This window comes from Neopsephotus bourkii, unplaced genomic scaffold (assembly GCF_033783945.1).
Source record: "Neopsephotus bourkii isolate Nb327-2 ecotype Australia unplaced genomic scaffold, CSIRO-AGI_Nbou_v1 NB_274, whole genome shotgun sequence".
Classification (NCBI taxonomy): Eukaryota; Metazoa; Chordata; class Aves; order Psittaciformes; family Psittacidae; genus Neopsephotus; species Neopsephotus bourkii.
The window spans coordinates 309464-453642 of record NW_026900783.1 but is presented as its reverse complement, the minus strand read 5'-3'; the positions used below and the strand labels follow the sequence as shown (position 1 = coordinate 453642).

The 144179-nt window shown below is 43.3% G+C and overlaps 3 protein-coding genes across 3 annotated transcripts; 1 reads left to right on the top strand and 2 right to left on the bottom strand.

Annotated features, from left to right (window-relative positions):
* Positions 1-936: 936 nt before the first annotated feature.
* NPS (neuropeptide S) lies at positions 937-4867 on the bottom strand. Its single transcript, XM_061346728.1, has 2 exons — positions 4341-4867; positions 937-2157 (listed from the first exon to the last, which is right to left on the bottom strand). Exons 1-2 carry the CDS (start codon positions 4380-4382, stop codon positions 1948-1950), a joined length of 252 nt encoding a protein of 83 aa, XP_061202712.1. The 5' UTR covers positions 4383-4867; the 3' UTR covers positions 937-1947.
* Positions 4868-37421: 32554 nt separating this feature from the next.
* On the top strand, positions 37422-38042 carry RPL18 (ribosomal protein L18). The gene has a single exon (XM_061346742.1). It carries the CDS (start codon positions 37457-37459, stop codon positions 38021-38023), a length of 567 nt encoding a protein of 188 aa, XP_061202726.1. The 5' UTR covers positions 37422-37456; the 3' UTR covers positions 38024-38042.
* A 2185-nt stretch (positions 38043-40227) lies between these two features.
* LOC133208681 (dedicator of cytokinesis protein 1-like) lies at positions 40228-135027 on the bottom strand. The gene is made up of 23 exons (XM_061346741.1): positions 134929-135027; positions 133567-133667; positions 129670-129728; positions 122185-122333; positions 110658-110743; positions 110310-110466; positions 106607-106647; positions 105089-105179; positions 101913-102032; positions 92202-92291; positions 89016-89120; positions 86832-86973; positions 86553-86631; positions 85936-86020; positions 84231-84317; positions 80281-80457; positions 78899-78982; positions 73024-73161; positions 69453-69598; positions 64274-64472; positions 58376-58529; positions 53451-53596; positions 40228-41532 (listed from the first exon to the last, which is right to left on the bottom strand). The coding sequence occupies exons 1-23, from the start codon at positions 134971-134973 to the stop codon at positions 41437-41439; spliced, it is 2577 nt and encodes an 858-aa protein (XP_061202725.1). The 5' UTR covers positions 134974-135027; the 3' UTR covers positions 40228-41436.
* Positions 135028-144179: the final 9152 nt, after the last annotated feature.

Here is a 144179-nt window from a genome sequence, read left to right as displayed (position 1 = left end):
CAGCCACAGCTTCTCTGGGCACCCTGTGCCAGCGCCTCAGCACCCTCACAGGGAAGAGCTTCTGCCTAAGAGCTCAGCTCAGTCTCCCCTCGGGCAGGTTCAAGCCATTCCCCTTGGCCTGTCCCTACAGGCCCTTGTCCCAAGCCCCTCTCCAGGTTTCCTTTACCCCCTTTAGGCACTGGAGCTGCTCTAAGTTCTCCCCTTCAGGAGCCTTCTCTTCTCCAGGCTGCCCCAGCCCAGCTCTCTCAGCCTGGCTCCAGAGCAGAGCTGCTCCAGTCCTCGCAGCATCCCCGTGGCCCTCCTTTAGACACCCAAGTCATGCTCAGCCCTTCAGCTTTCCATGGCCAAAGGCATTAAAAATCCTCCTTCTTGGTCAGCTCTGGACACAGCTTTAGAGTGTTTGAGTTGAAAAAATTGCATTTGCAGGACATGGGTCATATCTGAAATCACAGCGGCCAAGAATGAATGAAACAGGGTTAATGCCCTGCTGCAGTGAAACTCCTGCATGCTGGCCTGGGCTTCCCCCCTCCAGACATTACACAGGACAGAGTGCATAAGAATAATAATTATCTAACATTTTCCTTATGCATTTTTAAAGGTCTCTAGGTGTCAGTGGGCTTCAAGAGCTAAGCAACCTAGACACTAGCGGTACCCAGAAGGAGTCTAAGTGTTTAAGCAGCTTTTAAATATATGATGCTTTAAACATTTCAGCAGGGACAAATGCAGACAGGAGTGTGTTTGATCTCCTGGAACCAGCCAGGAATTAGGCAGCTGCAGTCCCAAAACCCACTATGGCACTAGCACAGCTTGAGCCACATTTCTCCATGGGCTCTGGGGTGCAAAGCAGAGGAATGGGCTTTGTGGAGTTGATCATGCCAGTCAACCATATTCTAGGTTTAATACTGATCTCTTGGGTTTTGATAGTTAACAGGGAAATATTAGAAAGCATCCACGTAGTGATTTATTGTTATCTTAGCTTGGAATCCAGAATGCATCACATGGACACGCAACGTTTGCAAGCCAATGTCACAGCTTGTTACACTGCTTTTGGAGGGGACAGCCACGAGGTAAAGCTCACACAGACGTAACTCAGCAGATGACCTTTCCTACACACCACATTTCCATATTTTCAGACCAAATGACCTTCGCCCCCCCCCCCCCCCCCCGGGAAATTAATAAAACCTCTTATTGTTAATTACTGCAGCACAGCTGTAGCAGATGAACAGAAACGACGTTTGGCACATTTCATCAGACGTGTGTTTCCTATGTAAGTCAATTAATTGAGGCAAAGAGAGCAGCACTGATACACGGCCTTAGAGTGATTTCTCTGGAAATGAAATGACACATCTTAAGGGATTATTTCCTGCTAAAGTCATTTTAAATAACTATGAAAGAGAAACTACCAGTTACAAGTAGGGCCTGATTCTCTCTTTCAGCAGTGGCCCTTGATACTTTTGGGAATCTCAAATGAAATGTACCTTAAATCTGTCTTACAGTTGCCAGAATGGTTGGTTTCAAGTAAATGTGGTTTGGGACAGAAAGGTACAAGCATGCTTTGCTTTGCCGGTGAGTTAGCCTCTATGGGAGTAACACCATCAGTCCTCCCAAGGGACTGCATGCACACATCTATTCAAAGTGCAGAATTATTTCTGTATTAATCAAGAGCAACCTGATTGAATCTGAGGCTTTACAAAGAAGGGGAATTCACCGAATGAAAACCTTCAACACAAAATTTGATGATCCTATAACTTTTGGAAACAAAGCCCCTTCTGAGCAATCCCATCTGCTCCCCTTGGCTTGTGCTCTTTGAAATCAACCTCTCTTTACACACTGAAGACACGGGTACATTTGTCTCTGTTGGCGTTATCATCAGAAAGCATTCAAATGGGTTTAAGCACAGAGTTAAACATCAGATCTAAAACCGGGGCTGCGGTTTTGAACACTTGTTTATGACTTTGCTCTTCGAGAGGAAGTTTTTTTCATTCCTGATCCAACCCCGTTGCGAAAGGACCTTTTATTGAATGGCATCTCCAGGTAAGGCTTTAAAACAGCCACTTCTTCGCTCCTGCCCACCTTGGCCAAGCAGTTATTCAGCAGGACCAGGCAGTAATCAGATTTCCCATACAGCTGGCAATTCAAATAGGAGGGATTGCTGCTCTGAAGATAAAACAGGAAGAAAGAGAAAAAGAGAGATAAGGAAAGGTAACATTATGAATTTGTGTATTTGCCAGGACGTGGTCAGTAGAAAAAGCAAAGTAGAAACAGAAAAACCCTTCATGCTTCAAATGCCAAAGATGAACTGCTGTTTGCTAAAGATTCCTCATATTCCAAGTCAGATCTTTCCTAGTTTTCTAGAAGACTTCACAGTGGTATGTCTGGTATAAATTACTCATACTGCCGCAAGTACGTTTAGGGTATGAAATGAATTGTTTTCCATGATGTTGACCAGTTGTGGCATGTCACACCATTTCCCTAGAGTAGCATGTATGTTTACTGCTGTAAAATGAAACAGCGTCTTGTCATCACTTGGGGGGAGTCATGTAGCTCAAATGATGGATAAGAGGAAATGATAATACCTGCAAAGCAGAAATCTGTGGGAGAAGCTTTCTAGTAGTTACAACTAGCTAAGGTAATATGTTAAACTTAGATATAACGTAAGTTCAGTAATGACAAAGTAGTAAGGGGAGTTTTAAAAGGTCTAGATTAAAACCCATAAAGGTTTACAGTATAAAAAGTTAAACAACATAAAAACCTTCACGAATTTAAATTGCATTGGAGTTAACATTGAATTTAAACTCAGACATTCCCTGGCATGCCTATAGCTGCTGCGTGCATCTTGCAGCACATTGCGATTTACAAGCTTGTAGATGATCTATCTGAAAGAACTATTACTTACTAAGGCTGTCTAAATGTCTCAAGCATTCTTGCTTGGGAAACAGTTGCATGCAAAGCCACAGGGTTAACATCTGCCTTCACTGGAATTGATGGCAAAACTGCCATTAGCTTCACTAAGATTAGTTTTAATTCAGTACGCTATTGCTTTTATTAATATTGCTTAGTGCTTAATATTTCTTTTGCCTGTTCTGTGCGTATAAAAGGTAGATTAATGATTCCTCCTCAAGCACGAGCATGCACCGGGGCTGGGTTTGTTCCCCAGGCTGAAGGCTTCCCTAACAAGGAAAAATATTTTATGCAAGGAACACAGGCATAGAGAAATTCCCCTCTGAATTTTTAGCTCCTATCTCACAACCTACACGGGGATTTCACTGCTGAATAAATTACTGTTATTTTGACATGCAAGATATTCATTGAAATAATTAAACTCATTTTAGCTGTAGTATCATTGACATTAAGAACTGTGGCTACTCAGATTGATCTACATCTAAACTATTGTGGTCAGAAATGAAAAATGATTCAGCATTTACAGCAGAAAACATACAGAGAGACCGAGTGATGAGTAGATTAAGGCTAACAGGAATTTCACATCAATAAAATAAAGAGCTTTAGGAGTAGCCACTATATCTGCTAGCGACACATCACCTTAATGAAAAGGTTACGATGGAAAACACATCAGAGGAGAAAAAGAAATCTGAACCATGGCTCCTAGAGTTGATTTTACAGCAATAAAGAAACAGCGAATCTAAAGGAGACTTTGTCCAAAGCAGGGAAATTGAATATCAGTAGAAATAAAGTATCTCATTCCACAATGGCAAAGTCTTAAATGTGTGGTTTGACCAGGAATGTGTTGTGGTAAATAAACTGGTCAAGATCAGCAGCTGAAAGGATGTCAGAATTATTTAAGTAACCTGTTCACTTCAGTTCTATGGGCTATGCTACTTTCATAGTTCAATCACATTTGTATTACTGATTCTATGCAATAATTTTCCATAACTTTATATAAGAATTGCTCCTTACTTTCACACTAACAGTGATAGATAAATGTGTTGCTTTATAAACTAGCTAGCAATAAGTGAAATGAATACATATATCTTGTGGTACCTATTTGATGTAGACAAGGGACTCAGGTGGAGAGGAGATCGATGTTTTTCTCCTTTCCATACAATATTTCAGCTCCTCACACTGCACATTAAATATGAAATAGATTTCTCACATGATTATTTTAGATGCTTGCATATTTTATTAGTAACTAAAGCAAAAACTGAGCTGTACTCCAGGAAAATCAGGTAATAATATTTAAGCAATGGCTTTAATACAAGAAACTTTTTTCATTTTATAAAACAACAAGGAAACAGGCAAGCAAAACCCACTAATTGAAATAAAATAGCTATTTAAAAGAAATGAAGCTCATCATCTTCAAGCAAGCAGGGCACATGACTTACCATGGAAGAGACGACAGGGTAACTCGAGCACACGAACATCATGGAGATCCAAAGAATGAAAACAGAGTTTAACCTGCATAGACTTCAAAGGGAGACTGAGATCAATTATAAGTTAATACTAAATGAAGCAAAAAGCTCCATGCATACACATAAACCCACAGCTAGCACATTTTCTCCATATACAAAGTAATCCACAGTGCCTTTACCTGATCATTTTTCACTCAGGATTGTATGTGTATGTTCATGCAGTTATACTACCAAATTCCTCATATATCCTTTCAGTTCTTTCTTAGATGACTGTTTTATACCAGAGTTCAGGAGTGAAAATGTCATCAAAGCTTATTTTATTATGACTAATTGGTCCTTGTTTGGCCTTTTCTTCTCGTTAAATGGGAAAATGGCAAGAACACACATTCAGCTGCCATTCTGAAACTACCCATTGATTTCATTTAAAGTGTTGCATTAAAATGTCTCTCAAGTGGGTTTACTGTTAAGTCTGTATCATCATAGCAAATGTGGTCAAAGGTCTAAAGATTTCAAAAACACATTTCAAGAATGTTTTACCACTTCCAATATAACAGATCAAGACCTTGTAAAGCCTGTCTGCAAGGGAAAAAGAGTAAAACTGCATTTTAGATAGAAACCTCCTCAAAGAATTATACTCAGAGCAGCCACAGTACATAGAATCATAGCACCATCAAACAGTTTGGGCTGGAAAGGACCTTAAGCTCATCCAGTTCCAATCGCTTGCCACGAGCATGGATGCCTCACTCTAGACCATGTCCCCCAAGGCTCTGTCCAACCTGGCCTTGAGCATCTCAGGGATGGAGCATTGGGCAGCCCATTCCAGTGCCTCACCACCTTCACAGTAAAGAACATAAAACATACAAACATAAAACAATACATATGGCATTTTCTTTTTCTTACCCTTTCTTTTTACATGCTTAGATTTAATGCACCCAAATTTTAAGTGTCTTTTTTTTGGAACTTAAGTTCTTTGGGCATTAATTTCTTCACTTGCATGCAGACCTATCTTAGCCTATGTCAAGTTTATTCAATCAGGTCTTCTATAGGATTAATAAATTCTGTTAATTCCCATCAATGTAGCAAATGTTTAATGTCCAAGAGCATCATTTGTTCCTTCAAACAATTTTATCGTGCAACATTTAATTTAGCTGCTTAATATTTCAGAGCATCCTGTGGTTTATTTAAACAGGGTCTGTAAAAGCAGCGAAAAGTCCCACGAAGTCTGTGAATGTCACACGGCACAGGTGAGGGAATGCTGAAAACCATGAAATTCCTTCTTTTCCCCCTCTTTTTGACAGTGACACGGTGTCAGACACACACCAGTGACTCAGCAGCCTCGAACGTTGCTTTGCCATCAGTGTTTACCCTGGAAAATCAATGCACAAGCGCTCCAGAAGGGAACTCTGTGTGAGCCTTCTGAGAGACAGGACTGTTATAAATTGCGGCAACTTTAACTGGAACATTCAGTCTCTTGATGTAGATGCATTTAATTCCAGGGACTAGAAAGCAGCAAGGCCTTCGGGTAAGGCCAGGAGAAATATAGTGGTTTGTATGTATGTATAGAAGCCATTCAAAGTCAGGCTGGATGTGATTCTGGGCAACCTGATCTAGTTGAAGATATCCCTGCTCATTGCAGGGCGGTTGGACAAGATGACCTTTGAAGATCCCTTCCTACCCGAACTATTCTGTGATTCTATGTGAGAGCCTTTATCACGTTTTATAGAAGAATTCATAATTTAATCTCAGATTATGGTTGAGCAGTTTTTCATCATCACTGTACATGGTGGTGCTGATACTGTCAGTGGCTGATAGATATAGTCCAATGACTTAAATTACTTCTAAAAAGTACATGTTTGTAGTTGCTGGTAAAGTACTTCAAGATTCTTCAGGCCCAACAGGAGTATAGAAATATAAGATGAAATTAACCTCATTTAAACACCACAGTAAGCAATCCATTTATAAGAACCGTCAAGAGAACATTTGACTATTTGCATATTCAGTAGGTGTCCTCTTATTCAGAGAGAAAATCCTTTTGCTTGAATTGAACATCCTGTTCCGACTCGTACAGGACCTCCAACTCCCACTGATAAGCGGATTAGCCCATGTTTCTGCTGCAGTGAAAAGCAGTTCGGGTTGGATTCTGCTTGAGCACAGTTTAGTGTCAGCTTTCATTGTATCTGCATTTCATTTCACTCCATTTTCATACAAAATGAACCTTCACACAACATTATTTGTGGAAGTTGAGGGACAAGAACAGGCTTGTGATAAAGGTTCAGGACTTAAAGGTTCACTGTCGGAGTTTGTGCCTTAGACTCTATGGGTGACCTTTGGTGCATTACTGATTTAGGATTTAAAAATCATGGAATCATAGAATCACAGACTGCTTGGGATTGGAAGGGACCTTAAAGCCCAGTTCCAACCCCTGCCATGGGCAGGGACACCTTCCACTAGACCAGATTGAGTCATTTGTGTCACTGGACAGTGAGGTTGAACAGAGCCATGTCACTCTAGACCATGTCACCTCCCATTATGCCTGGTCAGTACCTCCCATTCTTACCTTTATCTTATCTCTCTAGAAGAGTGGATTTGGCCACATTTCTAGCTCGCAATCTCTGGACATGACAGATGCCCAGAGACTCTCTGTAGGCAACTTCAGCATGAGCAGGTGGTGAAAGGACAACCAAGAAGGCCACCAAGCAGCTCCCAAGGACATGGCCATGCTGGCTCAGGCAGGATGAAGCTTTGAGGAGCCTGGAACAAAGCAGCAGGTTACAGAAAGCTCAAACAACCTGGGAAGACAGCTCCTGTGTGACTTTGTAAGGAAGGACAAGAAGATGATCAAATACGCTTGTTCAGGATGTTTCAAACAGCAGGTAGGAAAAGGAAAGAGGCAACTGTAGCAGCAAATCTCTCAAGCATTTTGCAAAACCAATTGCATCTGGTCTGAACACTAAATAAATAATGGTTCACCTGAGGGTTTGCATGGATTTCATTCACACTCATATTATATATATGGATGTGTACCACAGTAACATCTTAGCAAAACTCTGTCATCTGATTTCTGTTTCTAGTTCTGTCAAAACCTCATCTATGACAGAGTGCGGTCATAGAATCATAGAATCACAGAATGGTTTGGGTTGGAAAGGACCTTAAGATGACCTAGTTCCAACCCCCTGCCAGGGGCAGGGACACCTCCCACTAAACTGTGTTGCCCAAGACTCTGTCTAACCTGGCTTTAGGACCTGACTCTAAGAAGAGACAGGCAAGTCATGTTTGGGGTTTTGCCCCCAAAAATCCAAGAGGAAATTCCATCTTTTCAAAGGCTTTGATCAGCTGAGCAGCCATAAACTGCTTCCACACAAGAAGGATGCAGATGGCACTTAGACAAGTGTGAGTTATTGAGACATCACAAACCCAGAACCGGGCTCAAGGGGTTTCTCCACCTCTGAGACACACGGGAGTGGTGTTATCTGAACAGAGTGAACATTCAAGCCCACATGTTTGACTCCCACTTCTTGGAGTTTATTTTTCTCTAGCTATTCAGGATGCAGTTTAACTCACCACCACTGTGATTTGCATGCATGAAGTGTATATGGAGATTTAGGTACATTCAAGATATTCCCACTTCAAGTTTGGATGAATCAGGTTTAACAGAACAAGTGGCAATTGACATTTCTGTCTTCGCTTCTGTCTGCAGAGCATCCAGTCTGAGGCTTTGCTCCCAGGTAAAGTTCCTGGCAGGTATCATAGGTCAGACAAATCATCAAGAGCCATAATAAAAATTCCCAGCATCCATAAAATTTGCATTTTATGAGAATAAATTAGCAGCAATATCTTCACTTTCCTGCAAAGCCAATAACATCACCTCTTCCCTCTTGCTTGATTCATTAAAGGAACAGTGTATTGCACCTCGCTGCCACTCTGGTTTGGTTTTCCCATGAAAAACATAGGAAGCACAACACAAAACTTAATGATAAGCCTATAGAGCTTTAATAAGACTTAACAGAGCAACTTAATAAAGTTATTAGGCCTATAAGCTTTAAAACATGCTTCCCTCCCCCAGAACAGTAGTAAATCTAAAGTGTTTAAACTGTCATTGTGTGCCTTTGCTAAGGGATCAAACCAATAAAAAATGAAAGAATAGACCCAAACCTGTCTGCAGGATCTATTGGTATAACCCCAACCCTTGTAAAACCATAGCAGGTTAGCGGTTTGGAGAAAGAAAAGGTGCTAAATCGTGTTCTTCCCCTCTAGGATGCTCACAGTGAAACCTCAGCATGGCTCCTTTTGGAGAAAGGGGCCTGGCTATTTTGCTCAGAGCTCAGATTTTCTCTTGCTTTCAAGAACATCAAGAAACCAAAGAGGCAGGATGGTTTGCTCTGAGATCAGAACAAGGTGCAAACTGGAAATTAATCATACTTGCAGCCGATAAATCTGTGTCTGACTCAGCGATAATAGAAAATCCCAGCAAGACACAAAGAAAGAAGGAAAACAGAAAGAAAAGACAAGAATAAAACAGAACAACAAGTCAGGAAGCAGGTTTATCCCTTCGCTCATTATTGCTCTGCTCTCACTTCCAGCAAGGGATACAAACAGACCACTGTGATCTCATCTACAGAGGTACAAAGGAGCTAAAAAGCTGCTGTAGGCACACACTTGACTTGTTCAGGGCACTTCCCTGCCATGATGCTTCCTAATCCCCTTAAACTTGGTTATGATCCACAAAGATCATGTGTCTGGCTGACAGGGAAAGTTGTTTTATGGCTAAATGGTGCAGAAGGGGGGGGAATCTCAGCTCCTGCTTCCCCCCTTTGCCCTCAGATATATGACTGGGCAGCAACGGAGCATCTCTGATGTCTCCACAAGCCCACATGCCTGCGGGCTGGAGCCTGTCCCCTGTGTTATTTACTTTGCTCCTGTGCCACTGAGGTGTTTGCACAGAGGTGCTCTCTGTGGAGGATGCTATAGTCTCCTCAAAGGTCAGGTGCATATTTTCCGAGCCCGGGGAGGCCTATGGTGGATAAACAGCTCTGCGTTCCTGTTCCAACTGCACAAGTTCACCAGAAGGAGAGACTCGGTTATTGAATTTCATTGTGCTTGCACAGCAAAGTGCCCGCAGAGGCAAGTCCTGCGAGTGATGCACTGCTCCTTACAGACGGGGCTGGCTCCTACACTGAGCTGTGGCACTGCAGCCCTCGCTTAAGACACACAGCTCCCTTCAATACCTAATTTTCAATGTGATTCCGCTCAGACATCCTTCCCTTGGAAGCCTGTGTTAGCAATAGTTAAGGCTCCAGCAATGCACAGGTTTGATCTATGAGAAAGAGGAAATCAAAAAGACATTAAAGCAAGAAGCAGCACCGCTACTCCTGCCTCCCACTCTGTAATGGTGTTATGGTCAGCTTGCTTTGCCTGGAGAGATACAGATGCAGCAAGGAAGTGATGTTAGACTAATAAGGAACAAGGTACAAGATTTGCGGACACAGAGATTATATGAATCTCATGGTCCGGGTTGTAACCGGTTCCGAAGCACTTCTGCATCATTGGAGCAGAGCACGTCACTGTCACAGCGAAGGGGATGAAGCTGCAGGCTGATCCTCCCATGCCAGAAGCAGAAATTAGCTTTAAAGTCACGTTTTCCATCCTACCTCAGACAGGAATTGTCGGCTGTGTCATAGTCACCATCCTCAGGTTTTGAAAGTCTAAGTCATCGTCTCTAATTATATATATCCTTTTCCTGGTTACAGTCAACATACACAGCGATGATGTGGGCAGAGACAGTGTGAGTTTCCTTACCCCTCTCCCTGGCACGGGGCAGAGCTCCTGATTGCATTAAATCATTCAGTGCTGTAAAACCTGAGCCTGTGATGCCAAATATCATCTCCTATAGACCGCAGCACTTGGCACCTTGCACAAAGGTCCACACAACTTCTGCCGACGTGACCATGTTCATGCTGTGCTCCATGAGAAATGACAAGGGTAATGCTTTTGGCAAAAAGGCATATTTAAATATGGCAAAAAAAGAGTCCCATTTATAGATTTTTGTCAGATTCCTTCGCATGCCTTCAGAAAAACAATCTGCATGAAGCACAACAACATGAAAAACAAGCTCTCGTTATTCTCTGCACCACCATGGAATGTTAAAGCCATTTGATAATACATCTGAAGGAAAACAAAAGAGCAGAGCAGACAAAACTCGCTCAACCCACTAAGGGGAGACTCAGCAAGTGAAAAGTGCCTGTAATTAACATTTTTGCTACGCTCATTTGTGCATGCCAACATAATGAATGCAGTCAGAAAGTCCTCAAATGGATCCTACAGGAAGCTGCTGCCTAAGAAAAGATGTCAGTGCTGAGCTAAAAAGACACCTGTCAAAGCTGAAACCCAATTTTGGTTCAGACGCAACAAAGATCTTGACGATCAGAGAAAGTCTGAAGAGTTGCTGAAGGAGAAGCCAGGCAGAGAAAAGAGCCAGAAAGAGAAAACACAGACAAGAGGAGGCAAAGTTTTATTGAGGAGAGTGAGGAGAAAAGGATGTTGGAAAGTCTGATGTGGCTTCAGAAGAAGAGATTGAATGCTGAAGGGATCAAACTTTAAAAGAGTCAAGGAAAGCTAACGAAAAACATATAAATAGTATGGAATAGGGAGAAATGGCTTTGAAGGCCATTTTTTATGTATGTTATTGCACTGTATCTCAGGGTCATCGAGTGGGTAAGGCTAAGAAAGACAAGAAATACGTATCCAATGCTAAGACGCCAACAGAATATTCCAGATCCAGCAAGTTTGCTTATTTTTGCTGTACAAACCCATTCTTTCTGCTCTCCAAGACCTTGAGATGTCATGCCAACAAGCACTATTGACATTTAGGAATGGATAAAGAGAGTGATGTAGGGTAAGTTAGTCTCGGTAGCATAGCTAGTGAAACAGTTACGGTTGGGAGACAAAAAGTGGGACACAAACCTGCAGACCTATAGTAACTGCAAGGTCAGTGAGGGACACAGAAGATGCAAAATGCTCATCAGGACACTTGCCATCTACAGACTAGACAGAAACCTGAGCAGGTTTTTATGCAATCTGGAGCAACCTTCAGGCTGGAAACCAGGTCATCTGGATGTAAAACATCTGTCAGCGGTCTCATTTCCTCTACAGACAGTCCTGGTTTGATCTGCTGGGAGAGAAGCAAACTTTCCTCTCATTTGGTGTGGAATGATGAGAAAATATCCAAATCACAACACAGGGGCGGCTCATTTCCTTCTGAGCAGGCAACGTTTGCGAGGGAGAAATCTCAGCTGTTCCACAGATTAGCTCTTGGCATTTCTGGAGACGGGTAAGATGCCAGTTTACATTTGTGACACGGGACCTAAAGTACCTTTAGGAAATAAGAGGCTGCATCTGGAGCAGCACTCATCATCGGGAGGACGTGAGAGGACACACCTTTTCTTCTCCGAAATGCAGAGCATTTTCCATCTGTTCTTCATGCTTTTAACTCCCTGTTATTTTTCTTTCTACTTGTCTGTGCCACTTAAACAAACAAGCATATTGCAGCCTCTTTAAAGGAGGCATCCTTTTCCACAAAAACCTTTTGATAGGAAGGGTCTTCTCTATAGAGACCTACTAAACAGCAGACAAATAGGCACTGAACCCTAGAGGAAGCTTCACGTTGTGAACATACTCATGCTTTCAGATTTGCTGGTAGGAAGAAGAAATCAAACTATGAGGCTGTCTTGCTCAACAGGCAATCGAGACATAGAAGTGGTACCCAGGCGTCAAGTACTGCTCAGTACCTTTGGTATTCCATGATTGACAACAAAGAGCTTCCCTACCTTGCAAAATGCCAGCCCTGGATCATTAGTTGGCGACTATCATTGGTTATACAGGTCCTCAGGTCGAAAGAGATGATGTTGCTGTCATACAATTCAGTGCCCAAGCTGACATGCCTTTTGCCTGAACATAAGCTGCCAAGAAGCCTGATTTCCCCCTCATGTTCCCTCCCTTTTTTAAAAGGCTTCATCCAAAAATACCACATGCCAAAAAGACAGAAGAAGTTTGGGTTTTCTCACTGAAAACCTGTTGCAGCTGACTGGATTTTTCTTGCTCTGTGCAAGCATCCCTTCATACCCAATTATGTTTTAGTGCGTGATATAACTCCTCAAGAAGTCTTATCTGCCTCCCTCATTCCTCTATTACTTGCATCAACACCTAATCTGCAAACCTCATTTCTCTCCCTTGTCTCCACCTTGTGAATTCCCCTTTTAGCATCAGGGTCTTTGGGGCCTGCTCTGATTTGTACCCCTCCCCACGGCTGCTAACTTGGGAGTAATCAACTGCTACTTCTTAATCAAGAGCACAGATCAGTGTGAATAAACACGAAATCCAATATTAGCAAAGCTAATGTAACCTCGGTCTCCGGGGAACAGGAAGGGCCATGGATGCTGAGGATCGGGATTGGTCTGTGGACAGGACAGGGGCTATTCCCTAGACACTCACTACAGAGTTTCACTGCTCCAGTCTCACAGGGAAAGTGTAGAAGGCACAGTACATGAAAAGGACCAGCTCTCCCTTCAGCTTGACACTGCACTGACTGCCAGAAGCAAACATGTAGCCCACAAAAACCCCTGTAACTCCTTTTTTTCACCTTCCAAAAAGCCTGCCTGCTGACAGCTAGCTCTTTCATTTGAGCTGTAAAGGTTCATGCTTTTAAACCCAATTCCCATCACTCAAGTACATTACATGATGGACTTCAATATTGCACTTTTCAATAAAGACAGAGCGAGTCCCAGCTGTGAGGAGTGGAGACAGACGTGGTGCAGCTTTCAAAGGGGCTGAGGGCCTCTTTTTAAAGGGAAGAAGCACTGAAGGACTCGACTGTGCAGCAGCAAGGAGCACACCTAAATTAACACTGTGGATGGAGTACATGCACCACTCACCTGGTCCTCAATGCTGAGTAACAAAGGTGTAGGGACCATGCCCAGGCACAAGGTGATGCTTCTCTTGTTGCTATAGCAAACACCATCTCTGCTAGCTCTGCCCAGCATGGGCCTGCCCTTCATCATTACTTCAGGAGATCCGAGATGCTCCAGACCAGCACAACAAATAATGAATGAGCAACTAAGAAAGTGAAGCTCACACGATTCCCAGCCTCTTTTACCGCAGCAGGAACAGCAAGACCATGCTACATAGAAGAGATCCCTTGAAACTCAAATAACCCCACAGTTCTCTGCCCTGCCAAATTTCATAATACCGGCATCATCTAATCCAACAGGACAGGCACTAAAAATACCCATTGCAGGCTTCTGATATAAGGGCAGAATCTCTTAACATGTGCTCTTTTAAAGTGTTGAAGCTTGTGGCCTTAGGGCACGTCTATACTGTGGGCATAGCAAGCTCAGAAACTGATAACTGCACATCAAAGATGTGACCAAGAGGTGCAACCCGAAGATTTCCCATTTCCCTGGAATGGTTCACAGTTCAGCCCTACTGTGGTTTCTTGTTGTGCATCTCAGAGTCAACGTGTGAGTCCTCAGTGCCAAATTGCACACCATGTTCTTAAGCCACATCAAATTGCTTTACAATCTCTGCAGTTCACAAGCTGGAAACTGGCTATTGCTGTTCTGAATGTCAGAGACGGGCAATGTTGAGGGATAACTATGAATTTCCCAGGGCTGTTATCTAACCCACAACCTCTCCCAAAGCCCTGCTGACACATCTGGGGTCGTGTAGCATAAACAGGGGCTGGGGATGAATTGTGAAGAGGAGCACACCATGTAGAACTGGAATACCACATGGTAGTGTTCAAGGCCAGGTTGGATGGGGCTTGGAGCAACCTGCTCTGGTAGAAGGTGTCCCTGCTTGTGGCAGGGGGTTGAAACTGGATGAGCATTGATTCTATGTTCATGCAGACTTCAAGTTCTCCACTATTCTCCTGAGATCAGTCTTATTTTCCACAAGACTGAAGGCAGTACAAAACCAAAATGTATTAACTATGTGGTTTTTTCCTTTGCATAAAGCAATCTTTTGATTTTCCCCTTCCTAGTTTTAGCCATGTGGGTTTTTCTGTCTTGTATGGCTAATATTTCTCCTTTGAAAGGGGTAGTTCCTGGTTCACCTGCCCATCTCTGGACCCCAAGCGGTGTGTTTCACTGTGTTCACAGAAGCTACCATCCATTCAATCCTAGCTGCCAGGTTGTGACCAGGCTGCCTTTCCAACCTGAGCGGTCAAAACCTCTTTATTCTGGCCTACACCAGACCCTCTTAACTTTGAGAAGAAATATCCCAAAGTCATCCAAGCCTCTTTGCCTTTTTAACCCCCACAAGGCATGTCTGCTGATTGCAGGCATGAAGAGAAGCTGGCCAGGCAAGCCCTGCACCCTGATGGGGATGAAGATGTTACAGTTGCCTGGGAAACGGCTCCATGGCATCACGGAAATGTATTCTATATGTTTGCCTTCAGATACAAGATTATCACCTTGTCTGTGAGTGGTGTCACAAGAAAATCCTGACACAGGATAAACCCAGGCCGTAACCTGCAGAAATCAATTAACTCTTCTATGGCATTAGCTGGAATTTCACAGAGCTAAACTCAATATAAAGCGCCTCAGTGTCTCACACCAATGAGATCTGCCCTGAAAGAGCAAAGGTGAGCTACAGTTTGAGCACCTCAATCCTCAGTAAAGGACACCAGGTTTAAATCCACTGGTATATTATTAGCAGGTGAAAGAAGTGGCTGAGGAGAGATGAAGGGTCTAAAGCCAAAGGAGATGGGACTACTGAGAGCCTGAGGGTATTTATTTAGACCCAGTATTTGCAAATTTAGATATTTATTTTTCTATTTTCAGGAAGAACATATTCAATACTAACAGAAGGAGCACCAGTAGCCACAAACCAGACACAGAATGACGGGTACAGTCTCTGCACTCATCTCAGAGCAATGAGCAATTCAGGATGCACTCTTAACTAAGAAGTTAGAGCTCTGCCCCATTCCTTTGCCATGGTTTCTCAGGTACCACAATCCTGACTTTGCACACCATAGATATTATGGTGAAGAAATTCCAGTAAGAGCTGGAAAATGCTAGTTTGATTTAACAGCAAGCAGGAAAGAGTAAGGAATTAAGGTTAGATTGTATTTTATTACAACATAAGCCAACAGGACTGTGCTGTGTCTAAATATGATGGTGGTATGAGTGATTTTAGAGAGGAAAGAGCAATAAGGAGCAGAATATGGTTTAGTGTGAGGTGTCCCTGCCCATGGCAGGGGGGTTGGAACTGGATGATCTTAAGGTCCTTTCCAACCCTAACCATTCTATGATTCTATGATTTTATGATTCTATGATTCTAGAATACTGCCCAAAGCATCCTGTTTCTGGCAGCAGTTTAAGCCAAGAATCCAGAATAATTTCAGTGCTCACCTTCAATCAAAAGCCAACACTGTGCTTTACTTTCTCCTGTGGGTATAGTCAGCTCCCAAGTTAAAATCCAAGCTTAATATCTTCTACTATAGTTTAGACCATGGGCTGGGAAACAGCATAGGCAAGAGCTCCGGATGCTCTGCTCACAGCTTTGCTCTATTGCAAGGGTCAAAAGGAAGCAAACGGGGATGTTAAAGGAATCCCTGGGATCATGCGGTTCATGTTCATGGAAAAATGGAAGGATAAAGGTGTTTAAATAACAGGTTGTGATAGCACAAGTCTGGGAGCATCTTGGTTTGGGTTTTTCCCAGTCTTTGGCTAGTATTCCAGTCCTTCACTTCAAAAACACCCACAAAAGAAAGTATTATTCCACTCTTGTCCCTATTGCACAAATTATTCAGTATTTCAGCTGTGGTACTGTATATCATTAGGGTTACATACACTGTTATCAGTCACTGTGGTGTGATTTGCTGCTGTTTATTATGCTCATACTCGTATAAACATAATTACATTGCACGAGGCTATAAACTCCCCATACTAGAGGCTGTAAGTATCTTTCTTCTCATATTTATTAAATTGTGTTTATACAAATTCCTCCTAATTTATATTGCATCCTCCTTGTTAAACAGAACAGCAAAATATAATTGAGTCTTCCATTCTTAATGATGCTTTTCTTTTATTGCTAAAACAGACGTGCATAGACTTTTGCGCCTCAGAAAATCAACTGGAGTCTTAGCCGACTATAGCAGTCTTGTAAAGCAGAGCTGTGATTTTTGGTAGGTCACCATCAGGCCTGTGCAGACATTGTTCCATCCAGCCAACAGAAGATGCTGTCTAAAGACACAGGCAGGGCATTCCAAACTGCACAAACAAAATTAAACTTCCAGGAAATTGCATGCAATTGATTCCTACCATGTATTTGAAGTGTAACAGCTTCTAGGGTTTTTTTAGTAGCGTATTTCTGGCTTGATTTGGCTGAGGTTTTTACTAAGCAATGCTTCAGGAGAAGATGCTAGAAATAATTAATCCCATCAGAGGAGAAGAGGCTGCACTATTTTAGTTCACATCCAATGATAGCGGGGAGAACGCAGGATTTTAGGTGCCTCATTTACCAGCCAGCCTCCTATGGTTAAAAATAGAAAGGAAAATTCTATTCTGCACATTTTCCTCTTGTTTTTATCATTAATTTTTAGTAAATTTAGTAAAAGTAGTCCTGGTCTGAGTGACGAGTCAGCAGAGGATGATGACGCAGTGGACAGTGAACCGAAGGGATGGCTGCAAGGCATGAGGATGGCAATTCCAACATCCGTGCTCTGACAATTCCTTGGCCTCACAGCAAGGGCTGTCAATAAGGCTGTCAAATTAGCACTGAGTGACAGTCTTGTGATGGGGGCTTCTTTTCTGCGGGTGAAGAAGCTGATTTCAGGCTGGGCATCAAAGAGCTGCTATTGACAGGGGTTGGAGCCCTGTATTAGCCACCTGGAGGGAGGGAATCGATACCCAGCCACCAGTGCCTGGACACATCCAACCTGCTGGAAAGGCTCATTTTAAAAACAAATGCAGCTGCAAGATCTGATCATAGAATCAAAGAATGGGCTGGAAGGAACTTTAAAGCTCATGCAGTTCCAACCCCTGCCATGGGCAGGGACACCTTCCACTGGAGCAGCTTGCTCCAAGCCCCTGTGTCCCTGGCCTTGAACACTGCCAGGGATGGGGCAGCTACAGCTTCTCTGGGCACCCTGTGCCAGCGCCTCAGCACCCTCACAGGGAAGAGCTTCTGCCTTAGATCTAACCTGAACTTCCCGTTTCAGTTTAAACCCATCACCACTTGTTCAGTCACTATCTAATGAAGAGTCCCTCTCCAGCATCCCTGTAGCCCCCTTCAGACACTGGAAGCTGCTCTGAGGTCTCCACGCAGCCTTTTCTCCAGGCTGGATAGCCCCAACTTTCTCAGCCTACCTTCACACAGGAGGTGCTCCAGCCCCTGATCATCCTCATGGCCTTCTCCAGACTTGCTCCCACAGCTCCATGTCTTTTTTATGTTGAGGAGACCAGAACTGCACACAGTGCTGCAAGTGGGGTCTCACAAGAGCAGAGTAGAGGAGCACGATCACCTCTGGTCATGCTCCTTTTAATGCCAGTGATGCCACCTAACCTACTCTTGTACCCTGTGGTTAAATTTCCATCTATTTAGGCTCTCCAAACAAACCACCCAGCAGCACAGACCACTGCCAAGGCAGCCGCAAGGGGAACCTGCACTACTTCAGGTCCTGCTGCAAGAGTCATTGCACCAGGAGTACAATCACAGCTGGGCCCTGCAAGTTAATTTTACCTTCTTTTCTCCTGAAGGCAAAAGCTGAAACACCCTGCAAGAGCTCCACGCCACCAGCAGATGAGTTCTTACCAGAAAACTTCCCAATGCAGAGGAGAAAATGACTGTTTCCCCAGCAGTACCAGATCCCACGTCAAAGAGTAAAACAAATAATAAACGTGTGAGGCAGAATAGAAATCCTTTATGAAATACTTTGTAATGAAATGAGTCAATGAGGAGAATGTCAAGTGATCAAAGACTTACATGTATTGTGGGACCAGCCATAGGTTTTTCTTTCTTATACCCATGTTTTCTTCTGAGCCTTTCTGCAGATAACATTTGTTAGGGAGAGCTAAGCAGTGAAACATCAAGCAATAATGAAGCTGCAATCTGTGCTCATTTACAAGGAGCCAGGGTGAGCAGGTCAAAGACTTGAGGAGTTTCTGCAGAGAAGTCTGGATGCTGGCTGAAACCTCTAAAGAGTCACAGGTTTCCATTACATCCCATCAGCTGCTCCTCTCTCCTCTTCTGCAGCACATGGACCAGAAGAATGTCTGGACTGAAATGTCCTTGGAAAAACAATGGTGATGCTACTGCCCTGGGGGGATGCTGGTGGAAAACTCCGTGTGTTCCTTTTGTCCATGGAAAAATCCATCAGCAATTAAGACTTTAGGACTGCATGCAATTGTTTTATTCTGTGTTACGTGGAAAATAGGAATCGATATTTATTGTACTCACTGTGGCTAAACTCAGTGCTGTGTTTAGCCCCCAAAAGGAGTTAAGTTCAGTAGCCAGCAAGACTGTATGCCGATGAATACATGGACCATGTATGTCAGACATACATTATGAAGCAGATTATTTTGTAAAGCAGCTGAGAGCTTCAGGAATTTTTGGAAATGCCTCAAACTGGTATGGAATTGTAAATGAAGTGCCTAAATGATCTGAGATTATGATTTCAAAAGGATTCTATACTCCAGAGTCCTTTCTACTTGCTTCTAAGACTTGTGTGATTTATCTTAGAATCATAGAATAGAATAATAGAATAGTTAGGGTTGGAAAAGACCTTAAGATCATCCAGTTCCACCCCCCCTGCCATGGGCAGGGACACCACACACTAAACCAGCTCACCCAAGGCCTCGTCCAACCTGGCCTTGAACACCACCAGGGATGGAGCATTCACAACTTCCTTGGGCAATGCATTCCAGTGCCTCACCACCCTAACAGGAAAGAATTTCCTCCTTATATCCAATCTAAACTTCCCCTGTTTAAGTTTGAACCCATTACCCCTTGTCCTGTCACTACAGTCCCTAATGAAGAGTCCCTCCCCAGCATCCCTATAGGCCCCCTTCAGATACTGGAAGGCTGCTCTGAGGTCTCCACGCAGCCTTCTCTTCTCCAGGCTGAACAGCCCCAACTTTCTCAGCCAATCTTCATACAGGAAGTGCTCCAGTCCCCTGATCATCCTCGTGGCCTCCTCTGGACTTGTTCCAACAGATCCATGTCCTTTTTATGTTGAGGACACCAGAACTGCACACAATGCTCCAGGTGAGGTCTCACGAGAGCAGAGTAAAGGGGCAGGATCACCTCCTTCGACCTGCTGGTCATGCTCCTTTTGATGCAGCCCAGGATACGGTTTGGGCTGAGCCACTGAAGCGCTCATGTTCATTTTCTCATCGACCAACACCCCCAAGTCCTTCTCCTTGGGCTGCTCTGAATCTCTTCTCTGCCCAGCCTGTAGCTGTGCCTGGGATTGCTCTGACCCAGGTGTAGGACCTTGCACTTGGCATAGTTAAACTTCATGAGGTTGGCATCAGCCCACCTCACAAGCGTGTCAAGGTCCCTCTGGATGGCATTCCTTCCTTCCAGCGGATCAACCGAACCACACAGCTTGGTGTCATCTGCAAACTTGCCGAGGGCGCACTCAATCCCACTGTCTGTCAGCGACAAAGATGTTGAACAAGACAGGTCCCAACACTGATCCCTGAGGGACACCACTCGTTACTGGTCTCCAGCTGGACATTGAGCCATTGTCCACAACTCTTTGTGTGCAGCCATCCAGCCAGTTCTTTATCCACCGAGTGGTCCATCCATCAAATTGATGTCTCTCCAATGTAGAGACAAGAATGTTATGTGGGACAGTGTGGAATGCTTTAAATAAGTCCAGGTAGATGACATCAACTGCTCTACCCCTGTCCATCAGTTCTGTAGCCCCATCATAGAAGGCCACCAAATTGGTCAGGCAGGATTTCCCCTTAGTGAAGCCACGCTGGCTGTCACCAAGCACCTTGTTGTTTTTCATGTGCCTTAGCATGCCTTCCAGGAGAATCTGCTCCAAGATTTTGCCAGGCAAAAGAAAAAATAAATCTTGCACCCTATCATCTATTTTTCAATAGCACGTATCTCTTAGCAGAGCCTACATTTATTTCCATAATTAGGATCACTGCAATGTTTAGATTTTGTTTTGTAACATTTGCATCTGTTCACTGGGAATTCCTTTGAGCCAATGCAACTCGATTTAATAGAGCTCTGTCCTGCAGTGGCAGATAACTGGAAAAACACTCTCATAAAGACTTTAGCTCATCACTTTTAATAGCAAGATGTCCTCTGAGAACCAATTTGAACTTATTCCTAGAATAGATTCCATGAAGGGCTCCATTTGTCTGCAGGAAGCAGGGACTGACCATTCCTAGCTGTCTCTAAAGCATTGCCCCTGACCACAGAAATGGGGATGGACACGTTTCCTGTCTGAGATTTCAGCTAGAAGAGTATCTATTAAAGTGATTACCTTGGAAAGTGCAGTTTTCCAGTCTTCCTCCAGTTTTCCTCTGGAACCCATAGCAGACAGCTTCTGGGACAGCATTATGGCGAGGGAGCTCATGACTTCTGAGATGACGTTCAGTTCTGCAGGCTCAATGATATGGAAAATTCTGGTATTTCAGCAGTAGAAGCAGGAATCTGGACAGTCACCAAACCTATCAAATAATTTAAGAGTAATCATTACAATGAGAGGGTCAATTAGAAAAAGCATCAACACCGAAAAACGTCCTCAGATGAGAGGTGAAGGGTGTTTTGTCCCAAACGCACCTAAAGATGCATGAATCAGCTCAGTTTGCATTCCCTTATGATGAACAGCCTGCACATGGCACTGTGCCGCAGACTAATTCCACAAGCATGCAAAAATCATGCAAAACAATGTCTGTAAAGATAGATTTCAAAGGATCTCAGTAAGAATAAGACCAGTTATTCTAGGAATTGCTGGAAAATGAAGGCATTCTCCAGTGACTGAATGGAACAGTCAAACAGCACAACAGGCTACCTGGAATGACAGTCATAAAGTTCACATCTTCTAATCACTTTGCCAAGCGTCTGCTTTCACAACATGTCAGCTACGCAATAGCCTGTGGATATACAAAGTCTATGGCCATTGGCAGACACAAAAGTGAGGCTTCCAGACAGTTTTCCATGAGCTGAGCACTGCCAGCTCTGCGCTGCAGTAATGGGAACTTGTCTGGGAGTGTCAAAAGGTCTTTATTGCTGTCTGCAGGCATCTCCCAAGTCAATTCACACAGCAAATGAGGAAGAAGTGGAGAAACAAAAAGGCAGAGGCTGCAATGCAAGATTTCAGCCTTTCAGGTATTAAACTCTGAGGCTCAGGGAACAAGCATAGAATCACAGAATGGTTTGGGTTGAAGGGACCTTAAAGCTCATCCAGCTCCAACCCCTGTCACGGGCAGGGACCCCTTCCACTGGAGCAGCTTGCTCCAAGCCCCTGTGTCCAACCTGGCCTTGAACACTGCCAGGGATGGGGCAGCCACAGCTTCTCTGGGCACCCTGTGCCAGCGCCTCAGCACCCTCACAGGGAAGAGCTTCTGCCTTAGATCTAACCTGAACTTCCCCTGTTTCAGTTTGAACCCATCAGCCCTTGTCCTATCACTACAGTCCCTGATGAAGAGTCCATGAGGGGCAGAAATCATGGATGAATTAAGTGAGTCTGCATCAGAGGCATTATCAGGAAAAGCTAATATCTGTTTCGTGCTGCAGTTGACAACTGAGAGAGTATTAGTACATGAGAATGAGTTAAGGCACAAATGCCTTGAAACTACCCTGTGATCACTACGTTTCCACCACAATGTTACGATGGAAATGACGTGGTGGAGCAATGAAGCCAGCAGCGCAGGGCTGAAGTGATGCTGGTGGTCACCAAGGCCACGCAGGGAGCATCAGTTCACCACAGCAGCCTGCAAAGGGCAGCACCCTGCAACCCAGGAGGGATGGGGTTTGCTGCCAGCTGATGGATTCGTGTCCTGGTAATGTCGTTAGTCAGTATCTCAAGGCAGCGTGCCTGGGAATCCCAATCAGGTATGAGGAGCAGGCTGCACTTTGCATCATAAGAAAACACTGTCCCTAGCTGTTCCTGGGTTCCTTTTGGAGCATATCTGAAGTCATTCCTGTCATGCACACTCCTGAGAAAGGACCTGTCAATCCCCACGTGTCCTCACAAAGGAAGCACTGAATGGACATTGATCATAACACTAATTATTTTGCAGTTTGAAGAGGAATGTTCCTAACATGCAGACAACTGTGGATAATGGTCCTTTCCCTGCCAGCCTTCACCAAAGGTCACAACAAACCCAACATAGCTCATGTCTGTGTGACAGGATCTCCCTTCCTGGGAGACACTCCTCACTAGCAGTGAGTGAAATGCCACGGGACATCATGAATGAAGACAGAAAAGGGACTAAATCTCTCTGAAGAGGTAAATCTTCTTCATGCAGATGTCACACAACAGGGAAGAAGCCCACTCCGTCAAAACTGCCTGCTTGTAAATCAATGGGTTTCTGCACCCAGCAAAGCTTCCTCTCCTGAGGCTTGGTCCCACCGCTTCTCCTTCCCTCTCTTGAGCATTAGGGCCCTCCTCCAGGACAGCTCACCTATTTGTGACGAAGCATCTGTGCTCTACAACACCCCAGGAACTTTTTCCCAACTGGGGAATGCTTTGAAACAACTCCTTCTTCTTTCTAGGGTAGAATTCAGGTCCAAAACCCCTAAAAATGGCTTTGGGGTGGAAAACTCCAATTCCTTCTAGATTTTTCATTCTTCCCCTTTCCCTCTGCAAGCAATTCCTTTACCTGGGCCATTGCCTACACTCAAGATGGCACACGGCTGTTGCTCTGGAGCAGGTACTCAAGTTCTTCATGGAGAAGCTGCGTGGAGACCTCAAAGCAGCCTTCTGGTATCTGAAGGGGGCTACAAGGATGCTGGAGAGGGACTCTTCATTAGGGACTGTAGCGATAGGACAAGGGGTAACGGGTTCAAAGTTAAACAGGGGAGATTTAGGTGGGATATAAGGGAGAAGTTCTTCCCTGTGAGGGTGCTGAGGCGCTGGCACAGGGTGCCCAGAGAAGCTGTGGCTGCCCCATCCCTGGCAGTGTTCAAGGTCAGGTTGGACACAGGGGCTTGGAGCAAGCTGCTCCAGTGGAAGGGCTCCCTGCCCCTGACAGGGGTTGGAGCTGGATGAGCTTTAAGGTCCCTTCCAACACAAAGCAGGCTGGGATTCTGTGGTCCTATTGAAGGCACAGATGGTCTTGGGCTGGTCTCAGTCCCACCAGTGCTGTCAAGGGTTTTCTCCAGCTGTAGTCCTGCAGCATGCGGCTGCCTGGCTGTGGGAGCACAGATGCAGACAGTGCTTCCTAAATATGTTTTATTTAAATTAGTTATTTAAATAAACATTTATATTAGTTATTTAAATAACTGAGTAAACCAGTCCTGACCTGGACTGTTTTGCTTCCTTTTAGCCCATGTCTACAGTCCATTATGCCCAGGTGCTGCCTGCAGGAGCAGACCCTGGCCACTCTAGGACCACTGAACCTATTTTAACACTTTCCATTCATTTCAAAGTGGTGAAAAAGAGTGAGGATTTTAGACGCCATCAGTGATGGTTTGAAATGCAACAGTCTAAATGCCCTTTCCTTGCCTTTACCGGGCAGTTACAGTCACCGGTGTTCAGACATTGGTATTTTTGCAGTACAGAGGCAGGTGAATCCAAGACGTGCATGAGCGCTTAATGCATCCGAGTGCGCCTGTGCAAGAGCACTCTGAGCCAGGTTGTTCTCCCACTGCTGTCAATGTGAAAACCTCTCCTGATGAAGCACACAGGAAGCATTTATCCAGTGCATAAATGAGAGATTGCATGAGGGTGCCTTCTGACTGCACTCAAAATAGTGGCAAACTATGTTAGGAGCATCACATTCCAGGGCTGTGACATTAAAAACAATGTGAATATAGTTCATATGCACTAATAGCCTGGGAGAGCCAAACCAGCATGAAAAACCTTGAATTTCTATGTGCTTAAAACACTGGTAGCAACAATGCCTATATAACCATTTAGTTTGATTTCCAGAAAGACATGTTTGCTCCTCCTAACCGGGTGTTGAGTAAGAAAAACCAGTTTGGAGATGCAAGTTGGAATGTGACAATTGATCAGAACTGCTTCATTGCTTAGGACAGATGATATTTGCTTATACGAAAGTCTAAGGGAAATTCTGTCTGTGCAAGTTGAGTCAAGTGCTGCTCAACAGGTTCCTGAGCAAGTGGAGCAAGAAGGGCCTGTGACACAGACAAATGTGATGTGCTGGGCAGGCAGAGTATAAACCTGATCAAATGGAGGACAAAGAGGAGAAACAGAACTTAAATAAATCTGAAGGATGCTACCTGGGCAAAATGCCTCTAAAATGGAAAGCTTCAAAAATGCTGGGATGCAGTACATCCCTCAGGATGGGACTGTACAGGATATGATAACTATAGAGTAGGCATTAGGCAGAAGCTCTTCCCTGTGAGGGTGCTGAGGCACTGGCACAGGGTGCCCAGAGAAGCTGTGGCTGCCCCATCCCTGGCAGTGCTCAAGGCCAGGTTGGACACAGGGGCTTGGAGCAAGCTGCTCCCATGGAAGGTGTCCCTGCCTGTGGCAGGGAGCTTTAAGGTCCCTTCGACCCAAGCCAGGCTGAGACGCTATGATTCTACAACGTTGACATTAATATCTCATTATTTATGTATGATAAATAACTTGCTCCTCTCTGAATCCTTCCTAAGAAAAAAATAAGCACCCTTGAAAAAAGGATTATTACCAGTTAGCTAAAGAAAGGTGCTTTGATTGCTTATGGCCTTTTTGAAGTGCTTAAGGTCTTCCTTTAAATTTGCTCCTGATGTTCCAGGAGCAAAGGGAATTGTCAGGTTTGATGCTGCCCTTTATCTGAAGGCCATAGGAAAAGCCTTTTCAATAGTTTGGATGCAATCTAACAGTTAATTTGAAGATTTAAAATCACTTAACATGTCTAGCTAATCAAGGCATGGAATATATAGATTAAAACTGAAATAGAGCTACTCTGCTTAGACAATATATTGCAATGTATAAACTAGAAAGAAGATACTGAAAAGAAAAAGCAGAAAGGAAAGAATATGGCAAATAACAGCTACACCCACTCTCACAAAACTTGAAAGCCAGATATTCAGATAAATTATGAGAAATGTAGTAGCTAAAGATGAGCTGATGAATTAAAACCATGGACAGGAAACAAAAGATCATAATGGAATACAAAAGGCTGAGATTATCCACAGTCTACTCTCCCATCTCTATTAATGATGTTAATGGTAGTATAACAGGAGATCTGTATCTTTTATATGATCTGTTGCAGTGTATGAGGGTTATCAACACTCATCTGCAGCAAAGGGGCTTCCAGAGGGATTGCAGCAGCTCTACCTGCAGTGGTGATGCTCCCCAAACTGGACTTCTAGTAAATGAAAGCAACAATGTGATTTCTGTAAAGAAACAAATACCATTTGATGCAAACACAATACTTCATGACTTATCTTCTCCTTATTAAGGTCATTTTTTTCTTACTTACTGCAAATCACTGACAGATGTTCTTTTTTTCATTGCATCTAATCCCAGCATCAAGAAAAGATGACAAAATGCAGTGCTGGTCATGGCCATGTGAAGGTCCTGTTTTATTCAAGGCAATAGAAAATAGAAACGCTGAGACATAAAAGCCTCTCTTGGATGACAGCCTTAGGAAGCATGGGGTGATAGCCAGGTGCAATGATGCTGGGCACAAAGCTCATTTATAACCTCTGTCCAAGGCTGTCACTGTGCTGAGAGCCCAGGGCACGATGGAGATACACAACAGTGTATTGGCAAATATAGAATCATAGAATAGTTAGGGTTGGAAAGGACCTTAAGATCATCAAGTTCCAACCCCCCTGCCATGGGCAGGGACACCTCGCTCTAAACCATCTCACCCAAGGCCTTGTCCAACCTGGCCTTGAACACTGCCAGGGATGGAGCATTCACAACCTCCCTGGGCAACCCATTCCAGTGCCTCACCACCCTAACAGGAAAGAATTTCCTCCTTATATCCAATCTAAACTTCCCCTGTTTAAGTTTTAACCCATTACCCCTTGTCCTGTCACTACAGTCCCTAATGAAGAGTCCATCCCCAGCATCCCTATAGTCCCCCTTCAGATACTGGAAGGCTGCTATGAGGTCTCCACCCAGCCTTCTCTCCGATAGAATCGAATCTATCAGCCAGGAGATAGAGGAGGAAGCATCAGAGAGGCTCTGAGAAGGTCTGCCTGGGACAAGGAGAAAAAAGGTCTTGCTGGGACATTATCTCACTGTGTTGCCTCGTACCGGCTGCGTTTGGGAGAGATGTCAGATACGATCTCGGCAGCAAATGCAGTGGGACTTCTTCTTTCCTCAGGAACGGTGCTCCTAATTGTCAGCAAAGTCTGTTTCACTCTCCATCAGCTCCACACACAGCAGCGGGGGGTTACAGGAGCTCAACTGAGGTCAAGGTTTCAGCAAAACGGAGGTGAAAGGCACTTTGTTTGCATGGGAAGCAAGCAGCAGAACTGTTCCAGTGCGGGAGACAAGAGTCAACGTGCCTTAATAATAGCCAATCTGCAGTGCATTCCATCAGTCCCAGAGCTCTGGATATAAAAGGTGCCTGGAGCTTTAAAGTTCTGTCACCAATATATTAACCTCATGGGAAAAAAAAGTGGAAAGTGTCCCTGCCCATGGCAGGGGTAGGAGCTGGATGAGCTTTAAGGTCCCTTCCAACACAAATCAGTCTGGGATTCTGTGATATATGAAAGAAAGATCATCTCCTTTTTACTCAGCTAGAGTTATTTTACTAAGCTGTTTAATATGATCCAAAAATGTGCCATTGAAAGCACCTTTCAGGATAAAGACTATATTTTTAGTTGCCTGCCCTTCAGTGACCGCTGATTGAGACACTGGTTTTCAGACTTTGCACGTATGACTTTAATGGAGAAGCAGAGCACTATCAGTTTAGTTTAGTGGCACACAAAAGTAAATAGGAATATGTGGATATAACCTACTATATCTACACTGTCAGATCTTATCAGGCTGATAGTACAGCTCCCAAAATGCTCCATGATGCACCTGATTTAAGGCCAGGGAGATCCTACAGCCTCAGTAGAATCCCAGACTGGTTTGTGTTGGAAGGGACCTTAAAGCTCATCCAGTTGCAAGCCCCTGTCAGGGGCAGGGACCCCTTCCACTGGAGCAGCTTGCTCCAAGCCCCTGTGTCCAACCTGGCCTTGAGCACTGCCAGGGATGGGGCAGCCACAGCTTCTCTGGGCACCCTGTGCCAGCGCCTCAGCACCCTCACAGGGAAGAGCTTCTGCCTAAGAGCTCAGCTCAGTCTCCCCTCGGGTAGGTTCAAGCCATTCCCCTTGCCCTGTCCCTACAGGCCCTTGTCCCAAGCCCCTCTCCAGGTTTCCTGTGGGTAGGAATTCATTCCTCTGCTGGTGCCACCAATAAGTTTTCAAACGATGGCCATGTGTTTAGATACACAAAAGTTTTCTTGGCAAATAATATGATAGAGCAAGCTATGATGGTGTTATCCAGGGCTAACGCTTATGAAAACCAGAATCACAAATGAAGAAGCTGGATGCTGAAGGGGTGGAAAGATTGTTAATTTTCAAAGCATAGCCACATTCAAAACGAAAATAAACTCAATTCTGCCCATTACACACTTTGAGATGGGTTTTTTTCCCCCCTCCTTTGCATCTGAGGAACTAAAAAGTGCTCTTTACATGCGGCAGGGATAAAACCACATTTGGTACAGATGCTAAAAGAGAGCGTATCAGTGAACTGCAGTGATTATGTTGTACCCTTGGGCAACAAGGCCTGTCATAAAATTTCAAAACAAGATGTGTGAATCTAGGACAGTTCTGTTGTCGGGTCACGGTATTTGCTTTGCAGCCGCATCCTCTGTTTTCCAGTTCTATATTAAATGGTGACATTTCTAGCATCAAGTGGAGCTCTGTCACTGAAAATAGCCACAAAAGCCTGGCTGTATTTGGGAAGGGGAGGTTGTAACAGCAGGACGTGTTAGATGCAGGTCAAATACAGTCATTGAGTAAGTGAAATAGGGGAACTTGAGAACTTCTGGCTTCTGTTCAAACCCAGACCTCTTCAACTAATTACTTGCTATAAACTAAATCATAGAATCCTGGAATGGTTCATGTTGGAAGGGACCTTAAGGCTCATCCCGTTCCAACCCCCTGCCTCTGGCAGGGACACCTTCCATTAGACAAGGTTGATTTGTCTCTCTTATCCACCTAGACCCCCAGAGAAGCATAGGGGTAGTGATTAAAGAAGCCTTTTTAGGCACAGGAGATGCACTAGAGGCAATTTTAAACATTTAATACCAAAACCCCAAACCAACCAAGCTAAAATACTTGCAAGGATCTTGGTCACATGCCAATAGGGAAGAGAAAATATTGAAGTCACCTTTACATCTGGAAAGGTTTTCATACATAGCACGTAACAGAACCGTCTGTAGTTATACAGTACTGACAGTCTTTGGGACTGACTCCATTTGTGCTTGTTTCATAGAATAAATGCAATATCAAAATACCATATTTACAGGCTGGACACATTGCAAGAGGAGTGAAATCATAGAATATATAGGTTTGGGTTGAAAGGGACCTTAAAGCTCATCCAGCTCCAAACCCCATGAAACAGCACCAGTAAATCCACAGAAACCATTTTTAATTTCATGTAACTAAATATAGCTAATAATAACTAAACTAAATAGATATAATATATAATAAATAATATACATAATCATATATATAATATATAATAAATAAATGAAGGACTAACACACAGTTCCCTCCAAGTGACTTCCAAACCATCACCAAGGTGGCCAGTCAAGTGCAATACGACCCCTATAGGCAGCATTTTGAGGCAACCCTCAAAACATCTGCTATGCACAATGAACTTGCAAAGTCAGCAGAAACTGCGTTAATCCTATAGCAGAGAGGGTAATTTCAAAAGGTAATTGATGTCTTTTTTAACCTAGAACTGTCAAACTGTATTGAGAATAATAGAGCCTGACAAGTCTAAAGTTAAAAGAGAAATGGTAAGATTGATCTACTTTGGGTTCTGAATTTTAACGTGAAGTTGGCGTTGCTGTTTTATCAGGACAGTATCAAACAAATATTTCCCTGTAAATAAAGGAGCAAAGGAAAAATGATCTAATGCTTAGAACAACCCCCCGAATATTCAAAACCCAGAGCTTTCCCCTTGACTTTGTCAGAATGGTTGAATCCCATTTCTCTTAACAGCTACAAAGCGCCTGATAAGAGCAATGCGTTGGGAAGTGGAGGTCATCTAGGCTGATAAAATCAAATCCATTTAAGCGAAAACACTTTTAAATCTACCTCGTATGTAGGTTATTGCATTGCCAACTCCTCTGTGCTGCAGAGAGGCAGATGCAGAGCCTCAGAAACCCTACCTCATCCCTGAACACCACCAACTGAGTCCAAGGAGGGACAGGCAGGGACACACAGAGATGGGGTTATCCAGCAGATTAACATGAGCAAAACTGTACAAAATGCACTTAAAATGTTTAATAGCACATATAATCCACTGAATTGCCAAAGCTCCCCTTTCTGTGCAGTGGGTGATGCATTAATTATTTTATAGGTCATTTCTGACCCATCATCATAAGGATACAGCTAAATGTGTGAAAGATCATGACGAGCACTCGTGATGAAGTGCTTTGGGCAGTGCACTCATACCTTTCCCAGCTCATTATAAATGAGAGAATCAGCGCTCTGGCAGAAATCCTGCAAAACAAATGGAGTTTCAACCTTACAGTTTCAACTTCCCCATCTGAAAGTAATTCTGGAGCTTAGGAAATGGAGATAAATTTGCCAGCTCCTTTTTGCTACCCAATTTTAACTAGCATCCTTGCCTTCCCATCCCCCTTTGCCCATCCTTCCCCACTCCCCTGTACAATGCCCGGGTACCACAGCAGCAAACAAGGAGCTGCCAAATGCTCACATCATTTCTCAGCAAACACAACAGGAGCATGTGCTCTACTTCGTTTTCCCACTAGCTCTGCTCTTGCCTGAAGGTGCCTTCCTCAGCTCCATCATTTTGTTTTAAGAGAGAGGAAAAATACAAGTGACATTCATTTTATAGCTTGACTACAGGTAAATTATCTGGTAAAATAGGTGAGCACTTGGCTTTCCTCCCTTTCATTTTTCTTACAGTAAAAATAAAACGCAATGGGTATTCTGATTTATTATTATCAGCACAGTGTAACACGAGTATCATTTGATACCAGATATGCCTTCATAAATCCTTGTCTGAATGGTAAAACCCTCTTCCATGCAGTTCAAGGTTCATCTGGACCTCCAGCTCCCAAATATCCCCATTTTTTGTCAGGGAAAAAGCTTCCTACAGCCCCACATCTCCACTGGGAGAGTCCCCATGGCTTCAGGGCCATGCCCAAGCTGGGGGATGCCAGCTCCAATCTGATGAAGGTTCTAGCATTGGGCCATGCTGTGGGCTCAGCCCTTCTTTTGGGACAAGAAGGGATCATGGGAGTGATGTATGGTACAGCAAGGGCAGAGCCAGGCACAGAGACCTCATCCCATGGAACCCCCAATGTCCTCATGCTCCTGCCCATAGGATAATAGGGGTGGGTGAAATCACAGCAAAACCACACATCCACATTTTTATGAAACATTTCTTTCAGTTGTTCCCTTATAAAAAATATAAAATCCTCTCATTAAATACCAGAAACCAAGGAGGGAAAGGAAGGAGAGGAGGGAAAAAAAAGAACATCTTAAATGCAAACGTGTTTAACAAAAAGAGGAAGCCAGGCTCTCGCTCCCACATGGGCTTTGCGGTCACTGGTCACTTCCAATTAGCTCCTACCACCAGCTAATGCTTGCTGTCAGCCAGAAACAAGGAGCACTGGAGAAAACGAAGCTCCGCACAGAGACTTGGGGTTTTTTTAGTGGTACTACAATGGCCTGCAGGAAAGGAAAGCATCCCTGCTGAACCCGGGTAACTGCATTAGGTAACGCTGCCAGAGCTGGGCATAGCTGTGGTCCCAGCAAAAAGCAGTTCTTGGGATGCCTTAGACAGGATTTAGCTGCACTCCCCAATGAAAAGGATGGACACAGGACATGCTGCCAGCTCCAAAGAGCCAGCATTTCTCCCCTGAACAACCCTCCTATGCAGAGCAGTCCCTGCGGGGTGTAAATAAACCCCTTTGCCACAGCAGTGCTCACCTCCAGCGCACCAGCTCCTCACTTCCAAGCACACCTCCAAACCCCTCAGCTTGGAGAGGGCCAAAGCCCCACAAGGATGCTTTGCCTGCAAATTCCATTAACAAATTGGGTTGATTTACCAAAACAAGGCAGAAAACTCTGCCAGTTCCTGCTGTATTTTGGCAAGCTTTTTTCTTCCCCACGGCCATGGAGGTTGAGCACCACAGTGCTCATGGCAACCGTGGCTTCAGCTTTACCACACATATCATAGAATCCCAGAATGGTTTGGGTTGGAAGGGACCTTGAAGCTCATCCAGTTCCAACCCCCTGCCATGGGCAGGGACACCTTCCACTAGAGCAGCTTGCTCCAAGCCCCATCCAACCTGGCTGGATAACAAAGACATCATCATTACCTCAATAAGTCTCTGCAGCCAGGTTGAAAGCAGGCTTGTTCTCAATGATGTCATTATTATTATTATTATTATTATTATTTTATAGCATTTTGTCATATAAGATGGTTTCCAATAAAGGCAACTTGCAGCCTTATCAACATCAACATCAAGATACAAACCATCAAGAATACAGACTTTAGCTCATCTAGAACTGATTCACCATCCCTCAAAGGTGACTTTTAAACCTAAGCCAAACTTTATTATTGCTTACATTTCATTGTAACTTAGATTGATTTCTTGGACAATAGTGCTGTATTTGAGATAAAATAGAAGAAGTTCTTTTTCTATAGCCTACGGATACAATCCTCAGTGACTCTTGAATGAAAATTCGTTATTGAGGAAAACTGGACATGTGCTTTATGATTATCTAAAGATATATTTATAATACTATATTATTATGGTGTACAGGAGGAACACACCAAGCTTTTATTGCAAGACTTCTCCTTCATTCTACCAACACTTTAGAAAAGCAATTTCATTGCCTTTAGCAGAAGTATTGCATCTGTACCAAGAACAACCATACTGCAGTACAGGAAGGATGTGTGCAAGTGCTACGGGCATGAACTCAGTACTAGCCTTGCAGTTCCCTTATCCTGAGGATGCTTAATGGACACCTTTACATTGATTAAATACTAGGAACATGGTGCCAGGTCTGGCCTGCAGTGATGCTTGGTGACTTCAGTGGACCTGGCAGAGCCAAGCTGGAGCTTTGGAGAGGATTTAGCCCTTGGTGTCTCTTTGCTTTTAAATAGCAGCATCGCAAATGCTGTGAGAGCAACACCGTGCTTGCCATCAAACAGAACAGAACTTGGTGTTTGCCAGGTCTTTCAGAGACCTGGCCAACCTTAAGCCATGATTTCTGCTACTGACCTTACACAAACACCACATCCCCACACAACCTACACTGGAGAAAAGGAAATTACCTTTCCTAAAGCCAGTTTACTGCCACCACACTGGGAGCCCCATGGAGCAGCTGCAACAAGAACGAGCACTGGTTTCTCTCCTCATGCAAGTATCTGAAGTGCCTCTTTCCAAGGATCACTGTTTCTACACCTACTCACGTTCCTGAGTGCCTGTCCAGACACTGCACACAACATGGAAGGATGATCCAGCCCAAAAGAACGGTGTAACCTACCACAAACCTCCATACAGACCATGGGGTCCAGAATTAAAGACAGAAATCGAACTATTTAAAAAAATAAATCTTCTATTTTTAGAGGCTTTTTCCTATTATTTCCCTCTGAGGAGCAAGTTATCAATAACATGCTGCACAGAGCAATGACAACGAATGTATCTGCCAACTGTACGCTGGAATAAACTCATGGAAAGAAGGGTATAAGCAGTATTGACAGCCAGATCTCAACATGATTGTAAAGCTATCTCAGGAAAGGCCTCCTGTAACGCTAGTAGGCAGTAGATAACTAGCTCATCTTTTGGAAGAAAGCATCTTTCTTTTGAATGCTTGGAATTTATGGTTGATTTGGACTTTTTCCTCTGAGAGGTTTTGAGCACGTGGATGAAAATGCAGGAAAATAAGTAGAACTATCAGAGAAACAAGAACTAAGTACAGCTTAAGGGAACTTCCAGCACTCTGCGATGGTGGGGTTCTCTTACTGCAAGAACACACCTCCCAAACCAACGTTCACAATGTGAAATATTAACAATCATCTTAAACTGCATAATTCATGCTAATCTGAGAAGTCTTTTGAAGCTGATGGGGTTGTTTTACTTCTCAAACTGTTACAATCCTACATTAGCCACATGCCATTCAACACAGCATATGTGTCAAACAGCTCTACATGGTACCCGGGTATCTGTTCATTTCCACAAGCTGCTTAATATTCTGCTAAGTCCTTTTTTCCTTAGTCAAGATGGGTTTTGCAATTCATTTTCTCAGTTCTCCACTGCTGGTACAGTGATCCATCATTACTCGTAGAAATGATGGAGGAAGAAAACTCAATTTAAATCTGGATTACAGTGCTGAGGAAATGTAAGTACCGTCATAGGAAAAGCAGGCCAGAGAACACATATAAAACTTGGAAGAACAGCCAACAGGAGCACGCACACACAAAATGCCTTATCTATAGGAAAACAGTGTCTCGTTTGGTTTTGTCTGTGCTTTCTCTTTGTGAAGGTCTCCCTCAAGTGTTGATAACCCCTGTGATGTGAACTGGCAGAAGGCCACAGCTTTCAGTAACAGCAGAACCAGCATCTTTTCAAGCATCTGTTATGGTCTGGAAATGGGTGAGAGAGCAAAAAATGCTTATTCTTGGTTATAATGAGGACAAATACAGGCTCCAAGGTTTTCTACATGAGGTGAGTCACATACTGGGCACTGCTTATAGTGAGAACACTTCTGTCGTGACAGACAAAGCACAAGGCAGTACACGCTGCCTTTGAGTGAGGACCAAGCAAACGTCTTTCCAGAAGTGTTTTTGAAGGAATCATTTCAGAAACAAGAAGACTCAAGCACCATTTGGGTTTCTTGCACTTTAAGGGAGAAAAAACATCCAAATAATGGAAATGGAAGTGTCTACCAAGGAGGTTAAATACCAGGAGAACACGTTGATATGGGCAGTTAATATGCTATGGCCAGTGTTCCTCTGTTTAGTTCCCCAGCTCTGCAAGAGTCTGGGCTGCAAACACGCAAGTTCAACAGCATCAGAGCCAAACTGTGCAATGAAGAGATGAGTGAATGGCCAAACCAATGTGGATTCAACCCCAAAATAGCAGCATTTCACATCCATAAAATCTCTGCAAGGTTGGGATGTCAGACAGGGAGTCTGGGTAGCAATGAATCTGAGATGGTCAGCTTGGATTCTGCAACCCATACATCAACATGTAGTTGTAACAAGACAGCATTAGGGAATAGTAAGTGCCTGTCTAACACAACATGAGATTGAGTGGAGTCACCATCCCAACTCAGCCTCATTAAGGAGGTCAGTGCACGTCCTTCAACGCACTGCTCCAGGGCCAGCTCGGTTAGATGTGAAATGAGTTATTTAATCCAACAACTTTGCATTAAAGTGCTATCATACAATATCATACACACTGGAAATGATAAAAAATTAAGTGTCATTTGATAGAGAAACCTAATTTACAGTAATTATTCATGTCTGCAGAATACATATGACAAAACCAAGGGAAATTATAAATCCTATAAATAGCCTCACTGGAGAACAGCTGGTTATATCCCATACAATAACCAAGCATTTATACCCATCCACACGCTTCTGCATCACGAAGAAGATGGCAATTGCAAGCTTGAAATTCAGTTTAGATCCGTGAAAAGTACAAAAGGAAAATGAGAGGAAATGGAAATGTCAGAGCAGCTGGACCCCACGTTTTCTATTACTGTGTTAATGCTGGAAGCTGAGGCTAAAGAAAAACCCTGAATTTCAGTGTTCAACATCACTCAAATGCTCAGTGTTGTTTTCATGAGTATATTCTACACATGCTACAATTTATTGCTGCATCCCAAGGTAAAGGTGCAGATGCAAACTGGAAAACACATCACTCAGTTTGTGCAGAGGGATGCAGGCAAACACAGCCTGGCCCTGACCCACTGGCAGCATGGCACTCAGTGGGAATGAAGCTTGGCCACCTTTACCATCCATCCTCCTGGAAGATCTGTCCCAGCACCAGAATCAGTAACAGCCCAGGAAAACAACTTCTGCCTTCCCTTCCTCTACCTTCAGCTAGGGGACAAAATACTTTGGTATCAGAATCAAAGGATTGTATAGATTGGAAAGGACCTTTATGATCATTGAGTCCAACCGTTAACCCAGCACTGTCAAGTCCAGCACTAAACCCTGTCCCTAAGCATCACATCTACATGGCTTTTAAACACCTCCAGGGATGGTGACTCCATCACTACCCTGAGCAGCCTGTGCCAGTGCTTGACATCTTCTTCCAAACACATACAGAAACATTGAAAAGCCCAATACAGAATGGTAATTGCTGAATTAGAAGAAGATGCTCCTGCTACACCATCATCATGGAATGGTTTGGGTTGAAGGAAACTTAAAAGCTCCTCCAGCTGGACCAGGGACGGGCAGGGACCCCTTCCACTGGAGCAGCTTGCTCCAAGCCCCTGGGTCCAACCTGGCCTTGAGCACTGCCAGGGATGGGGCAGCCACAGCTTCTCTGGGCACCCTGTGCCAGCGCCTCAGCACCCTCACAGGGAAGAGCTTCTGCCTAAGAGCTCAGCTCAGTCTCCCCTCGGGCAGGTTCAAGCCGTTCCCCTTGGCCTGTCCGTACAGGCCCTTGTCCCAAGCCCCTCTCCAGGTTTCCTGCAGCCCCTTTAGGCACTGGAGCTGCTCTAAGGCCTCACCAGATCCTTCTATTCTGTACTATGACTGGTCTACACATATTTAAACCTCAAACCAGTTGTAACCTCTGTAAGGAGTTTTTCTCCTTATCTCACCTGATTGTGCCAAATATGTACTCAAAATATGACCAGTTTATCCAAAAAACATTTACTAAAAATAGGTAATTGTGAATATTCGTTACAGGAAAATTGGCATGAGCAATACTACATTGAGCTCCTGACACAGAATGGTACCTAAGAAGTTCACAAGAATCGATAGGTAAGATGTCTAACATGAAACAAGGAGGTGGACCCTTCAACTAGTCAATAAGATATTTTACATTACAAATGTGTGTTTAAATGTCTTTGCATGTACACACGTGTGCACACTCACGTGAATCTACCCATACATCATAAACATATAAATGCACTGCAAACTTGTTATCATTTTATTCTGTAAAGTCACCTATCAGACGTCCATGGTCAAGAAAAATACCTTTGTGAAGACAAAACTGAACTGAAAATCATTTTTACACTCAGAATTCATGATATCACCAGAGACATCTCAGTCATCATAAAAGTCAATTACAGACACTGGCTTAAGAACTGACCTTTGCATTGAGCCTCCCCCTGAAAAGAAATGTGATTAAAAACCAAACAATTGCTGCCCAACAAATCTTCATGGTTTTGCACAGGACTGATGGGAATTGATGTGTTCCACTGCTCTCAGATTGGAGTGAAGGGGTGGCTTCTGGGGGAAGGTTAATCCCTGAACTTGTCTTAAATGGTGGAAAGCTGGCCCGTCTGGATCCTCGTAATGCCCAGAACAAGGTCTACTATGGAAGACATGTAGGGGTCACCTACCCTAGCAGATTTCTTCCTGTAGTAGAAATACTGACGTGAACAAAGTCCTAATAGGGACCTTTGGGTAGGGAGGTACCAGGAATGCTGGCAGGATAAAGCTGTGGCAGCTGGACCTGGTCCTCCTTCCTCTCCCTCTACTCTCCGCCGCCGCCATGGGGATCGATATCCGCCATAACCGCGACCGGAAGGTGCGGCGCCGGGAGCCCAAGAGCCAGGATATTTACCTACGGCTGCTCGTTAAGCTTTACCGGTTCCTGGCTCGCCGGACGAATTCGGCCTTCAACAAAGTGGTTCTGAAGCGGCTATTTATGAGCCGCACGAACCGGCCCCCCCTCTCCTTGTCCCGCATGATCCGGATGATGAAGAAGCCGGGGCGGGCGGACAAGACCGCGGTGGTGGTGGGCACCGTGACCGATGACATCCGCATCCAGGACGTGCCCAAGCTCAAGCTCTGCGCCCTGCGGGTAACGAGGGGGGCTCGGACCCGCATCCTGCGGGCGGGGGGCTCCATCCTCACCTTCGACCAATTGGCCATGGCCACCCCCAAGGGGAAAGGCACCGTTCTGCTGTCCGGACCCCGCAAGGCAAGGGAGGTCTATAGGCACTTCGGGAAGGCACCGGGGACCCCCCATAGCCACACCAAGCCTTACGTGCGCTCCAAGGGCCGCAAGTTCGAGCGGGCTCGGGGCCGCCGCGCGAGTCGGGGCTACAAGAACTGAGCCCCCAATAAACGGCTTTGTCTTTTCTATTTTTTTTTTTTTTTTTTTTTTTTGGGTCTCTATAGTTTGGAGAAGAGGAGATTGAGGGGTGACCTTATTAGTGTATATAAATATATAAAGGGGGAGTGTCACGAGGATGGAGCCAGGCTCTTCTCAGTGGCAAACAATGAAAGGACAAGGGGTAATGGGTACAAATTGGAACACAAGAGGTTCCACTTAAACCTGAGAAGAAACTTCTTCTCAGTGAGGGTGATGGAACACTGGAACAGGCTGCCCAGGGAGGTTGTGGAATCTCCTTCTTTGGAGACATTCAAGACCCGCCTGGACACGTTCCTGTGTAACCTTATCTAGGTGTTCCTGCTCCGGCAGGGGGATTGGACTAGATGATCTTTTGAGGTCCCTTCCAATCTCTAACCTACTGTGATACTGTGATACTGTGATCCCAATCCCACCATACTCACAGGCAACTGTTCAAGGCACTGACGTGGAGAAAGCAAAAGATTCATTGATGCCATTAAGGGATGATGGCAGGAACAGGAAGAGCAGAACTGGAGCTGTTCAGCATCCTCACCTGGCAGGGAACAACAGACACTGAATACATCAAATGCTGCTAATGAATTCCCATGGAAATAGGACAGACTAAAGAGACACAAGATCACCACCAACTCCCAAAGGGAACCGAGGGCACATCCAACAACGAGCACATGTTCACCAACCTGCGCAGCAGAGGAGATGTGATGTGGGCTTCACAGCCGGCACTTCTTGCTCTCCTGTCCCAGCAGCAACCGCAGACCCATCACATGGACACACGTGTCTGGACCCTTGTGAGGATGTCAGCATGACAAAGTGTGAGTGATACCACTTTGGTTAAAATCAAATTACCTTCTTTTGCTCTGTTGCCTCTTGGGCTTGGCTTTGCAACAAACTGCCACAAGAAATCCATATTGCATCGGGATGCTCTTATACAGAACTCTTTGGAGTACAAAGGAAAAGAGCACACAACAGGAAAATTAACAGCCTTCGCAGGATTGTTCACTGCTTAGAGACTGTAACTGCATTCGTTTCTGGATTTGCTTAAGTAAGTGTGTTTTTACACCACTTTGAGGAGGGCAATGATTCGCTCTGGCTGGGTGTCCTACGAGTTACAGCCTAGAAGCTGTTAGATTGTAAAAACGGTGACAATTTGGGTCCGGATGTGAATCTAAAAGTGATTTTCAATTCCCAGTCTCAGCTTGCATATCCATAAAACACACACACAGATGAGATTTAGAGTTTGTACTGCAAGACCAATCTGAAAGCACAGCCCTTGTTTGAGGAGTCTCGCAGGGCCGAGTTATAACACTTGCATGAGCACAGGCGTTTGCTAAGGACGTGTGAAAACAAACACATTATCAGCAATACGTTTACAAGCAGGCAGTTAAAGGTCCATGTGAAAGCCTCTTCCCATCCTTTAGAAAGTAAATGGAACAGAAAAGAGGAAAACTCACCAGCATCCCTGTGTGATCTCCTGCGCAGGAGCACTAGTGGTCTCTAAAGCAATGTCCAATTGAAGACTTAGAGAATTAAAGTTGTAATACATTATTGATTGTCTGCAGAAAGAACATCTGATCGACTATAGCTAAGGAGCCTTCCCAGCTTGTTCCTCTTAACAGAGATTATACTAATAACCAAACAAATAGGGAAGTGTAGGACAATAACTAACAGTAAATTCTCAGACACTCTCATCGCTGATGTTATCTCACTCTGCAAGAAGTGCGTTTGTTTGATCCAAATGTTCAAGGCAGAATTACGAGACTGTCACTGACCATTAGAGCCACCTTTTATGGGCAGGGCAATCTTTCTGCCTTCCTGACAACACTGTTGTTTAACTGCTGTGTAAGTCATGCTTCTGCCAGCTACCTGCATCATGTAGCAGCTACTCGAGGTAGAAAATGTTACCTAAAACGCATCTGTTTTCTGAAGAGTTCGGCCACAAATAATTTCCAACTTAAAGATAAGTAAGCTGGCATCATGAATACTGAAAGCAGACAAAGATGGATGCTTCTAGTGTTGATGTGTGTTTTCTATCAGTCCTCCGTAGGCAGGAACAAGTAAAGGTTTCAGCTTCATCACGGGCTCCCTGAAAACTACTCAGGAAAAACCAGAGAGTAAGTGTATGTGTAGTGAGGATCACAAAACCCAAGGGAATGGATTTCTTAGACAAGTTTTCAAAATAGTATTTTATTTTTTTGAGTCAGTGGTATATTTAAAAACAATCTACCATAAGAGTAAAAAGATTGTAGATAGTAAAAAAACAAAGGTGTGATGACAGTAAAAAACGCTAGAGTACAAAGTTAGTTCCTGTCCTCCCTCCCAACACCCCATCCCATCATTGTCCAATATTTCTCAGAGCTTAATATCTAGAAAAAAAAAAAAAGCCTTTTTTTTTACACTTTCAGCATTAGGGAATTAAAAATAGGTGAGGCCTTCTTTGCAGGTACATTAATTCATTATTACATAAAAAGCAGGCACCATAAAAATTAAAACATTCTAAAAACCATCATATATACAAACGCTGTACAGAATGATGGCACAAGGACAAAGTGATTCCATTCAGTTCATCCTAATCCACATGAAATATTACACATTAGAGAAGAAAAGAAAAAGCTCTTCCCATTCCTGTACTCACCTGCTAGGTGTGGAATGACCAGGAGTCTCCTATCTGCCTACTCTGGTTCTTTTCCTATGTGCCCGTCAGGAGCTAAAGGGCTTCCTTGACTGACCAACCCCCAGGAGAAGGGCCAGCTGAATGAGAATGGAAATGTCTGATCACCAATGACTCGTTTTACAAACCCCATTAGCAATCAGTTTATTTGTGCCTAAAGAGAAGGCACGTGCCTGATTTTTAGCCCCGGGCACAACCGTTATTTGGGGATATCCCATGGCAGCTTCTCCTTCCTGGGAAGCCTACTCCAACGTGCACTGGATTCAATGTGAATATCATCATCAATTCCTATATACACCGAGATTAGGTACAAAATACTCAGCTCATTTGAAACTCCACAGCTACCTAAGCGCTTTAGAGACAAAATATTCAGCTCGCATTTGAATCCCCACAGCTACCTATGTGCCTGAAGTTATTCAGGAGAAGCAGGGAGCAGGTTTAGGAAGAGGGGACTGTCAGATGATAAAAGCCTCCCAGTCTCAAGTAGAAAACCAGATTTCTTTCAAGTCATGGGAGGGAATAACCCCAGAAAGAGGGGAGATGTAGTGTTGCTTCCGACACGAATGGGTTTCTTAACGGAGTTAGAGTCATTGCACTAAGTGTTAGATACTGCACGCCTGAATGAGGTAAACGTTATATACCATAAAATACTTAGGGAAATGAATTGTTACAGCTTTATCTTTGGAAATAAAACCACCCGCTTCCTTCTTCACTGGACAATCCCAGAGTCAACCGACGTTTGCTTCCGAGTTGTCTTTGGAGGAGGAGGTGGGGGAGTCTTGCTGGGGAGCGGAGGTGGCAAGTGCTGCAAGAAACCAATTTTGACAGAGCATGTTAGCAATGAATGGATCTCTGGAACGGCTCCTGCTCCATCTATAACAGTGAGAGACAGCAGGGGAGCCTGCAGCCCTCTGCCTCCTGAAAGCTTCTCTGCAGAAATTGCTACTACGAGCAGGGAATGCTCTTGGCCATTAGCTTAAAATGGAACTTCGACTTCAGACAATGAAAAGAATCTCTTCAGGGTTTATGATGAATTAGCTCAGTATATCAGGAAAAATCTTTTGAAAGCACTGGAGAAGTTTATAATTCCCCGCTTTATATCATGATAAGATATTGATTTCTTGGTCTGTATCGATTGCCCTCAGCCTCTGTGCACTACAAAGCTTAAAAGCCAAGTTGAAGCCACAGCATCTCTGCTTTTCCGTTCTGTTTCTGTTTTGCACATTCAGAACACAAATAATTAAACAAAAAAAAAAAATAAAAGGAAACCATTTAAAGAGATAAGTAACTTGAAATTTACTGTTACACGTTCAGTTATAATTAAAATATTCAAAACAGAAATCCAGGCTGTTCAAATATACATATTTTAAATCACTTCATATATCACACAGCAGAACAAGTGCACCCTTGCTTAGATTCCCTGGCTAATTGGACAAATTAAAGAAGTCATTATGGAAATTCAGACTTTTTTTCATAATGTTTAATCATATCTATGATAAAATCTGTTTCAGAAAGAGCTTGAGAACACTGCAGTTCACCCATACACTTTGCAATCCATTTTTCCATGGCATTTTGGCTATGCAGGCAGTACAGTTTTCCCATCATGAGGCTGTACTGCAGTGTCACAGCTCAGAAATGCTACTCTGGGTTTGCTTTTTCTTATCATTCTTTCCCTGCTCAGCCAGCCTTTTGTTTCCTCCAAGTATACGGTTCTTTTTCATTTCCACTTGTTTATGTCTCAGCGTACCCATCCCAGTTCACCCACTCCATACTGAACCACTGGCTCATGCATAACACTTCAAACCCTACACCACACACTGACCCTGCTAAATTTCCTTGATCACCACTACAAGAACAGCCTAAACATCTAAAATGCCTTAGTGTTACACTGCATGTACTATGTGGACAAAATAACTGATGAGTTCTCAGTCGCAGTAAGAAGCTGGTATAGAAGAAACTGATAAAACATGTGCAAGTGTAAAACCCAAACCTGTTCCTTTTAAAAGATATCCAAAGGTGGTATCCAAAAAGAAAAGTGGTTGGGTGGGATGCCAGGTCATTTCCTCTGCCATGGGGCAGAAGCAGCACGAGAGCCTCCTAATGCTCCCGCAATGCAGTGGCCAGGAGTCTTCAGAGATGTGTAAGAATAGATGGAAAAAGTATCTTTAAGGTAACTGTCACGGTTTAAACCCAGCCGGTAATCCAGAACCACGTAGCCACTCGCTCACTCCCCCCCCTTTCCTCCCCGTGGCTTCGGGAGGCATGCGGAGGAGAATAGAAAGAACGTAGGTCCCATGGGTTGAGATAAGAGCAGTCAGTAACTAAGGTATAACACAAACCAGTGCTGCTACCACCAATGATAATAATGATAAGGGAAATAACAAGGGAAGAGAATACAACTGCTCACCACCCGCCAACTGATACCCAGCCTGACCCGAGCAGTGATCTAACCCTTCTGCCCCCAGTTTATATAGTGGCCATGACGTGCTGTGGTATGGAATACCTCTTTGGTCAGTCTGGGTCAGGTGTCCTGTCTCTGCTTCCTCCCGGCTTCCCCTCCTCCCTGGCAGAGCATGAGGCTCACAAAGTCCTTGGTCAGACTGAACATTACTGAGCAGCAACTAAACCCATCGGTGTTATCAGCGCTGTTCCCAGGCTGAAAGTCAAAACCACAGCACTGCACCAGCTACTAGGAAGGAGGAAAGTGACTGCTACGGCTGAACCCAGGACAGTAACTCACTGCCCTCTTCAAAGCACATTTTAAGACATAAATCCAGAGTTCTTACGGGATGGCTTTACTAATCACAGGCTCAATAGAAAGGTAAGACCGCATACTGCAGAGCCGGGAAGGCTGGATTTTGCCTGGAATATTTTCCTGTGTCCTACCCAGAAAGAGATACTTTCCAATCTGTTTCTCAACTTCCCTCCTTCCTCCTGGTTCTCCCATACGGCAAACAAACAGGGGTCCCAAGCTAGCATCAAGTAAGCTATGCCCTAAACCTGTCTCTCCATGTTGTGAAGATCTTCCACTCACCAGTTCCTCTGCCTCTCCACCACCAATGCAGCAACACGCGTGCTCTCACCTTTCTCCTTGGGTACAACATGCTATCCCAGTTAGCAACTCAAATCAACTGGCTTTAAGCTGCTACTGAATGAGAATCTCTGGACCAAGAGCATGGCACCGGAGACCAGGTGTGCTTGCCTGGAAAGTGCCATTTCCTTGTCTGCCCAGGGAAGCCTCCTGCCTAATGAGCAATGAAGTGTTCACAGTCCACTTAAAGTTCACCCTTGCTCTTTTGAAGAAGCAACCAGGTTATTAAAGCATTGGAGACTTGAAAGCATGATGCTTGAGCAGCATTCATTGATGTGTAAGCAGCATTCATCTCCCAGAGCAGGCTCAATCTGTGCACTATTTATTCATAGAATCACAGAGTGGTTTGGGTAGGAAGGGACCTTAAAGCCCATCCAGTTCCAAGCCCCTGACACGCTCAGGGACACCTTCCACTACAGCAGGTTGCTCAGCTGGACACAGTGACCCCTGAGTCAGAAAACTAAGCAAACACACTAATATGAAAAGCAGATAAAATAAGAACTTCATTTTCCTAACTGCAAACCTGAAGGATTTGTTAATTAAGAAGCCACTGCTATTCTGCCTCTTAAGTAGTACAGTCAGAACCATTAAATATTTCCTCTACCTGACCAAAAACTTGTCTTAAACCTTTTTGAGGCCAGGTTGGACAGAGCCTTGGGTAACATGGTCTAGTGTGAGGCGTCCCTGTGGCAGAGGGGTTGAAACTGGATGATCTTAAGCTCCTTTCCAACCCAAAACCATTCTATGATTCTATGATAACCTGACATGTTGAAGTAGCTGAACCCCTACTAAAACACCTAAATAAGAGCGGAACTGTCAGTTATTCAGCTTTACACATTCAGTGATGAACTGCAGACTGCAAAATCAAACTGCTTAGTTACAGCCAGGTACCCAGGCGGGGGCTCTGGGCAACCTTTGGTCCTCAGCACATCATTAGGGACTGTAGTGGTAGGACAAGGGGTAATGGGTTAAAACTGAAACAGGGGAAGTTTAGATTGGATATAAGGAGGAAGTTCTTTACTGTGAGGGTGGTGAGGCACTGGAATGGGTTGCCCAGGGAGGTTGTGAATGCTCCATCCCTGGCAGTGTTCAAGGCCAGGTTGGATGAGGCCTTGGGTAATATGGTTTAGAGTGAGGTGTCCCTGCACATGGCAGGGGGTTGGAACTTGATGATCTTAAGGTCCTTTCCAACCCTAAATATTCTGTGATTCTATGATCAGTGTACAACATGCCAGAACTCCTCCCAGGGATGATATTAATTCCATATCTAAATACATGAGGTTTATTAGTTACATATTCATGACAAAACATCAAACTTCCCTCAGTGCTCTACTCTCAGACAACATTTTTAACTTCCTATTTCTCACTAGAAAAAAACTAACTCTGCTGAAAGCCTCATTTATGAAAATCCATTTTGAATTTAAAAAGTAGTATATTGGCAATAATTCTCAATTCAATCAGATCAAAGGCATTCCTCAAACAAATGAGCCTTTTATATTGATCAGAGAACAATCAAATTACCCCTGAAGACCTGATTCTGAAGAAAAGCTACAATGCAAATACAATGAGAATAAGCTAAATATATAGGCTATAAATAACAAGCACAAAGCCTACCAGGGCTTAGATTCTGCAAGGAAATTAGGCAGAAAGAAAGAGCAGAGAGAGGTAGATAATTATTATAATTGAATTTACAATTTCCATTAGAAAGTTGGATAAATTTAGTACATGTTCATTTATATAATAAGCTACCAATGAATATATCAAGTAGGATGGGTAATGCTCGTTGGGGCAACATTAATTGAGAAATTTGCATGACAAAATGTGTCAATGTGGACCTGGTGGCACTCCAGATCCAGCCATCACTCCCATTGCTCCCTTTTATCCCAGCAAAGGGAGAAGTTCAAGCACAGTTTTTGTCTCCCTTTAATAGAACACTGAGAAAATCATTATTAGGCTGATGAAATTCCTTTTTGCTACTCCTTCCCTTATTAAACTTCGAAATACAAATCAGAGTTTCCCTCAATGTCACATTAATGAACACCTGCGTTAGAATCAGGCTAGGAAAGGACCTTATTTGTTGTCCCACAGCCTTTTTCTTCGGTCCAAGGACCATGAACTTTGCAGGGTTCATGTTTGTATTTCAATGGTTAACTGTGAACCCACCATATCTCAAAGCATGCATTTACTTTCTGACAAAAGGCTAGAGACTGGTTCACATTCAAACCTATTTTGGGCAGAATCCTTGAGTCACGGGTACCTCAGGGGAAGCAGAAACCTTATGTAAAAGGCACATCTGCAACACAGAAGCAATCTGTTCCTTCTGCTTCAAACATGAAATTGCTCCCATTTGTTTGGTTTTCTTTTCCCTGATACAGAAAAAGAATCAGGTTTAAAGAACATTTGTCTCCATTCTCTTACAAACTGCACTACACCACGCACGTTCAGGATGCACTAGGAATCAATTAAAGAAGATGAAAAATGCACGGTTTTCCTATCCTGTGACGAAGCAAAGCAAGATATGAGAATGCTTTTCATTTCCTATCAGAAAATACTATTGAAAACCACCACCACCTCCAAAAATCAGACAAAATGTGGTTCCCCCAAATGCTCCTTGGGGCACTGCAAGAGATTTCCTCCTGGGTAGCTATTTTACTTTGAAACGAAATGGTCATCAACATGTCAAGCTATAGAGATCCAATCGAAAGCACTTTAGTTGGAAGGATTAACGGATCTAATTAGGTCAGAAGCAGTAGAAATGAGATGTAAATAGGCTGTCAAGTACACGGGGCTGTGTAAATGCTTTCACATCCTGAGCTCTGAGTTGTTCCTTCTCACTTACACCGTTGTTTTTAGTATGGGGACAAGACACCTGACAAGCAGCAACTTGCTTATTTAATATCTGCAATGAAAAGTAACCCACAGTGTGAAGTCATGTCCGAACAGCATTCCCATTCGGAAGGAGCAATAAAGTGCCAGCAGAGAGAATCAGCCCAAATCCCCTAATTTGAACCAAATTATTGACACTTGAAGCTAACTGGCTGTTTGACCCAGGGAGCAAAGTTAGATGGAAAATACCAAAAGAAACCAATGTAAAATGACTGTTTGCTGCCATTCTTCATCTATCAGAGTTTCATCTGAATATGCATCATGGCCATCAGCTGCCCTTGCTGAGTGTGCTTTGATGAGAGAAGGCAATGTGGGTGAAGAAGCAGCTCCCCATGACCCGGCTTCAGTGTGCTCTACAGCCCAGAACCCCCCCGTGTGCTGGCCTGCACACCCAGAGCATGAGCAGCAGCTCAGGGAGGGGATCCTGCCCCTCTGCTGTGCTCTGTGAGACCCCCCCTGCAGCCCTGATCCAGCTCTGGGACAGCAGCACAAGAGGGACGTGGAGCTGTTGGAGCGAGGCCAGAGGAGGCCATGGAGATGCTGCGAGGGCTGGAGCAGCTCTGCTCTGGAGCCAGGCTGGGAGAGCTGGGCTGGGGCAGCCTGGACATGAGAGGGCTCCTGAAGGGGAGACCTTAGAGCAGTTCCAGTGCCTAAAGGGGCTGCAGGAAAGCTGGAGAGGGGCTTGGGACAAGGGCCTGTAGGGACAGGCCAAGGGGAATGGCTTGAACCTGCCTGAGGGGAGACTGAGCTGAGCTCTTAGGCAGAAGCTCTTCCCTGTGAGGGTGCTGAGGCGCTGGCACAGGGTGCCCAGAGAAGCTGTGGCTGCCCCATCCCTGGCAGTGTTCAAGGCCAGGTTGGACACAGGGGCTTGGAGCAAGCTGCTCCAGTGGAAGGTGTCCCGGCCCGTGGCAGGGGTTGGAGCTGGGTGAGCTTTAAGGTCCCTTCCAACACAAACCAGGCTATGACTCTATGATTTTTCCCTTAGCGCTCTTTGGCAGGACCCTGGCTCGGGGATGAGTGGGACATTCCCTGGATGGATGTTCCGATGGGGCTGATGGCAGCAGATGAGGGAGGAGAGTTTGCCCTAGCAGAGATCTACACCTTTACAAGGGGAGTACCTTGCTCCTGGTGCCTGCCATCTGTGTTAAACCACAGCTAATGCCGTTTTCCCTGTGTTGAACCACATTCCTGCATGAGGAGGCTATTAGTATTTGAGAGTGAGCTGGCTAACTCGATTTGCAAAAGCACTGCCTTTCTGCTCTGGTCTGTACATAAACAGACCTCCAGGGCTATGAGCAATACCCTTAGAATTAGGTTTCCACTCCAGGCTCAGGCTGTATTTCTTAGTGAAGGCCTGGGTCCTGTGAGAGCAATAAAGAAATGGATTAAGAATCGGGCAGAGCAAACCCCGCAGCCTGATCCCACGCTGATCCCACGGCCCCTTCCCAAACAGAATCAAGGGTGCTGCTCAGGGACACATCGTGGGCTCCGTCCCTCTGTGCAGACAGAGGAGCCCATTTTCCCCTCAAATCCCTGTAATAAGCAGTGGCAGCGCATTGATTGTGAGACTTACTAAAAAGTGACTCTGAGCTTTTTAGACATTCTTTGTTTGGGAAAAAGCTTAACCCAGCAAAGCCTGGCTGAGGAGGGAAGTGCTGGAGACTCTGCACTGGAGGAAGGGCTTGCAGTGCTTCCCATGCCCAACAGGCACAAATAACGATCAGATGGTAAATAAACCCCCAGTTTAGCTTTTTCTTTTGGGCACATTATATACTGCTGTGTACCATGGGAAGCCTTTGGTCAGAGAGCCTGGGTTTGAAAATCTGGAGTATCAGAGAGGAGACATTTCTTTCCATTTGTGAGCAAACGCAGCCCACAAAGTCAACTTTCTAATTTAATATAGCTGATTATATTAATATAATATGAATGTATATAATTATATATATATTAATATTATAACGGGGCTTGGAGCAAGCTGCTCTAGTGGAAGGTGTCCCTGCCCGTGGCAGAGGTTGGAATTGGAGGAGCTTTAAGGTCCCTTCCCAAACCATTCTGTGATTCTATGTATGCCCCAATTTTTCTCTGTCCACATCAGGACAATACATTTGCTGAAGCTTTTAAGATTAGATTTTGCTCAGTGCAGCTAATGTGAGAGACAATGATATATGATGGTGTATGCATCATAACACACAAACCATCGCCTTGGTTTTTCCTTTCTATCTAAACACTTCCAGATAACCAGTCTCATGCTCCTCGTCCAACAGGATCCCAGAGATGCAAAATAAACTCCACTGTCATCAGCCAGGCGAGACCATTCTGGTCCTCACTTCCAGCCTCTGCTGTCCCTCCTTGCCAAGTTCTCTATCTGTGCTGGACTGATCGATATGTTCTCATCCAAACCATTATCTGAAGCTTAGTAAGTGTTATAGCCAATATTATAAATCTAAGTGCTCCTTTGCCTATTTTCTTTGAGTTTCCCTTCTCGCTGTGAATACAAAGCAGGGGGGTGATTGGTATGCAAGGGTATGGATGAACCCATAAAGAATGATAACTGCCGGAAGGAATCCCTTGATGTAATAATAATCCTTGAAGGAGTCGTAGACTTCTTTATTTTTATGATCCCATATATTATCAAGAGCATTTTTAGCAGAACAAATCATAGAGTGCAAGAATGCATACATAAGGGTTTCAGTTAACAACAGGTAGAGGACAATCAGAAAATTGTAATTAGAAGATCACCTGGATAAAAGAATTAAGGTGGACCAAGTTATCAGTGAAGTCCAAATAATCTATGATTACCATCTCAGACACTAAATGGCATTATTGCCTGCAGCTTGATTTGATCATAGAATCCTGGAATGGTTTGTGTTGGAAGGGATCTTAAAGCTCATCCAGTTCCAACCCCTGCCACAGGCAGGGACCCCTTCCACTGGAGCAGCTTGCTCCAAGCCCCTGTGTCCAACCTGGCCTTGAACACTGCCAGGGCTGTATTTGATGTATTTGATGCAAATATCCCAGTGTGCTTCTCGGTTCACTACAGCAGCTTTTTCTGGCTTTCATAACCAAGTGCAAGGCAACCAGAGCAAACAGTGTAGTAATTTCTCATACAGGGAGATGTTTCCATTCTGAACGCTACTAAGATAATCTTATCTACAATATTTTAAACTGATTTTTCTTCACTGATACAAAGCCTGTGTAATTTAAAAGATGATCAGTTTGCTAGACAGAGTGTTATAAAGTTATGAAATATGTAGCTATTTGACCCATGAAACAGAAGGCATTAAAAACTGTGGAGTGGGATTTAATCACACCAGTAATAAGAATTTATCCATCTGATCTTGCATGCCCTGCACTACTCATTTTCTTGATGTTCTTTAACAGCTTCCTTCCTATAAGCCTGATGAAATAGATGTGCACAGTGATTGTTATAAGACTAGAAGCCTTCCCTAAAATTAATTCTAAGACTAATACACGTGGCTTTGTGACACACCTGCTTTAGCTCCATTCTGCAGCCTTTGAATGTATATTTCCTCCTCTTGGAAGGTTTATAGAAATACAGATGCTGAAGGAAAGCTTGGACAGCAAGCTAATGATGTACAGCCTTTATTTGATTGCATTTCTAAGGTATGCTTCAATCCTGAGGGCCTTCAACACTGGATGTTACACAACGGGCTCCATTTCTATTACAAACTATATGAAAAGCAAGTGGAAGGAATCTGAGCAATGAAGGCTGCAAAGAGGAAAAATACTGAGCTGAATCAAGCTTTGCAAAAACCCAACAGTATATTGCTTCCATTTTTATGAATTTCCATTAAATGATGCAGAAACCCTGCTCATGACAGGTACAGGAGCTACACAAGGTCACATCCTCAGTAGCAACGTGACCAAGGCTGGAAGCTGAGTTGTCTTCAGGTCTGGGCTTCAACCATCACAGCATGACGGCATTTGCAGGCAGTACTGAATAGCAAGTGGAAGCCCCTCAAACAGCCTCATAGAACAGTCTGGGTTGGAAGGGACCTGCAAAGCTCATCCAGTTGAACCCTTCCGCAATGAGCAGGGACATCTTCAACTAGATCAGGTTGCCCAGAACCGCATCCAGCCTGGCCTCAATGGTTCCAGGGATGGTGCAGCATGAAAAAGGAACTGGCTATTGGGATTTTACTCCTGACCATGTGTTTTATCATCTCATTGTTTAATGCTTTTTAGCGGAAGAGTGAACTCCTATGAACAATACTGAGCTACTACCAGCGCCTAAAGCCTGCAGTGTATCATAGGAACTGAAGGTACTACCCTGGAGCTCACACAAGAGACAGTTTGAGAGACTGGAAACCTCATCTGAATTCCTGAGGTTTCTTCATGGAGATGGAGTTCTCAGACCCGACTCCTGGCAGCCCTCCTGTAATTTTCCACTTAGAGGTCTGAATTCAGGTCAAGCGAGAGGTGGCCCCTGAGAGAGAAGCCTGGGAAAGGGGTAAGAGCTCGGTACACTTTGATGGGAATTAAGAGGAAAAGGGGTTGCAAAAAACATTAGTGAAAGTATTTACTGAAACCATCCAGCCATGGGGAAGAGCTGAGCAGAGAGGATGAGAGCACAGAATTCCTCAATATATGCACAAAATGTGTAAAACTTGGTGGGTTTAATAACACTATTCACGTTCCTGAGCTTTCTTCTATATTTGCTTTTTTCACCATTTAGACTGAAAACACCAAATTCCTGCAACAACACAGTTACAATTTCAATCATGGAAAAGCTGGGCTTGTGTAGTGCTGTGCACTGGGACAGTCTGTCTTAAACAGAACTATTCCAGAGCTAAAACTGAACTCCTAAACTCATGGAATGGTTTGGGTTGGAAGGGAGCTTAAAGCTCCTCCAGCTCCAACCCCTGCCATGGGCAGGGACCCCTTCCACTGGAGCAGCTTGCTCCAAGCCCCTGTGTCCAACCTGACCTTGAACACTGCCAGGGATGGGGCAGCCACAGCTTCTCTGGGTACCCTGGTCTCTGCTGAGATCAGAAATGCTTTCTCTAAGCGTGAGATTTACTGAAAAGCAGATTACTCAATAGAAGTCCATTTGAATGATGAGCTGCAGAGAAACGCTGCAAACCACCCCTGCAAACAAATAAGAATCACTACCACTGGGTGCTTTTGCACAAAACAACAGCTTGGCCAAAGTTACACGTTCCAAAGTGAAAGAGAAGAAAAGGTCTGGTACTGGTTTGTGTGGCAGGACCTTGCTATCAGGGGGACTAAAGGGGTGGCTTCTTTGAGAAGCTGCTAGAAGCTTCCCCCAGCTGGCCCCAAGATGGCCCTGCTGCAGTGATATGTACTGAAGAAGAGGGAAAAACCTGCACAACAGCAACTGCAGCCAACGATAAGAGTAAGTAGGCCAGGTTGGACAGAGCCTTGGGTGCCATGGTTTAGTGTGAGGTGTCCTTGCCCATGGCAGGGGGGCTGGAACTGGAGGATCTTAAAGTCCTTTCCAACCCAAACCATTCTATGATTCTATGTGAGAGGAAGAGCCCTGCACACCACAAGGTGTGTGGAGAAAGAGGGGAAGAGACCATGGTGGTCCATGGTGGAGCAGGTATCCACCTGCAGCCCAGGAAGAACTCCACACCAGAGCAGGAGGATGCCCAAAGGAGGCTGTGACCCCATGAGGGACCCAAGCTGGAGCAGTTCATGAAGAACTGCAGCCCATGGGACGGACCCACGCTGAAGAAGTCCTTGGAGGACTGTCTGCTGTGGGAGGGACCCCATGGTAGGGGGGGCAAGAGTGTGAGGAGTCCTCCCCTGATGAGGAAGGAGCAGCGGAGACAATGTGGGATGAACTGACCACAACCCACATTCCTCATCCCCCTGGCACTACTTTATGGGAGGAGGTAGAGAAAATGGGAGTGAAGTTGAGCCTGGGACGAGGGGAGGGGTGGGGTGAAGGTGTGTTAAGATTTGGGTTTATTTCTCATTATCCTACTCTGATTGGCAACAAATTAAACTAATTTCCCCAAATCAAGCCCGTTTCCTATGAGTGACTCTCCCTGTCCTTATATCAACCCATGAGCCTTCCGTATGTATTTTGTCTCCCCATCAAGCTGAGTAGGGGGCTGACAGGGCTGCTTTGGTGGGCACCCAGCATCCAGCCAGGGTCAACCTCTCCCAGCTCTTTAAACACATAGTTTTGCCTTCAAAAAGGAAATAAATGGCCCTGCTGTAAAGCACTGCTTTGAAGAAAAGAACCAAACTAGTTTTAAATGATTCCAGAATACAGGAAGACGCTGAAAAAGCATGCTTTCTTTGGAAAGCTGACAACAATGTTGATGATGAAGAGTGTTTCTGAGCTCCTTCCCTCAAAGGGGGCACATGTGTTTGCCTCTAGGAAATAAGCGGCTACAAGAAATAGCTCCAGAAAAGAAAGATGTCAGATACGTGTTTTATTTCCTTCCCTGAGGATTTAAAGGCTGTTAGATCTAACTTGCAGCTGAGACTATATCCTGTTGGTTGAAGCTCCCTCACTGACACAGCTAACAGCATTTTGCTTGTGCTCTCCACCAGAATGAATGAGACCTCCCTTCAGGTTGGTCACTTTGAGTGATACTGCTCCCTTATGCTCTACACACTTGTTTGGAACAGCTGGAATCTCTGGACCTGGATCTGAAACATCCACGAGCACAATTCCATATTGCTGTGGATTGTTCAGGGCACAAAGGCAAAGAAAACTGCAAGAAATCATCATCCTCTCTGGGACTCACCCTTTGATGGGCAGGAGGGGAGGTCGTTGGGCTGATCAAGTCTTGACTTTCCATGAGGTTCCCATAATCAGCCATGCTTCCTTTGAGAGGCAGAGGAGGAGGAACGTCAGGGATGTCAGAGCTGGACATACCATTGAGCTCCAGGTCTGTAAAGATCAACACTGAGTTAGTTCATTCAGTAACTGAATCAAATCCAAAGACCCAGATTCCTACATCAGTTCCTATGGTGTTGATACTGCCGTAACGCTACACAGGCGCTATCTTTGTCTATGTCTTCATCTTTGTTACTTGAATGATGCCCTCTTTTTAATAGAAAATGATTTTTCCTTCAGATTTCCTGCCAAAATATTCAGAGCTCAGCAAATGTAATTTTTCTCAGCTGTAAGCTCTGCATTTTCACCTTCACACTTCAACAGGAGTTCTGGTAAGTGCACTAAGAAAACATAATCGAGCTGAGCTTTATTTACTTCCCCTCAGTAAAATAAAAGCATCTTGTTAATAAAATGCACAAATGAAAGCCTATAATTAACTACACCTCCCTCAAAAACTTCCCAAGTCCAGGTAACTATAATAAACGAGCAGTCACTGGTTGTTGAGTAAATAAAATCACGCAAGAGAAAGTACAAAACATTTATTATTGCTGTTTGCTGGCTAGAAAGTTCCCTTCTCTTAGCAGATAAATCCTAGCAGGTAGGTGCTGTAAAGGCGAATAGCCTGAGGGCCAGTAAAGTTTATTGAGGCCTGAGTGATACATTGGCTTCGGTGTCAAAATCCACCCACGGTGTATTTCAGGGCAACTCTGTCATTTTAATACAGGCAAAACCCACTGTGAGCTCTACGAGGCAAGAAGCTTAATGTATTCCTTATAAATTAGGGAAGCGTTTTGATTTAGGAAATGAAGGAAAAGTTCTTTTTATTTCACTGGGGTGATTTGTGAAGCAAGGGGAGGATTTGTTTATGCAGGTGTTTTGATTGCAAGGTTCCTTTCAGTATCTCACCAAAAGCATCCTTTTATGGCTCCTCCAAATGGCCTCTCGCTAACACAATTTAACTGTGAGGTGGCTGTATTGATTTGTCACTGAAAACTGTAATTTTCCTCTTCATCCTTTCACTTGAACTTTCAACTATGTCTGGACAAGAGTATTTTTCACCCTGGGACTTCAGAATTTCAGTGGCTTCTTCTACATCAGGCTCAACAGAGTTGTTTGTCCTCCAGGACTTCAACTCATTATTGATTTTTCCAGTGCCCCTGTTCTACATCCTTCCTCTTCTATATAAATAGGTTTTCTCCATTCCCTTAACATTCACAATACTTTCCTTCATCATAATCTGTTTCTGCTGAGCTCCCGTCATCAAACATGTAACTGGAAAACACCACCTCACACATTCATGCTGCAAATGAACTTCCTTGTTCATTCCATATGAATTTCCCATCCATATCATACATCTAAAGATCATGAGGCATTGGAGACCATAAACCTCACAAAACAGCTCCTTGATGTACATCCTGCATGTCTCACCCACAACTATGTATCTCTCTGTATCTCTCTATATGATCTATTTGTTTTTTCCATGCTGTTATGGATAATACTGGGAGATGTTTGGAGAATGGCATTTTCTTCAGTGTTGTAGCTTTAGCCAGAACTTTAGCAGAACCTTGAAGCCTGCTTCAGAAAGGGAAAACTTAATTTGGGATTTCCTGTAAACAAGTCATGTTTTTAGGTCTCACTATACACATTCCTTGGGTGAAAACTGAAATTGAATACAATAACACACTATTACCCAAAGACAAAGTGAATTTAACTGCCCTGAGCACTTTATCTTTGTATCTTACAGGACATTACAGTATCAATTAGCTCCATCTAAGCCACTGGATGGGGCTTTTAGCAACCTGCTCTAGTGGAAGGTGTCCCTGCCCATGGCAGGGGGTTAGAACTGGATGAGTTTTAAGATCCCTTCCAACCCAAACCATTCTATGACTACATGTAGACTAACAGGTGTTAATAGAAGATGGTAAGACCAGTTTTGTTAGGAATGATAGAAAACCTTTGTTTCTTTAACGTTGACACTTGGAATATCAATGGAAAGGCAGATGAGCCATGTTTTCACTAGAGCTACAGAGGAAACAAGGTGTGGAGGCAACACTTAAACATCCGCAATACTCTGAACAGCCTACATGGTCACCAACTATCTGTGCAACTGTGTTCTGCTCTGCCTCTGTCCCTTTCGCTACATTACAGCACTAATTTTCTGCAGCCCCCATTGTGTTCCTACATGGCACCTTCACTACCTCATCCTTTTGCAAAACAGCAATAAATAAATCCTTTTGAACGTGGACAGAGTATTTCCATCCACATGAATAGTTCATAATATGCATTAACAACATCATTTGCATTCACTCCGGCAAACTATTTACTAGAACAACAACTCTCTATAATGACAAAAACCTACTTGCCCTGACTAGCTAATCTCTCCCACAGTTTAATGAAATCCAGGGATCACCAACCCTTCTGCAGAAACAGGTATTGACACAAACTGCAGTCATTTTCAGTTGTGTTTCCAGACTTATTTGCTACAGATCTATTCATTTTCGCCTGCTCCATTCAGCTGAACTACACCTCGCTAACTCAGGCACTGTACAAATAATTACTCATCATTTCAGGTTGGTTGCCATTATTCAAGGTGTTTCATCAGACTAATATGCTCTGAATATTTATTCCTTGCCTTACATGGGCCACTGAGAATATCTTGGAGCTGGCAGGAGATCAGTTAGATGCCTGTTTTTTTCCATCTTAACCTAATGATCAGATTTTACACTCCATTCTCCTAAACTGCCAGCTAACAAGCAAGCAGGATTACTTAGCAACCCATTAACTGCGTTTAGCCAATTTATGCATTGAAGCAACTTCTTGATCCTTGGAATTCCTAAAATCATTTATCACAACAAATCCTCAATTAGGGACAAGTCTCATTGATTTGGCAAGAAGCTGAACCTGTTCTATGTAACACCCATAAATCTTCAGCACATATATATTATTTACTATTATATACTATTTATATTTAAAGATATATGGCAGCCTACCAGTATCTGAAGGGGGGCTATAGGGATGCTGGGGATGGACCAGGTTGGACGAAGCCTTGGGTGATATGGTTTAGTGTGAGGTGTCCCTGCCCATGGCAGGGGGTTGGAACTGGACGATCTTAAGGTCCTTTCCAACCCTAACTGTTCTATGATTCTATATTGTATTTATACTTATTTATAGCTATTCTATCTATTAAATATTCTCAGAATGCTGCATCCCTGACAGTGTTCAAGGCCAGGTTGCACAAAGCCCACAGCGACATGGTCTAGGGTGAGGCATCCCTGTCCAGCACAGGGAGATTGGAACTGGATTATCTTAAGGTCCTTTCCAACCCAACCCATTCTATGGTTTTATGATCTGTGTGCAGAAAAATATGATAACTTCAAATACTTTTTTAAAGGAGAAACCAAGTTAGTTTTAATAAAATGTACACAGGAAGAACTAATCCAATTCAAAGAATATCTTTTGCATGAGCATATATACTCCTCTGTATTTCCAGTTTTCAGCTGGTAGATTCTTGCTATCTAAACTGTAAAGAAGAGTTCAGTGTTATAACAATATTTGGCTTAGGTGCCTGGCTCTGCAAAGGAAATGCTGCATTGATTTCCTCTTACTTATCCGTCTTCCACACGTCTGCAATCAACAAGTTCAAATCATTAAAGCAAAGCCACGTGCCTTTAGAAGACAGTTCTGTTGCTATAGATCTGTAGAATAAACACATTCCAGCTCACAGGATGTGTATCTGCAACCGGCAACAAGGACTTTCCAAAGCACTGTTTAAGGGGAAAGGTTTAAGTACCACAAGACACAAATAAAACAGTGACCTTGATGGAACAAGACTTTCTTCTTAAAACTGACCACCTATTCTCCCCTTTACTAACTTCCCTTAACTCTTGACAACTGTACTAGCCATTTGGGTACACGTATCAAGTATATCAAAAGATAATACATTACTGTTTTATCCTGTGCTAGCAATTAAAACCTCTGAATAGCAGGTTTTGAACGACAGCACAGACATGGGTGCTGTGTTACACCCAGTTAGTTTTGCAATAGGCATGCCTGAAGACTGAAGAAAATAGTTGATATTTTACAGAAAACAGGGGAAGTTTAGATTGGATATAAGGAGGAAATTCTTTCCTGTTAGGGTGCTGAGGCACTGGAATGGGTTGCCCAGGGAGGTTGTGAATGCTCCATCCCTGGCAGTGTTCAAGGCCAGGTTGGACAGAGCCTTGGGTGAGATGGTTTAGTGTGAGGTGTCCCTGCCCATGGCAGGGGGGGTTAGAACTGGATGATCTTAAGGTCCTTTCCAACCCTAACTGTTCTATGATTCTACAATTCTATAAAAACTGAGTGATAGATGTTAATGTCAAAAACTACATCAAAAAGACTGGCTTTTTTCCCCTCTCATGGCTGGTACTCACTAAGCAGCAAATAAAGGTTGGTTTCAAGTACAATTACATTAAAAGATTTTTTTTCTGAGCCTTTATGCTCCAAAACCCCCCAAATCCAATACAGAATCAAGTCCAACACTGATTTTTGACAGTTACTCTATATGTAAGAAATGGTTAATGATTATTTGACAAGGAAAAGCAACTTTTTCAATCCAACAGCTTTGCTTTAGGAAAATGGTGAAATAATTGCTTCTGACAAATTCCAGGAGCATGATGTTAAGAGGCAAGCTCTTGTTCCTGCAAGCGATCCCATGGTGAGGGCAAAAAGAGCAGCTCCAAGGCCTCAAACCACAGTTGTAAAGCAATGGTCAGGAAACACACCTCCCCACAACAAGTTATTTTACACAGAATTTGCTAGGAAAAGAAGATTTAGTGCAGCCTGAAGACTCACTGGACTGTATGCTGAAAGAAAGCTTTGTCCGTGGAGTTATTGGGGGTGGTGTCACTTGGGAGCTGGGAGGTGATGGAGAGACGGAGAAGCGTCTTTCGCTTGACATGACGTTTATGACTTGGCTTTTTGGTCTCTGTGGTCGCAGTGGGCTGATCTGCAGGGGGAAAAAACAGAGATGTTAAAGGAATGCATGCTCCTACTGAAAGCAGAGCTTGGGATTGCTGTGCTTTCCTCACTACCTCTTAAACAGTAACAAGGCAATGGTAACACACACAGTACTTCTGATTTAATGCAGTATTTCACAGCTCCGAATGTTTTCCCCTTCCCCCAAGGAACCACAATGAGATTTAAGGCATACACCTTCCCATAGCCTGGCATATTTCCCTGAAGCAATGAGCCAATCCCCCAGACTCTTGCTTCGTAGCAGCCAAGGAAGTCTATATCCTTACACAACATTATACAGCATTCAGAATCTTTTCTGTGTGTTGTGAAGGAGAAATCTGAAGTGAGGGAGGAGTGCTTCCTTTTGTTTTCACAAAACAAACCTTGAGGCTTTGTACAAAAGGCTGCGTCTCTGAGACCCTTCTGTGGGAAATGAATGACCATAACGTATGTAACTTCTTTTGGGAGTTCATCAAGACCTCTCAGAGACATTCCCAATGCTAAAATTCAAGTTGTAACACTCCAAAGGTTTTTTCTTCCAAGATCTTTTAAAGCATATTTTTAGTATAAAGGATAAGCAAAGGAATCACGTTCTCAGAGGCATGTAATTATATGAAAGCAACTCAGGGAGCCACAGGAATTGATTAGGAAACCTGCAATGCCAGAATCCAGAGAAAACCCAGCAACTAGAATCAAGGTCCTGGGTTAACCTGGTCTTATCTCAAATAATCCTTAATTTCTTCTGTGACTGATGAGCTTGGTCCTCTTAAAGCTTCACATGGCTCTGCCAGGGAATATGAACTCCCTGGAGAGCACTAATCCGTGATGAACCCATTGCTAATATTTTTTGGTCTGACAAAAGCAAGATCGATAGTGAGGGATGTTAAATGCCACTAAGTCCATAAAACAAGCAGCCTGTTATTCTGATTGCTCACACAAGCCTTTGAGGGGTCTGTTCACTTCTTGGCGTCAATGTTAGGTTTGCTACCACAGAATCAAAGAACGAACAATGAGAATTTATGTTAAAGAAGTTTATGTAATATTGAAAAGAAGATATAAATCTTTAGAAAACTATGAAGACATTACTGACCATCTTCACATACCGAAATGCTTAGGTTATCCTCTGACATGATCATAGCAGTGCAAGATCCTGTAATTAGGGCTTGGGTTTTCGTCAGTCCATAAATTAATGATGGGTACAGTGAAATTTGGAAAGAAGTATTGGAACTGGATGATCTTAAGGTCCTTTCCAACCCTAATTATTGTATGATTTAAGCCATGCAACTAGACAAAACAGCCTCTGAATACTCCTTTTTAAAGACTATATAAAAACTCCATGCACTGATTCTACAGTTTTATAATCCATCCATGTTCTTCCATTGCAATTCATGTTACTGGAAAAAAAAGAAACTCCTATATAAGGGAATCCATCACAGTGATGGAAACACTCATTTTGTTAGAGAACACCATCGTTGAAGGGATAGCAGAAGCTCTGCAGAGATGGGAACGGCCACTGTCTGACACGTTGCTGCACGTCTCACTTGATACTCTCTGTAAAACTGGTATCAGCCTTGCAAGTACATTGCACAAAGCAGTGGGTAAACAGGATCTAGAATAGATTCACATTTAAGGTTGTTGCAGCCTTCCCTCCTGAAAGCAAACCCCTGCTAACAACCTCTTTGTAGTGGGTAAAGAACGATTTAGAATCCGAGTGTGGTCAAGCATCAGCTAACTGTGAGATGTTCCACTTAAACCTGAGAAGAAACTTCTTCTCAGTGAGGGTGACGGAACACTGGAACAGGCTGCCCAGGGAGGTTGTGGAATCTCCTTCTTTGGAGACATTCAAGACCCGCCTGGACACGTTCCTGTGTAACCTTATCTAGGTGTTCCTGCTCCGGCAGGGGGATTGGACTAGATGATCTTTTGAGGTCCCTTCCAATCTCTAACCTACTGTGATACTGTGATACTGTGATGTGTGTGGTGGGGTGAATATCTGAAACTGGACTTTTGAACCACCAAGCATAAGCCTGCTATCTGCCAGCTACAACTGGCACGGGATGCTTGTAACCTGTGACGACATGTGAATGAAACAGAGGTGACACACAACAAACTCTCTTGCTAATACACAGAGGTAAGCCAGTGATTAAGAGGCTGACCATGCACTGTGCTCCTGAACATCCATTATTCTGACATAGCTCTCTGCCCAAATCCATCACATGTTCTCGTTTATTCCATCTCATCCATGACAATTTTGAGCACTGTTTTTCCAGGCTGCTGAGTATCCTTCAGCACCACCTCAGACCACACTTAGAATCATAGAATCACAGAATAGTTAGGGTTGGAAAGGACCTTAAGATCATCAAGTTCCAACCCCCCTGCCATGGGCAGGGACACCTCACACTAAACCATGGCACCCAAGGCTCTGTCCAACCTGGCCTTGAACACTGCCAGGGATGGAGCATTCACAACCTCCCTGGGCAACCCATTCCAGTTCCACACCACCCTAACAGGAAAGAATTTCCCCCTTATATCCAATCTAAACTTCCCCTGTTTAAGTTTGAACCCATTACCCCTTGTCCTGTCACTACAGTCCCTAATGAAGAGTCCCTCCCCAGCATCCCTATAGGCCCCCTTCAGATACTGGAAGGCTGCTATGAGGTCTCCACGCAGCCTTCTCTTCTCCAGGCTGAACAGCCCCAACTTTCTCAGTCGGTCTTCATATGGGAGGTGCTCCAGTCCCTGATCATCCTCGTGGCCTCCTCTGGACTTGTTCCAACAGTTCCATGTCCTTTTTATGTTGAGGACACCAGAACTGCACACAATGCTCCAGGTGAGGTCTCACGAGAGCAGAATAAAGGGGCAGGATCACCTCCTTTGACCTGCTGGTCACGCTCCTTTTGATGGAGCCCAGGATACGGTTGCTTTCTGGGCTGCAAGCGCACACTGAAGCCGGCTCATGTTCATTTTCTCATTGACCAGCACCCCCAAGTCCTTCTCCTTGGGCTGCTCTGAATCTCTTCTCTGCCCAGCCTGGAGCTGTGCCTGGGATTGCTCCGACTTCACCGCCCAATCTTGCTCACAAGTACATGGTGTGTCAGATGTGCCACAAGTCACTCTGTAGTCAGCATATTTGGGGTCTGCAACATCATTCCTACCCACAGAGCAGCCTCCTCCATAGAAGAAAGATGGGCTTGACCCATCTGGTGTTGGCAAATCCAAGCTGGATGTTATTCTTTCGCCCATTCTCTTGAGGATACTTATAAATTGTCACTGTACTAAAGCAAAGCATGTCTCCTGCTGTAAAGCCCCCAAATATTTGACAAGTCAGGACTCAGAATCCATTAGAAAATTCACCAAATAACTGAAATCTTGTAATCGAATTAGTGATGGTACAAGGGAGTTCTAAACTCTCAACAGAACAAATCCAGTAACTATCATACAAAATCTAGTAACTAATAGTAGTTTATTATTAAAATCTCACTTTTAAAGCTCTTTAAGTCTTTCATTTTAATTTCAATTTCCAGTAAAACCTGGATTCCAACTTTTTTCTTTTGGAAAAAACTAACCTCTAATTTTCCTCCTCTTCCATTGTATCATCACCTTTTCTTCTCACAAACTTTCTGCTTCCAAGGTATTCATGCCAGAGAGATCAAAACGCCTTATTCTTCATAAAACACAGACGTAACAGTGCTCTGGGAGCGATTTCAACTTTAAAAGGGAACTGTTACAGAGTTCAGCCCACAAAAGTGGAACAATGGGAAAGCTGAATTCTTACCCACAAAAGATGAGAATTTCCCTTTTATATCATTAATAAGGGGATGCGTCTGCAGAACACAAAGAGTTTAAGACAAATTTTATCTTTAAGCTGCTTGCCATGATATGTATAAAATTCCCGAAGACAGCAGTGGGAATTTTACTGTAGACTGATCTCAAGAGAGCGGCTCCTCTATTTCACCTGCAAGAGAAAGCAAACTGCACTAACAGCAAGCATTAAAACTTGACTCAGGTGTTTTGGAGCTCATCAAGGAGTTTGCAGATACTGAAAAAGGAGTTTTTCTCTCACCAGCAAACTCCTTTTTTTATTATTGATCTATGGATTTCAAGAAGCTGAAAGTAACTAACTCTGACATTTGATTCCCCTTCCTCACTATAACCAGTGGTATCAGTCATACCAGTCATGCACTGAAAGCTCGACTGGGAATAGTGGAAAACTTGAGCCAGCCCATGTTGGGCTTTGCTTGGTTTTGTTCCTCTGACGACAAATGGAGATATGCCTTGAAGGGTTCACGTGTCCTTTCTAGACAGCATTTCCATTTTTCCAGTCATAAGCAATCTTCTCCAATGCCCAAGACCTCTCAGAGATGACAGTGACCTTGCAGTGACACCAACCAGCTCTCCAGCATCCCTGGATGCCTCCCATCTGGTGTAGTGGAAGGTGTCCCTGCCCATGGTAGAGGGCTGGTACTGGATGGGCTTTAAGGTCCTTTCCAACACAAACCATTCTGGGATTCTATGATATGGAAATCTCACCAGAAGTATTCTCTGTCTGAAAACACTCTAATGATGCTGACCTGGCTGGCTTTGGCAGGAGAAAGCTCCATTCAAACAAACCATGGCGGATCCTAAATGTGCTGAATTCAATGGGAAAAGTTGTTGGATTCAAAGGAGCTTGGGTGAAAAGCCTGAGATGCGCAAAGAGGATTTTATCTGGGGTTTTTGCTGAGCTCACATTGGGTCTACATCAGACAGAACAACTCTGATCTCCCCAGCTGTTAGAAGGCACATCTGAGACATTAAGCTCATCTTCGGATGGAAAAGAAGGAGCAAACCCAGAAAGCAGAGGAACAATGGCTGAAAACCTCAGTGACATGCCACTACAAACAGCAAAGAGGAAGACTTACAGGATCTACTTATCGCAAGTCAGGGAGAAATCATTCTGCAAGCCCAATGTAAACGGCACAGCCACCAAAGCAAGGCTCTGCTGAGTTGTATGTTGGCTCTACAAGTACTTGTGCAAATCTCTGGCAGAACACTGCAATTCTTTCTGAAGGGCAAACTTTAAACGACTGGTCTCCAAAGAGGTGTCCAGGCAGAGATCTGGAGGTGACACGTAGTTCACACAATCCCTGCTCCAGCTTCAAATGGCCTTGCTTTCAGTTTCAGAGCTAAAACTTCTCGTTACCCAAGCCTTTAGGATACTTTCAGTGAATTAAACACATGCCAAGGAGAGAGGGTTTAAGAGAGATATGTCCTGTAGTTACTATCCTTACACACAGCCACCACTGGAACTGCATGATTTTCTGCTCAAAACAGCCTTCCAGAATACATAATTGCCACACACAAAATGACCTTGTAACATTCCCACCAAACAGTGTCTTGCAGTAGTCAGCTGAAATATGAGAAAACCCATCAGGATCTATTGGGAACCTTAAATATAAAACCGGCTGCTAAAATGGTAGCATTTATTTTACTTAGGATGTACCATCTGTTCCTTTTATCAAATAGTCCTATATAGCTTTTGGTTAAGATTTTCTTATGAGAGACTGTGATTTTTTTACACTGTAAATAAACCCAGTGGTTTTGATGCATTACCACATACATTACTATAGTAGCATATTCCCTTGGAGATAGTTTTGGCCTAAAAAGAAACTAAATCACAAAAAACACTGTTTTTCTTTAAAAAGAGAAAGAACACTGCTCAGGATTAGATAAAGCATTACTTGCAAATCAAGTTACCGTTTCTGACAGGATCACTGCTTCAGACTGCTGCAGAGAAATATCAGTAGATTTAAATTCTTTATCAAATATCTCTTGATGCTTGCTGTTCCTTTTCTCTTTCTTCTTTTCTTTCTTATCTTTATCTAGGTCATCCTTGTCCAGCTTATCTTGAGACCTAGAATGCATCTTTTTGGGCAGGAGGGGCTCCAGCACAAACCTAAAGGAAATTGTTGATGGTTAGAGCAGTAAAATACCACTTGGAAAACACATAACTTTTGTTTGTATGCTTCCCAAAGTCTCCTTTCATAGAATCACAGAATCATCTATGATCCTCTGAGTTAGTGATGCTTCGCTAAGCCAGGAAAACTGAGCACAGAGAAAAGGAGGGGGCAGAAGGTTGTAACAATCATAATTGTCTTACAATAAAATTTACTGCTGAAGACCCAATACTGGGTATTTCCCTGCTCTGTAGTAAATTAACTGGTTTACAGCTACACAGACTCCTGAGTTCCACTGCATGTGGTTTACATAACAATGAGGTTTCCATTCAGCACTCCCACTACACATGGCAGGGGTGCCAGCACCCACCTGGAAAGCAGCGCTATATAAGCATAGGTAATTGCACAGTGCATTAAAGAAATGTCACTCCTATGTTCCCTGCACCCCTGATAGACACAGTCCATGTGTCTACCAATGCCAAGTCCCCAAATTCCTCGTGGATCTTCATTTTTTTGGCTTCATTTGAGTGGAGAAAGAGGACGTATTTATTCCCCAGAGAAGGAATAACAGCTCAGAAATTGCCTTGCAGAGGTGGAGTGATTTTCTGTGGAACATGCACAACAGAAAATGCTTTTTATCCTTGTAACTCGTGACAATTACAGCACCTGCTCTCTGAAAAGCAAACAACATCACCCCTAATGCAAGGGAAACACTTATACGGGGCACAAAAGCAGGAGGTATAGAGGTTTAACCTCAGACACAAGCCCCATTCCTGTCTCTAATAACACCTTGTTTGTATATTTGGTTTTGCATGCATTTTTATAGCATTTTGGCTTTATATATATATATAAAATCATATACTTGAGGACATATATCCATATGAGTGCCCACACCTCTGCTTCCCTACAACATGCCCTGGTAAGGGGAACCCAGGAGGGCTGAGCTAAGCTGTTCTGGTGTTCCAGATACACTCCAGAATGACAAATCAGCCAGATGCTAGCAAAGGGCAAGGTTACTTTCCAAAACCCAGATGTATTTTCCCACCTGGAATGCTCTGAGTGTGTGAATACAGGCAAGCTTGATGTACTACAGCCATCAGCTCTGCAATTTTTATGGTTCATGACTATTATTTTTCTGGCTACAAAGGAAAAAATCTTTAGGGGTTGAAGGAACTTTTAAAGGAAAACTTCATTTTTCAAAGGGTTTTTATTGCAGAGGGAAAGTACTATTCTAGAGTAATATTGGAACTCTTCTTCGCTGATTTAAAGGAATCTTATCTTACCTTTGTTAATGACTAGTTTGAATACAAGGTAGGTATTTTGCTCTTCTTGAGCTAAAACATTCTTAGGTAGACAAAGTATTTTATGATTTATTTTATATTATAAACTAATACACCAAACTCATACCTTGGTCAGATTTTACCTGATTGTACCCTGACAGGTTTTCATCACATTACAAAACTGAAACCAAACCAAAAATCCTCCCCAAAAAGGAACCAGCTTATGTTTTAACATTGGGAAAGTATTTATTATCCCATGGGGACACATGCACGTACAGGCCACAATCTTAACTGTGTTCAGTTTTGGTCCCACTGTACAAAAAAGATGTGGATGGGCTGAAGATGGTCCCATAAAGATGATCCAAGGGCTGGGAAGCTAATGAGGAAAGGCTGAGAGAGCTGGGCTTGTTCAGAGAAGGCTGGAGAAGGCTCAGAGGAGACCTTATCACCATGTTCCAGTATTTAAAGAGTGGCTACAAGGAAGATGGAGACTCCCTTTTTACAAGGAGTCCCATGGAAAAGACAAGGGGTGATGGGCACAAGTTACTCCTGAGGCGATTCCAACTGGACACAAGAGGAGAATTTTTCCCAATGAGAACTATCAGCCATTGGAATAATCTCCCCAGGGAAGTGGTGACTCCCCAGTGTTGGACATTGTTAAGATTGGGCTGGACATCAAGTTTAGATCATGCTTTACCTAGAAAGGCTGAACCAGGTAATCCCTGAGGTCCCTTCCAATGGGGTATTCTGTGATTCTGTGATTGAAATACTGAAATTTGCAGTACAGTAATCCTAATCATCTCCATCAGCAGCAATACCCAAAATTACTGCTCTTTGTTATGTTTGAAGCACTAAAGGCTATTCAGTCTTTATCCTGAGTTAGCTCATTTGATGCAAACAAGCTCCAACCTGCGGCAGAGGTCCCTGAGCCATTATGCTTCATAACCAAAGCCAAAACCATGTGGTTTGGGAGACAAAACTGCAAGCTTTCTTCCTCCCATTCTACAGATAGGGAAAAGGGAAGGTAATGATTTGCCCAGGGCCACAACACCTGGGCCAGAAGACACCAGCTCTCCAAACACCATGTGTTTTACCCACAAATTGCCTTCTACGAGGCTGGAGGGCAGCGACAGCCACCTCGTAGGCTGATTGCAATTTTACAAGAGGAATTGCCATTCTTCAGACAATGATTAATTGCTTCCCTCCCAGGCATTACTATTATTAGGACTATTAATAATCTGTATGCAATGTATGGGTGATAAAATGGGTTATCATGCCGTGCTCCTACTTGAAGTACATTAGGACTTTCAACAGATGGCTGATCACACAGGCATACTGGGACTTCCCCACTTCCAACCACTGCTTAGAAGTGCTCAGATTTGTACTTCTAAGTCCCCTTTTAAGCAGGGAATAAACCCAAGGTCCTTTTTTAAAGTCAGAGTTTTATTTTACATAGAGCTATAAAACACATTATACATTGGGAGTTGTAAAACACATACTATATCAATGTCCCCTTTGAGTTTTTACTGTTTAAAAGCTCCAAAGCAGGAGATGGCATAAAACAGAAGTTGGATGAGCTGGGCAACACAATCTGTGAGCTCTGTTTTCAATAGTTTCTTAGTTTCATCTGTGATCTCAGAATTAACGTATGAATAGGGGGAAAATGGAAAGCAGGAGAGGACAACTGACCATAAACCGAATCAACTACGGTAGGTACATGGGGGAATCTTCTTCTTCCAAGTTAGTAGTGACAAAGCACCCACATGCTTTTTACACTCATTTGAATTTTTGAGGTCCTTATGTTCTTTACATCTGATGATATTTCTCTTGCTCCACTAATCAAGCAAATGAGTGTTTTCCCCAGGTTTTCCCAGTGATGACAGTTGTTCATTATAGTTTCCTCACATGGATCCCAGATGTATTGCTCCGGGCTTGAAGTAGGAGCTGAGCTACACTGTGATCTTCATAAGGGTTATTTTAATATACATACTAAGTGGACCCATGAGATGCTCCCAAACTGCTGAGTGACACCTCCTTCAGCAAAGCTGGGATGGAGAGGTGAAAGTTAAGAAAAGAGCATCCAATGAGAAATGAAATTATATATAATGATTTTGAAGGGAAATAGATAAAGAAGTGGATGAAGAGAAGAACCTCATAGCAGCCTTCCAGTATCTGAAGGGGGCCTATAGGGATGCTGGGGATGGACTCTTCATTAGGGACTGTAGTGACAGGACAAGGGGTAATGGGTTAAAACTGAAACAGGGGAAGTTTAGATTGGATATAAGGAGGAAATTCTTTAATGTTAGGGTGGTGAGGCACTGGAATGGGTTGCCCAGGGAGGTTGTGAATGCTTCATCCCTGGCAGTGTTCAAGGCCAGGTTGGACGAGGCCTTGGGTAATATGGTTTAGAGTGAGGTGTTGCCCATGGCAGGGGGGTTGGAACTTGATGATCTTGAGGTCCTTTCCAACCCTAACCATTCTATGATTCTAAGAAAAGGATCAGGATTTTATTTCTGAGACAAAGTTGTCCACTATCCAGGGATGAATCCAGGAAGACAACTTTCGTGGATGAATTAAAACACATCCTCATCTCTGCTGTCGTACGCTTATATCACCATGACTCACTGTGTATACTTTATGGAGGGTAATGCAATGGAGCTGAGCTACAGTTCTTCCCAATGGGTAAATAAACTGTTTGTAATCAAGGGACGTATCATATAGGTCCTTAGGTGCTGTGTTTAATTGACACTCTGGTCAGGTAGAAACTGCCTCTGAAGGTTCACAGGGGACACTCATGTTTCTAGCTCTAAGTTAGCATCCCTTCAGGAGGCTTTAAAAACCTGCCTCCTTGGTCAAATATTAAGTTTCTGGATTATGGGAACACCTGGGGGGAGGAAGAGGGAGAAGGAAACTTCTGAACCCCACAAAGCAAACAGATTATGCTGGTCTTTTGAGGGATGTGCCTGTGAGACAGGGCTTATCAACAGGATTCCTGGTTCTCGCATGAAATATCTTGATAAGTCTTGAAGTACAACGTTGCCATAAGCAGCTTTTCCTCTGGCAGCAGAAGTGAGCAGAAATGATTGAGCAGGTAGCTAATCCCTTCCTTCTCCCAAGATCCACCTGTTTTTACCACGACAGGGCTGGCTGAACATACATCTCATCACTGACTTTGGACAGCATCACTCTGACCTATTACACTTGTGACACCTTAAAAGGGGATCATTTATCTCCTGCTTGTTTGGGGTTTTCAGTTTGAATGCTTAGGGGATTGTGTTTAACTTTGTTATAAGGAGAACCAAGAAAAGCATCACATTAATGGTTAAAAAAGGGACAAAGAATATATCTGGAGATAAATGTCTGTATAGTTTGGGTTTTTTTTAGCCAAGGCTGACTTAAAGGCACCATGCCTACCCCACACTAGTTAGTCACATTGTTGTGTCACATTAGTGTTTGTGGGATACGATCATGAACCAAGTCTGGAATAAAACACACTGGGAAAAGTCCCCACCAAAACACCCCACGGTTCCTTATGAGAGAAAACCACTATCCTGCTGCCACACAGGAGGAGTCAGTGGGATCGGAAAGAGTAACACTGACATCTGGAGTGGGGTGGGGATGATCCTCAAATCCTATCAATGTGCACACTAAACCGTGCTCTTTACAGAGGTAAGACCTGAATGGCTATTTCTTACTCACCCATCCGAGCCAGGTCGAGAAGGTGTGCTGTCAGAGGAGATGGAAGACACTGATGCAACAGAGAGGGGCCTTGAAGATGATGGCATTGTGAAGGATCTCACCATAGACCGTGGCCGGCTGCCTCGTCTGTCATCCAGACTTGAAAGCTGCAATGAAGAAACACAAGATCTTACTTCTTAAATCACAACAGAGCTGACATCTGGTTACCAAAAGTGATGTGGAGATGTTCCATGGCTTTTCTTCTATGTGGAGTTTGTTATGATTTAATTATTCATTGTGTTTAACAACAAAGGAACAAACTCTAAAGAAAATCCACTTAAAGGACTAGGAAGAAATATGTAGGTCCTCATAGGCACGTGTATAACTTTAATCATATTCCAATAATTCCTTGGTTTCAATGGTATTTACACGCTTTTTTTACATCTGGGCTTTGAAAAGGAGCTTTCTACAAATAACTTTGGTTTTCATCCATCTTCACATCTGAATTCACTGCCCTGTCAGTATATTTAAATGAAATGGAGCTTAAAAAAGAAAAAGACAAGGAAAGATATTCAAAAGAAATGCGAAGAGAGCCAATTTACAGAGTGACATCGAGGTGACGAAGGAAATCTATGAAAGGTTTTTTATGCTGTTTCAGACAATTTCAGAGTTCTGAATATTTATGCAAGCTTTGTTAGTCATTAATAACTGGTATATGCATAAAATAATTGAACTCTTTCAGTCAACAAATAAGAAGCTCATGCTGTTTAATTACAGGTATATTTTCCACCCTGTCAGCTCCTGGTAAATTGGCCTTGTACAAGGAAGACAGAAGCGATAAAACTCCATCAATCCTGACAATTCTTACTGGTGGGTAGAATGAAATTAGAGAGATAACACCACCTGAGTATGACTTTCCAGTGAAAAGTCATACTTCATTGAAATGACTGACACACAAGTATCATTAATGTCAATTATTCCTGCTCTCCTCGGGAATAAATTGCTATTAGAACTTTTCTCCTCTTAAATATACTGCCAAGATGGGATTTGAAGGGCTACAAACAGAACACCACTTAGAAGGGTACCATAAAGGCTCGCACATTCCCCATAAGATCTCACTGTTCCCATTAAGAAAAGTCATCACTATAGACAAAAGTGAAAATTAATCTCTGAAAGAAGGCCTGTCATAAAATACAACAGGATACTTCACTGGCATGCACTATGGCATACACTATTACACTGAGGTTTTGGGAACTCAGAGAACATCACTTGGTGCTTCTTTGCTGTCCTGCCTGATGCAGCATCTTTCTTGCCAACCCCTCAGCCCAGGATGCTCTGTATCCCACAGAATCCCAGACTGGTTTGAGTTGGAAGGGAGCTTAAAGCTCACCCAGCTCCAACCCCTGCCACGGGCTGGGACACCTTCCATTAGAGCAGCTTGCTCCAAGCCCCTGTGTCCAACCTGGCCTTGAACACTGCCAGGGATGGGGCAGCCACAGCTTCTCTGGGCAACTCACTGTGCAGAAAGCAGAAGTTCCCTCCCTCACTGTATCCTGCACCATCCACTCCTGAGAATAAACCTCTGTGGGAGTTTCCATAGACAATTTGGAACCAAATGCACATCCTGTTTACATTGATGTGATTGACATAACATCCATAAACTCAGTGGCGTGTGCCCATTAGTGACCATAACCAGAACTGGATGAGAAGGGTGCTGTTTGAAGGCTATTTAGGCACGTCTTGATTGCTTCACTCATTTTAGAATCAGTTTAGTGACTACTGCTCATTTAGGGGTAGAAGTAACAGTGAAGAACTTCTAATTGGTACAGTTTTCCAATTTTCTAATAATCATTTATTTCTAATTTATTAAGGGCTGGATTGTGATGGAGCTCCCTTCTGATATCCTTGCCTTGGAAGGTTTAAGGATGGGAAGGCAGGAAGGGCATGAAAAGGGTGCAAAGGTCCTCTGTGACCTCCCTGTGCAACTATGCTTTAGACACAGTTTTCAGACAATAGGTGAAAACCACAACTGCAGATGCTTGTAGCCTCATGGCTGCAGAAGGTAACCTTCAACATCTGAGCCCATGAAGTACTATCTGTCTCAGTATGCATGTGAATTGACACAGCATCTCCAAACATGATGATCCAACCCCAACTGGGGCAACCATGCAATTTAACCTTTCCTATAAGGAAGCCACCACACACAGGATCATCTTTAAGGTCCCTTCCAACACAAGCCATTCTGTGTTTCTATGATTCCAAGTTCAGCAGCAAAGGGAGGGTGCCAGATCCTCCTGGCACTTCCAATGTGCCAAGGGCAGGCTTACAGCCACCATGGCACCCTGTGGTGCCATCCTGCTGCCCATGGGATGGGGTGAATGGGGTGTCCCTGTGCTGAGGTGGGGGGACCTGCAGAGCCATAAGGCAGGAGAGGATCCACAATTCACCATTACAGGGCTGATGGAGGAAGCCAGCTGTCTACCAAGTCATCCTAGTGCTGTACCACATACCTCTGTGGCAAGAGGACAGATGGGTCATTTCTCATAAATCTATGTGCTTTATTTTCTGGAGCAGTGGGAAGAGATGCACAGCACATGCAGGTTTCAAATACTGCTGTCATTCCACAAATAAACCTAAAGGTTACAGCACTTTTACACCACTGCTGTCACAGCTTCCAGCAGAGAGAGGTAAAGCTCACCCTGGCAGCCTTGAGCATATTAGGACACCAGCTCCACATCACCAGTCCTAGAACTACTCTAACCATTAAGGGTGCTGAGGTGCTGGCACAGGGTGCCCAGAGGAGCTGTGGCTGCCCCATCCCTGGCAGTGCTCAAGGCCAGGTTGGACACAGGGGCTTGGAGCAAGCTGCTCCAGTGGAAGGGGTCCCTGCCTGTGGCAGGGGTTGGAGCTGGGTGAGCTTTAAGGTCCCTTCCAACCCAAACCAGTCTGGGATTCTATGAATTATGCAGCTGTACGCTGGCTTTTGGCCTTCCTCCCTCATGTGTAACACTCAAATGCAAAGCAGATCTCCACTGGAAAACCACTAAATACTTGGTTGTGCCTTAAAGATGAAGCAGCAACTGAAAACAGCTTGTTGGGATGGCAAAAGCAGGAACTCCAGCACTATGAAATCCCATCAAGTAGCAGTTATCTTATTACTGCCCGCCTGCATTTAGGGTGGTACCAGAGTATGTAAGGCTGTATGAAACTCTAGAGCAGCAGAACCTTCATGTGTCAAAAGGAATTACATCTATGGAAAGGTGATATTCAGCTCTAGGAGAACCATGCTATAATGGCAATTTTGTTTTGGTTGTTTTAAACCCATTTCCCTAAAAACTGAAGAATTATCTTGACTTCAGGCAATTTAGGAACTGTTCCCATGCTGGGAAATGAAAGCACGAAGGCTTTCTGAGCATCTTTAATAGCATCCACTCAGTATTTAATAATCTGATGACCACTGAGAACAAGCAGGCAATGCTGCATCAACCCTGCTTTTGTCACCAGTGGGAATTATAAGAGACAAACAGACCACAGCCTGGAATTTAAGGGAAATCCACATATCTAGGAAATACGAAGTTAGCAGGTAACTTACGACAGCGCGGACCCCGTACTGCTTTTCCACTTTGTCTTTCAGTTGCCTGAAGCAAGCCTCCATCCGCTCGTGGAAGGGCCTCAGTGCCTCCGTCACCTTCTCCCCATGAATCCGGATGCCTTCCGCCAGGAATGGGATCTGGAAAGCAGAGTTATGCTGCTTCAGTCTGCCTGGTCCTTCCTAACGGAAGGGTTAGGGCGAGACCCCCAAGTATGTTGCAAGAGGGGCGAAAGAGCTCATATAATTAAGAATAATAATGATGATAATGACAATAATGATAATAACAACAACAATAACACCATCAACAACAACAATCATGAGACTTGTTCAGCCTGGAGAAGGCTCCTGAAGGGGAGACCTTAGAGCAGCTCCAGTGCCTGAAGGGGCTGCAGGAAACCTGGAGAGGGGCTTGGGACAAGGGCCTGTAGGGACAGGCCAAGGGGAATGGCTTGAACCTGCCCGAGGGGAGACTGAGCTGAGCTCTTAGGCAGAAGCTCTTCCCTGTGAGGGTGCTGAGGCGCTGGCACAGGGTGCCCAGAGAAGCTGTGGCTGCCCCATCCCTGGCAGTGTTCAAGGCCAGGTTGGACACAGGGGCTTGGAGCAAGCTGCTCCAGTGGAAGGGGTCCCTGCCCGTGACAGGGGTTGGAGCTGGATGAGCTTTAAGGTCCCTTCCAACACAAACCATTCTATGTGTCTACGATTCTACGATCCCCATAATTCATTAGCTGTGAATCATAACATAGTAAAAAAAGGATCTAAAAATCTGTTATAAATGATTTCCTTCTTCCTCTGTTAACTAAAGTCCATAGCTCTGCCCTGGAATCACACGCTGGAGGCACAGCTGAATTTATCAGACAGCACAAACACTCCTGTGATGTTATATTCACAGGCCCCCATACACACTGCACTACCAAATGGCAAACTGATGAATGCTGACTCTCACACTGGGTTATTAATACCAGTCCCTTCCCTGCTTCGTGAGGATATAACCTTAAAGGAGAAAATACTTGCATGCTTTGTTTAATAAATCCTATTTATATAACTGGTAATGGTCTACATTCTCTGACGTGTATATATTGCAGAGCAGTATTTATTAATAAAACACATAGGTTTATGTACTACGCATTTCTCCTTAGAAAAACCCTTTTATTTTCTTTGGGAGCAAAACAGAGGAGAATAAAATTAAATTAATTCTCTGTTGTAACTGAAAATAATCATTTATCTTCGAGGCTTCTGTCACAGCATATCCCTGCCAACAGAGGATTATAGAATTAGTTCATAGTGTGGAGGTGTAGCTGACCTTTTAAAATGGTTTAGGAGAGACATTTTCATTCCCACAGCCATCCAGACACACCATTAGAGTTTGCTACCTCCAGCTTAGGAAAAATATTTCCTCTTCCAGGTCTGCTTCAGCCCACACAGTGCTCTAACTTGGATCTTCTCTGCAGCAATCAAGCTAAGAGGCTGCTTCTTCATAATTCATAATTAAATCATAATACTGATTAAAACCAGATCTTTCTAATAGGACTGAGCAGCAATCAGAAGGAGCAGCTTTATTGGTAAGAATAATAAATACACAGGTGAATTAGGGACTTCATTAGGGACTGTAGTGACAGGACAAGGGGTAACGGGTTCAAACTGAAACAGGGGACGTTTAGATTGGATATAAGGAAGAAGTTCTTTCCTGTGAGGGTGGTGAGGCACCGGAATGGGTTGCCCAGGGAGGTTGTGAATGCTCCATCCCTGGCAGTGTTCAAGGCCAGGTTGGACAGAGCCTTGGGTGCCATTGTTTAGTGTGAGGTGTCCCTGCCCATGGCAGGGGGGTTGGAACTGGATGATCTTAAGGTCCTTTCCTACCCAAACCATTCTATGATTCTATGAGCTACAGATGAACAAACTCAAGCAATCTTACCTAGAGAGTTCTCCGTGATTTGGCACCCTTTAAATGGACCCAGACTCTCTTAAAAGACTATAAAGTAAGAATTATGACAGACTGTTTTGACTGCAGCCACTTTCCAAATGGAAGGTGCCAAGGAGGGTTTCACTGTTGGGATACACACCGGGTGCATACAACCAGCTTGAGAAGCAAAATAATAAGAGAGTTGATGGCCAAGTCTGCTGGAGTGAGTGTAGGTTTGGAGAACAGGAGCACCTAAAGGCTGGTGGCCAACTGGAACTGTTAAGGGACTGAGGAACAGGCAAGAGGAGGCACCCAACTATGAGGGAATCAAAGCAGACCAGAGCCCATAGAAGAAGAAGGAAAGACTTGTTATTCCTTAACAGAAGCTGAACTTAATAAACTCCCCATGGCTTTGGTACAGAACTTCTGTGAGTCAGGATGTTTGGTCTCCCTGTCCAAGGCCACATTTATCTAGTGCAGAAAGAAATTACCTTCAGACTGTCTTACTACTTCTGCTTCACTTTCTATTAACTTCAGAGTTCTTCCCCCATCTCCTTTCCAGACAGTGACACAAGGAAATCTGGTAGAGTGACACTGAGTTTTAAACCTCTATGAATCTGTGTCAGATGAAGAGACAGAGGCAGAATTTGCCATGTTCATAGAATGGAATCATAGAATCAACTGGGTTGGAAAAGGCCTTTAAGATCCTCAAGTCCAACCATTAGCTCAGCACCGTCAAGCCCACCACTAAACCATGTCACTGGGATAGATATCACAACATCACTACGATATTGTGAATTCATTTGGGTTTGAAGCAATGGGGGGGGGTTTTGCTTATGGCTCTATTGCAAAAGACTCTACAGGCACCCTCATCTTTGGAGAAGTGGATGAAGAAGCAAAGTAGCTGAGCTAGAAACGCGCAAGCTAAATGAGAAAGGAAACCAGCTCAAGATAAGACTTATTTTATCCTTCTAATCTTTGTTGATTTTAAAGTTTCATGAAGTTCCACTGCAAATTAAAATTAATGTCTGACTTTTGTCTTTTTCTTTTAAAATATTTTCATCAGCTTGGCTGAAATAAAAAAGCGACATGGATTTCAATTATTAAAATTAATCTTATAGCCCACATATTAAAAGAAAGTCTTTCATAATAATGATATAAAATATGATGATAAAGGCTTCATTTGGTATGCTGCGATTCAGCTGTGTGGTCCATACTACTTCTGGTATGCTGTAAATGCATAAGCTAAACACAGTGATTGATGTCATCAAATATTCATTTTGCTGCCATAATTTCAATCAATGATTTCATTATCTTCATGTTAAACAAAAGATCTTGGACTGATGTTGTTCCATGGAAATCCTTTGTTTCCTAAGTCAGAAAAGCAAAAAAGACGGGCAAAAAAAGGAGATTGCTTTACTAATGATGTTTATTTTGTGAAACTGTGCACTTGAAGTTCACAGGAATTATAAAGGGATAATATCCTGAAGAGCATGAATTCCATAGCACAGTGGAGAGAAAAGTAAGGTAAGGAGATAGGAAAAGAATCAAATTTAACTAGTCAGCTGATAACACGATTGTCAGGCTCCTATTTCATATATCCAGATTGATTTATACAACATAAAGCAAATCTCCATGTGATTACAAAACTCCAAGCCCCACATTATTGAAAGATGAAAACTCATTTTTGCATTCTATCACTGTCAAGGCCGTGATGAATTCAGACCAGTGCCTCGCTCCGCAAAGCTGCCATAACAATTCCCTCTCCTGACACCAGCCAATCCTTGGCAGGCAGCTCCCCACTGACACAGCCTGTGCTTGGAAGACTGAAATTAGGTGAGAGGAGGTTTAAGTCTTAGGATAAATGGAATGTATATGAAATATGTAATGTAATTGAAAAGCACTGATTTCCACTGTGAAACTGCTACACCCTTTCTGAAACAACTTTTCATCTATAAAAAGCAGGTTTGGATTCCTTTTCTCTATTTTTCTGGTTCCCAGTGTTTAGAACTCCAGTAGTGATGGGGAATTATCATACAATCCCAGATTGGTTTGGCCTGTAAAGGGACCTTAAAGCTCAGTCAGTTCTAACCCCCTGCCACGGGCAGGGACCCCTTCCACTAGAGCAGCTTGCTCCAAGCCCCTGTGTCCAACCTGGCCTTGAGCACTGCCAGGGATGGGGTGTATTTAATTATATATTTAAAACCACTGAATAATTAAAACAGGACCTGATTAGCTGCCATACATATTTTCAAATACCAATACTATTTTAATACCTAAATGTCACCAAAGTGAATCTTTGCTGAGGGAATGTGTGTTTGTAATTCATCTGAAGTATTGCTATCAGAGGCAAAGGCATGGAGCTGACATGAAGTGAAGTCTTCTGGGATCAAATTATTTTCCTCTATAAAACTTAAAGTTCCTAAAACCTAATCTTCTGCAAAAGCTCACAAGGAAATAAATAAACACATAAGTTTTTTGCAGGCCAAAAGAGTTTTTATTCAGTTAGAGCTTTATGGTCTTCAGGGGATTTTTTTCCTTAAATTCAGTATCTTTGGTTCTACAACATCTGAGATTGAATCCTATACAAATGTAAATTATTCCCTTTATAATAAAGATAAATTGAATGTAAAAAGACAACGATGCACTCTGTTCTTCTGTGGGAAAAACACTTCCAAGCATATTGGTATGTTTTTAGGGATCATAAAACTACCTTGAGACCACTGGAAAGTGTCCAGCATATGACTATGGAACAAAAAGTGGAAATGTTTCTTATTTGTCCTGGAAAATATCCTTTGGTACATGTAAATCAGTTCTTCATGTAGGAGGGTTCCTGCTCTGTCTCAGGCACAGGGCTGGAAACCTGGGTTCCAATCCCAGTTCAGGTAATACTGCCTGTATCATCCTACATTTAAGTGATTTCTCCTCTAAAACACTGTCATAAAAATACCAGGTAATTTCAAAAGCTTTATGGATCATGAGTATTATTGTTCCATGTTAAGGTATACAGAAAACAAACCAAAAGGTTCATAACATCTAAAATGAATTTACTAAGTATTTTGCATGGAAGCTGTTCTGCAACTCTCACATTGAATATTCTGTGCTAAAAAGTACTGGAAGTATGAACAGAAAGGTTAATAAAAGGAAGATATGCTCAAAGAATCATAGAATAGTTAGGGTTGGAAAGGACCTTAAGATCATCAAGTTCCAACCCCCCTGCCATGGGCAGGGACACCTCACACTAAACCATCTCACCCAAGGCTTTGTTCAACCTGGTCTTGAACACTGCCAGGGATGGAGCATTCACAACCTCCCTGGGCAACCCATTCCAGTGCCTCACCAGCCTCACAGGAAAGAATTTCCTCCTTAGATCCAATCTAAACTTCCCCTGTTTAAGTTTTAACCCATTACCCCTTGTCCTATCCCTACAGTCCCTAATGAAGAGTCCCTCCCCAGCATCCCTATAGGCCCCCTTCAGATACTGAAGTTGTTTGAACTGGTGTTCAGATACAGATGTTGTTTGAAGAAAGAAGTGAATATGTGAAAAAATACTGTCCCAGCGTGTGCAAGCAGGGGAGGGATTCAGGGTTAGGGATTTCTTTTTACTGCCTGTGAAGAGTTCCTGAAATCAGCCTTAGAAAATTCAAATGCAAAACTAAACTACCAGTAACACCAACCAGCATCATTACAAAGTATTTTCTGAGCAGACCTAGATGGGGTATTTCCACTGTATTCTGGTTACAAAAAGAAAGTAAGAAAGAAAAGAGGTTGATCATGTGTGTTCCTTGAGGGTTTATCAAAAGACAAATGATGTCAGGTTTGGAAAGATGCACTTTAGCTCAAATTCCAACAGTTTTAAATGGCAATGAAGTGTACAAAGGGTGAATAGTTTAATGCCTGCTTTTTCTCAAAAGTGACACTAAAGTGCCTTTGCACAGCAGTTGAGCCCGACCAACCTGACTGAAAGTCTCTTACCTGCCAGGCGATCAGATCCTTCAGCTTCTCAATCTTGTCATGATCTTCTGGATGCTCGTGCATGTATTTGTCAGTGAAAAAAGCCTGGGTAAGAGACAGAAATGAGAAGTTATTTCAGAGAGGGAATCAATGTCCACTGCCACGGCAGAATTACCTACAGCAAAGAGAAATTAATGCATCCAAAGGTTCTGCAGGGCAATGAGAGATACAAATACAAAGTGAAGATCTAGGAAAGAGATGCAGAATTTAACAGTGTTTTAAGATTAAGACATCAGCAGAGTAGGCAGATGAGCAGATGGTGATCAAGTTCAAATCTCATGGGCAGAGGACTTGGCACAGCTCTGAAATGGCTTTCTATCAGTTCCAGAAATTATAGTATGTGAAATGGGTGAGAGTTACAGAAGGACATCAACAGATGGATAGAACAACACATACATCAGCGTGTACATTCTCCATTTAAGTTAGGACATACATCTTGTTTGTGTATGCCAACTCTATATGACTAATATTCATAGAATCATGGAATGATTTGGGTTGGAAAGGGACCTTAAGATCATTCAGTTTCAGCCCCCTGCCACAGGCAGCAACACCTTCCACTACACCGGGCTGTCCCAAGCCCTGTCCAACCTGGCCTTGAGCACCATCAGGGATAGGGCAGCCACAGCTTCCCTGGGCACCCTGTGCTACCACCCTCACAGTGAAGAACTTCTTCCTTATATCCAGCCTAAATATTCCCTGTTTAAGCTTGAACCCCTTACCCCTTGTCCTATCACTGCAGTCCCACACATATGCACAACATAACAATAGATACAGCATTTATCATTTCCCGATGCTCCTATCTCATCCCATATAACTTTAAAAGCTAATGCTGCATACATGCAGTTAAGACTATTTGCACCTGACTGCTATCTCGGAGCCTCTACAATTGGATTCATCCTTTAAAAACTCGCCTGTTTGAAAGCAAAGGGGAGAATTGCAATCAGCTACTTTGGGCACTGAAGTTCACCCAGAAATTCTCAGCTCCTATGTCCAAGAGCATGAGAGCCCACACTGGGAATGCTGGCAGCATCTAACTCTAGTAAGGGATTGTCCACCGTGCCCCTACAGAAGTATTCTTGTTGCTAAACACATCAACTCTTACTTCAAATGTAGAAGGGCAAAAATCCATCCATAAATACCAGAAAGACACTTAAAATCATGCAATCCTGGAATCAACGAGGTTGGAAAAGACCTTTTAGATGACAGAGTCCAAGTGAACGTGGTAGGTTTTAAGCAATGTTCTACTAAGTACATATGTGGGGAGACCCACATGGTGGTTATGTACAAATAGAGACACATCTCAAGGAGATGAAGAGGTGAAGGACAGGGAATTGTGACGTTACCTTCTCATAGTTTGTGAACCCTCCCATGACCGCTGGATCCACAATGCCATTCAGCAGCATGGACAGAGGGTTGATGGGAAGATTTGGATCATTTAAGTGCTGTTGAACCATATTATTGATCTTATCATTTGTGAGCTGCATGGTTTCTATTGCGTTTTCCAGGGGACTGATTTCAACCTAAAATAAGAACAAAAGGATGTTACAATCAAGAAGCAGGTTTTTGACCTACTACAGGAGTGGCTGGCCACCAAAGCACCACAATTAGAAGGATAGCAGGGGTTTCAGAGCCAAAGATATTTTAACCAATAATTAACAGAAAGGGTCATTTCAGGCATTGAGATACTTGGGATCTGATCTGATAATATGAGTGGAGATAAGTTAAATGCATTTCACTGCTGTAGGACAGATTACACCTCAGCACAACAGCACAACGTTTAGAAAGGCTCTGAACAGAACCACGTGAGGTTTTGGGAGGATTACAGAGAACACCAAAGATTACAAGTCAATGTGTTTTAGCAGCGCAAAGAAGATGCAGCTTAACATAGGAAAAGAAATGATAACTTAATGTGGATTTTCTGATGGAAAATGTAATCCTAAGCAGCTCAAAAATCAAGCTGATAATTTTGCTGTGATTATTTTGGTGTATTTCCAAGGAAATGAAGTTTAATATTTTGAAGAGATGACTTCTAAGCCAGCTGCTGTGCTTTTCCCATGAGGTCACATTTTATTCAACTGAACATTGATACCTGAAGGAAGAAATATTCTTTCTCACATAGCCTGATGAAGGCAGCTCCTCAGATGTCTTCATGAGGTAAATTAGGTTTTGTACTGTGTGCAATTTGCTTTGTTTTAATTGACTGATCATAGAATCACAGAATCCCATCCTGGTTTGGGTTGGAAAGGACCTCAAAGCTCATCCAGCTCCAACCCCTGCCACAGGCAGGGACCCCTTCCACTGGAGCAGCTTGCTCCAAGCCCCTGTGTCCAACCTGGCCTTGAGCACTGCCAGGGATGGGGCAGCCACAGCTTCTCTGGGCACCCTGTGCCAGCGCCCCAGCACCCTCACAGGGAAGAGCTTCTGCCTAAGAGCTCAGCTCAGTCTCCCCTCGGGCAGGTTCAAGCCATTCCCCTTGGCCTGTCCCTACAGGCCCTTGTAAAATCTCCAGCTATCACCATGTCCTTCAGAATGATGTGTTGGAAAACCAGTATTAAAAGATTTAAATATTGCTGAAATATGTCCCTTTAGTGTATGGGATGAAAATTACCACCTTGCAGCATCCTGGGGCACAGACAGTCCTCACTGGAAGACACAGCTTATTTACATTGAAGAAATGATGTGGTAGGAATAGAGAAGGAAGGTTAATTGAGGCCTATGAGGAAAATGCAAGTGTATATTTGATTACAGCCTAATTTACATAAATGCTACATAAACAAAGCAGCACTTCTACCTGGCTATCAGTTGCTTACCATGTTCCTGAGAACCACTTATAATCAAATCTCTTTAGTTACTCTTACACCTGCCATCTGATTACATCAAGGATGCTTTAATTAGCATTTTTAGCACTGTGCCTGGTGAATTATTGTGGAAGGCACGTTAAGGAGCACGATGGTTCTGCAGTGGCTGTGGAGCAGAGCGGGCTCAGATGGACAGATGAGCACTGCCCTTCAAATCTGGATGGGCTGCGGGTGCAATCTGGCCTCTGGGAAGCAAGACCACATTCACCATCTGATTCAGGGCGAACTGTAGTGAGCATCACCTGCTAAATTTAGGATTCTGTCATTTGTATTAATGGGCTTCTAACTATGCAATAATTTGTTGATGAACCATTGCTTTTAAAGCTCTTGAATATCTACAGAAATTAGCACTCATTGAGCTGACTTTTCTGACTTCTCTGTATCAGCAATCATGGCTTTCTTTCTCATTCTCCTTTCTTTTACTACTCTTCTCATCCTCCCTCTAATCTTTTTAAAAGCAGATGGAGAATTGCAGTTCCCATCCTCCTACTATAAACTGTGCTTTGGAACTTACTGACAGCTATTAAAAATATCTACATTTGTGAATTATGAGTCTTCCAAGTAGCTTGCTAACTCTGGGCACTACACCATCTATTCAGGGCAAACACAAACTGCATACTCCTGATCCAATAGCAACACTAAAAAGCTAAGCATCAAAGCAAACCAGAGATTAGCATTTTTGCCTTTTAAAACCAAATGCAATTCCAAATCCAGTTTCTAATTCACCGCCTGGCCTCAGCAAATGTTTACCCTACAACTACTTGTGTCCAGCTAAAACAAAGCAGATAGAGAATAATGAATGTGCACAACACATTCCTCGCAGATAACGAACAGATTGAAAAGGTTTAGGTAAAAGGAATCAGAAGGAGTTTTAAAAGCAAATAGATTAAAGGCAATTATGCATATTCCTCTATGAGTTAGGTAGCATAATACACTGCATTTATCAAACTACTCAATTTTCTCTCAGCACTGGTTTCCTATGATCTCACCTCTTCCTTTAAAGATATTCTAGCTCCATCAATAAAATATGAAATGTGCAACGCTACTTTAACTCACAGTGTTTAGTGAAACATCAATACTATCTGTATCCATAGGCAGAATTTAGCCTTACAGGAATGTAAACCCCATGAGCATGCTTCCAGCTGACAGGAATGTTGAAGAAAGCCATCCTGATTTTGGAGTAACTATGCCAGAGCTAGGTCAAAAGTTGCCCCTTGCCATCTTCCCACCTATTATTAAGCTCCATTCTGGTATCATTTTTCAGCGACGTGACTAAAATAATCCTTACTTTCAAAGAGCTCATAGAAAGTCCTCTCCAAGGATTTATACCCATTTCGATGACAAGTGTAGTGCCAAAGGTGTGCGTGTACAAATTGCCTGCACAAAGCAGCCTGCCAGCCTGTGCTCTTAATTCATAAGGAAAAGAGACTTTCATCAGCCTTCACAAACACCACTTTTTGCAGTCATGAAGATAAACACAATCTTCCCTATCAGGATTATATTGAACTTACAAAGTTCATTAAAAATTCAATGTGTTTTATTCAGCTGCCTATTACTGTCAAACCCCACATTCATATTCTGTTACTATAGATACCATAGTAATTTCCCGCATTACTTCTGTTCATCTAAATACAACTGTCCAACATAACCTCAATGGAGCAAAGAAAAAGGTTTTAATTAATCATATGCAAATTGTTCTTTTCCTTTAAAAATAAGCCTCACAAGAGAGGTTTAAACACTGCAGTAACAATGTTTTTATTGCTACTTAAAAATTACAGCTGCGTAAGAATAACTTAATCTTAAAGGCGTTTAACGGATATTTCTTATCTAAACAGTCTAAATGGCAGATCAGAAATGCCTAGTTTGGAGCTGCTCTGTGGGGTTGCGAGGGTGCATTTGGGCTAACTATGGAAAGGAAACAACAACAGCCTTCCATCACAAGTGGTAAGTAGAGAAGAAACGCAGACACGTAGAATACATTCGATTTATGGTCTGCTTTGAACATTACAATCAAAGCATCCAAATCCTCGTTTCCAAAATTCAGACCAGTTTCACCTTGATGTAGCAGAGCTCCCCTATGACACCTCAGGTCCCTCTTCATTTTAGGCACACAGCTCACACCACAGGCTGTAATGGCTGTAACCTGCTGAAAGCCAGGAGTACTTCAAGCACTTGATCAGACCTTGACCTAAAGGCCTGGAAGAGTCAGCTCACATTTGCTCCTCTCAGGAGTGGAAAAGCATCCCTTGAGTCACCCCCAGTCAATAATCAGCATCCTCAGCAAGCAAGTTCCCCTTGTCTTCAGATGCCAGATACAGTCCCATTGACAGCTTGTTCACAGAACTGAAGCACAGCGTACAGAAATGTACCAGCTCCCTGGCTGTGTAAGAGCCTCATTCTTTTATGCAATCTCAATAAAGACAAATTGATCTTACCATGAAAACGGATTTGACTTCAAACCACCTCAGAATCCCTGGTAATTTGTAAGCAGTCACGTAGATGGTTCTCTCAATCCACATATTCTGCAAGTATAACACAAACATCACATTGTCAGATTGACAGCTTTTATCATAAGCAAAGCTTTAAAGCATCCTAATCAGGAAAAGGATCCACAACACGACAAACACTGAAGCCAGGGGGATGTTTCAAACAGTATGTGCCTGGGGAGATGATGGAGTGACTGCCACAGATTTATATCTGACACATGGCTTAACAGAGAAGAACTGCTCTCTTACCCAAGGAGAACACTATCTAAAAGGTCCAGTGGTTTTACTTGGACTGTCATTTTTCCCATGAGAGCTTTTACTCCACACATCATATTAATATGGAGAATGCTTCCTCCCCAGGAAGGCAGAGGAGCCAAGATGGGCTCCCAGGGGAGCCTGGGCCATCCCCATCCTTGGAGGTTTCAAGTCCTGCTCTGAGCAGCTCTGACCCCAGAGCTGATCCTGCCTGACGCAGAGGCTGGACCTGAGATCCCATCTTGACCACATTTGTGATTCTGTGATTCCATCGGAGCTGTAAACTGCAACAGCTTCCTTGTAACATCTCATTATTAGTTTGAATTTAAGGATATGCGATTGAACATGTCTTCCTTGACACATATCAAAGCTATCTCTTGATTCTAGACTTTGTTAGAACTGGCAGATGTTGGTAGCTCATCTTACTTATTATGAGGCTTTCTGTAAAATAGAATTGATTATGCCATTCTCTATTAACAGAAAAAATGATTTCAAAGTGATTTAGATAAAACCACATTTTCTGTCTACACTCAAAACATATTGGAAACTGTCACACTCCAGTCTAGCATTATGCTTTTGGAAAACAAGGGTCTCCTACCTCCTTAGCTAAACCCACCTAGATTAGCAAATCAGTCATTTTCGATATGACTGCCACCAAGAGTAGCTACAGATGCTAAAGGAATCATAGAATCTGGAATGGTTCGGGTTGGAAGGGACCTTAAAGCTCATCCAGTTCCAACCCCCTTCCTTCCACCAGAGCAGCTTGCTCCGAGCCCCATCCAACCTATAGGAAACCAAATACTCAGCATTTAGTGGCACACTGATTGGATTAGAGCCTGCTACTACACAGAAGCCCAAGTTCCTTGCTCAAGAAATATGCACTGATTTCTAACTTTAATTACTACTACCCTACTACTTTACTACTAACTGCACCCACTAGAACCCCTGTGAATAAAATGGTGTCTATAAAAACCAAAAAGGCAATCAACTTGATGCAACCTGCTGCAAACGTTTTGATGGATACAAGCTGTGCTCAAAGGGAGTTTTATTGACCATTACATGAAACATATGGTTTAGTTAACAAATAAAAGTATTCCCGCAAAAAGACTTTTAGATGCCTGACTGGAATCTTCATGGCAAGATATGTTTTGGTGAGAGATGTATCTTTTCAGGTAGAGCCATTTTATGCTTTGTTATCAAAATAGTTGGGTTTTAAGAAAGCAAAAAGAGTTTTGCCCATTATAAAACACAATGAGTTGGGTTAACTGAATTTCTATGAAAAAAAAATCACATTTAAACCTTATTTTTCAACAAACAACACATAACCAATGCTTCAAATTCTGCAAATGGAAGGCAATAAACAAGCAAACCCCCGGGTATGCTCTGATCATCTTTTTACCGCAAATTCATTGTCCGGGTTTTTCTCTCCTTTTCGAACAGGACGTGAATACTCAAACCGCTGCACTTCGTTCACCCTGTAGAAACTGAAGAAAGGGAAAAGCACAATCAAAATCAAACACTATCTGTTTAGGAATTGCTGCTAAACTCTAGTACTGGAATAGAAGCTTATGAATAAATATAAAATGCTTACGGGATCACTGCTTCCCAGTGGGTTGGATGGAATTGCTGCTAATATTATCTACAAGATGTCCTCACAATTACTACCCTCCTTGGCTGTGTGCAGAGGGACATTTTACAGAGGCATGTAGGACAGGACAGAGGGGAGACTGAGCTGAGCTCTTAGGCAGAAGCTCTTCCCTGTGAGGGTGCTGAGGAGCTGGCACAGGGTGCCCAGAGAAGCTGTGGCTGCCCCATCCCTGGCAGTGCTCAAGGCCAGGTTGGACACAGGGGCTTGGAGCAAGCTGCTCTAGTGGAAGGGGTCCCTGCCTGTGGCAGGGGTTGGAACTGCATAAGCTTTAAGGTCCCTTCCCACCCAAACAACTCTAGGGTTTTATGAAGAACTAGTTCTAGCTCTTCAAAGGAAACCGAAGAGGTGGAAACCCAACCCAAACTCACCTCACGATTTGTTCCGACACTGGCCTGTGAAACTTGGATGGTAAATCCAGCTTGGGCTTTACAGTAAAGCACTGAATATCTGAATTCAGGGGTTAAGAACTGAAAAGCAAATTTCAGTCATGCAGAACAGGCAGCTCAACGGGAACACGAAGGAAGAACAGAACAACAAAATCAATGTATTGCACCCATGGTGGCAGAAGCTCGACCATCTCCTGCTTGTGCTGGCCACAAATCCTCAATCTGTGTGGCCACAGGAGCTGCTGCACAGCCAAAGGATACACTGGCCAGAGGAGTTTTTAATGTCATCGCCCGGGGGAGACGTTGTCTTCATTTTCTCTGCGTTTGGAAACTGAGTCAATAACCGTGCTTCGAAGTCCTCGCGGCGTTCGTACTCCTTCCCCCGGTAAATGAAGACTTTGTTCTGGAAGCAAATTGAAAGGCATAATCAAAGAGATGGAGCATCTCTCCTGTGAGGAAAAGCTGAGAGGGTTGGGCTTGTTCAGCCTGGAGAAGACTTCAGGGAAACCTTATTGTGACCTTTCAGTTCTAAAACGTGGCCTATAAGAAAGATGGGGAGAGACTCTTTAGCAGGGCCTGTTGCAATAGGACAACGGGTGATGGTTTTAAACTGAAAGAGGGAGATTCAGGCTGGACCTGAAGAAGAAATATTTTCAATGAGGGTGGTAAAACACTGGCACAGGTAGCCTGAAGAGGTGGTGGGTGCTCCATCCCTGAAGACACTCAAGGCCAGGCTAGATGTGGTTCTGTGTAACCTGATCTAGTTGAAGATGTCCCTGCTCATTGCATGGGGTTGGACTGGATGAGCTTTAAAGGTCCCTTCCAACACAAACTATTCTATGATTCTCTGATCTTAATACCACCATCCTCAGTAATGAACTGGGATCTTCAAATCATTGACTTCAATGCTGTTAAGTGAGAAATGTTACATTCCTCACACTGTGATATAATCAATAGAGTACAAATATTTCCTGCCAATTCAATAAAGCACAAATGGATTTCCCTACCTCCAGTTCAGTACTGAGATCATGAAGCATGTGCTTACCTTTAGACATATGGACAAACCAGACTAAATTTAACAGGATCCAAATACATGATTACAAGAATGTATATAATTGGTGCCCACTGAAAATGCATTAAGACAAACTGCATCAAGACAAAATGCATCCTCTAATTATAGAGGAACTACAGAGGGACAAACCCAAGATGTTCCTCTGTTGTTCCTCTCAGCCACAGCTAATGGTAGAATTGATGTAAGTAAAGAGAATTAGGCTTTTTACACACAAATGTTTATTAAAAGACAATGAAGTGAGCTAGTAAGAGTAGCAAAGAGTAGCTAGCAAAGAGAAAATGTCAATTTTAGAAGGTTCAAAGATACTGACTTCTAGAAAGACCCATACATCCTAGATTTTATAGTAGTCTGTTCAATTTTTGTCATTGTACATCTGTCTGCATAACTTTTAAATTAAGTATATTGTATTTCTGAGTATTGATTTCTTCTTTTAACAATAAAGAAAATGAAGAAATATTTTATACAGTCCATTTATACACTGAACAAGAACATAACGTTCCAAGGAAAAGTGTAAAAGGCGATTTGATTTTAACAGATCAAACATATTAAAGTAAGTTTTGACATCAACTTACATCTAAATATGCTTAACTTCATTGCTCATGTCACAGTGAACTCCTGGTGAAAAAATTATACAGCACTTAATAGAAAAAGGGTGTTATGACCGGGGTAGCAAACTGGAATAGTTTACATTTACCCAATTGGGTTTAGTTCTGCAATGGTGCCTTTTGAAACGCACAGCAGATGCAAGAATACTCACATGAAAACATGGTCGCATACAAAAGCTTCTCTACCACACTCATATATAAATATATACATGTATAACTATACTCATATACATATATATAGTTATATATATACACATACACACATAAAAAGACACACAGACCCCTGTCAGGCAAACACATCACCATTTCAGGTTGTTTTGGTTATTACCCTGATGGATTAGGTGGTATATTTTCATTTCTAGTGATACCCTGAAGAAGTATGAGATATGTTTGAAGAAAAACCTTTCCTAATAAAATTCAATTATCCATATTAGAAACTGGGAAGGAAAAAATAATGTGCTGTGGCTGCCCCATCCCTGGCAGTGTTCAAGGCCAGGCTGGACACAGGGGCTTGGAGCAAGCTGCTCTAGTGGAAGGTGTCCCTGCCTGTGGCAGGGGGTTAGAACCAGTTAAGCTTTAAGGCCCCTTCCAGCCCAAACCAGTCTGGGATTCTGTGAATGTTTGGTTGCATACACCTAAACCCCAACCATCAATGTTAGGTAGATTGTAAATAACCCACTGACATACAATAATGTACTTTTCCCACTACCAAGGGCAATTTCCAATGCAAGCAACCCTGCCATCAACTGGAAAAAGGTGGACACTTACCCTTATGAACGTCGGAAATCCCTGGCCGTAGTATCCAACAGCAAAATAGTCTGGCTTTGGTCTTATCACTTTCACAATGTTTTCATAGAACTGGGCTTGCTTTCTCTGCAAAAGAAATGGGAGGAATTTTAACAACCTAAACTTGTAGGAGATTCGTCATACTTAAGATCTAGATCTCTTCTATGGGCATCTCTAGCTTAAAGGTGGACATGTTTCATCTCCCCCTTTTTCTTCACCTTTCTGTCAGATACATGCTAACATTTTGATGTATTAGACTCTGTAGCCATTACTTTTATCCCCATCTTGCTGAACATCACTGGTCCATATCCAATATCTCCATTTTGATGAAGGTCAAGAATCTGCAAGGCAGCCAGAACTGATGGCGACACTGCTGACGCCGAAACCCTGGAACGATGAAGCACAAACTACAGCAGCCAGCTCATGTCGACGGTGCCAACTCCTCATTTTTCTACTACTTCTTTTCCATATTTACAAGTATTTATTTGCATATGGAAAGCACACAGCTGAGAACTGCAGCAAAATGTATATTTTGGAAGAAATCCATGTCGGACGCCTTCTGGTTTTGAAGCAGAATCTTTCTTTATCTCAAATGATGAAATAATATCAAATGTGCAGCTTCAGACGATCCGTTCATTAACTTATTTTTAGCCTATTACTTGCTGTAAGCGAATGAATCCTGATTTGGGCGGAGGATTATTACTGCTCCCATACGAGAGATAACAGTAAATGGCAAGAAGACTACAAAGACCCAGCTCTGCCGTATATTTCTTACCTGTTGTAAAACTGTTTTGTTATTTGTGAATTGTCTTAGAGTCTAATAGTTAATACTGCTTGAATAAAAGACACAACAGGGAGAACAGAAAGAAACAAAAACATTTAGATTGTATTATGGGGGAGGAAGAAAAGAAGAACTAGCAAGCTAATGCCCTGCAGCAGCAGCAACAAGAAAACCCAATGGGTAGGTGAGACCTGACTACTGTGGAAGTCTGAATTATGATCTTAGCCTTAGTAGGGATCAATGCCCAGTGCATGCTGGTACTAATTTTTGTGGCATCTCTCTCAATTTCTCTTGTCTGATAAATAAAGAACAGATAAACTCAGTTGTGAGAATTGGAGGTTCTGGGTCTATCCTATTAGAAGTGGGCAAAACTCCATTTTCATATGCAGAAGAACTGTATGTGGCTCCACTGCCTGGAAGTATGTCACTTAATGTAAAGCATGACATATTTACTGTTCAAGACAATGGTGAAAAATACATAACTCAGTATTATTGGCCATCAGCTACAATGTATGAAGTGCAAATTCAGACTTCTCCACAATGGGTATAGTATGGTTAAGCCGAGTGGTTGCCTCTGTGACAGAGCCGTTCATGTTCCCATGTGCAAGCATAAAGGAGATGGAAAATGAAAAATGAGAGACTTGGAAAGTAGCTATCTACTGGTGAATAATCATATCTGACACATGAGAATCATTTCTAGCTCAGGAAGAATCTCTACCTTTTATAGTGAAATGAAGAATACTGTCTATTGAATGCAGCCCTGCGGGCAGCAGGCCAAGGAAGACTCTTCTGCACACTGCAGGACCTCCAGGTATACATCCCTTTTATCACTTGCAGTGACATGACACCAGGCTCCAGATTTGTAAGGTAAATCAATATAATCAGTCTGTCACTAAAACCAGTTAAGATGCCACAAAAGGAGGATATCAAGAAGGGATATAAATTCAGCTCGAGAGAGCTGGAGGACAAAACCATGGATAAAAGAAAAGGAAGACCATGTAAAAGAGTGAAGAAACCATATCATTGAGAGGAGTGGTGTTTACCTTTACTCTTTCCTCCCCAAGAAGGGAGATTCTGGGGAGATAGGGATGGAGATGCTTCTGAGATGACTGTTGGCCATCCTCAAACTGAGCACTGGTGTCAGTGGAGGAAGAGGGTGCAATGACCTGGGCTGGGTTTGGCTGAGGTAGAGTTAATTTTCTTCAAGTAGCTGGTATGGGGCTGTGCATTTGTGCTGGAAACAGCACTGATCACACAGGGGAGTTTTAGTATCAATGAGCAGTGCTTGCACAGAGTCAAGGTATTCATTAGGGACTGTAGTGACAGGACAACGGGCAATGGGTTAAAACTTAAACAAGGGAAATTTAGATTGGATATAAGGAGGAAGTTCTTTCCTGTGAGGGTGGTGAGGCACTGGAATGGGTTGCCCAGGGAGGTTGTGAATGCTCCATCCCTGGCAGTGTTCAAGACCAGGTTGAACAGACCCTTGGGTGCCATGGTTTAGTATGAGGTGTTCCTGCCCATGGCAGGGGGGTTGGAACTGGATGATCTTAAGGTCCTTTCCAACCCTCACTATTCTATGAGTCTATGATTCTAAGGTCTTTTATGCTCCTCACCCCATCAGTGAGCAGGCTGGGGGTACATGAGGAGTTATGGGGGACACAGCCAGGACAACTGGTCCCAATTGACCAAAGGGATATTCAAGACTGTATGGAGTCATGATCAGTGTCTACAGATGGGGGAAGAAGAAGAAAGGGGAGATGCTGGGAGTGATGGAGTTTGTCTTCCCAAGTCACCAATGTGTGTGATGGAGGCTGGGGAGTGCAAAGGTAAAATGTGTCAAAACCCTGAAAGTCAACACTTTTCATTTAGGACTGGAATCATGCCCCAGCTCCTGTGAAAACAGTTGAGAAGTTTGGTGGGACAGTGACAGCTGCCATTTATCTCTTTGGAAAAGAGCAGGAGATAAAAAATGGTGCAGGCATAATGAATGGATAACGTCAGGGCAAAAATAACTGACTCTAGACATGAATGCCTGGGGATTATTCATACCTAAAAAAAGAAACGTGAATGTGGCAAGACACTTGAGAGAGAATGGGGATTTTTTCATGTTCCCATTTATATTTAAATTCCAAATTTCCTTTTATACCCCAAATCAATCAGCTTAACATTACTGAAATCTTTTTCTTTCAGCTAAAAGAACAGAAATCCACTCTTTTTTGGCCCTCCAGTGGTAGCCAGTTAATCAACATCAGTCCAGCAGAGCCAACGTGGGCATCTATTTCTGCATCTTTCTGTCATAAAAGAGATTTTCAGTATGATTTTAAAAGCTTAGAAATCGGATCCTAAAAGGAATTGTTGCAGTGACTGTGTCATTAAAAACCTACCAGGAGTTCACTGAGTTGTTCATAATCAAACATTTCATTTTCATACTGTTCCGCAAGTTCTTTCCCCAAGGCAATGGCCTCTTCCCACATCTGTGGAAAAAAATGTCACGACACAAGAAGAAAACAGAATTACACACCTTGGTGAAGCAGCAACACTGGAATAAAATGAATGTTAATAAACACAACAAAATGCTTTGGGTCGCATGCTGAAAACAGTGTGCATCTGATGTGCTCATAGCCATGGCAGCAATAGACATGTCTCTGTTTCATAGAATCACAATTGTTTAGGTTGGAAAGGACCTTTAAGATCATCGAGTCCAACTGCTAGACTATCAGTGCCAAGTCCACCACTAACCCATGCTCCTGTGTCACATCTACTCATCTTTTAAACACCTCCATGGATGGTGACTCCAGCCCTGCCCTGGGCAGCCTGTTCCAATGCCTGAGCACCCTCTGGGGAAGGATTTGCTCCTCATCTCCACCCAAGCTTCTCCTGATGCAGCTTGAGGCCATTTCTTCTTGTCTCATCCCTTGTTAATTGGGAAAAAGAGACAGACCCCCACCTTGCTATGACCTCATTTTAAGTAGTTGTAGGGAGTGATAACATCTCTCCTCAGCCTCCTTTTCTCCAGACTGAACCCCCCAGGTCCCTCAGCCATTCCCCATCACACTTGTCCTCCAGGCCCTGCACCAGCTCCATTGCCCTTCTCTGGCCCCGCTCCAGCACCTCAAAGTCTCTCTTGTAGTGAGGGGCCCAGAGCTGAACACAGGATTCGAGGTGTGGCTTCATCAGTGCCCAGCACAGGGGAACAATTCCTGCCCTGATATAGACCAGGATGCCACTGGCCTTCTTGGCTGCCTCCACACAAGCTACTCATGTTCACCACTTGTGACCAGCCACCAACTGGGTTTAACTCCATTCACCACCACTCTTTGGGCTCACGTTAGTTAAGCAGGACCTGCCTTTCATAAACCCATGCTGACTAGGCCTGACCATTCCGTTGTCCTGTGTGTGACATGTGATGGCACTGAAGATGATCTGCTCCATAACCTGCTCTGGCAAGGAATGCAAATTGACTTGATACAAATCAAGTAAAATGATCAAATTGCTTTAGAAATAAAATGATTCCTGTTAACCTCAACTAGATGTCCAATAATGTATAAACACAGCCTGCTCACAAAGAAACCCAGAATCTGCTACTTTGGATAAATGCTGTTGATTGATTACAGTTCATAACCAACCCTCTCTAATATCTATAGTCCATATTACACAGGACAGGCAATTTGCAGATACTGCTTTTCACAACTATTCATTGTATTTGCATTGGTTCTTTTTCCCCTCTTGTTCCTCAACCATGAAATTCAGCAGCCGTCTCAACTGACCCAAAGAAATCTAACAATGTCCTTCAGCTCTTCAGAAGCCAAAACTCTTAATGAGGAGCAGCAAGAATGTTTTAAATATGTATGTTTCATTTTTGTCTTCTCTAAATGCAAAGAACGGCTCAAAAGCAAAGAGATGCTTCAGTTAGCACACCAGGCTACCTACCATCAAACCTGGTGACCTGCCTCTGCTGCTGACATTTGGTTGGCACTGCTGACTTCACTTTATCAAAAGAATGAGATTTGGAATGAGTTATAAATCTATGTGGCTTGTATTACCCTTCATCTTCAATTTAAATCCTCTGTCCACACCACCTAATTCTCCTCTCAGCACCGTGCCACATGGTCCTTGCCCTGGTGAAATACCGAGATGGCTGCAGCTACAAAGAGCAATTGGATGCTCTTTGTAGAGGAGGGCTGAGGAAAAGGGATGAACACAATTCCCCATCCCTCCCCTGAAGACATCCACCTTTGGGAATGAAGAGTTAGTGATGAAGCACCACAGCTTTCCAAGGTGGTAGGAGACGGATGCTGCGGAGAGAGAGGGGGAACAGCACCCCTGGAGAAACCTTCATGCACACAACTGATTCCTGCATGCATCCCATATGGATCCCATAATCCATAAAAGCACCATGAAAATAAAGAGGTATTTTTTCCCAAGACCCCATGAAAGCCAAAATCCTCCATCAAACAACACAAATGAACCCCACCACCACTCAAAGCCCAACATCAATGTTGGGTGAGTTTTGTCTTTCGATCTGCGGGTTGAAATCACATTTCTTAGTGTATCAGTGAAACATGGATAACAATAAGACTTTTAGGAAAACTCCTAGTTCTAGATGCTGATCTAAAACTAGAAGTAAAACCTTAAGGGTTCATATGACTGTCAGTAAGACCGAAACTGCTGCAAGCACTGGCTGAGGAGTCAGGCAGGGCACAGCTACCTGTGATTTAGAGGCACAAACACAAGGCTGGGACCTAGAATCTCATTCTTTCTTTCCTTAGGAGTTAGCAATTTGGAGCCCAGCCAGGCTGAATCCTCAGCAAGTCTTCATGTCAATGCCACAGAAACAAGATGCAGCTTGGGTCCCACTGGTTTGCTCTCCATCCCTGCTCCTCCCTGGAAACAAGGTGCCAGTTTTCACGTGGACGGTACCCATCCCTCAAAGCAAAGGATGGAATGAAAGAATGTCCTGTCAGACTGAGAGGGAAGGGATGGAAAGGAGCAACGTGAAGAGGCAGTGAGCTGCTGATGGTGGAGAAGATGAGGAGCTGCAAAACGAAGAATAGTTATAAGAGATTGCAGGGAGAAAGGAGGAGAGATTTATGCCCTTCAAGTAAGGGGAAAATATGGGCCACAAAACTACCCTGGGATGGCTGAGCAAGGGAAAAGCAGCTTTTGAGTCCTAAAGAAAACAAATAGGCAGATGCTTGGGCAAACAGAAACTGAGCAATGACCTAATTTAAGACAGAAAGGTGATGATGCCCACAAGGGGTAGAGGCTGGTACCTCCATTAACTTTCCTTATGGCTCCATGTGATATTCGACCCCTTCTCTTGGTTTTACTACGACAAGGAGCATAATACCATTTTTCTTGGGTGGAGGACTGGAATGAGCAGGAGCTACCTCATGCTTGTTATGAAGATGAAAAAAGCATCACAACAACTAATCCAGTCACTGTAATGAGGGATCATGTCTGCAGGAAAGCACGAGGCAGAATGTACACTCTGGATGCTTTTATCTCTATTATGGATCTAATCTAGAATGATGATACAGAGCATGTTGTTATCTCTAAACAAAAATTAACAGGACTTTAATAGTGAAGGCACAGTTGCAGAGAATGAAGTATATTTTCACATACAAGGCTGAGTTAATTTTGACTCAGAGGAGTAATACTAGACCAATTTATAGAACCTAAACTAATATTGAGCTGTTTGGTAAGCCAGCAAGTGAAACCCTTCAAAATCATTTAACCTTTCTTCATTTTGACTGCCATTTTCTGTTTAACTTCAGCCATCCATAACTTCTGCACATTTTCATTTTAAAGAAAATGGCATTACCATAGTTTTCCCTGTCCTGGTTCTCTGCTTGCGTGTTCCACATTTAACCAGTCCCTCTCCAAACCCAAAGCAATTCTACTCTCTTTTCTGCTGTGAAAACATTTGTAGATGATCTCAGGCAAACAGCTTTGGAGCTGCATGAGACTGGGAATAAGTGGAAGTCTAAATAACTTGAGATTTGCATTGACAGTGTATGCACACTCATTCCGTTCTTGCACTGAATCCTGGATGAGCATCGATACTGTGACCTGTTTCCAAAGCACATCTGGCAACTCAAAGCATGACCTCAATGCTAAGACATTTACCACTAATTGCACCTCATCATCAAGAAGTAAGGGGTTCTGGGTTAGCAATGGGAGAGAGGAGGGGAGGAGAGGAGCTCTCCATGTCACCGTGGCTTTGCAGCTCATGAGTCACATCACTGTAAGCCCACCCCAGATTGCAATGCCCTGGAGCAACGTGCTCTAGTGGAAGGTGTTCCTGCTTATGGCAGGGAGTTGGAACTGGATGAGCTTTAAGGTCTCCCCCAACACAAACGAGTTTGGGATTCTATGATTCTAAAATCAGACCTCTGCAGTGTGCCCATTAATGCCGACAAAGCATTGTCACCAATTAAATGATGAGTTTAGCAGAAGTAAAACTTGGTTTTGACTATTCTTCCTTTCCCAGCCTTTCAGTCAAGACTGTAAGCACATCAGAGTAGAGGCCGAGTTTCCGCTGCACTTCTGCCATCCTGAACAAACCCTTTAGACGTTACTGAATATTAATATTATGAATAAAATATGAATTTTATAAATGTTTCAGAGACTAAAAAAATGAAGCCTCAAATTAAGTATGATCTAGATTTAGCTCATGTACAATATACATGCAGTAATGACACTATCCTAGCATATTTCCTAGTACCCACTCCCTTAAGTGGCGATCATAGAGTCCTAGAATGGTTTGTGTTGGAAAGGACCTTAAAAGTCATCCAGTTCCAATCCCTGCCAGGGGCAGGGACACCCCACACTAAACCCTGTCACCCAAGGCTCCATCCAACCTGGCCTTGAACACTACCAGGGATGGAGCATTCACAACTTCCCTGGGCAAATATCACATGCCCTCAACTCCAGAGCTGCCTTATCCACTCTGGTGTTTGTGCAGCTGGACCACACCACCTGCAGCATCCCCTAAAACTCAGCCAAAGCTGGTTATTTCCCCAACATCATAAGAGCAGCAGGACCCGTGTGTTTAAAATCCTCTGCACAACCCTCTGAAAAATCTCTCTGTTTACTACAGAGCCAATTTATTCAGGTGAGGACAGCACGGCTGTGGCAAAGGATCCTGATAAATGAAATCTATATTCTTGAAGGTCAATAACTCCCAATCTGCTCCCTTGCAGATTTGCTGCCTTGGAAGGTTTCCCAGGTTTGCCCAGGACATGGCAGGTCTTCTGGAGGAATGAGCCGTACAGGGAGCTACTACACAGGATTTGTACCATGTACAACTCATTAATGCAAGAAACAATTTATCTGGAGAGTGCACCAGAGAGAGAGGCTGGCAACGGGGAAGGAAAACGCTTCTTCTATACTGAAGGCATAAGAAAAATGTGTGTAGCCTAAATTCAGTTGTGTAGACACACAAATTGTTATGGGAAAGACTTTTGAGCATGCAGAAGGAGGTGTTTTTAGGGAAAACCTAGCAATTTAATTCAGTTTTGAAGCTGGATTGCTTGTTGCCCAGAAAGAACTGCAGCATCCAATTTAGGTTTTGAGGTTCCTTAATAGTAGCAGAGGAGGATCTTAGGTTATATCTTAGCTCCCGCTGAGTTAATGGTCAGTAAAAATGACATAGTCTTGGATAAGAATATTACCATGCAATATCCTGATGTCTGAGGGACATTCCAAGCTGTTTGAATTTCAGATAGCATTAATTAGCCATCAGGTGAGCTTAATACTTGAAGTCAAATATTAAAACACAGTATTTCTCTATTGACAGGATGGCATTCAAGATGTGGGAGATACAGCCATGGTTGGAAAAACCTTTAAACCAACTCGCTATCCTCACTTGGAATGCAGTCAAACAGCGCATCTTTCCTCTCTGAGAAATCTCTGTCCTTCACAGCTCTCAGGACAGGCTCACAATCTGACATGGGATTTGAGTTGGCCGTGAGCCTTGCACTGATTTTTGGCAGACAGGTGAATTTCACCACTCTCCAGTTAGATGGAAAAAAAAAAGCCTTTTGATGCCATCCCATGAGCTGGAAAAAAAAGATAGTTTAAGCCAAAAGCATGGCATTTACTGTGGAGTTACAAATATTTTGTGTTTGTGGCTCAGTAAAGCAGTAAAAGCTTCTTTTTTTGAGGGTGGGAAGAAGGAAGGAGGAGCAGAAATAAATGATCAGTGTGCATTTATCTACATTTTCAGCTTATGAAAGAGCAGTGGAAGACATGGAGTGATTTACAGACTGCAGCATCCCACTGGCAAATAGGAAAAACGTTGCTGTTCCTACATTGTATTGTGTAGGGATAAGAATGCTGCTGCTTCTTTACTGCTCTAGAGATCACACAAACCTGTTCTAAAACTAATACCCTATCTCTGTCAATGACACTGAGTATTTCTTGGCTTCAGCATTTCATTAGCATTGACCAACATCAAAATTTCACTCCCATTCCTCATCACTTTATTACCGCCATTTGTTCTCCTTATTGTCCTGAGATACCCAAACCTACCAATTTCCAGGAAAATCCCTGGATTAAGGGCTTTTGAAAACCACAAAGCCTCGGCAGAACACAGGAGGAGCAAACACTTCAGAGCAGTTCAAAGGACAGGTTAGACTGCCATGATGAGTGTGAGGATAAGGCTCCTAAGGTGTCGTGGTTTACATTCCGTCAGCCACGCAGTCTCTCTCTCACTCCCTGCCCCTTCCTCCCCCCGCTCCCAGAGGGATGGGGAGAAGAAGCAAAAGAATGTAACTCCCATGGGTTGAGATAAGAGCAGTCAGTAACTAAGGTATAACACAAACCACTGCTGCTGCCACCAATGATAATAATGATAAGGGAAATAACAAGGGAAGAGAATACAACTGCTCACCACCCGCTGACTGATACCCAGCCCGACAGAGCAGTGATCTCACCCTTCTGGGTAACTGCCCTCAGTTTATATACTGGGCATGACGTGCTGTGGTATGGAATACCTCTTTGGTCAGTTTGGGTCAGGTGTCCTGTCTCTGCTTCCTCCCGGCTTCCCCTCCTCCCTGGCAGAGCATGAGGCTCACAAAGTCCTTGGTCAGGCTGAACATTACTGAGCAGTAACTAAAACCATCGGTGTTATCAGTGCTGTTCCCAGGCTGAAAGTCAAAACCACAGCACTGTAGCAACCACTAAGAAGGAGAAAAGTGACTGCTACTGCTGAACCCAGGACATAAGGGCAAAAGCCAAGAGATGGAGATGAGACTGGAAAGTGCAATGCAGTGAGGAATGGTAGAGAGAAACCTATGAGTATAGCAGGAAAACTTGGAAGTAACGTTTCATTTTGGAAACAAGGAGCTTAGAGGAGTATTGAAAAGTATGGCTAATAAGGAATCAACTCCGTAAAGTAGAACAACAAAATGCAGGAGTTGATTCTGACAATTTACTGAAGGTGAAAGGTGCACTTCAGCTTTACAGAAGACTGGTTCAAGGACAAGAAGTCAAATGTAAGTAAAGTAACAAGCTTCCAAAGATTAATGTATTGAAAAATTGAAATAAAAATGAGGAATCTTACATGCAACTGAAGCTACAAATAACAGGGACATTCATGGTGAAAATAGTAATTTATTCTCAGCCAAAATGAGAAGCCCAAACTCCAACTTTCAGTGCAAGCCCACATTCTATTATTAAATTACAAATTTCTCAAGCACTTCTGGTCTACTCCATTTCAGTTGGCGTATGAAGGATTATATCCTCTAAATTCATCTCATCATGGATCTTAGTAATTAGGGATTAAGCCTCAGGGTTGGTCTTCAGTTGAAAGCGCACCACGTGTTCTCCCTGAGGAACTGCAATCAACATTGAATCCTGGAATGGTTTGAGTGGGAAGGGACCTTAAAGCTCACCCAGCTCCAACCCCTGCCATGGGCAGGGACACCTTCCACTAGAGCAGCTTGCTCCAAGCCCCTGTGTCCAACCTGGCCTGGAAGTAGCTCTACGGCTGCCCAAGATAGAGCGACCTTCTTTGACATTTCTTGTTAACTTGATGGGAAGAGAAAGTAAAGTAATGGGATCAACGCAGACTGATTCGCCAGCCAGACACAGATGGGAGATTACAGTCAAAAAAAGACGAATTGGTTGGTGTATTGATACAGTCTTCTAAAAACACACAGCAAATACTGTTTCCAATATGTTCCTCATCATGGAATGGCATCTTTATAGTAGCTGGTGGACTGCATCTGCAAACTGCACAGGTAAATAGAAGGAGTTGGTTTAACCTAGTGTCAGAACATCCCAAATGAGAGGATTAGCTTAATTCTACTGTGGAAACCTTGACTTTGAGCTTCCTGACATTTGAAAATGTATGTTAGATGCTCAGATTCTCGGTGAATATTGATTTTGGTTTTCCTTTTCATTGAACAATGCAAAAAGTTTTCACCAACTTGGAGTAGCCAGAAAATGAGAGAAGATCTGTAACTAGGAAAAGAGTGCTCTGAAAATGAATCATCTCCTCACACACACACACACACACACACACATCATGCAGGAATGATATGACTTATAAAAGGAATAGGAATGAGTAATCGCAGTGGTCCCTTCAATATCACTGTTCACCATAAATGTGTAGAATCATGAAGATTCAGTTCTATAATCTACCTATAAGGGAAAACACAGCATTTCCAGTGCTATCTGTTTTGAAAGCAGGCAGAGCCTTATTTCTAGCTGTAAAACCTGAAAGAATTAAGACTGCTTATTCAGCCTAACGTGGGTCCCTCAGGCGTGGAGGCCGTGCTGGGTAATGTGGCACGGGCTGGAAAGTGAGCAGCAGGTATTTTGCCTGCTGTTTATATAAACAGCTCATTAGCTCCATCAGCAGAAACGGGGTGGCTACAGCTTTAAGCCAGGTTGTTTTCACTACAGCTCGAAAGGATGCTGCAGCTTCTAATTTACAGCTAAAATGCATTGCCCCCAGTGCTCAGAAGAACAATTCCCACCGCCTGTATATGAGCATCATAAAAGACTAACTGGGAAGCCATAAAGATGTAAACCAACAATATAAAAACATGCGACTTCTGGCTTTTTCCCTTCCAGAGAGGAATGCAACATTAAAATGTACTTTCAAATCAGTTGTGACCTCTATCGAGGTTCTCCTTTCCTGCTGTTAAAGGGTTAGTAAAAGCCTGCTGGGCAGCAGAAGCGTGCTGTGGAATCTAGTGCTACCCACTGCACAGGCATCAAGGCACCTACATGAGCCCCTGCATTTATTTAGTATCCTTTATTAACAACTTCTAAATATTCCATCGAGATAAGGTATAAAAGTTGACCTTTTAGGGGGTGTTTCTATCAAAATACTAATCTGATTCTGCTAAAAACTGACTTGGGAAACATGAGCTGGTTGGATAATGTTTGAGTTCTGCCCGAAAATGACATTTCTATTTGCAAGACATTTATGAAACAAAGATTGCTTTTGAAAACCCAAGTTTGTGTCTCTGAAATACTCTGTCAAAGAGATTTCTACTTCTCTATTTAATATTTTTGTGCATAAACTACTCATACACTGATATGTCCCTGTCTACCAGTTTAAACCCTTCACCTCTAATGATGGGTAACAACAGCACACTCCCCTTCCCACCATGCAATGCCCAATGCAGACTCATCATATGATAAAACATGCAATTGTAATTCATCTGAGAACATTTCCACCTTCTTATAACATGAACCACAGACATCCATTCTCTGAGGGAATCTTTTTGTGTACAACACGAAAAACAAGGGTAGCTGAAGGATTGCCTTAGCCGTTGTAATTGCCAGAAAACCTAAGTCCCCCAAACTACATGCATCACTTTCTTATTTTCTCCATGGCATCGTATGCACATCTATTTCCCCTTAACACAGCAGTTATAAATGTACCATTGATTTCTGTTTTCCTCTTTTTTTTAGTATCATTACTTTAAGTGCTAGCTGGTGGACTGTTTACATAAAGCACTCCAAATAACTTATAACAAGTTTAAGTCTCCCTGAAGGTCACTGGATGCAAACCACGTTTACTATTCAACTTAAAAGCAGAAAAACATATTTGGACTTTTTTCTTCCCTTTTTACCTTGCCCTTGTCAAAGTAATGGATAATTTCTTGATAGAGTTGATCTTTCAACTGTCCTTGAGTAGCAGCTTGGTATCCATCCCGCTGGGTAAGATGTGCTGCACATGCTTCTTCAGACCACTAAATCATACAAGAAAGAGGGGAAAAGGGAAAGTAAATCAAAAGTTATGAAGTACATCAGTAAAATGAGGCTAAAGAAAACACACATTGTTTAAAGAGCTGGCACCACAGTTAATGCCCTAACAAAGATTTTTTCTGCAGCTGTATACTTTGATTCCTTGGGCTCAAGGACCATGTATTTGAATGCTCTAATTGGAAGCTAATTGCATGTATCAGCTGGAGGGAAACTTCATGAGCTAGTTTCCTCTCCACAGAGAGTTTCAGGAGACCAACCTTGGCCTGCTGATGGGTACAACCTGCTGGATGCATAATGAACATTCTCAGGTTTATGCTGAGAGAAGCCACGAAGCAGATACATCAATATAAATGGAAAGGACTGCAGGACAGAAATTAAATGGCTAAAAATCACAGAGGATGTTTGGAGGCACAGAAAAGCACAACTAACTTTATACAGGTTGTCTTAGTAGCTCTTGCTCTTCAAGCAAATGCCTAATGGATGAGAAGCAAGGCACAGATATTAGATGAATTTATTCATAGACCTGATAGGACCAAACAATTCCCTGCATCTTTCTCCCCTGCACCTTTTACTCTAGTGTCCAGTAAGGAATGGATGCAATGAAAACCTCAGGACTCCAGTATTCCTATCACCATTTCTTCATTGCCCTTCTCTTCTCCCACTAATGCTCCCTATGACCTACCTGGGGGTGAAACAACACTGGAGTTTTCCCCAGACAGGACACTATCACTAAAGCCTACACTTCCATAACTATTTCCATGGGTCTAGCAGGAAATTATTACCTTATAGACTCACCAACCTCTATCAAATCAAATCATATCACAAACCATTAAATCAAATGAAACTTCTCATAGGTTGGAAAAGAGTCAGGGGCAGGAGCTCCAATAGGACTTGTTGCCTCCAGAAACTGAGTTCCAGAACATAAACTGATGACAGAACTGTTCACTTTCTTCTCTGAAAATCAAAGTTACTAAAGGAGGAGGTCTGCCTGCTCAAATAAAATGCTGTCACACTAGGAAAAGAAGAAAAGATCATGTGGAGATCAGCATCTCACAGATTTATTCAGAGTTACTGTTATATATTGAATCAGAGAATGGGTTGGGCTGGGAAAGACCTTAAGATCATCCACTTCCAACCACCTGCCATGGGCAGGCACACCTCACACTAGAACAGTTGCTCAAGGCCCTGTCTCAGATCTCAGGATCTGAGTCTCTTGCAAATCATGTGCTGCTGTTTGAATACTCGCCCCATAGTGTATCTATGTGGAAAATCCTCACCTTTCCTTTAGTAATATAACTATAGGAAAAGCCAACAAAAGAAGGATTTTCTACTTTCAGTTCTACTGCCAAAAATGATAATGTTTTCCCAATGAACTGAAATTAGGCAAGGTCACATCCTGCTCTGTTTTAACTCTCATACACTGACAGAACAAAACCTACCTGGTAAGATTACTCAAGCACAAGGGGTATTATGGGTTCAGATGACTGTGTGAATGAAGATAAGCATGAAAACTTATATCACCCAGGTTTACCTCTTATATCTTATTAAATCTCACCCAACTACTTCTTAATTTGGCCAAAATGTGTTTGGCTAAAGAGACAATTTGGACAATTTCGCACCACAAAGCTGTGTTTCTGAGAAACACAAACTTCACAGAGTCTGCAATGCAATGGCATCTTTTTCAACATCCTAAGAACCACTATTTTCTGCTAGTTTTGAACATCTTAATTTTGACTAAGTGGGATGAAAACACACTTGACTCTGCTTTCTTGTGCATGCTTCATCAGCTTGCAGTTACCTGGAGGAAGTGATGGTCGCTCTGCCTCCACAGGGAGAGCCTTCTCACACATTTAAAGGTGAAATTATGGAAAGCTCTCAGTCCTGACCTAAATGTGATCCCATTAAAATCAATGTAATGAAATATATGCCAATGACGAGTGTCATTGGAAGTCCTGTCCTCAAGGTTGGACAGAAATCTCAAGCGCTTAAAGTTATACACACATCAGTATTGATGCTCAAGGAATACTAAACTCCTCCATCCACTGGTAGTACCAGGATGTTGTTTGAGATAGATAAATGTACTTTTAGAATAAAATAATCCCAAACTATACATATTTAGAAACAAAAATCCACTTAGTTAGGAAAAACTGTGACAAATATTATCCTTACATTTGCCATCTTCTACTGATACCCATTGTAAGAAAAGAAAACTGCATTTATTTTCAGTGAATTACAGAAGTATATTAAATCAAATCACTTGGTCTCCAGAAACACTCTTTAAGAAAAAACAAAACTGGCTAAAGTCTAATTTAATGTCTCATAAAGCATACTGACTAACAAGATCAAGCCATAACAGGTAAAAGTTTGACATTTTAAGGCATGGTTCGTTCTATCACTCTTGTAGGCAACGCAGCACCTGTAGCAGGGAATGAATGCTTTATCTTGCCTAAAAGGTTCATTCATGTGAAGTGTGATGAGCAAGCACTGCACAATTTGGCAGTTCTGTTTCATGTCCCTCGTGGGAATACGTGAGATCTTTATAGCCACTGACTCAGCGAGTTACTCATTCGAACTTCTACCCACAGGCAGCCAAATGCACCAGTCTGTGTGACTGAAGGTGTCAGAGCCATCTCTTCACATCTTCACCTCTCTGACACGTCTCAGCACAGAAAAGTTCATTACCAAAGTAGTGATTGCATCCTTCCCTGTGAGGGTGCTGAGGCGCTGGCACAGGGTGCCCAGAGAAGCTGTGGCTGCCCCATCCCTGGCAGTGTTCAAGGCCAGGTTGGACACAGGGGCTTGGAGCAAGCTGCTGCAGTGGAAGGGGTCCCTGCCCGTGGCAGGGGTTGGAGCTGGAGGAGCTTTAAGGCCCCTTCCAACCCAAACACTTCCAGGATCCTATGAAGATGGGTAACGCATGCTCTGGCACAGCACACAGCTGATTAATCAGTTTAAAGTGCAGATGTTCTAAGGGTGACAATACCACTATGGGTTAGTGCTGACCTGACTTTTGAAGCTTGTGATGGATTTTGGTGTTTACCTTGAGAAGCTTTGCATGCAGAAGTAGCGTGTAGGCAGCTTCCGTATAGTTATCACACTCCTTGTGCAGGTCACACAGCTTGTACAAATACCTGCAAGTAATAAAAAACAACAGTTCTTAAATGTTACTAAATAATTTAGTCTGGAGATTACAATGGTTCAACTCTATCTCCAGCCAACTAAAAGTATGTGGGACTAGTTAAAGCTCCTATTTCTGTGTGCAGACAACCTTTAGGACCATCTGCATTTCCAATGTTGTCTTTTTCCAATGCACATAAATGACTTGTGCTGATTGATGTATCAAATGCAGATGTGCTTTGCAGGAGCTCTCATTCCAATTGTTTAGCCATGGTGACAGATATAAGTCTTTCTACTTACCTTCAATATGATCACACCTCTGGAAAGGGTTTCTCTTCATTTGGCTGTTGGGTTTTACTAGTGGCAATTCAAAACCAATCAAAACTGTTTTGAAAAGCCAATGAAAATACATAACTTTGAGATTTCTTATGTCATAACTTTGATATTTATTATGACATAACTTTGATATTTATTATGACATAACTTTGATATTTATCATGACATAACTTCCATATTTATTATGACACATTGTAAGTTTCTTAATAGAAACAGGAGATAATTTGGGTGGGGGCTTGCCAGTGAGACACAATTTATCTTTATAGGGATGCTGAACAGAGCAGCCCACCAGCTCGTAACTCCACGTTTGTCCACAGTTACCAGGCCTGCTCTTTGCTAGATTTTACTTCCTTTTTTCAGACTAATAAAGCACTAAAACAATTCAAGCAGCAGGGAACAGGTTCACAAGTGAAAATCCTTCCAACAAGGTAACAAGCACCTGAGAATGAACTGATGAATAATATTTGGATACCTAAAAGGGCACTAAAAACACAAGCTTCATCATTTTAGCACAACAATCGAGCCAATTTTAAGCCAAAGTACAAAGAAGGGACTAGGAACCCTGAGGTTTACAAAAAGCACAACAATCTATTACCAGTTTTACTTTGTGGGAAAATGGATTTTGAAAGGCTCCTAAAAGCTTTACATTTCGAACAGGCATCAGTCATACTATTATTTAATAGCCCTTTTTATCCCAAGTCACATATTTTGGACCTCACCAGGAAGCAAACTTATTTTCCTATTGAGCTTACTTTGGGTTTATTTATTGTGAGGTGTCCCTGCCCATGGCAGGGGGGTTGGAACTGGATGATCTTGAGGTCCTTTCCAACCCTACTTATTCTATAATTCTATTCTCTTCATGTGACAATAGTACTGAGGACCTCAGTGTTCATCATAATATAACTGAAGGAGAAGGGGGATAAAACATACGTCATGACTCTAAGTTCTCACTCACTGTTTTCCAGGTAAGTTTTTAATGTACCTAAGGTTCAAGGTATGGTTTTTAACCTCTTTTCCCTCAGCTGCCTGCTTAACATGAGCTAAATTTCCTCCAGTCACCCTACAGAAAGGCAAGCAGAGTTTGTCACCGATCGTGATTACAAACCTGATGTACATTTCTTCTCTCTCGATCTCCTTGTAGAAGTTCTGAAAAACAACATCATTTTGTTACAAAGCCTTTGATTTCACAGCCTGGGATGTACACAGAACATGCTCTGAATTAAAAATTCATAACTGTGGAACACCGACCTCAAAGCTGCAAAATGAAATTTGCCTCCAGTGCTAGAACACCAGTTATTTAACGCACAAAGTCGAACGCTGTGATGTTTCATGATGCACCGTATTAGGGCTTATGTCTCATTGCAAAGGTTAAGATTTGGAAGAGTTTTACTGCTAGAAATGTGCTTCTGGCATTTGCAAGTAACACATCATGAACCATTTACACTTGAAACTTTGCAATATGCATACCCATCATCTCTAAGCAACAACTGTATGGATTTAAAACTCCAAACCTTAGTTGAGCAATACATCATCTGCCCTTGAATTCTAATAGTTTCTTTGGAAATAAAAAGTTGGATTAGTGTTATTTATCTGGTTCCATATGCCACACATTATCATCACTTTCTTCTGAAATGTTTGAATGTCTCCAGTCTTGAGATAAACTAGTTAACGTGACAAATATTGGAAATGCAATATGTGATAAATTGGGTGAGATATTAAAGGCATTTCTGAATCAAGTTTAAAGTTTGATTTCAAAAGTTAAAATGTATCTAAGAAAACAAAATACAAAGAAATTTCTTCACTGAATTAAAGTAAGTTCCAATGTGAAATGAAACCAGTCTTGAGTAGCCACTGATCACAGAACCATGGAAAGGTTTGGGTTGGAAGGGACCTTAAAGCTCATCCAGTTCCAACCCCTGCCACAGGCAGGGACCCCTTCCACTGGAGCAGCTTGCTCCAAGCCCCTGTGTCCAACATGGCCTTGAACACTGCCAGGGATGGGGCAGCCACAGCTTCTCTGGGCACCCTGTGCCAGCACCTCAACACCCTCACAGGGAAGAGCTTCTGCCTAAGAGCTCAGCTCAGTCTCCCCTCGGGCAGGTTCAAGCCATTCCCCTTGGCCTGTCCCTACATGCTCCTGTAAAAAAAACCCTCTATACATGCACAATCTCAATACAAAACTGTTCCCTTTAAAAAAGAACCAAAAGATGATCTATATTCCACGGTTGGAAATGATATATTATTCTGTGGACATACGGTGTTAGTTGATATAACCGCTCCCTGTTTTGGACTTTGACTCCAAAGACAAACTGAGCCACGTGAACAATTTCTGCCAGTTTACCTTACTTGTGTTTTGATTGCTTTTTTAAAGTACAGGAGACTTCTGAGTTAGCTGGATCAATACTGTTACTGAATTTTATCCCAGTGTTGCTGCCAGCTGCTCTGCCCTTCTGATGCAGCTCAAGTAGCGACACGAAATCAACCAAAATGGGAAGATACTTTGGCAGCAGACTGATGTTACATTGCCCACAGATCCCTCTTCCCCAGAAGCAGTCTCTGTGCCTGTCCCATCTTTGGGGACAGGTTCCCACATCCCCCTTATGCTGTGCTGGTCCACACATGTGCAGCCCTGCAGCCGATTGGGCAAGCAACTGGTGGGGATGAAAAGTAACCAGAGGGGAAGAGCCTGAGCTTTCAGCAAGATCCCTCCTTAGATTTTCCCCATCTTTGTCAGTGCTCAAGGCCAGGTTGGACACAGGGGCTTGGAGCAAGCTGCTCTAGTGGAAGGTGTCCCTGCCCGTGGCAGGGGTTGGAGCTGGATGAGCTTTGAGGTCCCTTCCAACACAAACCACTCTGGGATTCAGTGATCTGCTTTGCTGCCTTGATGGCATCTTTGCTTTTACCAGGATTGCCAGCAGTCGAAATAAGCAGCTGAGGGAATGGGGACAACTTGTATTTTATTTTTTAACATTAGCACTGGCTTAAATGCATGTTAAAACCTCTGACTTAAACTGTAGTCAATACAGGCAAATTTAATCCCGTGAAAGCCTCTGCTTTCCCAATTAATAACCCTTTGAGACCTCAGGTGGGAATTGTGCCGAGTATCAGCCCTGAGTTGGATTTTTGCAAAGGCATAAATTTCACCTCAGGTGCCTGGAGAATGATGAAAAGGCTCAGTTGACCCTGGAGGGCAAATGGGACTTTAGAATCAAGCTCCAGTTTTAAATCATGCCTACTGAAAGCGAAGGGAAGTTCTGCCCTGAGATGCTTTCCTGCATTTCCTGCAGACTTCAATGCGTGGCTGTCTCATGGTGAATTAACTTGGCAGCAGTAAGTCACCCACAATACTTCTCATCTACAAATACTTGAAGAATTCAGATGACAAAAATCAGCATCAGGAGATGCTGTTACAGACACTCAGAGCAAACCAAGCCAACCCTCAAGTGTGCCACTGGTCCCCCTGCACTTTGTACAGCGAGGATTACTCGGAGGAGATTCAGAGTATTATGATGGAGGGAAATAAACTCACCTTCCCAAGGAAACATTCCCAGGTTTATAAATTGTTGTCATGTTTGAAAGCATTCGGTGGCTGTGATTTTTCATTTCCTTGGTAGAACTGGCAGCTTTTCTTCCTCCGATTCTGCTCGGGAGGATGCTATGACTTCTATGGGCAAACTAACAGCACTTACTAGATCACAAACTGGTGGTAACTCTCCAGGTGCCTCCTTTTTTCCATTTCCTAAATGTTCTTTTGTGCTCAGAGAGGAAAAACAAACTAAAAATAAACTCTCAATATTTGATTTGATGTCTCCATCTTCTCTCCCGTCCTAATGGGCACCATTTAACTTACAGCTTATGCAACAGTGCAGCACAACAGTTGCACTACACAAGCTGAGGCTGTCTGCATTATGTGCAAGTAGTAAAGCTACAGACTATTTACTCTGCTCTTTCCAGACCAGCCTGAACAAAATCCATCAGCCACAGCACATAAATGATAATCACTGTCTGTGCCCCACATATTTAAGCTACATAAAAGCTTTGGTAATGATATGGAGATGAAAGCTCTGAATATTTTGTGGCTAACAGTTTGATACCGAGTCCCATTGGAAAAATCAAATCCAGCTAGCACTATGTTTGGGGGTCTCTAAAATGTATTTTGCTATTTTTCCATATGTGCTGATTTTGTGCTAGTAAAATCTTAGACTCTAATGCTTCCACTGAGGAGCATAATGTGAATGCTATGGGGATAACTTCACCGTTTCCAACTCTACCTAAATGGACAAAGGATTCTAGTATAGAGTAGATACTCCAGAATTTCTAGAGCTCAGAGGAGGAAATTTCACATCAGTGAGGAAAACAACCTCAGCTTTTTCTGCTGTGAATGAAATAGTAACACTCAAATTTCCTCAAAAATTTGAATATGAAAGCTGAGCAATGAGCATAATACAAATGGTATTGCAAATGCGTGAAGATTTCAGTAGTAAACTGCATATTACTCCTATGTTCTGTACGTCAAAGTGGTTTTCTGCATAAAGTTGTTCATATATCAATTGTAAATGTTAATGAACAGCCCTCAAAGATCAGGCCCTGAAACATTTCTTCTTAAATCTTCCCTTAGAATCAATTAAAGAAAGAATAATCCATGTTTTCATAGGCCCACCTTCATTAAAAAAGGAAAGAAACCCCAAAGTACGACAAAGTTTCATGAGGCTCCCAACACATACTCTCCTTTTACACAACCCTCTTGTTAAAGGTGCAAAGTGAAGGATGCAACATTCATTTCAGGGTGGGGACTTCTCTTTGCTTACCAGCACGTTGACAGTACAGCTCATGCGGTTCTCCTTGTTCTCGTCATGCATTATGGTCCTGTAGTCCAACAACCTCTCCATTAAGCGGACCACAAGTTTCACAAAGGTTTCTCCACTCTTAGCAAGGTATTTGTGCTTCCTGCAGTGCTCCAAGAGGCTGAAAAACCAATTCCATTCGCCTTGTTAACCACATGTCCAAGAAACCCCTTCGACTCAGCTGCAAACTTAAACACTGTGCATCATTAACAGGTTTTAATTCTTTCTGACCTACGAAGTTCATTGTGGTCTAACTGCTCTCATGCTCCTGCCCTTACCGTGACATCAATCTCGCCGCTCCTCAACACTTACATTTTGTCAAATAACACTTTGTACTGCTCATCTCCTCGGCCTCCTTCCACTTCATGATCCAGTTTCGTGATGATCTCATTTTCAAACTATAATTAAACAAAGCAAGCGTAAATAATCAGATGGCAAATCTTTCACTTCATTACTGTAAGCTCGATGGTTCACAGACTGGTTGGGTATCGCGGTGAGATGTTTAGACACTATTTTAAAGCCTGATTGACTTTAGGAGTTTGCAGTCGCTGATATTAGAGCATCCATGATGATGTCCTGCCCTACAAGGACGTTTTTTGTTGAAGAAATCATTGGTCATGTTGTTAAATGATGTGTAAATATTTGCATTATGAAAAACTAAGTAAGGAGGTTAATGACAAGAGTGAGGGCAGGGAAAAGGAAGACACAAAGCCAGGCACAGAACGTCCCCTGCAATAATGGCAACAGCAACAAAAGTTAAATACAGAAATGTTGAAAGCTCTGTGAGAGAGAACATGTAACACCTAAGGCTGGGTAGCTCAGCCACATGCACACCCCAGCATAGAATCACACCATGCTGGAATAGTTTCTGTTGAAAGGGACCTTAAATCTCATCCAGTTCCAACCCCTGCCACGGGCAGGGACCCCTTCCACTGCAGCAGCTTGCTCCAAGCCCCTGTGTCCAACCTGGCCTTGAACACTGCCAGGGATGGGGCAGCCACAGCTTCTCTGGGCACCCTGTGCCAGCGCCTCAGCACCCTCAACCCTCACCTTAACATCCCTTTTAGCATACAGATACTGACTCACAGTGGACACAACTTGATAAACCTGTTAATGAGTCACAGCAGAGGAGAAGGAAGCTGTTTCAAACAACTTAACAGTAATACGTTTATCTGGGCAATACTAGAGTCATAGAATCCCAGGTTGGAAGGGACCTCAAGGATGGTCTGGTCCAATATCTCTTGGCAAAAGCATGTCCTAGAGTAGATGGCCCAACACTAAGCTTCCTGCTGAATCTTGACAGTGTCCAACACTGGGAAATCCACCACTTCCCTGGGGAATGCAAACTGAAGTGGGCATTAGAATGCATCTTAAATGCAAATTGGATAACTCAGTGGATTTTTAATGATTACAGAGGCTTTTACCTGCTGCTCCACTCCCTAGGGTCCAGGGTAGGGATGAATGCAAACTGCTCCCTCTAGGTCTGCTGCTATGGAATGAATCTGTCCAGTCAGCTGATTTCTAATTCTTCATTAAAAAAGCACAGACATCCCTAAGCTATTGTCAAGAGACTTGAGCAGAAGAGCCCGGGCTAGAAGGGAGCCTATGGCAGGGGAACAGGAGCCCATTAGTCAATGTGAGTTTATTGACAGAACACTTGTCTGCAAGTTCTTTCACTGTCACTTGCTTTAGCAGTCCCCAACTATTCCAAGGAGAAGGAAAGGGCCACCTGAATGAGAACAAAGAGTACTAACATTTTGTAAATGTCAAGAGATGTACTTTGCATCTGCAGTTAATATTAACAGCAGATAACGTACCAATGAAAGAAGAATGAACTGTCTGCAGCTTGACAGACTTCCAGACACAGGATGCACTTCCAGAAACACTGGGCTGCCTGCTCCTCTCTTTGAGCTATGAGCTCACCTTCCCAGCACTACACTTCAACTCCTACTGTGCACCTGTAACCTATGGAATTTCTCATTATTTCCACTGATCAAAATAACAGAATCCAGACTGGTTTGTGTTGGAAGGGACCTTAAAGCTCATCCAGCTCAAACCTCTGCCACGGGCAGGGACCCCTTCCACTGGAGCAGCTTGCTCCAAGCCCCTGTGTCCAGCCTGGCCTTGAACACTGCCAGGGATGGGGCAGCCACAGCTTCTCTGGGCACCCTGTGCCAGCGCCTCAGCACCCTCACAGGGAAGAGCTTCTGCCTAAGAGCTCAGCTCAGTCTCCCCTCGGGCAGGTTCAAGCCATTCCCCTTGGCCTGTCCCTACAGGCCCTTGTCCCAAGCCCCTCTCCGGCTTCCTTGTTGGTCCATTTAGGCACTGGAAGGCTGCTTTAGTGACAACAGTATTAGCTCCTTTGTTGCAGTCACCCAGCACTGTCCCATCAACAGAGGGGCTCTCTCTGGCTGCACAAGGCAGGTTTTTGCTGAAAGCCTGTAAGCAATACTAGACCTTTGTTTTTCCCTGGGAACACCAGCAAGGAGGCAGCAAGGACAGCCTCGAAGGGCGCTGCAGCAGAGATCAGGCACTAAAGCTGTAGATGATAACTAAGCTGAAAGGCAAAACATCAAAATCTATGCACTAAGAAGAAATAACCTTGCAGAAGACTCTGCCAGCCCATCACCCAACAGGCAATGAGAACACAGGGTGACTATCCCAGAGCACCCCGGCCACCAGTGCAGAGGGGGTGAGCTGAACCACAATCAGATGCTGTGTGTGGCCACCCCACTGGTGATGCTGCTCTGGCCATGGCATCACTGCTCAGCATATCAGCAAGAGGCAGGAGATAACAGGAGACAGGGATTTGGATGTTGGAGGGGGACTCTTCATCAAGGACTGTAGCAATAGGACGAGGGGTGATGGGTTTAAACTCAAACAGGGGAAGTACAGGTTGGATCTAAGGCAGAAGCTCTTCCCTGTGAGGGTGCTGAGGCGCTGGCACAGGGTGCCCAGAGAAGCTGTGGCTGCCCCATCCCTGGCAGTGCTCAAGGCCAGGTTGGACACAGGGGCTTGGAGCAAGCTGCTCCAGTGGAAGGGGTCCCTGCCCGTGGCAGGGGCTGGAGCTGGATGAGCTTTAAGGTCCCTTCCAACACAAACCAGGCTGGGATTCAGTGATTCTATGATTTTCTACACAGTCAGCCCCATGGGGGAGCTGAGGAAGAGAAGCAGCTGCCTGCAGCCAGCACTGCTTTAGCTAAGAAGAGAAACTGGACGGTTTTTAGCCCACACTGTGAAGTTGTGCTGACACATTTATTTCGGCAAGAAGTGTGAGATCACCCTCACCACCAGACTTATGTCATCATGAAACTCACACTAAGGGAGGGCTTCTCACCACCTTAATCTCTTTACATCACTTTGAGCAGGCACAGTAGCCATGCCCACCGCTTTCTGCCAACACACGCTGCATTTCAAGCTCTGCCTACACAATCCCACCTCAGCCAAGAGGTTATCATAAGGCCTCTACCAAAACATAGATTCCTGAAATGTGTTGTGTTGGAAGGGACCTTAAAGCTCATCCAGTTCCAACCCCCTGCCGTGGGCAGGGACACCTTCCACTAGTGCAGTATAGAAACAGACATGCCCTTAGGTCTGCCACAGCACCCTTGTCCTGCAATAACTGCTTCATGTGTGGGGTGAGGTAAACCTGGTCAGAACAAGAGAAAACCCTGCAGCAAGAAAGGGTGAGGAGAAGCATCTGGTCCATCCCCACAGCTGGAGGCACCCGCCTGATCTCCTGGCAGCTCCTTTTGTGCTGAAGCCCACAGCCAAGCTGAATCTGTGGCACTGGACTGTAGTGAAGTTCTTGCTTTCCTAGGAAAAAATCCTTTTTAGGCAGAAATTCACACTGGCAGGAGGGATTTGCTTGTGGCAATGCCAAGATCCTCCTCTTCGCTGGGACAACTCAATCTCTGAACATCTTGGGCTCAACAGCAGTAGTGTAAAAGTCCACAGTCAAACCCAAGACTGTATTTTTTCTCCCTTTCCAAGTCTCCATGTTCTTCTCAGCATTGACTGCAATAACGTTCACCTCATTCCCTACCTCCATGAGCAGCCTCAGGCCGTTTGTCCTCTGTTGGGAGATTTATTTTTGCCCAGTACCTGGCAGCCCACAGAATGGTGTTACAAAGAGAGGAACGACATCTCTGCTCTGAGCTCAGTGACTACAAGCTATCACCATGAAGAACAGCAGAAGTCCTGCTCACCTACCACTCAGAGCAAATTGAGGATGCAGACTAACAAGAACAAGTCAATAGAACTGTGAGGTGTCAGGGAACCTGAGCTACACATTGTACCAAGTGTAAAGCAATAAAATCAACTCTCAAGCAACAGATATTCCCTGTTAAAGCAATTTTTATTATTGTGCGTGACTGTTTCAAGGATAAAGCCCTAAACCTCAGGCTAAATCATTCCAGAGGTGCTCTTCTGTTCCTCAGATAATCCATGGAAACGTAGAAACACTGAGTGTAAGAGACCTCCAAGGTCATTTCATCCAACCTCCCAGGTGACGCAGGATTATCGCCAACAACAGATCAACCATGACTTGCTTAGCCAAGTCATGAACACCTCCATGGATGGATGACTACCCAGCCTCTCTGGATAACCTCTTCCACTCCCTCGCTGCTTGCCTTGCGAAGACGTGAATGAAAAGTGAAGTGGAATAAGGTTTTGAATACAGCGAATCTATTATCCCCAAATTGACAGGGAAATGAGAAAAGGAAGAATAATGCAATCCGCCTCCTCCACGAAGCAAACACAAGCTGAAGCACGTTCCTGTAGTACAAGGACGTGCCAAGTAAAACACTGAAGCAACACAATGATGAAACAGAGAAGTCACAAAATTCATGTTCTTTAATGAGACCAGAACAAAATTGACTTTCTATAGCAATGTGAAAAATGACACTCGCTGCCAGCGTGAGCCCTTTAGGTGATACATTTTCTTAGCAAGAGATTACTCAGACAAAGAAGAGCAATTACATTTGTCATAGAGGATCTTCAGCATCTTCCTGATCCCTGTTTCAATCTGATTTCTGTAAATCTAGGCTTTGATGGGCCATCTCCCTAACGGCCCTCTTGGGTCAGAGCTAGACTTGTGGAATTTCAGGGCTTTTAAGGACTATTAAGAAATCTTTGCTCTTCAATCATTCTTGATACTTCCCATGGCATCGGTGTGATGCAGATCATACAACTCAGATGACTAAACGGTATTTAACATAGTTAAAATTCCTTCTGCAGTCTTCTACAGAACGGTTCATCAACACAAGTAGAAGGTTATGGTCTACAATGGGAGCCCCGGAACTGACCAACCTTTGCCATCCAGAGCGACCTTGAATGCTTGAGAGGTGGCCAATGCCAGCCTCATGAAGTTTAACCATGCCAAGTGCAAGGTCCTACACCTGGGTCGGATCAATCCCAGACACAGCTCCAGGCTGGGCAGAGAAGAGATTCAGAGCAGCCCAAGGAGAAGGACGTGGGGGTGCTGGTCGATGAGAAAATGAACGTGAGCCGGCTTCAGTGTGCGCTTGCAGCCCAGAAAGCAACCGTATCCTGGGCTGCATCAAAAGGAGGGTGACCATCAGGTCGAAGGAGGTGATCCTGCCCCTCCACTCTGCTCTGGTGAGACCTCACCTGGAACATTGTGTGCAGTTCTGGTGTCCTCAACATAAAAAGGACATGGAACTGTTGGAACAAGTCCAGAGGAGGCCACAAGGATGATCAGGGGCTGGAGCACCCCCCATATGAAGACAGGCTGAGAAAGTTGGGGCTGTTCAGCCTGGAGAAGAGAAGGCTGCGTGGAGACCTCATAGCAGCCTTCCAGTATCTGAAGGGGGGCATATAGGGATGCTGGAGAGGGACTCTTCATTAGGGACTGTAGTGACAGGACAAGGGGTAATGGGTTAAAACTTAAACAGGGGAAGTTTAGATTGGATATAAGGAAGAAATTCTTTCCTGTTAGGGTGGTGAAGCACTGGAATGGGTTGCCCAGAGAAGCTGTGGCTGCCCCATCCCTGGCAGTGTTCAAGGCCAGGTTGGATGGGGCTTGGAGCAATCTGGTCTAGTGTGAGGCATTGCTGCCCATGGCAGGGGGTTGGAACTAGAGCAGCTTTAAGGTCCCTTCCAACACAAACTGTTCCATGGTTCTATGATTCTAAGCTAATAGCTCTGGGACAGCTCATCTGACACCTGTTGATAAGGCCACAAATTTTCCTTTTAGACTTTTTAAATGCATACAGCAGCACAAAGCAGGCCTGCAATTACTGTGGTGGAATTTCCTCCCGAGTGAAGAAGCCCCAGGTACTCAATATTTATGTTATACAGACAGTGACACTTGCTGAGGCTCTTTGTGAAGGCTTAGGGGGTGTATCTGGCACCATCAGTGAGTTAGATTCATATCCTTCAGTGAAAGCTTGAGGGGTGATGTTAGGAAGATTACAGGAAATTATTATCAACTTTCCCTTGCAGCTGATCAAGATCTCAGCTTCCCTTTAGGACGTGTGATTGAACAGGAGCAAAGAGTATATCCACCACTTCATCTGTCTGTTACCATCTCCCATCTGGAGAAAATAAATCAATGTAAGCTATCCAGCATCTTCAAGTGTCAGCTCAACTAATCCCTTTTGGGTTTAGGTTTACCTCAAGTGTGGTCAGGGTATATTTGCAGCACTGACTGACAATTTAATCTAGCTGTAGAAGAGGAGGACTTTCAACCCTCCAAGCTGCTATAACTCTGTTTTGATATGGGATAATAATGAATTTGCCATATAAAATGCAAGTGACAGATAACAGCACTAGAAATTAGTCTTAATGCAGCAAAAGCACGCAATACTGGAAAACTTTCTTGAAAAGCTGCTGTGAAAATTAGTGGCCATTCCCAAGAGGTTCGTCTGTTCCCTTTCCTGTTTTCCACAGCATTCCAGTAGGCAAACAGCTCTGCCGGTCATTATTAGTAGGTGCTTTTGGAGGTCTCTTACTGCATTGCCTGTCCCTATTGCTCTTCAGGTGGCGCAAGGGGGGAAGCCTGATAGTTTCCAAAAGGCTGGGATTTTTTTACCGTGAGGGTGGTAAAACACTGGTAGGGGTTGCCCAGAGAGGTGGTGGATGTGCCATCCCTGGAACCATTCACAGCCAGGCTGGATGTGGTTCTGGGCAACCTGCTCTAGTTGAAGATGTCCCTGCTCATTGCAGGGGGTTGGACTGGATGAGCTCTAAAGGTCCCTTCCAACCCAAACCCGTCTGTGATTCTATGACTCCAGCTCCAACCCCTGCCACGGGCAGGGACCCCTTCCACTGGAGCAGCTTGCTCCAAGCCCCTGTGTCCAACCTGGCCTTGAGCACTGCCAGGGATGGGGCAGCCACAGCTTCTCCGGGCACCCTGTGCCAGCACCTCAGCACCCTCTCAGGGAAGAGCTTCTGCCTAAGAGCTCAGCTCAGTCTCCCCTCGGGCAGGTTCAAGCCATTCCCCTTGGCCTGTCCCTACAGGCCCTTGTCCCAAGCCCCTCTCCAGATTTATTGTTAAATGTTAGAAATTAATTTACAAGATATATTCTTAATTTCTTCTGTCTTTACTCATTTAATTCTTTTCACAATGGAACACTAGCTAGAGGTACTTTAGTTGCACCCATAGTTCTTATTTTAGTATCATATGCATTATGCATTCATTTATTATGCATTTCTATATGATTCTGCATTATGCACTCATTGCTTATGCATTCCTATATAATTTTTCTATCTTTTTGGCTATGGCTCCTTTATGTAAAGTGCCATTCCCATTTGCAGAAAGCAGGACAGATGTGTTGCATTTTGGGGGCTCTTTCCTCAGATCATTACTTTTACAGAGCTCCTCACTCTACCAGGGTGAGAACACATGCTGGATCTTGCACGCTTATACACTGATGCTATCAGCATCAGACACTGATGATTCTCCTTGGTAATGCAGTTCAGCCTGAGAACCAGACATATGGGACTTCTAATTTCTTCTTGCTCATTACTGCAGAGTCAGGGGGAACACCTTCCTAATTTTACTTTGAAGGGTAAGGATCCTTCCTTCCCACTTGATGGGAAATGTAATTATATCAAGGAAGAGGCTGGGGTAGTGTTTCTGACTCAATCCCTTACCTTATTTTGTTAATAGGGGGTTTTGGCTCTTAAAGTAAACTACTTCTAACAGTATGTACCAGTTTAGTTAAAAGAAATCATACTGTGATGCAGTGCCATGAGATAGGAAGAACCTACCCAACACCTCCCACTGCCTCCTCCGCGTTCGGTTTTGTACCAGTTCCTGCACTGGCACCTCTCTACGAAGAGGTTCAACTCAGAAGAAGCAGAACATCCCATCAGCAATGACACGGGTCCAGAAAAGGGAAGCTAAGAGTTTTGGGTAGGCAAACAACAGGAGTGCTCATAGGAAATGGAGCCAGAACAAGTGACAGTAGGGAGCAAGAGGCAGCAAAATCAGGAGGTCGAAGCTTTTTATGCTCTGAGTTCCACAGTTCAGTTGGATGACTGTTTCATGATGAACTTCCTCTCCTGCTGTCACCACAGGATCCATCACATTCACCTGACCAGGCCTTGAACAACCAAACCAATTCTCTTTCATCGCTCCTGGGGCTCTGCCATATTCCCTTTGATCTGGAGGGCTCACTAGCGAAACAGGCAAACGGAATAAAGCAGAGTGGAGCAGGAGGCATCTTTTTCTATGGGGAAGCTTTGGTCCCACACTGACTTTAGAATCGGGTTCATGCTTTGAGGTACAGGCTACTTTGAAGCCTTATATGGGCTTCAAAGCACCTTAAGAGGGAAAGAACAAAAATGGGCAACTCCAGCTTTGAATTCAGTCGGCCTTTAATTTAGTGCTGTAAAAACGAGGGGAATTATCTTCTGGTTTTGCACAGGAAGAACGAAAAAGCCCATTCTGTGCGTTACCGGTTTCACCAGGCAAACCAACCCATCCTGCAACTCAAACCACTGTAGGGAAAGCTGTGTGCTCATTACCCAAACCATCACAGCACTGAAGTTGTGCAGAAAATTCAACTTCCTCCCCCACAAAGCCTGAGCTTTATACATCTGCTGGAGAAGTGGAGCCAATCTAAACCCTTGTTGATGTGACTAATAAGGTTAGATAATTGGATTCCTGGCAGATTTAGTTTAACAGCAGCCAACCATTCAATTTGGAAGTTCTCTTTGAAAGCCAGGCTGGACAATGATAATTGGTAGTTCCATGTAGACAACATAATGCAGTGCATTACACCGACACATTAAGTATGAAAGCTTCCCTAGCTACTGCTAATACTAACACAAATTATTGTACATCTATTTCTATCACTTAAACATAAAAGAGACAAAAAGAGCCAGAAACTACAGGCCAGGCAGACCCACTTCTGTTCCCAAGGAAACCACAGAGCAAGCCCTCATGAAAGCTATTTTCCAGTGCACAAAGGGAGAGGAGGTGACTGGGAAAAGCCAATATGGATTTACTAAGGGTAAACCACATCTGACCAACCTGATTGTCTCCTGTGATGAAGCTACCTGCTGAGTGGGTGAAGAGCTGTGGTTGTCTTGATATTAGCAATGGGTTTGAGAGTCTCCCAAACATACCTGATGAGTTGGTAATATATGGACGGGATAGACAGAGTAAGAGATAGGTGTAAAAAGTGATCTCAAAGGATGATGGTTTAATAACTGACAGTCTAAAAGACAGCCAACAAGAAACTGTAGAGTTTAAGGAAGAGAAATATCAAGTCCTGAATCTGGGATGGCATAGCTGCAAGCAGCAGTATAAGATGCTCTGATGGATGAACCTGGTAGACAGCAAGCTGAGCATGAAGAAACAGTGTGCCCCTTTACTTGCACTTTTTGCACCAAGAAGAGTACAGCTAGAGGATCAACATGATTATTCCACTTGCTGATCAATGGTTGAATGCTCCCTCCAGCTTTGGTTTCCCCAGCTCAAGATAGGCACTGAGAAATTGGAGATGTCCTAATGGAGAGCCAACGACATGAGCAGAGTGTTGGAGAACCCGGCCCAAAGAATGGGTAAAAGAACTGGGTTTGTTCAGCCTACAGAAAAGCGGACTCAAGCCTTCCAACACCTAAGAGGTGGTTACAGAGGAGATGGAGTTACTCAGTTTTCAAAGATGCACAGTGACAACACAAGCAGCAACAGGCTCAAGTTGATTCAGGGAAATTCCATCTGGATCTAAGAAGAAAAGACTTAAACATTGGAACAGGTCACTGGAAATACTCAATACAGAGCTTCAGATGGCCCCGATACCCCAATTTAAGGCCCAGTTTGGACCAGATGACTACCAGAGGTCCCATCCAACCTCGACTTCTCTATAATTCCCTGCTTTTTACAAGCTGTGATCGTCATTGCTCCTAACGCAATCTGAGCTACTCAGCAAACTACACAACTACATTATCTGCAAAACTGTAAATGGACAGATTGATTATTCCCTGTCAGACCTAACTATTCACTCCAAATGCACTGAAAACCAGTTTATTACCTCTGCATCTGTCGCATCAATGCTATGTCCATAAAGAAAGAAGCTATACTGACATAAGAAATATACGCGGAGTACCTACAATCCAAGACATCTCTGACTTTAACGTGAGCCATTTTTCTTCTCAAAAGACAAAAAGGACTTGTGTGAAATATTTAAGACATTCATTTATTAAAATCACTCAGCTCTTCCCCACGAAGCTGCTTTCCTTCTGTCAAGAAAATACAGGGTCATAAATTCAGCTATAAAGTTACCCTCGGATTTTTCACGATCCATATAATTGTACAACTAAAAAATGACAAGCAACAAAAGAGAACAGCTGACAGGAAACGGTTTAAATGGCTTCCCAGTGAGCATTTCAATCTTTACACTAGCATCAGAGCCAAGCATAAGAAGGAATGAGGATGCAGTAACTGGATGGATCCAAAACACAGTTCACAACTTTTCCAGACACCATCCAGCACAAAACAAATCAAAGTAATAAAGCTGATGCCATTTCCCTTGCTTAAGTCTCTCCATGCAGATATTCATTTACCCTGGCTACAGATTTATTAAGAGCTGGTTATGAATAATGGTTCACAAAAAAACGTATGGAAAAGATTTTTCATCCAAGAAAGAAAACTGCCAATAGAAAGGGAATAAAATTAACAACACACGTCAAACCTGACTGCAATATTCACAAGGTGGTATAATGAACTGACAGACATTCCACATTGTAAAGGACCTACATGGCTTATAGCATAACACTACCGGGCCTAACCACTCTTATACTCAATCCGTAAGGCAAAGTTCCTAAGGAAAGAGGGTAAAGTGAATGATGTCAGGGAAGATTCTTTTACCCCACTTGCCTCTCAGAAGTTGATGCTAGCAGGGTAAGATTGTGTGTGCTTATTGAAGGCCTTCCCTCCGCGTGGTAAAATGTAATAGGATAAAAATGCTATGTATGTTAGCCTTCACAGTGCCTGTGCAGCATAAAGAGTATCAAAATGACAAGATACCAGAGCTGAGACACTCCTACAGGTTAGAATTTCTTTGGCCATGTTATCAGGTTTCCTTTACATCCAATTTAACTCTGAAGCAGACTCCTTTTCTGAGTCACAGGGACAATTTTAGACATCTGGTTTTGCTCTCCTATCATACCAAAAGGTTTCATCTTCTTCATGCAAACACTTCCTTCCAGAAGAATTTAAGACCAATAAATGAAAAGCTTCGAAAAACTCAAGAGTTACACAAAATATGCAAATCCATAATTATATCAAATAACAAATTCTTATGTTTTGTCAAAGAACAAGTGAATCTCTCTTACAAACTTTAGGTATCTGTAGGTTACTGCTTACCATCTGGAAGCTTCTCGTAGAATGGAATTCACACTGCATCATGTCAAAGAAGATTGGGATTGTAGCTTTCCGGAGTTCGGTTTCAGGGATCAGCGTCATTTCTAAGATAGGTCCCACCATTTCTGGGATGAACTTGATTTTATGCTGACCTTTAAGGGAAAAGATGCATTTTCAAGTTAACGAACAGCCACTTTGATAGAAGGTAACAGGTATAAAAGCTGTATCAGCAAGGGTTCATAGCATTAGAAAGTATTTTTCAAGCTCTAACTCCTGTAACACGTATTATTATTTCTGCCATAAGAGGGGAAGGATGAGGTATGCATAAACCCGAACTAACATCAGTTGCTGGATCCATAGCCAAGCTGGAACTGCCAGATTTTCCACAAAGAACCCATATTTGCACACATATATTAAGCTTCAAGGGGTTTTATTAAATACAACTTAAGGTTGGCAGAGGAGAAGGCTAAAAGGCATCACTTGTATTAACTTATTTAGGCTGCTGTATCTTCCCCAGCTTACAAAATGTTCTCTGTGTCAGTCCATCAAAGCGTCACCATGAGTGCATACTTACACAGCCTCGGGACACGAAGCTACATCTTACCAAGCCAACAATACATCTTCTTCCCTTGACAGTAAACCTGATATCACATTTATCTTCCCAAGATAAACCTGCAGCTTGCCTGACCCTCCCTGCTACGTTCTCCATGCATGGAACAGAAATCAAACCTTAGCAGGAACATGGCACCTAAGAAATACTGGTTAAAATCATCCAGTTACTGTTCATATTATTAGCTAAAGGGAGAGAATGCAGGTTATACGTTCTGCAAGTTATCTGTTATATAACTCCATGCAAAGATGCTGGTGTAGAGCAGTGTAGCAAAGCACTGGAAAGTCATGGAATCAACTAGGTCGGAAAAGACCTTCAAGATCATCAAGTCCAACCGTTCCCCAGCACTGCCAAGGCCACCACTAAACCACATCACTGAGGGCCTTGTCTATATGGGCAAAAGACTTGATGGCAGAAGGTTAGAAATTAACAACTGCATCCCCCTCTCAGTCAGAGGCTGGGATCCATTTGGACCTCACCACATAACTGGTGATGTTTCTCACAAATAGAATTAATGGATATGTTCAATCGATCCATGCGTCCACTGCTGTGGTTCAGAACAGACTTCTTAAGAGCTCATTTAAGGAGCCCTCAGCCTCCCCCATTATAAGACTCTTGTTTCCTATTGCACTTACCAGTGGTATAGGCCAGCAACAGACTTTAACTCATTTATATTCCACTGCACTACACCAGTGCGGCGGCAACCGTGCAAGTCTAATTAGTAGTCTCACTTCTGACCACAACTAACATAAATCTCAACAAATGTAATCAAGAAGAAATCCTTTCCTAACAAAACACGCTACTTTTTATAGAGGAAATAATTTGAGTTACTTGATTTGGCAAACTTCAGAATCCTATTAGCATTAGCAATCCTATTAGGGCAAATTAATACTCAACTAAGACTGCTGCTTTGCATGATGCTGCGATGCTGGCTGTTGGGGGGGAATATCAAGCGAGAGGTATAAAGCTTTTCCCTGTCTCTTACAAGTGTCATTACATTCGGCCTCTCCGGTGGCAGTTTTCTTGTCTTATTGCCTGAAAAGTGTCAGAGCCAGTATTGCAGAGAACAAATAATGATGACAAAACTTGTTCACCAGGCACAGATTTAATGTCACAAAGCTCTCCATGTACCATGGTGGGTTTTTCCATTGCTTCAAGCACAGGGATTCCCTCGGAAAAGTAAATTACATCTTTTAAACTTGAGATGAGAAAAAGAGCAAGGTCCCAAAAGATTCTTTTTAAAGCTTTGATCCCATTTCCTTTTCTCTGGGGCATAAAAACTTCTTGTGCAAAAAGGGAGGCACAGGAGACCTCCACTCACAAGCAGTGATAGGTTCTGACCCTGGTCAGGGCAATCCCCAGCACAAACACAGGATCATAGAATCATAGAATAGTTTGGGCTGGAAAGGACCTTAAGATCATCCAGTTCCAACCCCCCTGCCATGGGCAGGGACACCTCACACTAAACCATGGCATCCAAGGCCTCGTTCAACCTGGCCTTGAACACTGCCAGGGATGGAGCATTCACAGCCTCCCTGGGCAACCCATTCCAGTGCCTCACCACCCTCACAGGAAAGAATTTCCTCCTTATATCCAATCTAAACTTACCCTGTTTCAGTTTTAACCCATTACCCCTTGTCCTATCACTACAGTCCCTAATGAAGAGTCCATCCCCAGCATCCCTATAGGCCCCCTTTAGATACTGGAAGTCTGCTATGAGGTCTCCACGCAGAGACTGGATTGAGCAGCCCTGAGGAGACAGACCTGGGGGTGTTGGTTGATGAGATGCTCCCCATGACCCGGCTTCAGTGTGTGCTTGAGCCCAGAACCCCCCCGTGTGCTGGGCTGCACCCCCAGAGCGTGAGCAGCAGCTCAGGGAGGGGATCCTGCCCCTCTGCTGTGCTCTGGAGAGACCTTAGAGCAGCTCCAGTGCCTGAAGGGGCTGCAGGAAAGCTGGAGAGGGGCTTGGGACAAGGGCCTGTAGGGACAGGCCAAGGGGAATGGCTTGAACCTGCCAGAGGGGAGACTGAGCTGAGCTCTTAGGCAGAAGCTCTTCCCTGTGAGGGTGCTGAGGCGCTGGCACAGGGTGCCCAGAGAAGCTGTGGCTGCCCCATCCCTGGCAGTGCTCAAGGCCAGGTTGGACACAGGGGCTTGGAGCAAGCTGCTCCAGTGGAAGGGGTCCCTGCCTGTGGCAGGGGTTGGAGCTGGAGGAGCTTTAAGGTCCCTTCCAACACAAACCAGGCTGGGATTTCATGATTCTAGGAGCGGATGCAATGACAAAGGCACAGAGAGCCACCGAGCTCAGTTCTGAGGTGTCCACCAGCACCTCCAACAATGAGTTTACTCCTGATCTTGCAGGATCTGGTGGGCAGGAGCCACCCCCGTGCCCATGAACCAAGACAGCATGCACCCAGTCCTCTTGTTCAGCAGCTGCTTGTATTTATTAGTGGAGCTGCCTTGCAAGTAATCAACAACAGAGCTTTTAAATCAAAGAGGACAGAGAGCTCCTCTGCATATGAAATTCAGAATGGCTGGGGGGGGGGAACAGAAACATGTGAGTTATGAGCAGGAAGTATTAAAATCACAGGTACATTGTACTGTGAAATAATCCCTTGTCGGCTGTTTGAAACCCACTGAGCCCTTCGTGCTGTCTGGAGGGTCTGTGCGTGGCTCCCACTGGATTCACACAGCTTAGCCGCAGGGAAAAACACGGGAATGGCCTGGCTGCTTGGGATGCAAAGCACTCACCCTGCAGCACTGCCCAGAGCTGCTCCTGCTGCGGGCATGGGGCCGGGGAAGGCAGTGACCATGGGAAGACAGGGCAGCACAGACCGACAAGTTAAGCCTTCTCCATTGGTCTTCTACATCAGACATACATGAGGAGTAACCTGGAGAAAGGCTCTGTCCAGTGACTGGATGATAAAGGAGAGAGCCCTGTGTCTGTGTGCAACATCGCATCGTCCCTGTCGTGTTACTATGTAATGATGCACACACAGAGGTTTGATTTGATGACATGATCCAGGGTGATGTTGCAACACGAAAGCAAGCAGGAGAGCAAACCACGGATGGTAAAGGCCTTCCTCTGGCACCCCAGAGCATCCATGAGGCTGCCTGTCACAGGCAGCACTCCCTGATAAACAACCCAACAATGAAATCCCCTTGGTTTTGTTTTCCCTGGGACTGTGGGAGCTCCCACGCAGAGATCCGAAATCTGACAAGAAAACGGGGAGGAAAAGGGAGGATTCTCTGCAGAAAACCAAACTATGCAGCTGCTTTCAGAACCACAGGCAAAACAAGGAGCCTTTTGAACACGCAAAGCCTTCCCCTTGTTACTGCTTCTGCCCTGCCGTGAGACGTGGGAGCAGTCTGTGGGAGCACAACAGGAGCAGACCTCATTATGCAGACCAAACCAAGGTGCTTGCTTTAGTGGGTAATGTGTGATTTTCATTTCCCAGGTCCTACTAATTTAAATAGGGGCTCCAAACCCCCCTGAAAAATGTGCCAGCAAACCTCACCTCTCGCTTGGGTCAGCTCTGAACATGCGTGATTAATTCAGGGAGCGTTATCCGTGATGACTTCTATTTACACAGCTCTCACAGTTCAGGTCTATTTTGCACGCTGCCTTTCCCTCCCACATTATTGTCTCTGTCAGGACACCTTTCCTGACATCAAGCACTGGAGGCCAGCACCAGAAACTGCTTCACTTCATCCTTAGGAATTGATGCTGAGGCGCTGGCACAGGGCGCCCAGAGAAGCTGTGGCTGCCCCATCCCTGGCAGTGCTCAAGGCCAGGTTGGACACAGGGGCTTGGAGCAAGCTGCTCCAGTAGAAGGGGTCCCTGCCCGTGGCAGGGGTTGGAGCTGGATGGGCTTTAAGGTCCCTTTAACCCAAACCATTCCATGGTTCTATGAATTTTCCCTTTCCACCTCCTTTTGGCAGGTTCAGATGTCGACAATAAAGGCAATGTTTTCTGAGCTGGCTTTCCCTGGCCAACTTTAGCACGAGGATGTTATTTTAAATGTCATTGCAATTTCTTTAACATATAACTGCTGAAGCCATTAACCACTGAAACCTGGTACACACGGCCTAGTGTCAAACTGTGTTTTGTGTATGCTAAGTTGCATCACAGAGCACTTTAAGAGCGTGTTGTTTGAGTTCCTATATTTTCAAGACAGAGGCCATGGCTTGCTTTATGCTTCTCTGGTACTCAGTGTCTCACCAAGGTCTATGGAGCCCCAGCTTTAACAAAGCAGTGACTCAAAAGAACATATTGTTGTAAAGTTCAGGTTGTGATATGGAAGGAAAAAAGCCTATGAAGACTGACAGACACTGGGTTTGGTGTATCTAAGAGAAGAAAAGCCTTGTAGTGCTTTCAGAAAGGCACCAGAGCAGGGGCTTTGCACGCTGGGGCAATGCTCCCCGGAGCCATCCCTGCTGCTGCTGCATCACAGCACTCAAATCTAAAGGCTTCACAACCCAACTGAGCAGGGACAGCTCCAAGTGGGATTTAAACAGAAATCCCATCAGGTTGGATCTGCAGTATGTGGTTCACTGTTTAAAACCAGAATCATCCCTAAATCACAGGCACCTGAAGTGTGTACACACCGTTAGCTAGTGTCGCTCCCCACTGTACATGCTCTTGTTTTCCTCTTTATAAAGGCAGGAAGATATCAATATTGCAGCCACTACGGCATCAGGAGCAGAGAGACAAGAAAACAGTTGTAGAATATGAATTCTACTCTTTAATTCCAGGAAATAAATTACATTCTTAACTGTGCACTTTAGCTGGAGGACTGTTGTGTTCCCGACTGGGGAGTTTTAACTCAGCAGGCATTATACATTAATCATGGTATTTATGAACAAAAAACTGATGAGACTAAATATTAATTTCTGAGGCTTATCCATAGACTTTAATACATAAATCAAAAGTCGGGGTTGCTTGGCTTCATCGTCTCTTACGCGCAATGGCACAGGCGTAAAGACGAGATGCTCAAGCGTGGTCAAGAATTAGAGCTTTTCACTTCTGATTTTGCTTCTGAAGATAGGCATTCATAATTTGATTAATGCAGAGCAACTTCTAAGATAAAAGTGTCAAGCACTCCCCAGTCCATTCCCCTGCAGTGGCAAGTCAGAATTCCTTCTTAATTGATGCTGTGACACACATGAGGCTGGTGAGGAGCCAGAAGCTAAACACAAAGCAGCATGGACTATGTGTAGTAAAAGAAGATGAGAAAGAGCAAGCTGCTCATTATAAGAAGTACAAAGGCTGCATTGGACTGGGGTCCTGCCTCTGGTTTACCTTTCTCCTGCAGCTTTTGTTGGGCAGAGTAGCAATTTTCTGCCTTCCAACGTGAGATTTCAGCATTAATGATCCCGACCACTTACAGAATCACAGATATTGGTGCTAGAGGAGGTCACGGGGTCACCCACCTGGGTAATCTCAGTTTAGAAAACCTCCATTCAAAATCAAAGGCTTTCATGACAGCACAGAAAGAAATACTGAAGAAAACACCCCTCCTTGTGCCAATCGATTCCCAAACTCCAGAGGAAATTATTATCAGCTTCCTCTTGATGGTGAAAACCCGAACCAACTGAACACCCTGTCCAAGGGTCAGCAGTAGTAAGAAGCACAATGCACTCCACAGCCCCTAGCCTGAATAAAATAGCCTCAGGTAAGAGCAGCTAGATGGATAACTATGTATGCAAACTTCTCTACTTTCAGGCCAGTAAATTCTGGGATAAGGATCCAAAGATGCTCAAGGAATTATAAAGGTAACAGAAGAATGTAAGCATCATGGAACAGGGAAGGATTAAGCTAATTACTAACAGAGAGGCTGCGTCCTGAGATGGATGACACAGCATCAGGCATGATCCTGATCTTATTACCTGTCTGTCAAGTCACATATCAGCTGTACTATGCTTTAATCTGCTCTCCAGACACTTAATTCACCAAAGATGCCTCTAATAAAAAGTGAACTCGGCTGCTCTCAGAAGCCTTTTCTCATCATTCCAGCAGAGCAGATGCAAACTCCACGATAAGAAACTCTTCTGAACCTCTGAATTCCTTTCTCTTACACATGCTGAATTTCTTTCCAGTTTCAGCCACAACCGTTCAGGAGGAGATAGAAGTGAAGTGTCAAAGGCATTTATTTCCGAACTTTTGATAAAACTCGGAAGAGCTGAAGTGTCTCTGCTGTTAAGCCCAGGAAAATGCAATCTGGCAGATGAGTACACTCAGGTCATCGCAAATACCCCGTTTCTCATGAAATTCAATCCCCATAGAGCTCATTTATACCCACAGAACAGCAGAGACACAACAGAGTCCAATAGTCCCGATTCACCTACGAACTCCAGGATGCCTGAGTTCCCATTTCTGACTGACCAACCTGTGTCAATGATGCAGCCAAACATCAGAATCTAAGCAGAATTCCTAGGCTAAATTACCAATAACCCTTGGCAGAATTTCCAGGCTAAGTTACTGATAACCCTTGGGTACGTTCATTTTGCTACCGTCCCAGTTCCAGCACCCATCCACAGGGATGTGTGTGTTCATATCTATGTGCATACATATATGTGTGCATATCTATTTTTAAACAGGAAAAATCAACAGGTATCACCATAACCATTTCTTTTTATTCAGCATGAGGCTGAATACCAAGAATACCCAGAAGATACTGATATACTGACTACAGTTATGTATCTTTCCAGATGGTGAAAGAAGTGTGCAGAGGTACCTTTATTTCTACAATCACCTGCTTTTTAAATGCCTTCTGGAAGCCTACTGTTATTCTGAGGGAAAGCAAGTTCACTTCAACTCCACCTTGGTTTATACAAACACTGAATGAAAGCATTAAGCAATAGGTGCTCAGGTTACTTACCCAGATTGTACCACATGTCCCTGATTTCAAACCCGATCTGCCTTCTCATATCACCGTACCTTACAGAAGAAAACAAAACCACCATTAAAAGAAGAAATAAAATCTATTACCAATAAGCAGAAACATTAAAATTTCAAAATCTGATCAGCAAAGACATCTGAAATTACAGAAGAGGTTCTGCAAATTCACCTCAAAGTAATAAGGCCATCCACGTTCCCTCACCAGCTCAGCTATGTGCCCGTAGACACCACAGATTCCCTGGTACAAAGGGATGAGATTGAATCAGCTTCTGCTCCTTGGTTTATGATTTTCTCATTCATAAGACCCCAGATTTCAATTTCTCCAACAGTACTTACCAGAGGGAGAACACACACAAACCTTCACCCACGCAAAACCCCTCGCTGCCATCTTTTCAGGTTACCTAACCATCCTTTGGGACACATGGGTGGTTACAGACGTTAATTGTGAGCATCTTCTATTTAAAGTGGTAATGGCTGGAGGAAGTGTAACAGAGAGCTGCATGGCCTAAAGCTATGTTTTATTTTTATACACCCTCTTAGCATAGCACTGTCCCAGAAAAGACAACAAGGAACATCTTGTGACGTCTTGTACCTTCATGGCCAAAATACAAAGGAGGTTTCTACGTTCCAATGGGATTTTGTGTCCCAGATCAAAATGTGCTGAGGCGCTGGCACAGGGTGCCCAGAGAAGCTGTGGCTGCCCCATCCCTGGCAGTGCTCAAGGCCAGGTTGGACACAGGGGCTTGGAGCAAGCTGCTCTAGTGGAAGGGGTCCCTGCCCGTGGCAGGGGTTAGAGCTGGGTGAGCTTTAAGGTCCCTTCCAACACAAACCTTTCTATGACGATGACAGTGATGAAAGTCCCTTCCAACCCAAACCAATCTGGGGCACCAATGCCACAGAGATCCCATCAATGTTGTTTTTATATCCCATTCCCTCTCTACATTAATACCAGGATAGCTTAATGAATGGAAAACATCCTATTGCCTTCATTAACGACAGGATCAGAACCATAATGAGCTCCAAGAACGTATTTGCTGCACAGAATATTTGTGTGTTAAAGATGATTACTTAACTAACAAGATGATCAAAACGGCAATCTCTGGCAACTTGTGGGATATCTGGGGGCTAATAGTGAGATACCCTGTCATTAAGATGGATTTAGGAGATTCTTCTGTGTCATTAAAAATTAACTAATGCTTAAATGCAATGTTTAGCAAAACCTACAAATTACAATAATTATATTTTAATTATTAAGTATTCGATATATTAATTGAAATATACCCTTAAAAAGATGGGTGAGTGTGATACTGAATTAACTGATTCATTACAGCCCTTTGGCACAGAACTGGTAGTGGCTATAAAATAAAAGCAATAAAAGTTAGCACTCCAGCCCATACATTTATTGCATCTTGAAGAATTTATGGTCTTGATTTCTGTCGCCAGAACACGATTAATCTGAAAATAACAACTTGTAAACAGAGTTTTACAATTTAGCAAACTTCATTAAGTAACCACTTCAAATGACTTCATCTATTTACTTATATTAGCAGTGAGAAATGTCTGTTGATTTCTTGCATCCCTTCAGCAAGATATAACGTTTGGCTTAATAGAAAGATCATTAGGAGAAAATATCAGTCTAAGGTTCCTGTCCTCCCAAAGAGGCAATATCAGTCCACAGATGTATGTGACAGTAATTTCCAGCTCAGGTGTTGGTTTTATGTTCAGGTCAGGAGTCTGATCTGAAGTAAAATGCTACTGTAGGTGCAAACCAACATCAGACCAACAGGAGCCACAGCTGATCCCTCTTGCTCGGTAACTGATTGGAGTGATGTGCCTCTTGCAAGTATCCTTTACTCTCTGAACTACCACAGAGAACTTGCATCGTTGGCCTAATCTTGCACAAAACCATTTTCTTTCATAGATTCTAAATCTAATGAAAAACAAAATGACCTTGATTTCCTTTTGCAGACTCAAAGCTATGTTATTTATTATTCTGGTACCTAAGGGTGGCCTTCAAGAAACCTGGAGAGGGGCTTCGGACAAGGGCCTGTGGGAACAGGCCAAGGGGAATGGCTTGAACCTGCCCGAGGGGAGACTGAGCTGAGCTCTTAGGCAGAAGCTCTTCCCTGTGAGGGTGCTGAGGCGCTGGCACAGGGTGCCCAGAGAAGCTGTGGCTGCCCCATCCCTGGCAGTGCTCAAGGCCAGGTTGGACACAGGGGCTTGGAGCAAGCTGCTCCAGTGGAAGGTGTCCCTGCCCGTGGCAGGGGTTGGTACCGGATGAGCTTTGAGGTCCTTTCCAACCCAAACCATCCATCCTATGGTTCTATGATTCTATGGTATGTATAACACAAGTGCAGAAACCTGAGCTCTGCTTGACATTACTTTTTCACTGGACTTGTAAATATTCCCTTTTCATCAAGGAAGCCCCATGAGTCCTTGGTACATGAATTAAATCCCATAGTGTTTAAAAATTCTGTTTCAACGCTCAGGTAAAGCACAACTTCCAAAGGCAGCACCTCAAAACTCACGATGGCTTGGAGAAGTCGGAAGGGCAAAACTTAGCTGCCAAAAAACCAGGATGGGGCATAGAGCTCTATCTTTTCTGGACAAAGCCTGCAACCCACACAGTTAAAAGAAAGAGCTTAAAAAATCACACGTCACTTCAGCAGTGATAAAATCATATTGTTATACTGTGATCTCTCTCATAAAAATATACAAAAAGCCCTGAACTTAGAAGGTGATGTTACTCAAAATGCATCTTTTTTCTATATATATATATTATTCTGGGCAACCTGATCTAATTGAAGATGTCGTTACTCATTGCAGCAGGTTGGAGTGGATGACCTTTGAATGTCCCTTCCAACTCAAGCTCTTCCATGATTCTATAACGAGTCTGACAAATATATACATATACATATATTTATATATATGTTCAGTAAATCACATTTTAAAAACTTCCCATTTTTGTGCACTGACTGTAGTAACCTGATTGACTTCTGTTCAGAGTTGGGTTGGATGGGGCTTGGAGCAAGCTGCTCTAGTGGAAGATGCCCCAGCCTGTGGCAGGGAGTAGGAACTGGATGAGCTTTAAGGTCCTTTCCAGCCCAAAACAGTCTGGTATTCCACAATTCTATGGCTATGGGAAGAAACTGCTTTTGCATGCACTCTTACAAATATTAGGACACAGAAACTCTGTGTCTGAAAACACATAATGGGCTTTTTTCAGTGCTCAGTGTTCAGTTAGTTAATCATAAGCTCCACTACATTGAAACCCCAATGACATTTAGGAAAATACATACATTAAAATAGTCAGGCTCCACTCTTATTTCCAGTCCTTTTTCTCTTGACAGGTTTCGTTTGCTGTGGGCTCTGAATAGGAATTGGGTAGTTCAAGCTCCCTGTTGGAGGGAGGCAATGTAATCCCTTTTAGCCAGGGAAGCATACAAGTCTGCAGCTACACAAACCCATTCTTGAGGGATATCGCAGGGAAACTGTCTGTAGTTACAAAAATTCCCTCTAAAAGGCCGTTAGGGATTAAGCACTAAAGAGCCCACGTAAAATGAGATTAGAATAAGCACACAGCTAAAGTGATTTAAAAATTCACTTTGATAATATGTTAATACTCCTGAAAAGTCTTGACTTTATGAGCATCCTGCGGTATAAAATACTGTCTTCATCAGTAATGAATCATGTAATTTAGATCTTGATTCAAGGGTAGAAATGCACATGCAATACTTGATTCATGGTTTTAAATCCAACCTTTCATTATGCCATGATTGCATCTCAATTTGAATGGGTTTAGCTAAGAAATTAAACTAAAGTTATGTTAATAGAGCTCAAGTTCTTGTCCATGATTTAGATGACGAATAGGACTTACTTGTTAAGTATTTTTGCTCTTTTAGCACTTGAGAAATTCTCCAGTTGTAAAGACTCTTGGGTGAGAAAAGCAACAGCCAGGTGGAAGTAGTTGTTCCAAAGCTGAAAGCCCCCAAAATGACAAGAACAGATACCATTAATTCTCTGAAACGTTGTGCACACCTACAAAACAACTTTAAACTACCTAAATTATGCACATAAATATGTCAAGGAGAAAAGAGCAGACACCACCGAGACGGTGCTTCTTGATGTATTCTTAGTACATCTCCTCGGCGTGTTTACATTTCCATGAAACATTTCCCATCTACAAATCCTCATCGATTGTGCTTGGATGATTCAAGGAAAATTAAATGTGAATACATAAAATGAGAGACACAAATGAAGGATCCTAAGCAAGTGACCTAAATTCTCACTCATATGTTGTGTCTCAGGCTCCACGTTTGAGGCATTACTTATCCTAAAGCATGTGGTGAAGAAAAGGGGAGAACACCCCTTTTTTGCTGTTCCTGAAGGAAAGGAGAAGTTTTCTGTGATGCTTTGGGTAAGACTTGATGCTCTTCTACTCTATCACTCTATGATGCTCTTCTAGGACATGACATAGTGGATAGTATGCACCTGTAAAGCCTTAATTGGCTTGCATCAAAAGGAGCGTGACCAGCAGGTCGAAGGAGGTGTTCCTGCCCCTCTACTCTGCTCTCGTGAGACCTCACTTGAAGTATTGTGTGCAGTTCTCGTGTCCTCAACATAAAAAGGACATGGATCTGTTGGAACAAGTCCAGAGGAGGCCACGAGGATGATCAGGGACTGGAGCACCTCCTGTATGGAGATAGGCTGAGAAAGTTGGGGCTGTTCAGCCTGGAGAAGAGAAGCTGCGTGGAGACCTCAGAGCAGCCTTCCAGTATCTGAAGGGGGCCTATAGGGATGCTGGGGAGGGACTCTTCATTAGGGACTGTAGTGACAGGACAAGGGGTAATGGGTTAAAACTGAAACAGGGGAAGTTTAGATTGGATCTAAGGAGGAAATTCTTTCCTGTTAGGGTGGTGAGGCACTGGAATGGGTTGTGCAGGGAGGCTGTGAATGCTCCATCCCTGGCAGTGTTCAAGGCCAGGTTGGACGAGGCCTTGGGTGATATGGTTTAGAGCAAGGTGTCCCTGACCATGGCAGGGGGTTGGAACTTGATGATCTTAAGGTCCTTTTCTACCGTAACTATTCTATGACTCTATGATTCTATGACTTTACTGGGCTAACAGGTCAACCTGGGGTTCACGACGATGTACACCCCCCTCCAATTACATTGAGGGTAGAAACCTAGTCCAACATTAGCATTAGTCCCCAAGACACCCGTGTTTGCTTTTTTCCTTACCTGTAACTCAAAGTTGGTTTGATCAAGAAATTTCTTGTTCAGCATATCTGCATACTGATTAATTGCTCGTAGGAAGACTCTGAAAGATCAAGAGAAAAGGACATAATTACACACTTCTTCTGTGGCACCTTTGCACATTTGCCATCCCAATTAGGCAGAACTCAGTCTGTCTGGAAAGTGAAACTTGTAGCTGTTACTTGAGCAGCAGTGTGATCTCACCGTGGGTAAGTGTAGAGAATTATATGTAGATGTTCTCCAAATTAATCAAGTAAATTAGCATATGCAGAAACACAAGGAATTGGTTTGGATAAAATCACTTGTCTTTAAAATACCTTGTGATAATCAAAAGATCATTAAAAATTCAGTTTATTAGAAAAAGTACAGAGACTTTTAAAGTGACAACACTGTATCTAACTTAGACCTGTTCAAACTGAAACAGGGGAGATTTAGATTAGTTATTAGGAAGGACTTGTTCCTTGTGAGGGTGCTGAGGTGCTGGCACAGGGTGCCCAGAGAAGCTGTGGCTGCCCCATCCCTGGCAGTGCTCAAGGCCAGGTTGGACACAGGGGCTTGGAGCAAGCTGTTCCAGTGGAAGGGGTCCCTGCCCGTGGCAGGGGTTGGAGCTGGAGGAGCTTTAAGGTCCTTTCCAACACAAACCAGTCTGGGATTCCATGATTCCAGACCTGTAACTGGCTGTATTTTATCTTGCAGGTCAAGCAAAACATGTTCTTAAACACGAGGCAAACACTGTTTCACTTATGGCCCAGTAAAACGTAGGAACCCTGTTGAAGGACAATCTCTAAAACACTGCTCACTGCTCTACTTCTAAGATGCTAATTTAGTAGCCAGTGTATTTCTAAAAGTGATGCTTCTTAAATTTGCAATAGGAGTTGGCTTGACAAGCTTTGAAAAGAAAACCAAACGGTACAGTAGAAGTAGGTCACTACATATTCATGGTGCTGAACAGTAAACATATTATTCTTCAGTACCCTCATCTCCATTGTCAAAATAAACATTAAATTCCTCCTGAAAACCTTCAATGTATGCAATGAAAGTGCCAGCTAATGCCCAGACAAATGAGCTTGTCTTTGGAGCCGACTGTGGATGATATTTATATCTCCTCAAAGGCCCAGTAATGGTAAAGACTACCCAGAACACATCCTACTTCCCCCCACCCATAGCAGTTTTTAAGGAGAGAGTTCACTCTTGAATGCAAAATAACCAAGTTTAATCTTCCTACAGGCTGACAATAAAATATCAGGTTTATTTAAAACAAGTCACAAGAGGCAGTCATAAAGGTCTTTTACTGAATTTAAGGTACCGAGTGTTCTCTCTTGAAAAAACCCTAATATTTAGCTAAATGTTTGGTAACCCAAGAGAAATGAAACATGGGCACCAGGATGCCATGAGAGATTATTTGTGTATGCTACATTAAGAAAAGAAGGCAAAAATTGGATGCCACTGTGATGTATCTGTACTATAAAGTCAGATCAGCCCCACAGCAGTGTACTGGAGAAAGAATGTAGCCAAATGTGAAAAATGAAATTGGAATTCTAAGAGAAAATACAAAAGAAAATTGAGGACATTAAAGAATATATAAAATATATGTAAGTATACACACGTCCATGCGTGTCACAATATCACTCTTTACATCCAAGAGTCATTGCCCAGGGAGGCTGTGAATGCTCCATCCCTGGCAGTGTTCAAGACCAGGTTGGACAAAGCCTTTGGTGCCATGGTTTAGTGTGAGGTGTCCCTGCCCATGGCAGGGGGGTTGGAACTGGATGATCTTAAGGTCCTTTCCAACCCTAACTATTCTATGATTCTATGAATTATATCTAAGAAGACATCCAGCTGATGCAGAGATGCATTTCAGGTACAGTACATCTGTGCATTTGTCAGTGCATACGTTTGGAAACAACTTCATTAAGATACTTTATAAATGAGATGAATTTACCACACACACTACTACATTGCAGATACATGTATTTTAGATCTATGACTCAATTACTGAGTTGTAGCATACACTGAAATTGAAACTGAAGTTATCCATGTATTCAGAGTATCAACAGTTTGACAGATAGACTTATACCCTGGTTGACGTGAAGGACGAGCTAAAGATGAAGCATGTGCTAAGTTGCAGGAATTCTTACAAATAGGCTGAGCTATTTTCAGAAGAGCAATTTTAAGGACACATTCATGGTTGTACTTGGAGGAGAATTTTTCCTCAAAGCATATTAGCAAACCCACATATGTGCAAAACCTTCAGGCAAACAATACAAATACAATTGCTCATTTATGTATTGTGTTCATGACTTGGTTTGATGAAGAATGCTTGTGAGGTGGGGGTTAAAGAGCTTGGTTACATGCTATGAACAGCATTTTGCTTAAACATCTTTTTGAAGGTGTATATTAAAGGAGCAGGTGTAACATTAATAAACTTGCTTTAATTTTCATCAACTCATAAAGGATGCTACTGGCAAAGATAGCTCAGAAATAGATAGGTATGAGAGAGTGAAGAGGTTCATTGCTGAGTTTCGTCATTTGCTGGGAAGCACTTGAACTATAGTTGTGTACAGACTTTCTTTGTGGAGGGAAACAAGGATCTTGCTTCGTGCAGCAGTGCCACTGTTTTGACCTGTATTTCCATACACTGCTTTCAGGGGCTGGAGAGAATAGCTGCATTGAAAACACAGAAAGAAATAGTCATTAAATAAATAATTGTTTCCTTTATATATCATCTTGGTGATTTTACCATGATGTGAATTAAAACAAAGCTACTTCTGGTCTGCACTTTGAAGGCGGCAATGCCCTTAAGCAAAGACTCAGCAGGTCTGTCTGACCATAAGCAGGACACCTCCCCTTCAGACCTGTACCTGCAACTGTAAGGAGGCAACCGCTCTAGTGTGCTCTGAGCAGCATAACATAGACTTAAAACTGCTTAGGTCTAATCTGGACTTATTTTAATCTAGCAAGTAGGTCAAACCAGTGAGATCTACCTGAGCAGTTGTCTCGTTCCATACCTTTCCCATGTTTCATGATGTGCTTTTCCAGATCTTACAGAGTTTTGATCAATTTCTCTTATCCTTACATAGGAGCAAGCCATAGGGTGACATTTACAAGCTCTTTCTTCCCATGTTTTCAGAGCCTGTTAATGGTAGGTAGACTCTTTGCAGTTTTGTCCCATAGCCTTCTTGATGTGGAGGTAGAGGAACAAGGGGAAAAAAGGTAAAAAGTTTTCAGGCCTTACTGATACCGAACAGCAAGAACAGCACACTTCTGGGGATGGTTGTTACAGCATTTCTTCTAATGTCCAAAAGGTATATAAAGGAAGTTTTATCGTTCATTTTGTAATAACCTAAACACCTGTAACTTGCTTTCAAAGTTTTCCCATATGTTATGTTTCTCTGCAGCTACCGTCTCAGCATACAGTCTGCTTCTATGATACACCACTTCTGCTCTGAAATTAAGACCACTAGGGGAGATCAGTGGAGGGAATTGTCTCACATGAAGAATGAAAAACATCAAATAGAATGAGCAAACACCTCTTTTAAGTTCTAGATGAGCTGTGGGAAGTTTTTGATTATATGAAGTTTCACAGACTACCTGAATTTAAATCTCTTAAATCTGTGAAAACAGAGAGCTGAGGGTTTTTTTCACTTCTTTCAGATCCAAAAATGAGACTTTCTCCAAAAGTAGGTAGGCTTAGCATTGAGCAACACTGACAAGAGAGAAAAGCTATCTTCAGACTCATGTTTCCACTGGCTCTGTCATCTGAGCCCTGTGGTATTATCAATGCAAGCATACCGTTAACCCATGTAATGTTATTAAACCAGCAGGTATATCTTAGTTTCTCAGATGGGTCAGTTTCTCCTGTTTTACAAAACATGCAATAACTTTGTGCCTCTGAAGTTGTTTTCACTAAAGTGGAACATATCAGGTTTAGCAAATGAGTCATCCAGCAAAAGGAGAGGTTTTTCTCATATTCATGATATGACTTTAAAACCTTGCTATCTGCAGAGTCTCAGGCAAACCATGTCTGCAGAGCATCTTTTGCAGGCACACACCAATTAGTTTGGTTGATTGCAGCTCAGTTGGATTCATCAAATGTAATCAAATGTTAATAGTTAAACGTGATCTTACATAGCTCATGTTCACAGGGTAACACAAACTTCGCATGAAAGAAGCTGGAGATCTAAACACCTGTTTTCTTAGTTCTGTGGGTTACTCTGCCATATTATCTGTCACACACCAGATTCTCACTGTGGAAGATGACGACAGAAGTTCAGACCAAAATGTCATATGCAGCACCTGCACATACTGAATTCCAGCAACAGAGAGAACTGGGAATCAGTGGTCACTTGAGGAACTCTTGTACGTGACCCAGGTGAAGGAGAAGTATGACGCTGGAGTGGAGATGCTTCAGAAGGTCCATGTAAGTCTTTCCAAAATCTAAAATTTAATCTTGGAAGCTATAATTTACCAGACTCCCCTCTTTGGCATTCAAAAACAAACAAGAATTCAAAAGTCATTGCAAGATCTATAATGAACCCTTGAGATGGCAAATAAATCACTGAAGTAAGCAGAAGTAATTCAGGGCCAGGATGATGCTTGTAGCACTTAATACTGGATATACTTGACCCATAGTGTACACACACATGCAAAAAAATCAACCCAAAAGCTTATGCTTAAAAATACTCAGGCCCAGGAAAGGAGAAATCACACAAGAGCAAACTGCAGGACTTTGCTAACTATAACAATGAATATTTGTTATAGTGAAGTGGATGAAATTATTCTAGTATTTATAAATATCTACTTAGAGTAAAATGGATACCCAATTTCCAGTTCTCATGGGATATAGTGTTAGTACTTATTATTAATAGGTATGGCTGGGAAAGAGGAAGGTGGAAGACTGTACTTCCGAGATGCCCCAATTCCTTAATGCCAAACCCTTAAATACCCAAGTTGTAACTGGGACACTGAAAAGTGCTTGTCTCGCATGTCTCAGCACAGCCACAGAACACCACAGCATCATGGCACAAATACCTCCCTTGGTACAAAAGAGTCAAAAACTGAGGTTTGTGGAGGAAATCAGCAGAAGTGTGAACTTGTTGGGGTTTTGTCCGTTGGTGGTGGTACCCACATTCCCTCTGGTGATACCCTTCAAGGTTCTGGTGAGCTCCCATCAGAATTGAACCCCTCTTGCCCTCTAAGAAAGCAAATCTGAGTTTGCATTCCAGTTGCTGGGCTGGTAGTAGATATGCTTGTGTCTGATGGAAGGCAAAGGGACTGCAACTCTTAACTGGAATAAATAAATACTGCTTCTCCTTCTCCACAGATTTTGTGTGAAACCTTTATGTGTATGTTCAGCTCCTACACTGAAGCATGTTTTATGTGCAGGCTAGCTCTTCTTGAGGTATAAAACCCCAAGAAATTGGCAAATGGCACCTCATGTCTGGAGAGTTTTAGAACTGGAACTCCGAGGCCTGGATGACAGTAAGTTCTTCAGGAACAGGGAGAAACTGGGACAGAAGAGCAGCAAACAGTGTGAAAGCGAAAGGAGAGGCCTGGAGCACAGCATGCAATCACAGTGTGACTGCATGCTGTGTAGTGATCTGAGCCATGTGAGGCTGGGAAGATTCTGAGTGAGACCTAATTAAAATCATCTGGCTCTCATGAGGGAGATTTCTTTTTCCTTCAATTGTTTCTGTGTTTCGGGAAGACTTAATTATGCATGTGGAGATGCTGTTCCCGAGAGGAACCCAAAGTGCACTCCTGGCTATTTTTAGTATATTGTCATATTGCTGGACTTGGGGGTTACAAACACTTCAGGTCTGTAAGAACAAAGACACTGTATGTCCAGGGCTGCAGCAGTGGTTCAGGGCTGACATGATCTGCAGCTATGGCAGTTCTCTGCATCTGATTTCTGGGAGGTAATAAGCGTATAAATAGAAATTCTACAACCTCCCAGACAGAGTGTCACCAGTACAGTTTAATTGCTTCTTCTGTGACCTGCTCATCCCCCTTGCAGCTATTCTGTAGCGTTTTGATAATCACTGAAACTTTGGAGAGCTGTGGGTTGGAGAAGGCTTTCCACCAGTGACTGAATTTTTCATTTCAGCTGTTCTTTCCATTTCCTTTTCATTTCCATTTTCTTTTCAGTGATCACAGTTAGACCATCTGGGACTTTCCTTACCACAGGTGGTCTTCATAGCAAGAGTTAGTTTAGAAACAGTGGTTAATCTGTAGCTGCTGGACTGATGAGGTGCTGATTCTGGTTGCTTCATTATATTTCCACATGTTTTGCATCTTTCTCACATGAGGATGAAGTTGCGTGTTATGGCTCTGTGACTGTCCAGAGCACTAGCACAAATATGAGACCACAAGTGTGTAACTTTGTCGGTGCTCTTCCTGGAGTAACTTTGCAAAGGCAAACTCAAAAATAACCTGAATGTTTTTCTGTGGACTTTTATGGTTGAAGGAACACAACAAGGGCTTATAGGTTCTCTTACTGTAGTCGAAACACTTCATGTTATTCTCACAACCACATTCAAATTATGTTAGCAGAGGTGGTACAGAACAAACACGTTAGTGAAGCAGGATCTCTGTGTGAACCCAGGGGAAGTTCTAAGGATCTTTCCCTCTGAACTTCACCCCTCTTTCTGTATTGCATGTGTAAGAGTTTTCAGTCAAAACAGTGTTGTTTTGGTTTAGAAATGGGTACATAAGAAAAAGTGAGATGAAGACAGATATCGATACATATGCATACCGGCGGGGGGGGCCCCCCCCCCCCGTAGTTATACTTGTTTCTAAACAAAGTTTTGAAAGCCAGTAGCCCTCAGACATCTTCTTCACACTCAAACTTTCACCTGTGCTTTCATTTCTAGACTCACAAAGTGATGAGGAATCTTGTCTCACAGCTGTTAAGTAGTTCAAGAGCCCTCCTGCTCTGCAACTGCACTGACTACGAGGTGAAAACCCTATGAAATGCGTTGCTGATTTTAGCGCTGGTTTAGCATTATTTGTAACTTCAGGCTCTGAATTCTCTGCATTTTCCTCTAGCTCTTTATTCCTCCCTGCCTCACTAGGTGGCTGTCTAAGAACACACATAGTGTTCACTCGCCGCAGCCCAGCTCCTGGGCTGCTGTGCCGTTCCCTGATCGCACACTGGAGAGCACCCTCTCATCAGCCACACCAGGTACCAGCTGCAAGCTCTGGGCCCAGGGAACCCAGTCCCGCACTACTGGACACCAGATCCCTTTGACTAAACCAGTTTTATTCTCCAAGACAGAATTAAGTATTTATATCAGCTGAGTCCAAGCCTCTCCTGAACGACTCTCTCACAACACCAGTTCTAATTCTTTGTGATGTTCATAGGAGTTAGGTAAAACCAGGGAATAATGTAGACTGTGCATACTAAGGCTGATTTGTTCTTCCAGTAAGCTAGAGGGGTGAGGCAAAACAGCTTCCATAATCTGGAAATTGTGCCTTGTATGTGCAGGGATAGACTGAGGGGAAAAAAGTGCTGTTCACTTAACATCCTTCTCATTGTTAAAGTCCTTTTTACCAGATGTGGCTGGAGTTTGGCTTGTGTGCACTGATTTTGCATGGTTATGAATCCTTTAACATAAGCGAAATTATTTCTGATTGAGATGAAAATTGGACCCTGAGGCTCAGGCCGAGCTGAACTTTGGGCATATATCGCAGTTTTCCAGGGCTTTTCATTGGAAACCCTGACTCAGGAAGGAAAGTATGCATAGATCTATCTCCAGTCCATGTGTCATCCTATTGTCTTCTGTACTGCGGAATATAAAGCAGGGAATAAGACCACACAAAACTGCATCTCTCTAGAGCACCTCTGAATCTGACTGCATGGTTTGTGTTAATCTGTACTACTCCAGAAATACAAGGAGGGGAATAGGCAGTATCTTGTCTCTGTGCCTTAATGGGATTGCAGCAAAGCTGAGTCGGCACATGGCTGGGAATGTTCTTAATTTCTTATGCATGGAGAAAGAAGGGAGAGGATGGGTGAATAGTACGAATATAAATGTTATCTGTACTTAATCAGTTTTTTTTCTCATCTCTGTGTTTTCAACAAGATACTCCCATTCCATAAACCACTAATTTTTCTTTCAGTTTAGCCTTGTTGAAAAACCTAGGTTTACCCGACTTTAACAATTTTCAGTTGGAAACACTGAAACAAGATGCTTAGTCTGAGAGCTGGGTCAACTTCATATCTTCCAGAAAATCTCAGACTGTGAAATAGTTTGTTTCCTGTCATCAGGACACAAAATGCTGATGTACAATTCTCCAGTGCCTTCTGGGAGCTGTAATTTGCTTGTTCTCTGCCTAGATCTGGTATTTTTTGGCACCTTGCAACTCCATGATACCTTTTCCACGTGAAGATAAATGTACAGTTTTAAGACTTCATTTGCCATAAATCTTCATTTGCATATTGCAAGTTTAGCTGAAATAACAACAAATTGCCAAAACGTTTCTGCCTGGCCGTCAGGCGAGTATGAGCGCGAGCATTCTTGGCTCAGGATCTGCAGGATTAATGCGAAACGCTAAAACACGATACTGGAGCTGATCAAACCGTGCAACCTACACCTGAGGGGAATTTTTCTCATGGAATTCATAAAAATGTCCTTATTTTCTCTTGATTAGATGTGACTGTTAAGGTTTAAATAGAAAGCAGCAGCTTGTTCACGAACAGCAGTGGGAGCTTTGCTGTTCCAAAGCCATAACTTTTAATCAGCATAGTTCCCTGTCAAAGTGGATTACCCCAAGACACTTCACAAGCCATTCTGCTCCCCACCCCCTGATGGCTTTGGGAGGGAGCTTTGGAACAGAAGGAGAGAAGCAGTGAAAAAGGGGATGCAATTGTCCAAGAGAGACAGAGCTATGTGCCAAAACGTCTGAAGGTTTCAGGACTGTATCACTCTCACATTATTGATTCTGTATTTTTTAATCTACCGCTGTTTTTAAAAAGGCAAATGCACGGTTTGCCTTCCTCTTCTATGTAGTTAACATGCCACAGTTGCACAATTTGGAAACTGAGGTGTAAACTCTCTTCTGAAAGAGTCCTTTGGTAGCTGAAGGATGCTGGCTGGGATCCATCCAGTAGGCATGAGGTTCAGAAGGTTAATGAGAAGTTCAGGGAAGAGCATTTACAAAAGGAAGCACCAAGAATAGCCCAGTTCTTGAAGTACTCTCTTCCTGGGCAAAGTGTGATTGTGTAATCTAGGGAG

What these genes read in the sequence shown, in the direction of transcription:
- LOC133208681 (XM_061346741.1), bottom strand. Translation starts at nt 134,973, where the DNA reads ATGCTGAACAAGAAATTTCTTGATCAAACCAACTTTGAGTTACAG. An exon ending in AGAGAAGAAATGTACATCAG is followed by an intron (nt 105,180 to 106,606) that starts GTTTGTAATCAC and finishes TATTACTTGCAG; the next exon opens with GTATTTGTACAAGCTGTGTG. An exon ending in TCTCGACCTGGCTCGGATGG is followed by an intron (nt 64,473 to 69,452) that starts GTGAGTAAGAAA and finishes AATTTCCTTTAG; the next exon opens with GTTTGTGCTGGAGCCCCTCC.
- NPS (XM_061346728.1), bottom strand. Translation starts at nt 4,382, where the DNA reads ATGATGTTCGTGTGCTCGAGTTACCCTGTCGTCTCTTCCATG. An exon ending in ACCCTGTCGTCTCTTCCATG is followed by an intron (nt 2,158 to 4,340) that starts GTAAGTCATGTG and finishes TTTTATCTTCAG; the next exon opens with AGCAGCAATCCCTCCTATTT.
- RPL18 (XM_061346742.1), top strand. Translation starts at nt 37,457, where the DNA reads ATGGGGATCGATATCCGCCATAACCGCGACCGGAAGGTGCGGCGCCGG.